At 40.5% G+C, this 107,365-nt stretch overlaps 3 protein-coding genes across 5 annotated transcripts; 1 reads left to right on the forward strand and 2 right to left on the reverse strand.

The window, feature by feature from the left end:
• Positions 1–4,163: 4,163 nt before the first annotated feature.
• On the reverse strand, positions 4,164–18,670 carry klhl17 (kelch-like family member 17). The gene is made up of 12 exons (XM_079478570.1): positions 18,177–18,670; positions 14,129–14,390; positions 13,186–13,307; positions 11,609–11,830; positions 10,263–10,379; positions 9,955–10,168; positions 8,874–9,018; positions 7,451–7,618; positions 7,102–7,190; positions 6,881–6,954; positions 6,578–6,759; positions 4,164–6,127 (listed from the first exon to the last, which is right to left on the reverse strand). The coding sequence occupies exons 2-12, from the start codon at positions 14,340–14,342 to the stop codon at positions 5,899–5,901; spliced, it is 1,776 nt and encodes a 591-aa protein (XP_079334696.1). The 5' UTR covers positions 14,343–14,390; positions 18,177–18,670; the 3' UTR covers positions 4,164–5,898.
• Positions 18,592–40,045, forward strand: noc2l (NOC2-like nucleolar associated transcriptional repressor). Its single transcript, XM_079478569.1, has 19 exons — positions 18,592–18,701; positions 19,181–19,312; positions 19,451–19,634; positions 21,224–21,349; positions 21,552–21,666; positions 21,747–21,840; positions 21,923–22,001; positions 22,088–22,198; positions 22,284–22,397; positions 22,586–22,774; positions 22,853–22,992; positions 23,400–23,511; positions 26,522–26,635; positions 28,269–28,370; positions 30,102–30,245; positions 33,730–33,843; positions 35,628–35,760; positions 39,490–39,588; positions 39,787–40,045. The coding sequence occupies exons 1-19, from the start codon at positions 18,682–18,684 to the stop codon at positions 39,921–39,923; spliced, it is 2,259 nt and encodes a 752-aa protein (XP_079334695.1). The 5' UTR covers positions 18,592–18,681; the 3' UTR covers positions 39,924–40,045.
• A 941-nt stretch (positions 40,046–40,986) lies between these two features.
• Positions 40,987–94,359, reverse strand: samd11 (sterile alpha motif domain containing 11). 3 transcript variants are annotated; one of them, XM_079478703.1, is made up of 13 exons: positions 93,147–94,359; positions 92,165–92,256; positions 83,506–83,678; positions 72,345–72,454; positions 64,137–64,229; positions 60,381–60,536; positions 56,054–56,198; positions 50,944–51,059; positions 49,106–49,184; positions 48,036–48,745; positions 47,078–47,154; positions 42,932–43,042; positions 40,987–42,651 (listed from the first exon to the last, which is right to left on the reverse strand). In XM_079478703.1, exons 1-13 carry the CDS (start codon positions 93,601–93,603, stop codon positions 42,409–42,411), a joined length of 2,562 nt encoding a protein of 853 aa, XP_079334829.1. In that variant the 5' UTR covers positions 93,604–94,359; the 3' UTR covers positions 40,987–42,408. The 3 variants fall into 3 exon arrangements, with proteins under 3 accessions (XP_079334829.1, XP_079334828.1, XP_079334830.1); XM_079478702.1 differs by having other exon boundaries at positions 47,030–47,154; XM_079478704.1 differs by lacking the exon at positions 93,147–94,359 and adding an exon at positions 92,961–93,069 and having other exon boundaries at positions 47,030–47,154.
• Between the last annotated feature and the right edge of the window lie 13,006 nt (positions 94,360–107,365).

Consider the following 107,365-nt stretch of genomic DNA (forward strand, 5'->3'; position numbering starts at 1 on the left):
AACGTAGTTAACAAACAAGACGGCTATTTATCATGTTTACTTAAATGAATGTATGTATGTATGTATAATTAATATTGCCTGTTTGGCTTTTCAGTCTTTTCTATTTTTCTATTTAAGTATGTCACTGGGCTGATGGGTCAGAGCACAATTTATTGTTTATTTAACGTTTTGCACATAGCCTATGTCTGTAACGTTCATTTCAGGACAAACAGTATGTTTGAGCAGGGAGTCAGGTTTCATATATTTGTCGCTACGAAAGCCATGCCTGTGACAGCAAAGTCCCTGTATGTTTGCAAATGTGTGAGATATGATCTAATCAAATTAAATGAGCAACACTCCCTGTATACAGCCTAATCTAATCCTGTATCCCAGATATAGTGTCAGAGCTGTCAGACATGCAGATTGCCTCAAAGTATACCATTGTAACAAATGAAATAACTAACTGCTGCCATTGTTCTTTAATGTAACCTGTCTGCATTTATTGATGCTTGAGACCTTTCGAGATTCTGTTTAGGCTTGTATTCTTTATTGCTGCAATGAGAATTCCAATCATTTCTGCTTTTCCTAATTATAGTTTGGATTTCATTCCAATGACATATTTTCACAAATAAACATCTGTTTAAAGCTTCTGTGCAGGTTTTGTTGATCAAACCAGTCTAACCAGGAAGTGTAAGGGGGGCTATGCCGGGGGCACCAAACTGTCACATTCCATCTAACACATTTCTTCAACAGCCACGTTTATACTTTTTTTACTCACATGAAGGATTTTACTAGTTTATTTGTCTCAGAGGAATAACAGCTGAACTTCAATACACAATAAAACAGGGTTTATCTGATGTGACCATAAACTGGATGTGATAAACTAAAAAAGTTTCTTTGTAATATTATGAGGAAGAAGTTGCTAATGGAAGACATAAAGAGCTTTTCCTTTGTATCATCCGAGAGTTAAATAATGATGTTGGATCATTCCCCGGCACACTTCTGAGTCATGAGGTGCTCTGAGCAAGCGCTGAGGCTCCTGAAGGAAATTGCACTGTCGAGGAAAGATTCAGCAAAACATCTGACATAGTCTGGGAAAATCTGATTTTTCGTCATATGGGTTTCTGTCTGTTCCAGACGGAGAGTATCGATAGCATCATTATAGGGCGAAATGTCACATCATCCCCACACAGCAATATATGCAAGTGTTATTGGGTAAGTTTTAAAGGTTACACCAGTCAAAAGTTAAAACAAACACTGAGACTCGCCACCATTGACTACGATAGTAGGAAAATATATAATGGTAGTCAGAAGTGCAGAACAAAGACATTTTTACAGGTTTTACAGTTAAATGAAGACACAATTTTCATTTTTGGGTGAACAATTTGTGAAAGCAGCTTTCCTTCCGATCTTACTCAAAACAATGACTTACTTCCTTATCTTATGGGACATATTAGTTTGGATCCTGTGGGACTGAATGCTTAACCCGTGAGTACTATGTTTTTAAACAAATGGAAGAAAAAAATATTGAACTCTCAGTCACCATTCACTTATGATTCATATCCCTAATACTCACTGCGTCAACACTTTGACCTGGATGTTAGACCACCCTATAACAATCTCTTTTAACTCACTTTAATGAAATGACACTATTTGTAAATACATTTGTTTTATAGATCTGCACAGAAAAGGAGAAAAGACCCAAACACACAAAGCCGTGCCTTCAAGTGCTATACATCATTATGACAAAATGAAAGTATGATCATGATAAGGCTCTGTGCGCAGACGTACTCCATTCTCAGCAGTCTCTGTGTATACTGTGAGTCAGAATCTCGCTCTCACACACACACACACACACGCTAGAGCTGCGCATTGGTCCTGTCTGGGAAGTCCCTCCTCTGTGTTTTTTCAGACTCGCTGGGTGCATTAGGGGTGCTAACTTCACACCTAGGGGTGTTTATAATGGACCACGTGTGTAAGAGAGAGCCACGGGTGTCCGAGTTCTCACAGTACAAAAAAACAGGGTGCAAGAGGTGGAATAAATGAGACTTTGAAGGGACACATCAAACAGGTGTCATTTTTGTGGAATATTATGTGGAATTTCTTGTTAACTTGTCAAACTTTATATTGGGAAAGGTGATGAAGTTCAAGATGACAAGTGCCAATGGCTTCCTTGTTCCTAGGAAAACATGTAATTGCCAAATAAAAAGGATTTTCCTGACATTAGTTTCATTGAGTTGCTGTGTGTCATTATGATAATAGAGAGATAAAGGATATAGTTGTCTCTAGTTTCGGTACAAACTAGTTGAACAAGCATACAACAGCTTTCTTGGTTTGTTTTTCTTAACATGTGAAACAGAGCAAACCATTTTTTGTGGTAATTTGTTCTTCTGTTTTTTGTTTCAGGCATGTGCAAGTGATATACTATATTCTAATAAGCAGCATTTATTCAAAATGTGAAATGTTAATGTAATAATATAGTCGCTGTCCTTCCCAATCCTTGGATGTCCAAATTTCTCTTTTTCAGGAAATGAATTAACACTGTAGCTTTTAAAATGTCAAATGTGTTGTTAAAGTCGACAAGCCAATTATGATACTGTTGATTGTTTTGATATTTGCATAGCCAGGTGACAAACGATTTATGGAAAAAAAAATCATGGAGATACAAGGTTTCAGAAGTACAGCGATATGTAATATACAGTTCAGAGCTGGAGAATGTAAATGTCTTGTGTTTTGATTTTCAAAACAGTTGTTAAGAAAAGTTTAGTACTAGATTGAGGACACTAAACAAGCATGTTCGAGCATGTTAGGAAGGAGCATGCTTTTGAATAACACAGTTTAAGACAATGAGGAACTGGGAGAACTGGTTTTAAAGTGAATTTACAAACCTTGACATTCATTTCGCGAATATTTCCCACTGATCCAACAAACAAATTTTGAATAAATGAGTTTGTGTTCATTGGATCAATTCGAATTAGGCTGTTTATTTAGTGTGAATACTTTACTATACTAAAAGTAATGTAATTAACAAAAAACACTGACTTTAACTTATTTTAAACAGTAAATATAAGCCAGTCTGCATTCTGTCAAATTAAACCAATGTGTTCTTATAATGTAGGTTTAATGCAAGCTGCCTCGTCACAGAACTGAGCTCAAGAGAACAACTCAAGCGTTGACATTTGTGTAATGAGTAGTGTTAATGTGTGTAGCTGTACCAGCAGCTGCCTTTCCAGGATGTAAATTCATTAGGCCTATAAGCTCTCATAAGTGCTGAAGAGCGGCTTCCGTTTGAGACATGCGCACTGCGCAGTGACATGGGCTAGACGTCGACTTTGCCTAACAACAGAAGGTTATTGAGGTAATACGCACATGCAAAAATAACATGAGACAATGCTACATACTCAAACAGTATCTTCTCATCAAAGGCGACGCTAACGTAAGACCCTCTCGTATCAGATGATGTGCCCAAGTCTGTACGTGTGCGTAAGCGCCGAGCACAGGTGTGGCTGAGGTCACGGAGGGTAAAGCGAGAGCGCGCAGCTGTCTGCTCAGATCAGTCACTGGGAGAACGGCTTCAAATGATACTCTAATGGGCTGAGCCTCTGAGCGGCCCGTCTCTTAATCCCAAACCACCACGGTTGCTCTTGCTAGTTTATGTGACATTGGTTTAAGTATTTTAACTTGATCTCTGCGCAAATTAGAAAACATAAATGATGTAAACGTCTGTGTGTATTCTCTGTTGTCATGTAGTTGCACTGTAACTTTAAAATGACTGTAGCCTACTATTCATTTTTGTATATTTTAGATGTCAAAAGCTTAATTTAATACTATAAATATAATTTCGTTACTTACATTATATATTTATTTTTTATCTAACATGAATGGAGCGTTCGAGACTTACTAAAACCACAACGCATCGTAGAAGTCATACTGAACAGTGGCTGTTGTTGTGCTGTTGTTTTCCCACCAAAGCAATACTTCCTGGAGGAGGATGTCATTAATGAACTGTGTCAGATATTGCAAGACTAGCATGATTGAAATTGAGAAAATGAGTGTATTTTGTGTTTATAATAGCCTTTAAATGTTTTACTTTTTAAAATCAGACATATTTTTTATTACAACCATAACATTAAGACATATGATGCCATTATCCCGTACCATTATGGAGACATCAAACTCGCATTCCACCTGAAAACAGCTTTATTTCATGTACAGTAGTGTATTGCTCCATTTGACAGTAGTGCAAACTCAATTTGACAATTGCTCTTAAATACAGCAAAACATCAGCAGAACAATATAAATAAAGGACACATTCGACAACATTACCATAAAAAAAAAAGCCACAATTACATTAACATTGCACAAGGTTTCCGATATTTGGTTATATACATGATTTCCTTCAGTGGGGTGGATGGTTGCCCTGTTTTTATGAGGACTCACTAGCACTACAGAATTGGTTCCTGCCGTATCCATACACATACACACTCTGATTTCCCTGGAAATCAACTTACACGTAGCTGGAACGAGTTTCTCGAAGTCCTTTAAACAAGGAAAATAAATCATAACTTCTCAGAAGTTTTGAAATCATATAATACTGTGCTACATTTCTGACATGGCTGTGAACAAAAGTGATGTTACTCATCTCATCAGCTCAGAAAACTTAACTGCTCACAAAACCGATAATCTGCCAGTCTGAGGTAAAATACATTGATAGCCGTCGTTACTAATAACATCACAACACATCTATCTAACAATCTACAGTTAATCAAGCTTGGAAAACTGTCAACCCTGGCAAATGAACAATGTTTAGAAAATACAATATACAGTATGCATTAATGGTATTTATGTCAATAAAACCCAACACCTCTTTTTCAACTTCTCCAGCAATGAATGTGAAATCTAGAATCTGACTTTGGATAAATAAAAAACTGATACCAATAAATGTGACTCACACAGAAGCAAGAACTTGATATTAAACTTGTGAGCACCAATCACTCTTTCAAAACATGAGAAAGTGCATATTTTCGGTCACAGCTAGTTAGTTAAGGTATGGCTATTGTTTGTAATAAAAGGACATTTCACCTGGTTAGTGATATATATATATATTATCAAGTTTACACGCAAGCTCAAACTCTCGAAGGCCTTTTCATTTTTAACAACTGAACACAACCGATAAAAAAAATACCTGATTCGCTTCCTAAATTCACATTTCATACCAATCTTCATAACACCAGTGCTCCTCTGATATGTAAGCTTATCCACTATCTTTCCTCTTTAAAGACAGAGGTGGTCTTTCAAACATTTCTGATATAGTGTCATATGTTGATATATTACAGTAAATAAATAAAAATATGAAAATACATAAACATATATTACGTTGTTAACATGATTTGACCACACTCATGTGTATTTACAGCCACCTTCCATGCGAGTCTCTGGTGAGATGGGGCAGCGTTGCGCATAACTGCCACCTAGTGTGGCGCAGCAGCACTACAATATTATTGTCTGCCAAGACACAATTTATGTAAACATGCACGGCAGATCCTGTTAAGAGCAACATTCCTATATTAGTTTTTTGTATATATATTAATATCTAAAAAAATCATTAACATAAATCAGATATACAATTAGTTACATCATAAACAAAGAGACCGCATAATGGCAGAGCAATGTTATTTTGCACTTTCAAGCACTGTTTTTTCAAGGGTGAGGATTGTGGAGGTCTGAAGTGTGTGAGAGCGTGTTTTTCCCCCACCGTTTACCCTCATGATCTGTGGAATGCCGTCATGTTCCTCCAGGTTGAGGAAGGGCACTCTGGCCCATTAAACACACCTTGTCGTTCAGTGTTCACACTGAACAGTTGCGCCTCTTGGCCACGCAGGGCAGGCCGCTGGAGCTAAGCCGGGTCTTTACCCTTTGTCAAAGACTGGTGGAGGAGACAGAAAGAGTGGGAGAGGAAGGTGGCGGAAAGTTAAGCAGCTCCAGGACCGCGACTCCCACGCTGCTTCGGCGGGTAAACATGCACGAGGCGGCCACCCATTTGTTGCTACGAGGGTTGTACTTCTCTATGGAATTGAGACTGGAGCTGCCGTCGTTGCCTCCAACTGCATAGAGCCAGCCGTCCATGGCAACCAGGTCATGAGTGCTCCTAAAGGTCAAGAAAAAAGTTATAGGCCCTATTGAACCAAAATTCTATTAATTAATACCAATACCATTAAAATGTTATGATTCTTAATGCTAACTTCAATAGCATAATGAAAACTAATATGCTGAACACATTCCATTTTTATATTATTAGAAATATTAATACAATTAAATTAATTTCTTAGTTATTATTCAGGTAAACAATGGGTAGTCTGAATAAAGACAAAAAAATAATGAATGAATTATTATTTATTATGAAAAAATAATAGTAATAATAAAAATAATAATAATTATTATTATACGAAACTATTTATACAAATTTGCAAAGTAGTACAATTGTTACACATGTGGGTGTAACCAATGCTGCAAAAAGGTTGGTATCATTACTGTTTTTACTGTAGTATAGACTACTCTGACATCCCTATTAGTAACATAGTAGCGTGACGTATTAAACCTGCGAATGTTCATGGGCGCCACTCCTTCCCAGGCGTTGGTTTTGGGATTGTATCTTTCCACGGAATTCAGGCAGCTGGTGCCATCATTGCCCCCAGCCACATAAAGCATGCCCTCCAATACTGCCACACCCGCACTGCTTCTCCTGCTCAGCATGTTGGCAATGGCAGTCCACGTATTACTCTGGAAAATGGAAAAGGAAATATAAAAGTAAATAACGTCATTACTCATTTAACCATAGAGATTAAACTTTCAACTGAAACATGCCCTACAGACACTTTCACCAGAAATATGTATCATCTACCTGCGGGTCATACTTTTCTACCGTGGCCAAGTGGGAGGAGCTGTCGTACCCACCAACTGCATACAGACTGCCATCTGAAGGAACAAACACATTATCAGGTTGCTGGTGAGGAAATTACAGCTACAGCTATGGTAACTGTGCTTTGCATATACCACAGAACGAGCTTTTCAATTACTATATTGGGCTGCTTATATATGAAGCAAAAATAAAAAAAGACTAACCTAGCGTAGCCACTCTTACATATCGCCGCCTGGTGCTCATGGCAGCAATGGAGGTCCAGGTACTGGTCAGAGGGTCATACCGCTCTGCACTGTACACAAAATCCTAGATATCAAATAAAGTTCCTTCAAAGGAAAACTTCAATAGTACTGATTTATTAGTATTAGCCGCTAATTCCTTAAACTAAATGTTGTGGTTTGCAGTTCCAATGAACTCCACCAGGTCGTTTCCCTTACATTCCCAAACATTTACTGTACCTTTGACATTTTAGCATTTATTGTATTGTAATTTCTAGATTAAAGTAATTATTTCACACTGTTATCGTCAGCCTGTTTTACAGTGAAAACATACCTGTTGAGACAGGAAGCTCCATCATATCCTCCGGCAGCATAAAGCAGTCCATGCAGTACCGCTACACCTAAACAGCTCCTCCTCGTTCCCATGGAGACCTCAGGCTGCCACGCGTTGGTTACTGGATCATAGGATTCTACGGTGGCCAAATCGGAGGTGCCATCATACCTGCGTAAAGCAGAGGGGAGTTAAGCAAGCTGAAACGAAAACTTCTTGTGTATGCCTGTTATGTGTTACAATGAAATTGCTGTTCATTTACGTCATTTGAAACCTGTATGACATTCTTCAGAACACAAATGAAGATATTTTGAAGAACGATGGTTACCAAACAACACTATGAACTTCTATGAACATAAAACCACTAACACATAGAGACATAGTCTCAAAATATCTTCTTTTTCTGTTCGAGAGTTGAAAGAGTCACATACTGTACGGGTTTTGAATGAGGGTGAATAAATGATAGAAGAATTTGATTTAGGGGGATCTATCCCTTTTAACCCCACATATAGACCTGCAAACTCGAAAGAGGTGAAAATGCTGACAGCTATACGAGGGGGGGTAATTGTAATTTTCTTCAGGCTTTCGGCCTGCACAAGTTTATTAAGTTAAGGACACTTATGGAGCATCAGCTAATCACATGACACGAATTTTGAGCTGCAGGAAGAGTGAAAAATATAGATTTTGGTGTGATTTTGAGATTTTCATAAAAAATAAATACATTGCCCTGGTCTCGCGATCCCAAAGCTCCAAGTCATAATTAAACATCAAAATTATCTTAATTTGTCTACATTTTCAGAGAGGTGTACCTTCCTAATTCTTTCTTTATACAAACTGGATGCATGTCCATCGTAAGCAAAGTGCTTGCACATCTGGGGGTTTTGTTTCGGTTTTAAAACATGCAGGATTGAGAAAATAAAGTGCGGGACTGATGTCAAGAGAGTTATTAAGAGAGATAAAGTGCAGGACCACATTAATGCAAGTTAAGAGTTATTAAGAGCTTTCGTAAAAAAGAAAGGTCAAAAAGCAGATACAAGCAGTACAAAAGTAATACGCCTGGCTCCAGAAAACATATTCATGTTTTATGAAACAAATTGATCGGTCTCTAAAATAATGATTAAACATAATCTGTAAACTACAGCTTCTGCTACTGAAACTTCACCCAAGTGCCACTTAGAAGGGCAGAGCTCTAGAAGTGAAAATTTGAAAGGGAGACTGGCAACGGTCTCTCATAACATAGCAGTTTCGATCACACTGGTGAACTGAATAATAAATATCAACGCCATTTTGATTCTGGTTGGCCAAACGAATCCAGGTGCTGGACCAAAGACGTTTCAGACACTCGAGAGTAGACGCCGAAGACCCCCATACCCGGCCACGATTGATTCAAAACTGCGAAGCGACTAGTTTGCAGGAATCCACATACCCGCCAACAGCATAGAGTTTATTTCCAATGGCAGCCACGCCGACTCGTGCCCGTCGTGTTGACATGGACGCCACCATGTGCCAGCGGTCCGTTCTGGTGTCGTACGCCTCACAGTCTCCATGAATAGCAAAAAGACTACCCCCGCCTGGAAGACGCACACAAAAGGTTTAAAAGTTCAATGTGTGATATTAAGGAGAATCTATTGACAGACATTAAATATAATATACACAAGTCTTCAGAGTTGTATAAAGACCTAAAATGATGGGGTGTTATGTTTTTATGACCTAAGAGTGAGCATTTCTATCTACATACACCACGGGTCCCCTTACATGGTATTCGCCATGCTGTTTCTACAGGAGCCAAACTGCTCTACAGAGCGTGTTTCGTACATATGTTATCTCCTTCAGCCAAGAAGTGAAAATGTAACAACATATTTGTCCTGTGTCAGCCTCTGTAGTGCTTCAAAAGAGAGGGGGGGTACAATTCGTAACCTCACTGCTAGAGGGTGCTGTGAAATAAAGTCCCTGTGAAATAAAAAATGACAATGCCTATTTTTTCATGCAATATTGCAGCATTGGTTGTAAATAGTTTAGAAAGCAAGCAAGCAAGCAAACTTTATTAATAAAGCACTTACAACCACTGAAGTGGACCAAAGTGCAGTACAGAAAAATAAATAAATAAAAACGTATACAAACGTAAGATATAGATTTCGTTGTGAGAGTGATTTGAATGAAGAAAGCGAAGAAGCTTGTCTAATAGACAGGGGAAAATCTTTCCACAATTTAGGAGCTGCCACAGCAAAGGCACGGTCCCCTCTCAGCTTAAGTTGTGGGTCATTCTCTTTTTAAAATACGTGTGGCCTCATAGTTTTTAGTTAAAATCTGAAAATGCAGCTCAGTCCTGTAATGACTATACATCTTAAATAACGTATGTTATACATATAATCAAATAACAGAGAAAGACAAAAGCAACGCCTACTTTTCTTCTGCATCAAAATACGGAATTTTTTTGCAACTTCCGGTTCACGGGGACTTTAAAGCAGCAGACCCCTCATTATCGTCCTAGGCCTCGATTCACATACCAACGGCAAAGAGCACCGGACTAGCGCCCTCGCAGCGACGTGGTCGGGTGCGACTGTTGCTGAGCACGCCTCTCTGCTCGGGCATCAAATGATACTTCAGCGCTTCGATCAACAGGTCTTTGCACTCAGAGTGGTGACGCACCAGCAGCTCTGTATCCACGTTGCTCATCAGGAAGTCCCGTGTCAGCAGCGGCAGCCGCACACATTTCATCAACTGAGGGATTAGAGAACACAAAGCTACAGAGACATTATCCTCACATTAATACTGTGATTGCTATAAGCAGAGTTTGTCAGATGGAAGCGCTCACCCGTGGCACGTGTTGCCTCCGCCCGTCGATGTCGTGTTTGACCCAGCTAAGCACGGCTCTGTAGACTTCCTCTTCTGATGGGACATTCAGATTATCGCTGGAGATGAGATCCAACACCTGCAAAGAATTATAAGAATATGGTTTGTTGGTGTTAAGTACAACAAACTTTATTTCACAACACAACTATCCGATTGCTCTATATGCCGCAGCAACAGTATATGTCACTGACGGTCAAAGCTGACAAAATCAATGTCACATACGTGCATCAATTTCTCACTAACATACAGTCACTGCATAAGCATATTCCAAAGTATGATTGACACTGTACTAAAGAAACCTCCGGTGACACGGAGCGACACGCTGTGCTGATGCAAAGCATTTATTTTAGCATCACTGCAATGAGCTTTGACATTTTATCTTTGACATGCTGATGAAGACGAGAGCCTCTCCCCAACTTAAAGATAGTGAAGGTTTAAAAGCCGGCCATGCAGCTGTACTGCAGTGAAGGTCAGGTTAGTACACATCACTTTTCTCCCTGGTTTGGTGTTAAAAGGATGAAGGATCTCAGATCACGCAGCAGCTGAGCTACAAAGAGCAGGAGAGGCCGGATGAAGACAGTTTGTTTTTAAAAAGCTCAAGGCCGGGACAGGAAATGGTGTTAGTAAGGTATATATATTTAGACATCCGTGGTCAAAACTATTTTCCTGCAAGGATTGTTATGGCTTGGCTTCCAACGCACTTATGCATCATTTAACAGGTACAATGTACTGCCTTCCTTATCCTGCCTATACTTATTTTCCACCACCATTTGCAAATAACTTCTTTAAAAATCAGACAATGTGATTTTCTGGATTTCTTTATCTCATTCTGTCTCTCATAGTGGAAGTGTGCCTATGATGAAAATGACAGGCCTCGCTCATCTTTTTAAGTGGGAGAACTTGCACAATTGGTGGCTGACTAAATACTTTTTTGCCCCACTGTACATTTGGCATTCTTCTTGATCGTTCATTATTTTGCACACATCAGAGCATGTGCCTGCACTCCTGCAAACACATCTGCTTCCTAGTCTCCCTGTTATCTGCACTGTTCTAAAATTTGGACTCCACATAACTTCTTGAAATATTAAAATCATGCGGTTAATGCAATATTCATAATCCACTGTGCACATTTGCAATATTTCAATAATGAAGATATATTGTGCAGCCCTTTATTTGGGGGCTTGACATTTCCAATCACCATTCACTTTTATTACATGGCAATAAGCAGCCAGAAACCTCTAGAGCTAATGTGTGTGTTTATGAAGACAGTATTTAACCACGTTGTAGACCCAATAACACATGGCTCACCTGTTTTAGTGGCAACAGCATAAACTCCTCGGTCTTGGAAACCTCTACGAAGTGCTGCAGTACGTACTTATGGGCCGACTTGAGAAGATCGCTGCAGGAGTGAGTGTCCGCAAAGCTGCGGATGCCCAGGCAGTTGGAGGGGTCCAGCTGGCTGAGGAGGAATTTGCAGCAGGCATCTCTCACGCCGTTGAGCTGCAGCAGACTTGCTGCCGGCAACAGGGTCTGCTCAGAGTGTGCACATAAGAGAGGACCACGGGTGAGACAAGTGAAAAAGAGAGAGATAATAGGTATATTCTTGCAAAATGCAAATTAGTAATCTCAGAAGACTGCATACATTTGCAAAGATGCAAATTCTAAGTTTGCATAAACCATCTAAAAATACCATATTGCCTTACTGAGGAGACAAGAATATTATGTTTGAATATAATTTCAAGGCCATGGCTCTAAATTCTTCAGATGCACATTTACGAGATGTCTTCACCAAGAGCTATAGCCCATCATTCAGAGTCATACTTCCGATACCGATTCTAAAGATGAAATTAATATTTCTTGCTAAAACTTGCTGTTATCGACCGACACAGAATAATGGCCTATATATCGGTGCATCTCTACTAAATTCTTGTCCCTCGAATACATATTAAGCTGGGCCTTAACTATTAAAGAATAAAAAAATGTAATCCAATGTTTTGCTTATAGTCAATATGTCTAATGTACAGCTGCTTTGTAACAATGAAAATAGGAAAAACGCTATATAAATAAAGTTGACTTGACAATTTAGAAACCTTGGACATGTGAAGCCCCTAGAGTCTCCCACTATTGAGCCTACTAACTACAGCTTTATAAGTCTTAACATACAATGCATTCTTTAAAACAGAGGTTCCCAAAGTGGAGGGGGTCGCAAGGGCGAGGGTGGGTCGCAAGATGATTCTCAGAAATCTTTTTTTTATTAGAAACAGCGTATTTTATCAATTGTGTAGTGTTTTTTTTTTATAAAAATTAACAAATATGAAAATATTACTTAAGTAAAAAAAAAAAACATGCAAATAAAAATAATTTCGAATTTACTTCCAGCAACATGTTAAACATCGCCATTTGTGCACGCAGATTATTTTTCAGGTTTTAAGTTTATGATATTTTTATTTGTCAAAATGAAACGTTGGTTTATATCGACCAAAGACAACGCAGGGAGGCCAGCGGAGGAGGACCGAGAAGCGCCACAGTCATAAAGGCCATCGACCTCAGGTAAAACAAAAAAAGAGACTGCCGTTTGTATAAAAAGGACATCTATCAGCACCTGAATCAGTTTGATGATATGTTACCTGTAGTAATAGTTCATGGTTTATGTATAACAACAAGTAAAGTAATGAGCAAATTACTATAAATAGTAGTTTAGTTGTCATTATGCATTTGTTTGGATAGACCTAATAAGTTCATGTGTGCAGGTGCGCGCAATGTTTGTATACTTTAACAATCTCCGAGGATAGTGAGGGTCTCAAGTCACTGGCACTGTTATTTTGGGAGTCATGGGCTGAAAAGGTTGGGAACCCCTGCTTTAAGAGACACTAAAGGTGACATACCTGCACATTTCCTTCGCCTACCACGATCTCAGCAGTGTAGGCATACTGAACCAGCTGCTCCAGCGCCTGAGAGTCAATGTCATGCAAGGTCACGTGGTTCTGATGGCTCTCTGACATTTCATCTGCAAAGAGCATTTGTTAGGTAAGTTAAGCAGGTGGGACAATACTGGAAGGCCATAAAGTGATTCCATTGTTGGAGGTTGAATAAGAGGAATCCATTTTCCAAACCGTTCAACAGTTTTCAAAATGTTTTCATGCATGCAATGAGATAACCTGCAAATCACAAATCTATGTTTCTGTACATCTTTGTATGGCTACAATACTGAAGAACGCTGAGATAAAGAAGTTTGATTAACAAAGAACTACATTTCAGTGAATCTGAACAGATTTTCACTCCCACATACTTAAAAAAAAAAGATAATTTGCTGGTCCAATAGGATCCACAGACTTTCAAAGTAAGCGATCATATTGGTAACAGACAATGTCTCAAAGAAAATCCTCCCACTCAGTGTCAGTACACATTTGTCTAGATGCGATGCTTTAAGTTAAGCGACTTTTGACGTACACATTGGTGTCAGTGTAGTGTATGGTAAGTTCAGAATAGTCATGGCTTTGAGCAGCTCACGCTGTCCTGACACATACCATCACACTCTAGTCTGAGGTGCAGCGGGACTGATGAGCAATAGGAAAAACCAGGCACCTGCTGACCTGAGACCAGGACAGGGAAGAGAATAAAGCATGGAAACACAACAGGAGATGACAAAAGGCAGGAAGGAAAGGCTTGAAAAGGAAGCTGAGGTAATGTACACAGAACATAAACAATGAGTTTAGAATGCTTATTAATCAACAAGTAACTCAAAGAATACATTCAAAACTTCTTTACAAGACTTCCTTAACTAAAAAAGTAAAGTGCGCAATTTTATGTTAGAATACTTCGACCTACTTGTAAACATAGCGTGGAAGTACGGACTGCAGGAGGCCAGCACCACCTTGTGCGCTTTGATCTCCTTGTTGGCAACATGGAGCACGATGTCGCAGAGCAAGCCACGCTGACGCATGCGGTTCATAGACACGAAGGAGTCATGGTAATGCCTCTTGGAGTTGTGCGAGATGCTGTGGCCATCTCGGTTCAGCAGTTGCATTCCCCCTTCCATCATGCTGTTGCTCTCCGAGGCCAGCTGATGCCTTGGCCTCAGTCTAGAAAACTGCAGGCGGATAGAAACAAATATAATCAGGGTCAAGGTTAGAGAAGATCGTATGCAACCGAGCTCCAGAATGTGGTTTTGTAGCTTTTGTTAGATTCAAGGTCATTTATATGCTAAAGCACTTTTAAATGTTGACATTAAAGGGATAATCTACGCAAAAATGAAGATTCTGTCATTGTTTACTCATTGTTTACCCTTCAAATCTGTATACATTTATTTGTTCTGATGAACACAGAGAAAGATATTTGGAAGAATGTTAGCAATTTTCACTTCTGGAACATCCTCCAATACCATAGTAGGAACATTTTAATTAATCTTTTTTTGTTCTGTTGAATACAAAATGAGATATTTTGAAGAATTTAGGAAAACAAAATATACTGGGTTACCTTTGAATACCACATTTTTCAAAAATCTTGTGCATTACAATTAATATCTATCAAAGTTGGTTTGTTTTGATTTAAGCCATTATCACTCAAAAAATACAGTTAACTAACAAAATAAACACAATAAAAACTCTTCATTTACACATTCCCTTCCGAGAAAAAGAACAAAAAATATTGATTACTCTTCTTGCACTCACAACAATTTTTGTCCAATCAAATGCTCTTTAGAAAAAATATGTTCTGTCTCTAAATTAAATGTCTTGCCTCTGAAATAAATATAAAAAGGGTTTTTAAAGTTTTAACAGACAATATAAAAAAGTAGGGCTGTGCAAAATCGAGGAAAAATGCGATATGCGATAACATGCTAAATAATGCGATATGTACATTTACATTTATGCATTTGGCAGACGCTTTTGTCCAAAGCGACTTACATTGCATTATCCTATACATTTATACATAGGTATCTGCAATCCCCTGGGATCCAACCCACAACCTTGCGTTGTTAACGCAATGCTCTTACCACTGAGCTACAGGAAAGCGATGATATGCGATACAATATTTATTTTTCTAAAATCTATTTAAATTGAATTAAAATATATTAAAGAAATGATATAACCAACATCTATTTCACATTATTTTAGGGTTAGGGTTAGGGAAGAAAGCATCCCTACAACCTCTGAAAATGAACAGCCATGTTTTACAAACAAAAATAATTAAAACAAATTTCTTTTGCGGATTCACTTGCGTCAGAACATGCGCACACTATCATGCGCACGCACACATATCCCAACTAACATCCGCTAGCCAAATAGATACTATACTATCCGCATCCACTTAAACCTTTGACTATACATAACTTTTCGAATAATTCAATAGCTTATTTATCGCAAACCATCACGATACGCATATTTCGATATATTGCACAGCCCTATAAAAAAGGAAACACTTCGTTTAGCATTTAAATACTGACAATAAAACTAATGATATTTTATTAGCCAGATTGTATCTAACCATTATCAATCATTACCAACCCATCCTATTTATTTACTGCTTTTTGGTGTTTTATTATTTTGTTTCACAGCATAATGGTGGCCACCAACTGAGACTCTGAATAAACAGTAGAACGTTGAAGAATCATTACAGGGGCAGCAAGCCAGACCGAAGCTCTCAAGCATTAAATATCATGAAAAATATCACTTCACAGACTAATACATTTGCACTTACAGCTACATACGGCTTTCTACTCAAAAGTCAATGGCCTTCTCTGCTTGGCCTGAGGGCTCGAACGCTTTTTAATTTCGATTTATCTCAAATAGAATCAGCAACCCGCTGCATAGATTCACAATACGAATCAAACTCTGTTCCAGCTAAAAGGACCAATCTCTACAACCAGGCCAGTAAGAACCAGCTGCACACAATGATTCCTCCATCAAGAGCATTGCTATAGAAACCACAGTGGTGCCCACGGTAACACATGCTGGTTTCTGTCATACACTTTGAGTGGGAAGTTTGGATCGAGATATGAGAAACATTTTAAAGGCGGCCGATAAACGACAATCAATCTCACGCGCGAGCGACAGAGATGGAATTTCAGAATTCCGCCTCTTCTCCTGGATAATCGTGGGCCTAAATAAGCGTTGCAGTAAACACCATTGAAAAACAACAGAGGAGGTAACAAACAAGTCAAAAACAGTGCCATGGGATTATTTGGAAAAATAAAGTGATTATAAGGAGTGGTTTCCCAACAATACTCCCCCTTTAGCTCTACAACAGCACTCATGTTACTCCACATAACAGACAACAGAAAACGCATTCAGTAATGGGCTCAGTAACAGCCAGAAGTCATGTGGCTGCCCACAAAATTGCAATAAGGTTTCAGATGTATAAATAATTTTGTTAAACAAAGCAAATACCGCGATGTGAAACCCGAGGTCACTAATGAATTGTTTAAAACGTGCAGACGAGATGAAACTGTTGTCCGTATTTATTTGTAGTTTGGCAAGATAAGGATTCTACAGTTGCCTCAGTCTAAAACAGTAACAAGTGACAGACACTCAAGCTTTGCTAAAAACTTGTATTATGTTCCACAAAAACTAGCACTTACCCAGTTAAAGTATTAAAAATAAATTAAAATGTTTCCATTACAGTACCGATACATATTTTTCTATATCGGTATGTGGGTTTGCAGAGGATCAAACCCATGATCTTTGAGTGAATGTAGTATAAAGTACTTTGTGAAAGAATAGAATAAAACAATAAAAAATCTGATCGAATGTCACAGATTTGTTTACAATCTCACAATAATATATTACGATTTTACTGTAGCAGCAAAAACGAACTATAGTATATAGTGGCAGATACAGTTACAATATTCCCCTTAGGGTGTCCAGGTTCAATGAACCATACAATAAATATAACATCATTTTTTCTGCTCCAGTGTCTACTGTACAGCTAAAGACAATCTCTACAAACAGCTCCAGTATCATTCTGAGTCAGCACACAGTGTGCCATCCAGAGCATCTCTCACCCCCTCCCTATCCGGCACAACATCACTTGAAACATCCAGCATTACCTGAACCGATAGACCCTCAGTCGTTTGTGTCTGGTTCGTTATTTGATATTTTGGTCCAAGAGTGCAGCGGTCCAGCACCTCAGTACATATAAAAAATGCATAAAGCCTCAGTTTAATGGGTTTGTGTGTTGACGTAAACGAAAGCCGCATGAGTGCCGAACGATGACGTCACGTTTTAAGGTAGCTCCGGCTGATGGTTGCCTAATTTAGTTTCTTCTTAAACGATGCATTATTTTAATGGCTTGATATACAACCGCAGCGAACATTGTTTTGTAGAAAATGTGTAGAAAAAAGTGTTTTATTGTACTGTTTAAAAGCTACATCTCAATTCTCAACACAGCACCTTAACAACAGCAGCTCATTGTGTGTGTACAGGAAATGTGTCTGCATGTCACAAACCATACGTTCCAGCGAAAGACACACAGCTGTAAGTTCAAAGTGGCCTAGAATAACAACAAAAATCACGAGTCCCATTCCGTCTTGTTTTTTCAATGCTAACATCATTCTGAAGTATCAACCACACACAAAAATCCGATCAGGACAGTTCACACACATTATTCACAGATCGGAATACGCTTTAAAACTACAGCATCAGACACGGGGGAGTGATCGATGTTATGCTAACTCAAACCTTCAGATAGACAAGTTACATTGACAAATAGACTAAAAGGCATCCGATGAAGCAATTTCTTAACACTGCAGCTTTGAGACAGCGAGCATCTGTTTATATATCGCATAATAATGCAAGAATATGAGCAGAAAAACAAACAAGCATCAGATGACTGACTGAGAGGTTTTTAGTGTTCGGTTTGCATTGTAATTCAAACTCACCTGCCGTCGCCTGTGTCGGCTTGACAAGACTCGCTTCTTTCTGTGAGGTGCTCTCTCCAGCTTTGTCCGTTTATAGTGACTAATATTGATGCATGTGGTGATTTATTTTGTCGCTTGTGGTGGGTTGACACGCAAAATCACATGTCGCATCTAAACAGACGCCTGTCTCAGAGCTCCGATCGGCGTTTTTAATATCATTTAATTTGCTGTTGACAGTGTCACGCCAGACGCAAGTGACTGCGCCCCGCTGGCCCTTTGTTGTGGCACTTTCATGTGAAACATAAATAAACAGAGTTGCAACTAATACTGTAATTCGAAGCCGTTAAATGTTTACGACACGAAAGAGCAAAACATAAACATAGAGAAATACACGCAATGGCACAAATGCCAGTTTTTGCTTTGGTTTCGCGACTGCGGAACGTTAAACGAAAGATCAACTCTGGTGAGCACCTCGACCCGGTGCATTGTGGGTATTGCGTCCACACGCACGTTTCTCTCGACCAGCATGGCAGGGAAAAATAAGAGGTATGCCACAATTTTTGCGATTTATCACTAATTAAGGTTAGGTAATGAGAGATGTGATTTCATTTAGCGTCTAGTTATGTTAAAGCTGGATAAGTTGTCAGAGTTTAGTTTTATCTTAAGAGACTGTTATTTAACGATAAGATAGTTAGCATCTGGTGTTGAGCTAAGATCATCTCAGATCCACATATGGTATTCTCAATAGTTTTTTATGAAGTTGATATATATATATATATATATATATGTATATGTATATATAGTCTGCCTTAAATTTGTTTGGCAAGATTATTTCACATCACAATTTCTGAGAGTCAGTTAGCTTTGCTGTTTTGTGGTGTGCTAGGTTTACCGGTGCTTACCAAAAGTGGAAGGCATGTGCTGTTGTGAGCATTGCGTTTAAAGTATAACGTTCTGTTAGATTGGGATAAACCGATTTTATTACTGGTATTGAAGTTTTTTATGTGCTGTCTGCATGTGAACAGGAAGTTGGGGGATCTGAGTGTGGATGAGTTCCTGACGGCAGGATTTGATTTTGAGGAGGACGGTGATTCTCAGGATGAGGACGAATCAACACAACAGGAGAGTAAGAGTAAGAAACCTGCACCCCCTAAAAAGTAAGCAGTGCTTTTCCACTGTCTATATTTGTATTCATTGACACCTGCTGCTAATGTAAACACCGTGTATACCATACTTTAAAGTATACAAATAATATGAAATGTTGTTTCAGTGGTCTAACTCTGACTATGTCTCAGGTCTGCCAAAAAGCAGGGCAAAGCGTCTGAGCACAAGGACCATCTATCAGAACTGAAGCGCAAAGACCCAGAATTCTTTAAATTCTTAGAAGATAACGACAAGAATCTCCTGAACTTTGATGACTCTGATAGTGCTGAAGATGAAGAGGAGAAGATGTACCAGAAACTCCCCTCGCAACTGGAGGTCAGTCGTCTTCTGCTTCCGTCATATTGTAACACAATGCTTTTTCTTATGGTATTTTATCACTCAGGTTAGGGCCGGGCGATATCCCAAAAAAAAGCATAGCACGATCTTCATAACAAAGAATCTCGATCCACGATCTGAATTGAAATACAGGGTTTCCACATAGCAATTGGATCGTTAATAATATGCTAAAAGTATGGCGACTATCCCGTAAAACAAAGGGTTGTTATTCTTCTTGTTAACATCACTACATAACAACCCAGACTTCCCTCCCGGGATGAATTAAAACATTGGAACGACAAAGGGATTTCTGTTATAGGAGATGTAGTGGAAAATAAACAACTGATATCCTTTGAACAACTAGGATCAAAATCTTGTTTACTAGGTACAAGTCAGGAATTTTCCTGTATAATTTATACTGACATAATGGATAACAGATAAAATACCCTCAATTACTCAGTGGTTAAACACAGCTAATATTCTCATCCTATATGAAGCCTTCTCTACTGCATTTAGAGACAAACCTTTCAATATCCACAAAATATGACCTCTTCTTCGCATACCTTGGGGTGGAAGACAGTTCTATACGAATAAATAATTAGCATGGAAAAGCTGAAAGATTGCCACAATATGTATTGCATTACAACTCTTTTATTAATAGTAAGCTTTATTGTTTCTGTTTATCACTGTAAATGGTTTATTTATTAATGGTTATTATTATAGATCATGTATCTCATATTAATCTTGAGTGCCTATAAAGTAGGGCTGCACGATATGAGGAAAAGCTGCGATGTGCGATAACATTGTTTAATATTGTGATGACGATATGAAATGCGATAAATATTCAAATGTGAATGTTAGCTATACTGTTCCCATGTCTTAGTGCTTTAATAGGTTCTTTGCGAACCTAAACATTGAATAGCCTATCCCCACTGAATAAAGTATACGACAGTATTTTTATGTAGACAAAAATATTACTTAGGGATGCACCAGGGCTCCAGACAAAAAAAATCAATTAAGGAGCCATAGGCTACTATGGAGAAAAACAAGGCGCCAAATAGTTTTTTAAGAGCCACATAACATGAACTTGAAACTACTTTTAGTTATCCTGTTGTATGTACATCTTCCCCCTCATCAAGCTGGGTGAGTGCATCAAGTACAGAAACACTACGTCATACATCCAACTCGTTTTATAACAAGTTGACCATGTTAAGCATGACAAGCCAACACGTTTAGCAGTGTAATGAAGTCAGAATGCATTACATAGCATATTAATGTATGTACATATATACTCTTGTCTTACACAGTTTATACAGATAATTTCAATATGTGTCAACACTGTAAATGTAAAAAAATATATATTTTATGCAGAGTATTTGTAATACTTTTTATACAATTTTAATTATCGAGATGGGCTTTTTTAAAAAGTTGTAAGTTTAATTGTCAAATAAGTTATTCTGTGTATTAGAGCATATATGATGGGTACAAAATATAGCACATGTGATGAGTGAATAAAATGATTTTTTGTATGTATTGCCACTGTGTTTGTTTTGGCATATGGAAAATCATAGTTTTTTATGTGACGTTAGGGTGCCAACTCGGATGATGATGAAGAGCAAGAAACGGATAAAAAGAATGTGAAAACAACTAAGAAGCCTAATGAAGCTATCAAAGTCACAGAAGCCATGATTGAGAACTGGAGAACAGGACTGATGGTAAAGTGTTACTAATTCTTCCGATTATTATTTTCAGCATTTTTAAGAACAAAAGTTAGACTTGCTTAGATATACATATCAGGGCACCTTTGTAAAAAGCTTGAATTGTTTGCTGTGTTTCAATGTGGATCATTATGTGTTTAGAAAGTTTTTGTCTTTGTTATACTTTGTTTATTGTCAGTATATGATTTTCTTTCCCTAGAAAGAGCCCACGTCAAAATTGTTTAGAGACATCACACAAGCCTTCAAGGCTGCTGTAGCTACAACGAAGGGTGAATCTGATGAGCAGTGTCGCTACACCATCGCAGAGAGCACCGGTAACGGCGCATCCATTGCACAGCATCATATTTTCTGTTATGGTGCTCACTTGACTGATTCTGTCCTCTTGTATTTGCAGTGTTTAATTCCCTCATCCTGTTGTGCATAAAGGAAATGCATGAAGTTCTTAATAGAATGCTTAACCTCAAAGCTCCTGAAAAAGATCAGAAGAAGTAGGAGCTTTATTCTTCCTACTCAATCTATTTCAATCTGTCAGATTTCGTCATATAACCAAATGTTCAACTGCATTTTCAGAATAATACTTCCATCGTCGAGTCCCAGGTGGCATAAACATCAGATTGATATTAAGATGTATATAGCTGGTGTTGTCCAGGTAGATTTATTTGATCAGGATTATGTTTCTCATTGCTGTCAAACTCTTTGAACATGCAGTGATGTGATCGATTTTCCTCTCCAAAGCTTCTTTCCAGTTTAAGCCAGTCAACAGTCATAGATGCAGTTCTTCGTCATGCCCACCAGATGGTGCCATACTACCTGTGTCTGCCCAAACAGTGCAGAATCCTGGTGAAAGTAAGTCCATATAACCTAAGCTGTATTTAACCTCAATGCCCCTATGTTGACGTTTTCTAAACGAGCACATCTTTTGTGTGACAAGATCTTGATCAGACATTGGAGCACAGGAGAGGAGACCGTGAGGGTTCTGGCCTTTTTGGCACTTAACAAGATCTGCCGCCATAAACCAGAGAGCCATCTAACTAACGTTCTCAAGGTACGTTTTTTTATATATATGGAAGAATAAGTGTATGGGATTGACATGACATGAGAACCTGGTTAATTATGTCAAAAACATAATGAGAAATAAAACGCAGTATTGGGAATGCACCATTCTAGTATTATTTTTTGTGATTACAGTATTCTAAATGTTAACGCTATCAATGGTTTGTTGTCTTTTTTCAGCAAATGTACATCGCCTACGTGAAAAACTGCAAGTTCACCTCACCCAACGCTCTTCCCATGATTAGTTTCATGCAGAGGACTCTCACAGAGATGTACTCACTGGACACGCAAGTGTCCTACCAACAGGCCTTCATCTACATCCGTCAGCTGGCCATACACCTCCGCAGTGCCATGAATATGAAAAAGAAGGTATCAGAAACTTCAACGTGTATTGTCATGTAAATGTGAGCCTTTAATGTTGAAAAGGTATTGTGTTTCTGTGCTTAGGACACATATCAGTCGGTGTATAATTGGCAGTATGTGCACTGTCTGTACCTGTGGTGTCGTGTGTTGAGCACCATATACCCCAGTGAGGTTCTGGAGCCGTTGTTCTACCCGCTGTGTCAAGTCATCATCGGCTGCATCAAGTATGTTTATTTTTTAGGTTTCATTTTCTAAGATATCTTTTAAAAGGGAACACCAAAATTCTGTCATTCAAACTTTTTGAAAGTTTGCTTTCAAAAAGCACCATAAACCTTATTTAAAAACATAGATGTATGTTTTTTGTGCACCATATTTAATTTAAGTCAATACAATAGCTTTTTTGGGAAAAACGGACTGTAATTTATTTTACTCAATGAGTAAATTTTTTGTTTGCATTATTTTTATACTTTTGTTGATCGATATTAGTTTCTGGTTAATAAAAGTTTGCACCAGCAGGTGGCACCAGTTAACCACATTTATTATCTGTTCACCTAGCTGATCTACTTTGTACTGTTTACACTTAATATTTATAAAGTCATCAGTGTTTTCATGACATTTGTGTGTTCTGTAGGCTAGTTCCCATCTCTCGGTATTATCCTTTGAGACTGCACTGCGCCAGAGCCCTCATCTTGCTCTCTGCCAACACAAAGACGTTTGTGCCCGTTTTACCCTTTCTGGTAGAGGTGAGACTGACACTACACACCACTACACTACACATTTCTTTTTATGTTGCACCCTAATTCCAGACTGCAGGTAACAAGCAAGTGGTCATGGTTTGTGTGTTAGGAAACATTGTACCTACGGCATTTGTCCTCACTGCTGTCAATATTCGAACCTTTAGCTTTAAAAATACTTTGTGGTGCCTTCAGCCCCAGACGGTTTGCCACCAATCCATTTTCTGACTGTCTGATGCATATTGTGTGGCCGATGTACACAAAAATGGCAAGTGCTGTCTGAAATCGCCAATTCCAGTATGATTGACTGGCTTACAATAAAATCTTTTCTTTGAAACAGTTGTTTAGAGCTAATCGCTTGATTTTCCAAAGTTTAAAGGTAGTTAGTATTTTAAATCAGATATTATTATACATATTCAAAATGTTTTTGTTTATATTATCTGACTGTTATTCTTTCTCTTGGGCAACAGTTCTATAAACAAAAAGTTAATGAAAAGTATTTCAGACGAAACCTAGCCAGGTTTTAAAATCATTTTCGGTTTACCAAATTAGTACCAAAAAGATAGAAAAATTTGATAACTTTTTTGTAAAACAGTTTGCTCATACTGTCACTCAATTAAGGTTTGTTATTGTCGCATAATCTGTTTTAGAGAACCCCGCCCCTAAATAACACAAAATGGGCTGTGATTGGTCATATGGGCTCTCAAAATCTAAATGGGCTGTCATGCAAAATCTACCTTTTTAAGACTTATGTAAATGACTGGTTGTCTGGAGCCGATGATGTACAGGAGTAGTTTCATCTGAACGATACCTTATCTTTACACATATCTTTACTTACTGGAACATTTTAAAACACACAAGGCTGCCTAAGAGATAAAAGTGAACACAAAACAAAGTGTACGGTTTGCTCAAACGAACGTCCAAAAGTGTCCGAATGGGAGATGTAGAGGTCACAAACTGTCAACATTTTCCACAGTGTGAGGCGAGGGACAAAAACGCATGTTTGTGTGTGGCTGGCGTGGGCCCCTGTGGTGACAGCTGCTGTGAGAACAGAGGCAAGGAGGCGACAGCAGCCGAGACCAACTATAAGGGGGGCTAAGGGTGGTCACTGATCGGCGGTGTGCGCCCACCAGCCCTGACCATACTATGATAAAGCCTAAGGGGGAGAGAGAATGTGTGTGTGTGTGTGTGTGTGTGTGTGTGTGTGTGAGAGAGAGGGGGGTTTGTGGTTCACGCTCGGCTCTCAAACCCGTTGTGCAGACCACATCCTCTGTCTCCAACCTAGCCCCTTCTTGCTCCTGTGTTTATTTGTAATGCAGTCCACTTCCTGTTTTCACCCTCATGTTTAAAGAAGGCGTGCGATGATGTCTCTCCTTTTCTCTCCGTTCCTCTGTTTATCTGAGCGCGATGATTCCGAGCTTCCTGCTGCATTGGCCCCTAAGCGTATCAGGTTGGGACCATGTGCCACCGCTTCCTCTTGTGTCCCGCAGGCCGACACCACATCCGTTGTTTGTAGAGACCGGTCGTCCATGAGCACAAACACCTCTCCTCACTAGTTCTAGATGACCTCGCCGGTTCTAGATGACATCGCAGAGCACTTTCGACTTCTCGAATGTGGCAACACATAAAGATTTAGGGGAGTTCTACGTTTGCATGCCAGATGTTTAACGCTTTTTTAAATCAATGAGACATTTTTATGTAGTACTTTCTGGAAAGAGCAGCATAATATATTTGAGCATATTCCACGAGACAAAAATAGCAGAACTTGTCCTTGGCTGCTAAAAATCCGGTTTTGTAGACTATGTTGTCAGACTTTACACAATTGGGAGACAACGGGATTGTTTGGCCATTTTTTTTTACATATACGTGGCTAAAATGTGCCTGCCTAATAATATTTCTATAGCCTGATGAAATAATATTAGATTTTTCAATTTTTCTTTTTCGTTTGGCTATTTTTGGTGCCCCTTCAGCACTTTTTGCCCTACGCACAACGCGTGGTGGGAGTGGCGGCGCTGTTTGAAAGGGACGGGCCGAGTTAGCAGCTAAAATCGCCACATTGTTCCTTTAACAGGAAGTAGCTCACTAAAGTGTTTATACTACCAATATTTTAGCTGCATGACAGTTGCATATCTGTTTTCAGCTGTTTTTCTCAGTAACAATCAAATTCTTTTCAGCATTTATTGTGAAGCATGACAATTATATTGCACAACTAGGCAAACTTATGTGATAATCAGATAAGCACAGCCACAGAATATATAAATAAAAATGATCTTTATATGATCATATACTCACCCTCATTACATCCTAGATGTTTATGACTTTCAATATGACTTAGAGCTGGCTAAGAGAGATATTTTTCAAACACACCTTCAAGATCTGGCACACGTAGCGTCCATTGAAAACAATGGCGTTTTTCACTCTTTCGCTTCAAGATCCACATAGGATTACGGTCAACGATGTGAGTCATATAATCCCAAAATGATGTTATACATTAACAACCAAACAGGAGAAGCGCTTCAGGCTACCCGGTTCAAACTACATCCACAAAAATGAGTAAATTTTTGCACGCACTTGTGGCACGATGACGAATGCATATAGCAATGTTAAGCCACAGTGTTGTCAGTTCGCTGAAATTTTTACGTTTTGTTACTAAACAAATAATTTTCACTTGATGAAAAATTACCTAAGCACAATGAGAGCGGAAGTGGTTTAGCTGGCTGAGATTTTAGCGGAAAATCGCCCCATGTGCATGTTGAGAAGCTAGATACCTTCCGCGACACTTTTCTGTACAGACATGAGTTGCAGATCACTACTGTTTACTATAAGTTACTATAAACCCCCTTAGTCATCGTCAGTCTGTTATGTGTTTGTGTGCATAGTCAGTGGATTTCTGTCACAGTCTGTTGTGTGTTTGTGTGCATAGTCAGTGGATTTCTGTCACAGTCTGTTGTGTGTTTGTGTGCACATATGTTTGTGATGTAGTGCTCTGATGTATCTGTTTGTTCACTCTGTCCTTCAGATCCTCCAGCAGGAAGACTTCAATAAGAAACCAGGTCGCATCAGTGTAAAGCCCATCAATTTTGCAGTGATTCTCAAACTCAGCAAGACCAATCTCCAAGAGAAGGCCTATAAGGTGAAGAATCCTGCTTTTTCTAAACATTTTGATCAGATCTTTGAGTTTCAGGCTCTCATAATATTCTTTCAGCATATGACACTATCTATATCACTATATGCCTGAGAGCGAACATAAAAGTTATGGGTGTCAAACTGATATCCAAAACACTTTAGCCTTAACAGAAAACGGTGACTTAAACACATCAGGTAAAGCAATAGATAATACAAAATTGCCCCTCCCATTGGGACACAAGCCTGTCATGTCTTCACGCTGGCTGGCTGTAACTGGATTGAGGTTTAGAGATGAAAGCCTGAACACGCTGGTACACGGGCTAAAGCGCTGTGCGCCGTGTCGCTGCCAAGAGGATTGCCACACAAGCTGCAGGGATTATCCTGCTCTCCTGGTTGGCACGGAGGAGCTTTCCAGTACATTCACCCGGGCCAAGACAGCACAGCCACAGGCCCCCTGAGACGCCACTCCACCCTTGCTGTCTGGGATCAGTGTCTGACTTTGTAAATCCAAAAGATTTCCTGACTAGAAAGAGCCGGGCTTTCCCGTTTTGCTGCGGAGGAATGCGGTCTGGTAGGCCGTTCGCTTGCAAATTTTAGGTGGGGGAAGGATTTGGGTGGGATCCCTGTTTTAAACTGGGTCTGGATTAGGGATCGTGCACGTGCCAGGTGCCAAGTAGAAGTGTGAGAATTCTAATGGGGGTGGGGGGTTCGACTGGCAAACATATTTTTTTACAGGAAATGACACAGGAAATTACCTCAGAAAGGCCCAAATCCAGGTTGGCCACACACAACAATAGTGTTATAACCACAGAGCCATTTTTATCACCTTCTTGCTTGTCATCTTGGTGTGCAAGGTGTTATAAAGTTTATAAAATGTGTCAACCGGTAGAGATCCTGTTTGACCGTTTATCCACAGTGCAGTTAAAAAAAATCTATCATAATGTAACTATTAGACTTGGGGTTGACCCTTCGGGCTACAAAATCTGATAAAATGATGTACATTTGAATAGTCGAGGTGGAGGAGGAATTTAAAAGTCACTGGTGTTGGCTGCTTATAATGCTTTTTAAGGGAAACTTCCCCACTCACCTTAAAGCAAAGCTGTTTGAACACAAAGACAGATATTTGTAAGAATGTTTATAACCATACAGATCTTGCCCCCCATTGACTCCCATAGTAGGAAAAATTACTTTAATATTTGTTTTGTTAAACGCAAAAGACCACTACTATGGTGGTCAATGGGGGCAAAATCTGTCTGGTTATAAGCATTCTTCCGAATAACTTTCTCTGTGTTCATCACAACAAAGAAATTAATGTAGATTTGGAGCATGAATGGAATGGAATGATGTAATTTTTGGGTGATTAAGTTGATTGACAGAATGATCCGGTCCCTCGCCAAACTTGCATTATATACATGAGATTTGTGGTATAAAATAAAAAATAGCATGATAAATTTCAAGATGCACGTTTTGGTCATAGTGTTACTGCTGTGCTACTTTGCAAAGATTTATATTTTTAGCTTGAAACCTGTTCAAAACATAACAAACAGCAGCACAATGTAACAGATTGTCACATGACCAACAGTGTAAATGAGTGTCGATTTATTAAACCTTGTGAAATGTGTGTATTTTCACTGTTTCAGGATGGTCTGCTGGATCAGCTGTATGATCTCATCTTGGAGTACCTCCACACACAGGCCTGTAGCATTGGCTTCCCTGAGCTGGCACTGCCCACCATCATTCAGGTAATGTTCTGCTGCCCGGACATTAACTTTCCACTGAGAGCTTCAGCACAGCTGCTGTGGGTTTAGTCACTATATTGGTGTGACATTTCCTTTTTCCTATGGCCACCGTTTTTACGTTTACTTCTCATTTTAACATGAAAGTCCTTTTTGTTCTTATGCTTCTTCATACACACCTCAATACTTACAGGAACGTTCACACAAACACACCCACAGGCTATAAGGTAGAGATTTTTTCCACCATCACTTTTGGCACACACACACAAAGACGCACACTTTCTGGTCAAATCCTCTGCTCTGGCCAGTGCTTTAAAAGGTTTCAGGTTCTGTGGAATTGACAATGGGCAAACAGCAGTGGCATATAAAAGTGCTGTTCTACCGTATTTGAAATGATACTTACATAAATTAACATTTTGTTATAACATTCAAATACATTTACATTTAGTCATTTAGCAGAAGCTTTTATCCAAAGCGGCTTACAAAGAGTGCAGGGAGCAATAAGCGATATGTCATACAAAGAGCAATAGTACAATAGGTGCTAATACAAAGTTACTAGTTTCAACAAAAGCCAGACCACTACCTGTTGAGAGAAGAGGCAGGGTGTCCGCGCGGTAGTAAAAATAATCTACCATAATTATGGCCCTTTAAAGGTAGTAAAAGGTAACAAATGCAATTTGACTTGGTAGTAAATTTTTCATCACCACCTTAATATTTGTGTCTCCGTGTTTGAACTTAATCTAGCCTAGTTTAAAAATATATACGGTGCTAAAAGGACAGTGTGATGATGGAGTGTTCACACCAAATGAGGAAAATCGCTCTATTCGCGTCTTGAACGCTTGAACATTTTGAGTTTACTCACATCATTCGTGCATGAAATTCGCTTCATTACAGAAGCGATTTCGCGTCATGGGAGGGGCTTCTGCCGCTCGCGGCCCTACTAGAGCAAGCTCCTTATTGGTTAACGCGGCGTGAAACTCACGAGTTGAAAAATCGGAACTTTGGCGAATCGCACCGCAAGTAGGTCATTTCGTCATTGCATTGACTTAACATGTAAATCACTCGCGCTTAACGCTTCATTCGCGTTTGGTGTGAACACACCCTTATAGTAAGCAGCTTTGCATACCCCCCCAAAAAAGGGCTGCTGCTTGATGTCGTGTTGGTAGTAAAAAATATTTTGAGGTGGTAAAAAAGGTAGTAAATTCATCTCTATGATTCCTGCATATACCCTGAGAGGGTTAGTATACTTTTTTCATTTGTCTGTTTGCTGAACGCAGAGTGCTTGATGGGGTGTAGGAGTGTAGTAGTGTGTGAAAGTATGCCGGTGCAGATCCAGTGATAGTCCTGTATGCAAACATCACTGACTTGAATCTGATACGGGCTTCAACCGGCAGCCAGTGGAGAGAGATGAAAAGGGGTGTCACATGAGCCCTTTTGGGCTGTTGGAAGAACTTCTAAATACAGTAGAACAGCACTTCTATATACCACTTCTGTGTGCCGCAATGTACAGCATGTAACTTTACCATTTCCACAGAAAAAAGGACATCATGCATGTTTAGAATTTTATTTTTAAATAAATGATGACAGAATGATTTATGGGTGAACCATTACATCTTTAAAACAAACACAAGCCCTTTTATGATTTTAATCTGGATGTTTATGTATTTCTAAACAAATCAGTTATCTTTTTATCTGTATGTGATGGTAACAGTCTGTTTCTCTCGCTCATCTCCTCAGCTGAAAGCGTTCTTGAAGGAATGCAAGGTGACCAATTACTGCAAGCAGATGCGACAGCTGCTGGAGAAGATACAGGAGAACTGCAACTACATTACAGGACGCAGGCAGAAAGCTACGTTTGGTGTGTCTGGTACTGAAGCTGTGGTGAGTTTATACCAGGATATATGTCCTGCCAAAACATTTAAAAGACATCATGAAATCCTTTTTCCCTAAGTATTACCATCATTGATATTATTGAGCATGTTTGATCAATGATTTAATAGGGAAAAACTTAAAAATGTTCTGTATCTAAAACATTTCTGCTAATTTAAAAATAATATAATTAAACAATAATATTGTAGACAAACAAAACATTTATTTAAATCATGATAGTTATTTCATTTTTCTTAGTTTTATTGTAGTATTAGTAATATTTTGCGTATTTTAGTTAAAATGTTTGCCATTTTGGTGTGTCCTTTTGTCATTTTATTAGGGCTGCCAAACGATTAATCACATCCAGAATGAAACTTTGTGTTTACATAATATATTTCTGTGAACTTTGCATATAATTATTATTTTGTATTTATAAACACATACATCATTAAAAACTATATAAAAAGTAATAAACATTTATATATCATTTAAATGATTGGTAAACATGTACATTTTTCCTAAAATGTTTTTGTGTATGTGTATTTATAAAAAAATAAAAGCTGAATATGCCCAGTACACGGACATGTATAATGTAAACACAATTGATTGTTTAGCAGCCCCACATTTTATTATATTTTTTATGTTGCTAAATAGGATTCATTTTTGTATAGTTTTAACTTACTTTTTGTGTCATTGGAGTGAGTTATTTTAGTGCCTCAACTACATATTTCAGTTTATTCCTGAGGATCATCTCTCATTTTCATTTATTATACATTTTATAAATAACATTTGGGCCAATATTTTATTTGATAAAAACAAATATTTTAATAGTTGTAATTCTAGTAACAGTAATAACGTTCTAATAGATACAAACAGATTTACTTTAAGAATTTTGATTAATGTATATTTTTTTGTCTCTGAGTTTACACCCTGTATTCTGACACGTTTTGCAGGTTGGTTTTTCCAATTCTCATGTTCATACACCTTAAGTTTTTGCTTCTAAAATTGGGGAATTAAGCTGTAGACAGACTGCACTTATTTATAACAGTTGTCTGAGCTCTACTACTACTATAACGTTTTTTTGTGGTTGACTGTTAGTGCCAATTATATTGTGACTATAACGATACATCTAGTCAGACAGTTGTGAGCTGTGAGACCAAACATGGAAGAGAGATGTTTATTTTACCTGTACTTCCTCCTTTTCCGCCCACCTCAAACACCACCCAGCTCTCTGTGCATTCGTGGGCCCTGCGCATTTCCGCGTGTACGGAGCGCCATGCCCTTTCAAAATCAGCGTGTGGGAATTGATCCGGTGCCTTGTTGACCACACCACCTGCAGGTCAGGAACTGCTGTTGCAGACAGACGCATGCGGCCACCACGGCACAAGTGCTATTACGACCGCCGCTTATGCTCGATCAGAGGCGGATACGAGAGCAGATAAGAAATAATGGAGCGGAAAGCTTTCTAATGCCCTTTCTCTCAGCTAGACAGTCTGAGGAGGAAGACAGGCAGACGTTAAGTGCTTCATCTGTGAGCGTCTGTTGACGTTGACCCAGTGCAGATTGAAACAGGCTCCATGCGTGCTGAATGGGTTAGTAATGACTTGAGATGTACTAGAAGTCTGGTGCAAAAGATGTTCCAGTATTCTGGTGTAAAGTAAAAAAAATATACAATAAATGTAGCTTTCATTAAAGGGACATGCGCTTGTGCGTTCGCACACTTGGTATTAGCATCTATTGAATTATTGTTCCTGTATAACATATCGCTTTATTGCTCCCTGAACTCTCTGTCGCTTTGGATAAAAGCGTCTGCTTAATGTTAATATAAATATACCTGCAAGCAGCAATTACGGGGTCAAACCCAACAATGTCCGTTGATGAAAATTGGTGACGTGACAGAAATGAAGGGCCTCAGGGATGAAGGTTGTGAGAGAAGGTGAGAAGTTGCTTCCTCTCTAGGGTGAGATCTTGACTCTCATTCATCTCTATCTCCGCTCTCATTTGTCACCCCTGCTGACGCACAGCGCGTTCATTTCTCCTTCCCCCTCCTCTAAGCCAACGCTCGCTTCTGATAAATATTTAAGGCCGTTTAAGTCTGAAATGAAGGAGGGTTGCGGGGTCTCTCTCTCTCTCTGTAATGTTGAGCTCGAGGGAAAGCTGTGGTAAGACAGAGCATGCAGACAGCGTGGCACCACGCCGGGGCGCGTCTGTCGCCGGGCTGTGGCCAGCGGGAATGATGTCCTCCTGTAAGGAGGGTGGCATGGCAAACTTCTCACCCGGCACGGCTGCCAGCACAGCTGCATAAAGCCGGACGCCTGACGGATCCTACCAACAAATATCTGTTTTCTATGGGTCGTGCCAAAACCTCCAACAGCTTTCGTACTACCACACCATGACACCCTCACAGAGAGCTTAAATAAATCCCTGCTTTACAGAACAATACATGACTATGTAGACTGGAAAAGTAAGATTTATTTTTGCCTTATGCCAACTTTATATGACTAGTATGCCAACTATTGGCTATTTGTAGGTTGTTTAAAAAAAAACTTTTGACAACTGTCAAACCCCCAGACCAACACAACAACACTGTACCATTCAATGTTATGTAAGAAATCAAATGGAACTTAATGGAGCTTATTTAAGCCCACATCTCTGACATTGGTCCGTCATTGAATTTACAGTAGTTCATTATTTTATTAAATCCCCAGCACATGAAGTGACCACATCAGAATTTCCTTCCCAAATGTATATAGCAGATGCTGAAAAGGATGAAGTTCTAAATTTCCTGTGTCTCACCGGCCATGTGCACATCTGTTGGCTTTGTTTGGGTTCTTCTCATGAAAACGGACCATTTTGTTCAATTCTTTCACTTTGAAAATTTGTCACCATCTTACAAACCACTTCAAATTGATATAAATAAGTTTAGATGACTGTAGACTGAAGTTGAGATTTATTACAGCCTATTGGATTTGGAGGTCAACTAATCTAATTTTACCTGATCAATATCATCCACAAAGACCTTTAAAGAATGACCAGCATAGATTCACTGGTCTGCTTCCTTCCATTGAATTTGTTTTAGGCCTTATTTAACTTTTTTTTTAGCCACAACAAAATTATGGTGTTCGGCTACTGGGGGAAACCAGTTATTACCTTAATTCATTATGGATAAAGGTGTCTCCCAAAATGTATAAAGCTTGTACTTATTGATCTTGTCATTGGCTATAGAGAAAAGGTCTGCATCAAGGACCTGAACTTTTGTAAATTGCTTTGATCGACCTGATACTTGACAAATGTACTTTACAAGTTCAACGGATAGCTCTTGGTTTCTCAAACAGAAATATACAGTGCAGGGCTGTGTGTACGGATCGTGCCATTTTTGAATAACTGTGTTTGAGGAAATATCTTGAGACTATCTTCGATTCATTTTCTTTAGCTCCCCATGCTTGAGCATGCAGTAATGTTTGGTGTGTGTTTGTGTATTTTGCTATGTTTACAGGTGGCGTGGGAAAAGAAGGTAGCAGAAGAAGGAACCCCCCTCACAAAATATTACAGCCAATGGAAGAAACTTCGTGAAAGGGAAATTCAGCTGGAGATTTCTGGAAAAGAGAGGGTAAAAACGGCACATACAAAGAAATGATGAGCATTGTACAAAAGTGATTTCAAATAGCCCTAACCACACCTTAATGATGTTGCTAGATTTTGACAGATACTATATACCTCCATACAGAGTCTAAAATAAACATGCCCTGTGCCAAATGTGAGTAAAAAAGTATAGTATAGTATAATGTATAAAATGTATTCATTAGGAATTAATAGACAGAATAATGTAATTGTAATAATAATAATATGACACTAATGATTTAAAGAAAAAAACACAAACACAGTCTGCTAAAAACTACTTTTCCCTCTAACTTCATTTGGCAACTTGTGAAATTTCTATACACTAACAAAATTATGAGGAACAAAATCCTGATAGATCATCTGAATGTTTTTGGGTGCAAGTTCACAGTGAGAAAGACTGGCTATATGATGTTGTGAAAGGCACAGTGTCACAAATATTCAGTGAAGACTGCGAATTAAATATATATTTTCTAAAAATATTTCTGGCATTAGCAGTGACGAAAAAAAAAGTACAATTTAAACCTTGCCCCCATATGTTGGCAGCAATTTGGTTATAGCACAACACTTTCGTTTGATCTGCCGATAGAGTGTGAATGTTGATAAGGCAGAATAGTTATCCTTACATTTTCAAAACATTTCAGTGCATTTGTAAAGCAGTCTTATCTGAAAGACAGATGTTATCATCTCGTGAAAATTGTCGGGCTAGATCTGCGAATGCACCTACTGTGTGTGTGTGTGTGGTGGAGCTGGAGCGTGTCCATAGGGAGATAATAGAGATGACACCAGGCGGAGTGTTGGCGTCTAGAAAGCGGCAGATTGGCGGAGGAGGCGGCAGGGCTAGTGCTACAGGAAGAGTATTATAGCGCTCAGGGCTGCATCCCAGGCTTTGATCCACCGAGTCCCCACGCTCAGATCTGATTACCACTGCCCCCCCATCCAGACTGCCTCTGCCGCTTCCTCCATCAATACACAAACACACACGCTTATATTCACTTATCTTTTTAGGGAAGAACATCTCTTTGTTTTTGTGGTTGTCGGTTCATCTCCTGATTTTCACTACATTTATTGATTGTTTATATTTCACCCTTTTTTAAAAGGATTATGTGCTTCAGACTGTTCTAAAACCCTCTAATTGTAAGATCTATATAGTGACTTGTTTGAGGTCAGATGTTTATGAAATGGAAAGACAATCACAGAATAGCTCCATGCATGTAGACTGGAAAACAGATTTGAGATGTCTCGGCCAGATTTAGTCTGAACAAAAACAGTGAGCATAATGCATTTCATCAGCTGAAATGTCATTATTTCAAGTCTATGTTTTTGCCAATTTAAAGGGACAGTTCAAAAAAGTATAATACTTTTTAGTATTTAGTTACTCGTTACAAAAATTGGAGAAACAAAATCCCAACAAATCAGCAGTTCCGAATTTGTATACATTTCTTTGTTCTGATGAACACAGAGAAAGATATTTGGAAGAATGCTTATAACCAAACAGTTCTTGGCCACCCTTGACTACCATAGTAGGAAAAAAGACCCAGAACAGCTTTCTTTCCTACGTTCTTCAAAATCTCATCTTTTGTCTTGAATGTAACAAATAAATGTGTAGAGCAATTGTTCCTGCGTTCAACTGAACAAAGGAATGTACACAGATTTTGAACAACTTGAGGATGAGTAAACATTAGAACTAAATGACAAATTTAGCCTTTTTTGGGGGAGTGATCTGTACCTGTATGTTAGTAGGGTATTTTAAAAATATTTTGTTCTTTCATTTAGATGGAGGACCTGAATCTGCCTGAAATCAAGCGGAAAAGAGCTGAAGAGAAGAAATCTGCCAAGAAGGAGTTTAAGGGTCTTTTTGAGTCGGATAGTGATGACGACAGCAGTGAAGACCTGCTTAAATCCAAAGGTAAGGGTTTCAGATTTGGTTTGTTCCCACATTGAAACTCTAGTACATACTGCAGAAGACATGTTTAGAAACTCTGTTTAACCCATTGGAGAAACATCAAGCTATATTCTGATCTTATGATTCTCAATAGTGTCTTTATTTCTCATGTTTATTTCTTATTTCATGGTTTGACCTTTGAACTGTTCTGTACTTCCCCAAACAAAGAAAGCGGTTTGTTTGGCTGTAATGCCGGTCTTTGTCACTGGGAGGCTGTAGTCCATTGCTTTGAACTGTTAGAGGATGAGTGTTAACTTTGCTGAAACGCATTTAACAGACTGACTAAAGGTGTATTCAAGCTCTGATCGGTTTTAATGCTTGTACGACATGAAACATAGTTTTTTAACCCATTTTACTTGCTTAAAGCAAGAGTTCGCCCCAAAATGAAAATTCTGTCATCATTTACTGACTTTCGAGTTGTTCCAAATTTGTATACATTTATTTGTTGTGATGAACACAGAGAACGATATTTGTCAGATGTATTCAGGTAAATAGGGATTTCGTAAAATGTTGACTCTAAGATTATTTACGATAGTTAATCTGAGCAATTCATATTAGTCATAAAACCCGTCAATACAAATATGAACTCTGATTTGAGATCTATAAATCCTCTGCAGTTCAATCTGAGTCTCTCTTGCTCTCAGTCCCTCTCTCTCTTTCTCTGTATGAATGGAGCTCTGTGAAGGGCAGGTCAGCTGTCAGGCACGCACTTGCCTCTCCTCTTTGACTCTATATGTGGAGTGTGCGCTAGGTCATGTGTCGGACACATGCCACACTCTCCCACCCCTGCCGCCCGTGGGCCGACAGCCGCAGAAAAAGTCCCACAGAGGTGGAAGGCAAGAGGAAGGGCTTTTTTCCATCTGGTTCTCATTGTGTGGAGTCCCTACAAATCTCTCTCTCTCTCTTTCTCACACACTCTGTTCTCTCTTACAGGAAGCTTTTTTTGCATGCTCGTATCCCAATGGGGGTTTGTAATTCAAAACATTTGCTTGGAAAGATGTTAGTGGCTGCTCCTTTACCACAAGGCTTAACTGCCCCCATACCTCCAACGTTCAACTCGAGAAGTCACGTGATCTCTCATATATTAATTTGTGGTTATGGTTGCATGTTGTCAAAAAAAAGCCCTTTTTTGTGGATTTGTAGTTTGGTATATCCTGTACCAAAACCAACCAGAAATTGACAATTGTATTGCACTTTCTGGCATTTTTGGTTAAAAAAACTTAGTTGCTAATCCTATCTTTTGTATAAAATTGAATTTAATGCCAAAAACTTTGCTGGCTATTGTCAACTTGCTGTTTTTATGTTTACCAGCACCTGCTTGGTGTGTCAACCTTACTCTCTTAGTATTCTCCTGTCGAGTTGAGTTTTGTTGTTGCTGTAGTGTACCAGGCTGTTCAATGCCAACTTGGCTGAAGTTAATCACAATGTCATGTGTTTTTGCTCATTTTTTAACACCTCAATCGTCAATGCTCCTGAGCAACATGCAGATTCATTCCTTGATATTTTTTCTCTGTTTTTCACAGTATTGATTAGCCCACTGGCAGTCATGCAAGTCTTCGTCTCGTGCTTCTAGACTTCAGAACCCTCTCTGAACCTGTGAACTGTGCAGTCAGTCTCTCTCCGGTTATATTAAGATGCATTAGCCTGCTCTTGGCGTCAAGGTGTGCGCACGGCGTTAAGCTCGGCTCCCCCCCTCTGGCTGGGCCCAGTGCATTCTGGGTAATTAGGGTGAAGGGTGACTGGCTGGGGAGGTGGCTGTGCTGCCATTCACCTCGCAGGCAGCATCTAATCAAATCCCACTTCAAAGCAAAGGGATTTCAACCCTGGCCTCTTCAGAGAGCAGAAGACACTCCCACACACGCACCTCTGGATTACTGGGGCTAAATTGCAGGCAGAAGCTAGTCTCTATTTTTGTCATTTAAATGGAAACTTTTAAATATGTGGCATCTCTTACGTGAGCTGCATGGATAGGTCAGTTAAATTGTTAAGCTTGTAGAACACGGTTGTGAGGTTGTTCTTTACATTTATTGGAGTCTGTGTACCGTCCATGTTACAAATATATATCTTGTACATTTTATTTAGAACCCGAGTACTAGGATTGTCACAATATACCAGTATTGACTATATTGTTATATTGCCGAACTTGAATATCGATAATGTTATAATTCTGTTATATGATCATATTATATGATAATATTTTAATGCGGCACACGTTTAAAGTTTTGCCTTAAGACCCACAATGGTTTTAAACGCTCTCTCTCTGCCTCCCTACACTGATATTGTGCGAGTGATTCATTGGCCAGAAAATTTAAACAAATTGAACAATATAACATATAAATAATACTATCAGTCAAATACATCTATGCAAAAAAAATCTAAATATCGATAATTTTACCATGAATTCTTCAAGACAAAATAATTTTGTAGTGATCTGATATTGTGTGAAGGACTTGAGTATTGTTACTAGGGCTGTGCAATTTGGGGGAAATATCTAATTGCGATTTATTCTTTATTTTTTGACAGACATCGCGATTTAATGTCAAGCTTCAGCTCAATATTGTCAATAGTGTACAGACAGTATGGGTATAGTTACCCTGCTGAAAGAAAACGATAAAACCGATCACAGAAATCCTAATTGTTTCCATTAAAACAATTACAAAATTCAAATAGGAATTACTTTTGTTCTGTTGGTTCCCAGTTGCCAGATAACATCACATCAATAGAATCCAGAGACGCGGGAGTATGACACAGGCTGTGTGTGCGCGGCAAGTTTAAATTGCTTGTAAGGGAAACGCGCCGCACGGGCAGGGACGCGAGAGTATGACACAGGACTGGCTATGTGTGCGGTCTTCTGAATTTGAATTTTCTTTAGTATTTATCTGCCTAATATGATCGATCTGACTCTGCAGACGCCATAATCTCTCCATCCGTCTCTCTCTCGCCTTCTGTTTGTTTGCTTTTTTAATGACTTGTAAACGCAGTTGGCTAAGCCAGTGCTGATATAACGGGGATGTGCTCACTCAGTTGTTAGCACGAAATATCACTCAAAGGCTTGGAAAAGACGTATTTCATCATTTTCACATGTTCCTCATGCGATTGGCAAATCGCAACGTCTCACATCGTGATTTCAATTCGATTTAGAATAATCGTTCTGACCTAATTTTTACACTGATAAAGTACAGACACTTGAAAAACATACGGAAGTCTTTTTACTTCACAATATTATTAAGCATATATTATTCTTTTTACCCCACTACATTTTGCTATTTAAAACTACCTACTTTTACTCCAGTTTTTATTTTATATTATTTTAATTGAGTAAAAGTAATTAGTAATAGATTTTGAACGTATCAAAATTGTAGTAAAAAGTGTGATATTTGCTTATTATTGTAGTAAAACACAGACAGGAAGCGAAATTTTCCCAAAAGTAAAAACCTGAAAAGTTTTTTATTCCAATACTAGTTAATAAATCCCTTATCTCATGTTTGCAAATTAACTATGTGGTGTTCAGAATCTTGACTTTTACGATCTTCTTTTTCACAGCACCATTCAGTCATTACAATGCTTTTTATTCACCTTTGTATTTTTCAACCATGTTTCAGCTTTTATCCCGAATTGACACAAAAATAAGGAAGTAATTTCTTCAGCACATTTTTGGTCAAGAAACATTTACCGATTCTCTTTTTATTACAGAGGGACAGGGTGACTCCGGTGATGATGAAGGCCTTAAGGATCTCTTAGACCTGAGTGATGAGGATGATGATGATCCCTCAGAGGAAATGGATGATTCAGGTGATTACTCTGGTTTCATTTCATTCAGTTGACAGCAGAAGGTCACCACGTATTCTCACATAAAATGTTCGCGCATTAATTCGGGTCTAGATTTCCAGATCTGTTCTGCCTTCGCTTACTTTATAGATTTAACATATCGAGTTTCTCACTGGAAGTTTGAAAGAAACATCTGACCCTATTTTTTTGTTTACGTCACAGATGAAGAGCAGAAAAAGCCTTCGTTCACGTTCTCTAAAGTCAAAACACCAAGGAAGATGTTGAGCACAGAGCTGAACCAGGTGGCGGAGGGAGATGATGATATGGTGGAGGACCTGGAACTCTCAGATCAGGACTAAACGTGATTGACACTGTTGTTGAGTTGTGTACAGTCCATTTTATATCGATAAATGTGTTTTCTTATGCACAATTGTTCTTTAATAATGTGCAAATTAAATCAAAGACTTCTTATTCATCTTCTACGAGTCCTGTTTTTAATGATTCTGTGATCATGTCACCATTTTGAGATGTGCCGTTGAATGCACAGGGATTGAATAGGCAGGCTAGGGGAGGGAGGTGAAAGCACGGGGTCAGCCCCGAGCATCGGGCTGCCAGGCTCTCGTATCATCCACTGCCAGGCTGTGCTGCCCAGGTGGGGAGAGAGAGGAAGAGAAGAAACAGAGAGCAGCCTGTTCTCTCGCCAAAACATCTCTCCCCTCTAGTGGTTTTGCGTCACTTTCTGCAACGGCTTGGCTTTTCCACAATGTTTAGAAACAGACTTCGTGCTGCCAGAACTTTACAAAGCTCTAGTGGTGCTGTAGGAAATTAGTTAAGAAAGACCAAGTTGTAAAAAAAAAGTGATTTCTTTAAGTTTTAAATCAACTGTTGCACCCTCTCACCTACTGTAACAGCTGTTGTCTATGGCTTCAGCACTTTCCTGTCATAACAGGAGTGTGTGCATAAATATCCTGACACTTTTCCCTAACTGCCAGCTTAAGGTGCTATTCAGAACCTAAAGTTAAATTCAGGCCACCATGACCGTACAGCAGCTGGGCCGTATTAGCAGAAATTCATTTTTTTTCCGCCAGAGCTGCGTCACGCCCGTGTTTGTGACTGGGTAACAGGTTTACTGGTCTATCACTCCCAGCACAGACTATCACACACAGCACCTGGCACTGGCAGTCACGGGTGCGGTAAAAGAGACGGGCCGAGGCCGAGCGTCCCTGAATATCGGGGGCCTTGGCCTGCCACTGAACCTGACGCTCTGACAGCTGTTGTTGACCTGATCTCTGCAACTTATCCCCCACACGTGCTCCTCCCTAACCATGGGATTTACCGTCTCTACTGGGGCTGCCACTCCCTGCGCTACTGCAGAGGAGTTAGGAAATAAACATGACTCAGAGAAACAATCGGTGTGTTTTTCAATAGGATTTATTTCACCCAGCAGAGAATAGAAAAATAGGATGGAGACAAAACGTTGATGGGAAATCTAGAGCTGATTTGAATTAATTGCTTACATATTTAAAAAGAAAAAAAAATTCAAAGATTTGCATAAAGAGCATTGTGCCTTCTGTTTCCCTGCAACAAAGAGGAAAGTGTTGTTCTTTGGGATCAATTTAAGGGCGATTTAATACTTTGTCGCGCAAACAAATTCCTATAAATATTATTTTCCTCCTTTATATGCTGAAGTGGCATTAAAGAGTGGGGCGTATGATTATTACAACTGGTATACACAGCAAACAGAAAAGTTGAACAAAAGTACCACCTTGTCACATTTTGTTCAGTAATAAAGATTTAAATTCGTGCAACTACATTTAACAAAACGTACCACTTATCTTCAGTATATTTTCATCTTGAGCATGTTTCTGTACAATTCACGACAACGTGTCATTTCCACAGCAGATATTGTGACCGCACAATGGCATAAATACATGTATGGACATACAGATGCTCCCCTTTTTTTTAAATGGGCCCAGACGTTTGTCAGGTGAGAGGTCGGGCCATTGCTTTGGCTGATGGCTTTTGGTCACAGGAAGTTTTAAGTGCTTTCCATCTTTCTGAGGTCATTTCCGATCCTTCCACCACAGGGTCCTGTATCCGTGTACCTTGTTTTCACCACTGGATGAGATCAACATTCGATCTCGGTTGAAAATTCCACATCCATCCGTCTTTGGTTTTGGACTGTGGAATGCATAGTTGCACTGGTCAAGACAGCAAATGAGTTCCATCCTGTGCTTTTATTTACTCCTCTTTGGGGATTTAGTCTCTCGAAACAAACTCCCGAGAATTTTAGACAACTGGAAGTTGTAGGCGGCTTTCCGAAAGCAGGAAAAGAAATTGTCTTTCAAAGTTCCCCCGGCTGAGACTGCAGGGTACCACAAGAGTTCATCTCAGCGAGGGATGCTTAACGACAACGTCTGCCACAAAAGAATGTCGTACATGTACCTCGCGTGCTAGCTCTTTTCCTCCTTCCTTCTGGCGCGCTGTTTAAGAGCAGCTGTCTTCTCTCGAACGCACTGTTTCGTCCCCAAGTCCCTATTTGCACATCTTTGGATTTTTGGCTCCCTCGCAGCCCCTGCGCAGGGTGGAGCTGTTTCAGCCCGTATTTCAGCGTCTATTCCGACACATTTCTCCACACTTTTCTTACAAAGATTAAACCTCTGCATAAAGGTCCTCAAGTTTGTTTTTTATTTTGGGAGGGGGTGTGAGGGGATGAGGGGTGTAAGAGGAAGGAAAGAATAGTTCAAAGAGGGCCCCCTTCATGCCCTCTCTCCATCTTTACCTCCTCCCTGGAGCGCTGCCTCTGCCATATGGAGAAGCAGTCAAGAGTTTTAATGGCCGATTCTACGAGGGAGGTTTAGTGGAGTCGTAAGCTCCCGATGACGAGGGGTTTCCGTTCTCCTGCTTGGGGGAGGCGCGGCAGGCGGGAGGGGGTACGCTGAATGGGGAGGAAGTGCTGCCGGTGGAAGGCGGGCGGGTCTCTGCGGGCAGGGGGTCTCTGTCTGTGGGGCGCAGACCAGATGGTGGCAGTGGGAGGGCCAGCGGGAAGCTGGTCATGTAGATTATTCTGCCAATCCGTCGCGCCACCTGAGGAAAACAGCCACATGCCAGCGTTATTTCTCATGGCATACACTCGACAGGAAAAGCACGAGGATGAACAATAACAGCAATGTAAGAAGATTCATTTCGAATGCGTGTTCAGATAAATTATTAAAAGTGACATGTAGAAAGAATAAAAGACAAAACTAGTATATTTTGCCATGAATCATTACCATTAGTATCCTTTTATGTTTAGCACTGGGTTTTGCAAATATCCAACCAATAACAGTACACAAGTACAAAAAAGTGCTTGTCCACAGTACTTTACCTGAGAGCGGATCTTGAGGGCAGGCCCCAGTTTCAAGCCCATATTGTTAAGTAAGTGGTCTTCCGTCAGTAGTGGCAGGGTCTCACCGTCAATGGCCTGCTCTCTGAACACCTGAAACAGATGACCTGACCTCAGCTAATGTTCATAAACATAGACACGTTTACATGCACATCACTTTCAGAATAAAGTCTATATTTGACATGTTCCACCGCTACTGTAATATTCTTTAATGAATGTCCAAACCAAAGACATGCATATTCTGTTCATCCTGTTCTCAAAATACCGAATGGTGCAATGAATTGTTTAATATATGTCATGACACAAAAAGATGACATAGCATTTAATGTTTGCGAAAGAAAAAAAACGATTTGCTTTTGAAAATGTGTTTCTTTAATAGCTTGAATGTTCTAAAATCTTTAAATTTAATTTTTTTTACATTTAATTTAGCTGATAAAATAAATGTTTATTTAAAGGTCCAGTGTATGAAATTTAGCGGCATTTAGCAGTGTGGTTGCGAATTGCAACCATCGACTCACTCCACCCCTCAGCCCTCCTCTTCAAAGCACTATGGTGGCTGACACAGAACACAGATGATGTCGTCATGTTTTCGCTTCTTTGCTAAAGGAGATAACGTATTTACAAAACGCCCTCTGAAGAGCAGTTTGTCTGTTTAGGGCAGTGGTTCTCAAACTTTTTTGGTCATTCACCACTTTAGACAAGGGGGAATTTTCAAGCAAGCCCCACCTGCCCCCATCGCTCTAACACAATGCTAATGAAATGCTCGGGGTCTCATATCTAATGTTCTTTTAATTTAGACTCCATGTAGACTAGTAATAATTACCCCTTAATGTTTCCATGGCGACGTGTCATATTTGTCACGTGACACACCTTATGACAGATCGCCTTAAATTTCCTTTTTTATTTCAAGATATTCACAAACTTGCTTACCACGTCATCAACTATATGATATTCCGATTCTCAAAAATGTGTAATTGAGTGTGTTTGGTCATTTATAAATAATCTTGACAAGCCCGTAGGCAGGGGGGGTGGTTGGAACGAACCCCCCTCACTGCCAAAGGTCCAGAATTTAAGTCGTTTTTTTCTCATGTGATTATTGTCATCATTGTTTTAATCAATGCTTGTGACAAATTTCTGGGTTGCTGTTTCAAATTAATATGATTATTATTGCAGGACGCGTGTGTGTGCGTGCGCAGACAGAGAGAGTTCTCGCAATACACTTTTCAAAGCAACGTGAAGAAGCATCGCCTCTGAATGATGCTGGGGAGGGGTTATATATATATGAATGTGGCCCGCCCACAGATTTGGACCGGCCCTCTGAACAATGTCTTATAGTGTGTTCACACCAAACGCGAATGAAGCGTTAAGCGAAAGTGATTTACATGTTAAGTCAATGCAAAGATGCGATGACCTACTTGCGGAGCGATTCGCGCGAATGACGCGAGTTGAAAAATCTGAACTTTGGCGAAAATTTGCGCAGCCTTAACCAATCAGGAGCTTGCTCTAGTAGGGCCGTGAGGGAGCGTCAGAATATTGGCTTTCAGACCCAAATTTCTCTAAGTTACTCACACAGCCTAATAATTTGTTAAATTCATAATGTACCATTGCGATAGAACTGACGCGCGAACCATCGGAAATTTTTTAAAGAGATGACAAAATGGCCAAGCGGTTGGGAAAGAGAAAGGTTAATTAATATGCATAAGAAAATGTTTTGAATTTGAGTAGCACTAAACTATTAACTATTAATAAACTATTATACCATTAGGAGGCATAATAAATACATTTCAAATCAAAATTAAATCTCCACAATAATTCAAGTAGTACCTCCGGCCCATGTAATTTTCTGTTAAAAAACTGACCCGGCCCCCCATTAAAGACAAGGAGAATTATGTGGCCCTTGCAGAAAAAAGTTTGGGGACCCCTGGTCTACAATATAATAGCCATATAAACGTAGCGTGATTATAATAATAAAACACAGCAAAGAGGCATTGACAGAGAGTCAAGAAATGATGATGAGAAGAATTATTATTAATATTTCAGTAAAGTTCATTAAATCTATTCTGTTGTTAGTGTGGTCTTTTAACTTATGAACTGTGTACGGACTGACAAAAGTGTTACATGAGGAAGCAATTTGACAACAATGCAATAAATATTTTAGGTGCATCAAAAAGCGTGCTGGTTAAGATACCAGCAGACAAGCTAATCCAGCACAAATTAGTGCATAAAAGGTCACCAAAATGAAGTATTTGAACCTCATAATTAAATACAAAAGGAGGAGAAAAACTGCAAAAAGGTCCACTTTTTGAAAAAAGAACCTCCCCTTTCAACTGGCTGGCTACGGACCTGCTTGATCTATACGTGAGACGGGTTTCACCATGTTTCTTTGTGACGCAGTTCAGAGAGTTTTGTCTGTCATCAGTTTCTCCCGAAATACATGCAAGAAAGTGGCCAGTGAACTCCGAGAACTTTAACTCTTGTAAACTTTATAGTTACTTCCACTATGTTTGTCTGATGTGAATATCAAAATCAAATTATATCAAATTACGTCAAATTATATTTGAATAGATTGTTATTGCTGCTTCCACAGACATGAGTGTGTATCTTACAAACTCCAAATGTATTGTTCTACTAGTGCTTATGTGTATTTAAATGGCTGAAACCTAAAATAAACATTATTAGGTTGAAAACACTGCATAGTTGTGATATATGACAGCGCTGAGCTCGTCCGTCTCTGGCTCAGCGCAAACCAACGCGTGAAAGCACAATTTCAATCTGGCAGTCACTGAACATTTGAAATCTCATATCAGGGAGCATTCTCCCTAATATGAGAAAAAATATCCCACGGAAATAATATCCCATATATGGGACCAAACCGGATACCGCTCAAAAGGTAAAAAATTCCTGTAGCGAGGTAGAGCCGGGATTCAGGGCCGGTGCGTGAATGATAACGAGCGTCAGCTGTACGCGCACCGTACTATTGGGTTTCGGCACCAGTGTAACAAAGTTCCATGAAGGGAGGGAAGGAGTCGGGAACCGGCGAACATTTAACATCTTCAATCAAATCAAATAAACAAGGATGTAAAACACAAAAACAACTTCCGGGCCCGGTCCTCTCTCACTGACGGTCCGGTCGCTCGTCCACTTATGCTTCACAATCTCCTTCGTGATACCAGACCGGTGCGCGTACAGCTGACGCTCCCGGCTCTCGCCCCGCCTACCTCACTACAATTTAATTTGTAACCATGAAAACAAAATTCCGGAAGATTTGATCTCACGTTTCCATATAAGGCATAAAAAGGAACATTTCCTCCCGTTTGGCGCGCCCCACCTGTCACGTCTCTAATCCCCACCAGTTTGAGAAACGCTGGTTTAGGGCTACTGTAGAAACAACACGAAGAATGCCATGTGAGGAAACCTGCGTCGTATATATATAGAAATAGCTCATTCTAAGGTAATAAAATCATAACGCTTCATTATGTAAAGTCTTTATACACCTCTGAAGACATGATTATGTATATAATATTGCATTTCTGTCAAAAGATCGTCCCAAAAACGTGCACACTGGACCTTTAATGTTGACTATTCTAAGGGGTTTTAACATGAGCCAAAATTCTAAAAATGGCATCACATGACTTTGCTTATGGCCACCAGGTTAATGAGTTTACGTAACGCTTACAAAATAAACCAAATTCTAGTGTTCTTGTACATCATCGTGCAACTCACTCAACATGCAACAGGGTTCACACGAAGAAGCTCATGCACACGTATTATTAGCAGTGAAATGTGGTGCCCTGTGGTTGACGGTGAGGTTTTGGTGATGTGTCGAGCATGCAACAGCCAGACATCCAGTATGGTGTGATGTGCGAGACGACGTAGCTGTGAGTGAGAAAGATAAGAGCAGCGCAGAGCGGCCATCTTACTTTTAAAAATACACTACTCAAGCTAGCTGTTGGCACTCTAATGTTCTCGTTTACAAATTGACAGCACTCAGTCATTCAGTGCTGTGGATCTCCAGTAGCCCCTGTTAAAGCCAGGGGAGGAGGAGGTGTCCCAACGCTCTGCTCCTGCTCTTGTCCTCACCTGTGTGTACTCCCCACAGCCTGCTAGGCTGCTGATGAAGCTGCACACCTCCTCCACACTCCATTTGCTGATGTCCTCGGCTGCACCCGTCTCTTCTCCGTCCACGAATAGACCTCCCATGGTGCCTGTGGGCCGAGAGGAAGCAGAAATCATTAGAAACAGAAGGCTCTGTGTCCCCTCTCGCGCCTACGCACAGCTCCGTCATTGACCCCGTGTATTACGGAGTTGAGTAAAGGTCAGCCGCAGGGCCCCTTCCTGAGGGAGGTCCTCAGCTGGGATCGAGATCGCAGGTAATGCGTTTCAGATGGCTAAGGCTGCTCTTCACTTATGTGGAGAAATACGAATATATTAAAATTCTCAGATGGACAGGACTTCCTTTCATCAACTAAACACAAACAAACCATTTTATATTAAAATGACGCCATATTATATTCTTATATGGGAGCCAACATGGAGAGGCTCCAAGAAGCGCAAACATCCATGGTTAGAGAATGTAGTTCTCAAGCACTGTATATACTGTATGTTTTTGTTTTTTTCAAGACAAAGATTGTGGTTAACAGGTTTGCACTGTGCTCTGCTCTCAACTGTTTATGTTGCTTAACCAAGTTTTACTACACTTGTGTGTTGGCACAGTTGTCCGTTTGTTTATGTAAGGCAAATGTTTTTGTATGCTCTGTGTATGTTCAGGTTTTGCTCAAGTGCTTGTGGAGGGTTACTTCAGTCTCTCTCTCTCTGAGTTGGTCACTTCCTCATTAGGGGCCTTATTTTTCATTAAATCTTGCTCTGGGCTTGCTCGCACGCTGGAGTCTTTTTCTCACTGTCTCTCTCGTTCTTCCTGTATCCCTGAGGATAAGGAATAGTACTTGAGCTCCAACTCCCTTAACAGATAGTTAAGGCTGAAGAGCATGCTGCATGAACAACAGAACTGGAAGTGTGTATATGTGTTTTAAAGGAGAAGTGTGTTTACAAAGTTAGAAGAAAAGATTCTTAAAGCAGCTATACACACCTGTGTGAAAGTAAGGGCTGGTGTATGGAAAGGCGAAGGGCAGCGTGGGTAAAGGTGGAATAGTTCCACCTGGCAAGTACTTGGTCTCACTTTTGCTCAGTCCCGATGTGAATAAATGGTGGGTCGGTGACTCTGGCCCGGTAGAGCTACATGGAGCGCTAAGTCTTCCAGATCCCTCTCCCAACTCTTTCACCCCTTCACCAGACTTGGTCATGTCTTTGCCCTGGCACACCTCCGAACTAAGACCATGAACGTCCACTTTGGAAATCCTCTCAGGCTGGTGTTCCTCAGGATCTGCATGATTCTCAGAGTCTTTCATGTCATCATCGAGCCCCTCCATTTCTTCACCCCGCGAGCCTTCTCCAAGCATCTCTTTAGTCTCAGACGATCCCCCTTGTCGGTCTCCCCGGAATGGTCCTCCTTTCCTCAAGCTCTTCCTGTTGCTAAGGTCTTTAGAGGAAGTGCCCGCTGCTGCACCCTGGTGGTTGAGGGAGAGAAATGGGTTGTTGTTGTGGCGTAAAACCAGCATGGCGTTGCGACGGTTGAGCTCTTCTCGGAGCGGGTGGCCCTCTGGGATTTCCTGCAGGCTGCGGAAGGCAGGGTGTTCTGCGGGGAGCCCGGGATGCAGGCCCAGCGGGTCCGCCAGTAGTCGCTGCCTGTGGAGGTTCTCCAACTCCTTCTGCCTTAACAGCTCAGCAGACATTTCCAACCTGGAGGAACAATCTGCGATTAGCAAGGCACTCCACAGCTTGGTCAAAAAACTTTTCCAAGTATTATGCAATAACATGAACAAGACTACTTTTGTCTGAATCAACAATTAAAGGAACAGTTCGACCAAAAATGAACACGTCTGCCATTACTTACTGATCTCATGTTGTATACTGATACAAAACTTGACATTTGTTAAGGACTGTTAAGCGTCTCTTTCTGTACCATGACAGCTCATGACCATGGGCTATCAGGATTTTATTTTCAACTATACACAACATACTTTTACATTATGTTGTACTACATACATTTAAATGCCACAATTCTCCTAAATAAAAACTTTGTTAAAGGTGCAGCATTACCTAGCAAGGTTCTGTTTACGAAGACTTTCCTGTTGACGGGCTAACATCTCAGCCTGAACAGGCTGCAGGAAACCATAGCCTATAGGAAAATACCAAGAGAATGTCACATCTGTTTTAAAAGACAGGAAAACATACTCTATTTTTATCCAACTCTGTAAAACCACCTTAAAAATTAACAAATGTTTAAATACAACACACATGTACAGTACTATTCAGAGATGTATCAAAATATAATACAATGCCCTTACTATACTCATATTTTATATGATTACTGTATAAGAACCATGCCATAGTACAGGGTTCGGCAACAGGCGATAAGCAATAATATCTGGCCCGCGCCAGCAGCATTATTTTGATTATTTTGCCCGCAGCTGGTTCTGAAATAGATCCGTCACAATCACGTCTTATATGAATTTGCCTTCAAAATAAGAGTACGAGAACGTTTTGCAGCAATGTTTTATTTTGTAATGAATTGAGAGCTTTTAATTTGAAAAGTTCTGAAATATATTCAAAGGAGTCTGTCGAGGGCTACACACACTTCTAAAATTGACGTCATGCAAAACAAACAGTGAAGCATTTAAACGTTTTCTTATAACACGGGGCCTTAGCACAAACACATGAACAATAACAAAGCAAATTCAGCTGTTTTTGTAGGTGCCATGCTTCATCTCGTGGTGCCATCGGATTTTTTTATTCTTTGCAAGCAGCGACAACTTCGTTGCAGATAACCGGCTTTGAATTCAAAGGTTCACAAAACTAGGTAGGATGAATGCATAGATGTCTTCCCATTCCTCTTTTTTTGTAAATACCCTGGATTGATCGAACCCACAACCTTGCGTAGTTAATGCAATGCTCTTACCACTGAGCTACAGGAAAGCTATATCTCTGATCCATCTCTCACCATCTAGCTAGCTTAAATGTTAACATCACTCTGCACATGACGTAATAGCATACCCCAGCAGGCAATAAAAAATGCTGTTTAGTACGTGAGGAGTGTAAAAAACTTTACAAACGTTACAAAATTATATAACTATATTTTATATAACTATAATTTTTAAAGTGGGCTTATGTAGTTCAATTTTTCATCAGTTAATTTCTTAAAATATCCTTTGACTATGTTCTGGCCTGCTATCTAGCGGTGAATTAGTTTTTTTGGCCCGATACCAAACTTACTTGCCAACCCCTGCCATATAAGAACCTTTTTTGTCTAAATAGGTTCCATAAAGAGCTTTTGTCCGACGAAGCTTTCTGTTTTACAAAAGGTTCTTAGTGGCGAAAAAGGTTCTTCAGATAATTAAAAAGTAAAAAATAGGTGGTTCTTCAGAGAACCTTGGACTGAATGTTTCTTTGGGATATCAAAAAAGAAGTACAAAATGAAATGTTTTTGTAATGGATGACTGAATAATGAAGAATGAAGAAAGAATAGCCAATCAGAACTCTTTCAATATTGTTTAAAATGCATCTTCGGATGCAACCTCAAAACTCTGCCAAACAAAACCAATTTCTGCAAATTCTCGACAAAAGGTGACTACAAAGAAAATTATGAAATATAACAAGCTATGATTTATTTGAGATGTTTGACAATCACAACAAAATTCCTTAAGTTACATTCGTGTTAATCCATTTGATGAGTGAACTTTTATTCTGAAATGTGGAAAAAATATGAATAAGTGTCCCAAAACGTTTGTAACGTATATTATACTGTATATCCCAGTCGTATGTTATACACACTATATATACATACACAGGCAGACGTATAGTCTGTAGTCATATGAATAAGCTCTGTGTGTAAATTAGTTCATTTGTGTTTATGTGGATCTGGCAGAGGTGACACTCACCTGGGGTTTGGCAGAGGGCGGAAGGCATGCCCAGGAACGGGGGACGCAGGTGAGGCCCCAGAGCAATGTGAGGAGCATTCTGCAGGGACAGCAATGGAGGAGGGTGCGATATGTCTCTGTACACACAAACACAAAAAATGCACAACATTACACATACATGGTATATACTTTATATACAGTATACATCTTATATTCTTTAAAAAATGTGCACCAAATAATTGTTCACAATAAGACTTTAACAGGACATTTTTAACAGGAAAGCACATGTCAAGATCATAAATACAAGAGGACATGCAAGATCTTATTGCTTTAATATGTGCATTCCTCGCAACATCACTACTGTTGTAAAACGATCAGGCTGTTTCACAATGTTTTGCACGTAGTGTGGCACTGTGGTGATGATGATACAGGATTTCACGAGGGTGCTATGGCTGTGCAGTGTTATGGTAATGCTACGTTCTCCTCCATCGGTTATTTTTATCGCTCCCTCCGGCGTACGCGAGCCACCGTAGCCCCTCATCAGTCCTGTCACGCTGCGGACAGCAGTGCTGTTTGTATCCTGGGCTCCCCCCCACCCCGGCCCACCTCCGCCACCATCATCTCCTCCTCTCCCTCGCTCCCGCTCTCCCTCGGTCTGCGGCCCTGCCACTGCGGTAATGAGGCCTGAATGCACAATAAGAGCATGTCATACTCCGACAGCTGGGGCGGCCCCCAGCCTCGCCCGGGCTACAGGCTGAAGCACCCATAATTAACACAGTCCTTCCTCTTCCACCCCGACACGCACGCACACCCTCCTCTTCCTGTCTCTCTCCGCCGCATTCAGGCAATAAAGAGGTGGCGTGTCGCGTAGCCTCAATTATATTTTTCTCCTTTTGTACGAGCCAGTTCGTATACAATACAGTGACCGCCTTTATTGAGACCCGGAGGGGGAGAAGAAAATGAGAGGAAGGGGAAGGTAGAGAATAAAAGGAAAGATATTTCTTCAGGTTGCTCTTGGAGCCAAAGGAAAGACTTGATATTGGCAATGTGTTGAAATCCAGGCAACAATGATGCACCGGAGATCCAGCGGTGTCTTTTTAAAGGTTTATGCTCTTCATCTGCCAATACAAGCCCCTCCATTTACTGCAACCCTTCACGAAGGCCCCCAACTCACACGTGCATAAATATAAATGAAACCCAACACGCCTAAAGCAGGCGAAAGAACAGCGCGGTTGCTTTGTACTTGTGACTGAGCAACGCTTGCTCCAGGGGGAGAAAGTCTGAGCGGAGCAGCTGTACACAAACACATAAACATCCAAACAGAAGATAAAAAAAAGCATCTGAAGAGAGAGGGAGAGAAGGCGTATTTCGCTATGCTCTACTTAAAGGAGCAGCTCAACCAAAAATGAAAATCCTATCATCATTTACTCAAACTCGAGTTTTTCCAAATCTGTATAAATGTATTTATTCTGATGAAGACAGAGAAAGATATTTGAAAGAAGAGTTCCTGGGCATCATTGACTACCGTAGTAGGAAACATTACATTACAAATCAGATTAATATTTTCCTACTATGGTAGTCATTGTTGGCCAAGAACGGTTTGGGTACAAGCATTCTTCCAAATATCTTTCTCTGTGTTTATCAGCACAAAGAAATGAATACATTTGAAACAATTTGAGGGAAAGTAAATGATGACAGAATGTTTATTTTTGGGTGAACTGTCCCTTTAAAGTATTGACAATAAGATCTCTATGGCCAGTTCATAAGCAAATGATTCGAGTATGTATGATTTGTTTGCAAGTTTTCTCTACCTTTAAAATCATTTTTACATTTAAGCTGTAGAAAAGAAAACTGGACCACTCTCATTGAGATTTAACTCACTTTCATTATTTAGACATTTATACAGTGTCCTGGATGTTCTTTGAGAAATTCACCTTTGGTGATCGATGGAAGAAAGCACTTGTAAGGTTTTGGGATTACATGAGAGTGAGTAAATGATGACAAATTTTCCATGCATGGGTGAACGATCCCTTTAACTTTGACATCATTTCTAAACAAAGCCATCCATGTATCTCTTCAACCTTGAGGAAAAACAAAGCAAAAGAGGAAGAGACTGAACGTCTGTGTACGGAGGGGTGAGAAAAGGTACGGAGAGACGCGAAGGGGGGAAATCATCGATCGATTGGGCCGCTGTTGAAATGTTAATGCTAATCGTATAACCGCTTTCCGCCGGTGCCTCGCACTTCTGTGGCAGCTCCAATTAATCTGGAAGAAAGCAGCGCGTGACCTTGGGGCCGAGAGTCGGGCCGGCAGCCCAGCCATGCTTATGTAATTACACTGTGAAGTGTGTAATCACCTGGCCTAATCCCTCAGGCCTCACAATTAGCCCGGGCGGCGCTGGCCAGGCCTGCCAAACTCTTTGCCGCCCTGCGCGGCCCACAGATGAATAACGGTCAATTAAAGCTGCATGACTGGGGCCGCGAGGCGTCCGCTCGATAGTAATTAGCTGTAATCATGGGGAGACGTGCCCGGCAGACGTGCTTCTCCTTTTATAGGAAGCAATTTTGGAATGAGGCAAGCATTAACCGTTTCACTCTGGGTCTTTGGCCCACAGGAAGAGAAAAATAATGTTGAGAGAGCGAGACAGAGGGAGACTGATAGGGAGAGAGAGCAAGGAAAATGAGAGCAAAGAAGGTGGATTATTCGATATAATCTGCATTATTGTAAAAATTAAGATAAAGGTGCAGTGAGTGATTTCTTTCGTATTGTTGCATTGAGCGATATGACTATCGTTTCTTAAAAAAATTTTGTCCAAAAATGACAAATTTCATCTTTAAAATATGTGTTCAAATTTCGTTCCACTCATTTTCAGCACACCGCCTGCTGTTCAGTTTACTGGCTTAATTACCTCGACATCTTCGTTCGCCTCCGTTCCACCGCCGTGCCCTCTCTCTTTCTCTCTCTATCTGTCGATCTCCCTCCAGCTCTTGCAACCTATCTGGCAGTAGGGCAAGTAGACGGCACTTGTGTTCGCTCATGCGTGACGACCTGTCAGAGTGGCAGCGGCGTCGCTCGCTGCCTGAAAGCAACGGTTGCTAGTATGTGTGTGCGTGTGTTTGCGTGTGCGAACTGGCCAGACGCGAGTGAGAGAGTGTGTGCGTGTGTAGCAGAGCAGGGCTGACAGGATGGCCCTTAATGAGAAGAGCGTGGGGGATTAGCCGCTCGCCACACCGCGCCCGCTTCGCCACGACTCGAGGCGGGAACACATTTGCACAGGAAGCACATTAAAATGCATAAGGCTCTTGCTCACCCACTGCTTCTCTACCTCCCCCCTCCAGACCACTGTCTGTTGCTTGTGCTGCCCCACATGCCAAACACATTAGGATTTGCCTTGCAGATTTCCTAAATGCAATCTGCCATTTAAACCCAGACAAATGGCCAGCCGCGGCTGCAGGACTATTGATCTGGGTAATGATTTGTTTTTAACAATAGCCACTAATGGGCGTCAGATAATCAATTATGAAGAGTCGATGGAAAGGTGAGCTTGAGCAATGGCTTCCGGCTCACCGTTTTAGCCTGACGTGCTCTCTGTCGATGCTTTTTGAGAGGTTAGCAATGTCACACAGGAGTCTGTGTTAAAAGCTTGAAGCCTGCGCAGACCTATTGCTGTCCATGAGTTGATGAAAGACGCCATTGTTCAAAAAGATTATAAAAATAAAAGATTTAAATAGTTGGTACAATGGCTTTGTATGCAGCTCATTCAGTTTGAATTTAAAGTCCGAACTATCCAAAATGTTTTTTACATTTTTTACACTTTTTAATGTTACAGTCACTGTACAAAAAAAACTGTGTAGGAGCACGGAAAAAAACAACATCCTCTCCTCCCTCTCTCACCCTCAACCTAGGAAGTGTGCAGTCCTCGTTAACATCAGCGGTCCTGTGTGGCTAATTACCGTGAGCCGGCGGAGCTGCGGCGGCTGGCTGGTCAAAGCTGCACGCTGAGCTGCTGACATGATGCTGCGCTGGGCCAGGAGGCGAACAGAGTTCCCCCACCCACGCTGGGCAACCCCTCCCAATTCACTTCCTCCCTACCGCCTCGCCTCGCCGGCCCATTATCGATCCTCCAGCTTCCCGCGCCACATAAATAATCGACAAGCAATTACCTGCCTACTCCCGCTGCCTGGGCTTTGTTTGGAGGTGGAGGGGAGCGCCGCGAGCGCTGTGGCCTTGCTGAGATGAGGAGGGAGGGAGCGGGAGAGCGTTTGGGGGGGAGGAGGTGCTGCTGGGAGGGAAACAGCGTGTGTTGTCCTAGCGACCCGTTCTGTCCTGAGCCTTATAAATGCCTCCTGACAAGATCAAATCGAACGGGAACGCAAAGAGGTCATACCCAGAGGTCAAACCCAATGGCACATCCCATTAAGTGGATTTTCAACTCTTCCCGTGGCCTTAGCGCCAACTTCCATTTTTACTCTTCCATTACTTTGGTGCATAATTCAATTTTTCTACTTTTCTCCGCAGACAGTCACCCACTCCGGCGTCCATGCAGTATTCATTACAGTCGGATGTTGGCTTCATTATTTATGTAAAATATTCATGTTATTTTAAAGCGTGGCGTTTCTTTCCGTATCCGTGGTCTTAAAGTGTGCCTCGGAGGTTTCCACTCAGCAAAGGGGACATTTATCAACCAAACACACACAGACACTAACAGACACGCTAACAGACACACACAGCTGTGTGTGTTCCTTTCCCCTAGTATAGTAAAATAAGTTATAAGTGCGATTCCAGTCAACGGTCTTACACTGACCAGATGCTAAATAAATAAATGATAACCCTAAAGTAAACCTGTGTCCTTATAGGACAAGTGACAGGACATGTTGTTTATCACTTGGTTTTTATTTCTGCAGTGAAAATCCTACTCCACAAACTGCATTAAATATTAAACTGAGATTATTATGCTTCTGATTGGCTGAGATTGCCATGCAGCAGTTTTCTGTCCAGCACTTGTTATTGGAAACCTGACAAATGCAGACCAGCTTTATTGTGACACAGAATTTTTTATTTCTGATTGTACCATTATATATACATCATACACCACTGTATAGTTTGAACATCACAGGCACATGTGTCTTACCGCTCAGGGAAGTGTGCGTCTCTGTGCTGGGGTAGACCCTGTTTACGCCGCTGGCTGGAGGAATTGCCTGCAGAGGGGATGTGGGCCTCCATCCCTCCCGGGTTTCTGATGGCAGCCATGGCTTCCTGACGTGCCCGGAGCAGCTCTGCGAATGGAAGGAACAGACCAGTTAAATCTAAGAATGTGTCCGATCTGTGTTGTCACTGCCAAATCTGTCAATACAGCTGAGAAGCAGTACAGTAAGTCCAGATTCAGTCCCAGAATTTGATCGCTGGATATGTTAGCTGGATATGAGTCCTGAAAATACGTTTCAAATCATATACTATTCACGGTTAACACAATAACTCTTATTTCCATTGATGAAGGCTAAGCATTATGGGATATATATAAATGTAAATTAATCAGTGTTTTATATGATAAATATAATAAAACAAACATGATAAAAGTAATACAATACAAGACAATTCATAATTATTTGCAAACCGAGTCAGTATCTGAGATACAGTTGTCTTTGCCTTGATTCTGTGATGTTCGACCAGCCCAGACCTTCTCCCAACATTACCAAACTAACAGGGTCACAACAGGAAGCGTGCTTTCTAATGAAAGGGTGTTAAACAGAAAATCCGTCCGCGTGCCTCCCTCTCTTCCTCTCGCTCGCTCTCATCTCTCGCTCTCTCTCCTCTGGCCCTTTTTTAATTAGACGCTTCCCCCGGGAGCCGGCGGCCATTTCCGAGGCTGGCGTGTGGCCCTGAGTGATCGGGTCGGAGGCACCGCGACAGATATTAATGTGCACAGGCCCGCTGTATTGATCTGTTTATTGCACTGCCCCGCGGGGGCCCGGACTGACAGCGGACAAACCTCTAACAGCCCGTGAGAGGGAATAAAAAAGAACGAGGAAAAAAAGGACGAAGAGTCTACTGTGTAGAAAAAGCACCGTGGAAAAGCAGAAACGCCTGTCGTTTGGTCACACACTCATTCCAGGCGACCGGAGAAATTAGCAGTCTGTCCACACGCATGATACGGTATTATAAAACAGCATCAAAAAAGCTCAAAGCAGCTCAGAAGCCTCTTTCCTTGGTTTCACTCTTCTGCTGCTTGATGCACACCGATGAATTATTCTCTTTTACCTGCAACTGAGTGAGTTAGCACAGGCTCACCTGGGGCTGCATGTATGAGCACAGCACTCATTCAAACCGTGACATCCTGACACCTGTGCAGGTGTCTTCCACCCACACTCTTACCCAGTGTCCTCTGTGACATCCCATCTAAGTCAATGTCAGTGTGAAACCAAAACTGACCATTTATACATATTTATATTGCTTAGAAAATGTAATCTCTGGTTATAAAACATTTCTTTTTATATGACATCATCAAGTCCCTTGCCTTACCACTTGTCATGATTACTTTAAGGAAAGACAGCATCAAGTACCGTCCCACATTTTTTCCATGAATATCTGATAGGTTGTGAACTTCATGTCATGTTTCCCCTGCACCACAAATACTCCTGTTGCTAATCTTTGGCAGGCCTCTGAGAGGTTCTGTTCGGCACAACAAGTCCACATGTGCCAGGTGCATCTGACAGATGCACAACTCATCCAGAATTCCTAAGGGCTGTAGAGGGGGGATGTTAAAGGGATAGTAACCCAAAAATAAAAAATTCTGTCATTTATTCACTCGTATGATGATCAAAACCTCTTTGTTCTGTTGCACTCAAAAGAAGATATTTGGAGAAACGTCTCATTGATTTTGTGTCCATACAATGGAAGTCAATAGTTGCAAAAATATCTTCAAAATATCTTCTTTTGTGTTCTGAAGAAGATAGAAAGTAATTCATGATTGGAATGCATAATATGACAGAATTTTTATTTTTGGGTAACCTACCACTTCAAAGCTCAGGACAGTTCCTGTTTAGGGTGGAAAGCATTTTTCTGTTTTCAGAGTTTTCAATTTTTTCTCACTCCTTGAATTAAGAAAGACGTCTATGTGATAAGGTAAAATGATTATGGGGTGTATTCCTCGCAACCTCATAGCCACAGCTAAAGGTACACAACACCTTGTATCCACCCGCCCCCCCCCCCCCCCCTAAAAACACACACTCGAATCTATCCGTGCCTCCTTCATGGCCTTTCATTTCAGGGCCTCCACTTCAAACACATGAAAGGAGGCTCTGCAGGGATCCTGGTGAGAAAGAACGAGACAAGAAAGAAAGAGAGAATATAAAAGCAGGGCTGTGCGTTGAGAGTTCTGGGGGAAGTGTGTGCGTGTCTGTGGGGGGAACGGTCAGAAGGGCCCGGCCCGTACTCTCAGCCTATGTCAAGGGGCCCTCGGAACCTCTACTGTATAGAACCCGGCATTGCATCAACACTTCCAGACACACTTCACAGGCACGCATGAGGGGATGGGATGAGGCAAGTGTTGGGGTTTAAAGAAGGGGGCTTACGGAAGGTGCAGAGATATGAAGAAAGGAGCCAGATAGAAGGTATCTCAAAGGAGAGGGAAGGTGCGGTGGAGGCACGTGCAGGAAGAGAAGACAGGAGAAAATGCACAGAAACACAGCTGGGGTTGACGCTTCTCTGCGCCAGAGAGTTTTCTATGAAAACCCACTGCAGCTGAAGTCAAAAGCAGTTCTGTGTGAACCGAGGTGTTGAAGAGAGCAAAAAAGAGAAAAAACAAACAGGAACATAAATTAAAAGCGATATGAGGACAACAGGAAAAAAACGAGTCAAATATGAGGGAGTGAGAAGGGAATGTTGAGGACAGCCAGAAGAACCAAGTTTGTCATAACACAAAAATCAACTTGACGAAAGTAATAACTCTTTATTATTATTGTTATTATTAATAAGTGTTTACATGGGTATTGCAAGAGTGCAATACACCTAGACCAACCAATCGACCAACAAACTGACAACATCCAATAAAAACAGACGAGTCTTAAGACTGAATTTAAAATGTCAAATGTGGAAAAAATCTTATTTCTCAAGGTAGGTTATTTCAGAAGCTACAAACTTGAAGATGGTGAATAAAGAGTTTGTTGCAGGTTTAACAAAAGTGAGGAGGTCAAAATAATTAAAAGAATCAATGAAAGAAAGAACAGATTCATACATTTTACCATTGGGTGAAAAGGTGAGAGAAGGTATCACGCTCATCAAAGTCTTGGCAGACAGACATGTTGGCAGTGGTTGACTGGCACAGCCTTATCAAGGGCTTATGAGCTCAGCGTGCAGGGGCAAGCCAGCACGCTTGCATTCCACAGGGGAGGAACACCATCTTGGCCTGGTGAATGTTTATAATGGCAACCATTATGAAACCATACACCTGACATTTTTCCAGAAGTGTAGGGGAGGAACCGGCGGTGACCCTGCAAATCACGTGGCTTCAGGATTTCCCACAGAGGGGTAACGCCCAGGGTTTCACATTTAGATTCCATTCCACAGATAAGCACACCTTTTTAAGGTGGTTGCGGTTGATGAGATGTGAAGAGATGGAGAGAGGAAAGGGAAATCTTTTGTGCAAGAGAACGATTTGATAGAATTAGGAAGGGAATTGACACCCCAACGTGTTGTGCGCGGATCTGTCTGCGTTGTGCTTCGTTGCAATGGCAAAACTATTAGCTGCAGGTGACGGAGAGCTCTACGCTGTCATAAAACCCTAGACGTGAGCGGTACATACAGTGGGACTAATTTCTTACAGATGTAGAAGAGGGGCAATTAAAGCCTTTATAGCGTTCACCCTTTGGATTTGCAGGCGGTAATTAAGAATCATTACTGATCAAATAAAATGTTAAGTCGTACGCTTTCAGATTCTGCAAGAATGTGTGAATGATTACATTTATGGTGCTGAAAAAAGGCCATAAAAGCCAGGGGACAATTAATGTTTTTGTAGAGGAAAAAAGTAAAGCACATCTTAAACATAAAAAACAAATAAACCAACATTATGCTGCTAAATTTTGGTTTACAGATCCTTTTCATAACCTAATTTCCGTGAACCCTTGTACATCGTCGTTGACCGTAAATTTGAAAACGAAAGAATAAAGGAGAAAAAGACGCAGTTTCCATGGCGTTGGTAATTTACAGGTTTGGCTTGCAGCCAATCAAAGGGCCAAATCGATCCAGTCAACCTCAGGGCCCAATGGCAGCGTTATTTACTACCCGGTGTGGCAGTACTCACAGATCAACCACCCTGACATCCAACCGTTGGGTGGGCTGAGACCGCAAATAGAATTGTCAGTAATCTCTGCAGTAGAACGCTTGCTGTTTGTGTAGTATCAAGAAATAATGCGGGCGATTAGAACCGAGCTCATGCACGTACACAGGTGACACACACTCACCGTGACTAGGGACACCCATGTTGTTAGCCAGCTGGTAGAGGCGCTGCTGCTGCTCCTCGTATGAGCCGTGCTCGTTCAGAGCTGACATCATGCGCCGGTAGTGTTCCTCGGGGGTCATATGACTGCCCGGCTCCAGCGCTGGCGTGTGGGAGTTCTCTGCGGGATGAGAAAAAAATAAATTAAATCAGGTGTCCCACAAAAACCGCCTCTGCGTGATCTTATTTGATATTGTGCGAATGAGTGAAGGAGGGCGAGAATGGCTAAGTAAATTAATAAGCGGTATCCGTACGTGTGGTTCTCTTGAGGAGCTTGCGGTAGACGGGGCGGCAGTAACTCAAGACGGCGCATTGGGGAGAGACTCTTGGGGGCGAGATAGGGAGGAGGAAGAGAGGTAGAAGGGGGATATTTTACTCTCCTCATTGAAACCGGACCTTGGCCCCGGGCTGGCGGACTGAAGCGGCGCGGCCCGGCCCAGGAGATGGGGGAGTGTGTTGTGCCAAGCGCCAGATAATCCGCCCAAGAGGCTTCAGGTGTGTGTGTGCTCATGTGTGTGATGTTTTAAGTGTGTATGCATTTGTGTGCGAGAGTAAACTACATTTTTTTAATTCCTGGTTAAAAACCAAACTTTTTGGCAACACTAAAATCTGTAAAAAGGTATAATTGTATTTTATAATGCACTAAGTTGTCATGATAAATCAAGTTGGAGGACAGAAAATATCACAAGCTTAATATAAAAAATCCACACCCTGAAAAACAAATGTGTGCCCATAAAGACTAAACAGTACACTCTGCCTGAACAAACACCATTTCAAACATTTCAAACATCCCGAAGTTGGCTGCTAGATTGTCGGGGAACATTTTGGACATTTTTTAAATTGTCAAGAGGTTTAAAACGAGTGATGAAAAAAGGGGTGGAATGTGATGTTTGTTGGTGTTTGTTGTGCAGTTTGAGCCAGCCTTAAGATATCTCCTTAGAAGGAGCATCTTGTGCCACAGGACATAAGACATAAAGATCAGGATCACGGGTGTAAAGCTGCTTGTATTACTGGTCGTGTAAGTGAACAGCCTGTGTTAAGTCCAGCTTTTCTGTCTGCTTTAGTCATTAAAGGTAAAACCTGATGCGCTGAGATCAGTGCTGCCCTCCAGCTGTGTGTATTTATGGGCTTGTGTGTGTGTTTGTGCATGTTTGGGAGGTAAGATGGCAGACGACAGCAGCTGCTATGCTCTCAAACTATACACTCACACAAAGGCACAAACATTTCTGTCTAATTTGGGTGTGGTGGTGGATCACCAGACACGCAGACGCAAGACATTAGATCAGCGGCGTTCTAAAGCCATGCTAATCCACAGCGGGTGACCAATGCAGGCCGACTGTAATTCACAGGACCAAAACACACATACCCATTTATCATCCTCAGAGCGACGGCCGTGCTGATTGGCTACATGGTAATGACTGAGCAGGTAAAGCCTAAAAATAAACCACTGTCCAAACAGCGGATATCTCAGACGACTAACTATTGGGTGTGGATGTGTTGGGACATTTACATGCAGAACAGATGTTACAGATGGGAGACAGAAATGCCTCGTTGGACTCGGATGGATCGCTTGATTATATTTGGCTTGGTGTCATAGAGTTTGCCTGATGTTTGCTGCAGCCTGTTGCAATGTTTCAACTCATTAGTTCAGCTTGTTGACAATGCCCAGGGGCATCGCTCATTTGCATATTTGCTAAATATTAGCTTTAGATTTAAATGTAAGGTTTAGCATTATATTTTGGTTTATGTAAATGAGTATAATCTATTAATTATACTACCACTCGAAAGTTTAAAATCACTTGACTTTAAAGTTTCTCACGATCCTTTAACCTTTTAGTCTGAAGATATATGAAGACAAAAGTACCACTGTGCCAACATATTCGTTTATTTCAATACAGAACTATATATAGCTGTGGAAAAAAGAGACCATTCCACATTTTTCATTTAGATGTAATTTCTAGATGTATTGTAATTTCTAAATTTCTAGATGTATTGTGGTCGTTAAAGTCCAGTGTCTGTTGAATTTCAACAAAATTAAACCTCAGGGGTAACAAAGTCATCCAACAGCAATGTGAAAGACTGACAGCAAAACTGTGAGCATAATCTCATAAAAAATACTTCATTCCTATATACATGTACAAATATTATTATTGTTTTAATTACATTTTAATTTGAACAATATTTGAGGACTAATTATTTTGACCTGTTTCTCCAGTTTTCATTTTCTGCAAATAAATGCAACAATATTTAATTTTCATTTTAAATTTGGGAGAAATAATGTACGTAGTTCACAGAATGAAACAAAAATTATAATTTTACCAAAACACTTAAATATTATAAAATAAATATTTTCAAATCATAAAAACTGATTTTGAAATGGTATAATATATGTGATTTATTTCAGCTTCTTCTAGTCACAACATAATTCCTATAGTTGCAATAGTATTATCACACTAAGGGTAAATGTGAAAAAATAATACATAAAGAGTGTTTCAAAACTTTTGAACGGTATTGTACTGAGGAGGAACTGGACTCATAAATTGGAACATAATAGCCTCAGACCTGTTTTAGACTTTAGATTTAACCTTTATTTTATGAGTGCTATTTTATGACTCGCCATTTGTCAAATCAAGTTATGTCAAATTATGCCCTGGTAAAAGTAAACTCTAAACTGGACTGCTGAATGTAAGCCTCACTCAGTAGCTGAGCCATGTGGCCCAGATGCACATGCATGCTTAAGAGACCATCTCAAACCGGCATGAAATTCCATGATGCTCCATGTTGGTTTGGCACTGGTCCAGCAGATGGACCAGCATAGTCTAGATATTCTCCAACAAATCTCAGCTGGTGAAGGTTGTCAACCACTACGGCCCTTCTGGTGAAGCAGATCGACCAATTAAGTCTTGCTGGTTGATCTAGATAAAGCTTGGTTGGACACCAGCATACCAGCATCTCATACTGGGGACCAGCATCCAACATATACTGGTCTTATCAAAATAAATATTCCACAGCAGAACACTGTACTGTACTTAAGCAGGTTCAGCCAATCCCATTGGTTGGAACAGAAAAACAGAAAACAAAAACACCAGACACTAATCAAGACAATAAGTCAGATTTAACTCTAGGCTAAAAGCAAAACAGAATTTGAACAGCCGAAACACAACACAGCCACCTTTAACACATCTAGATTACCAATGCTTCAGGCATCATGGGCAATGTTTTCAACAACAATGCTGGCCGAGTGTGTTTGGTAATGAGTGTAAGGTCAGATCCTCTTTTAAATTCAGTCAGAGCCTCAGATTTAGAAAGTACAACCTTACCAACAATTTCCCTTTATTGATCCTACAACACCTTCTAAATGGCAAAACCCCCGCTAGCTGCGAGCGCAGAGGTGTGTTATGTGAAAGTGAGAAGGCCGGAAAAGAGCGAAAGATATGAGATCTAGCGCTATAAAAGATATTTATCAGTGTGTTTAAATCAGACCAAGGGGTGCGACATATCTGCCCTTGTGTTCTTGCTGCGAACAGCGTTTGCCTGGGTTAAGAGGTGGGGGGAGGAGATAGCTTTCTTCCATTGAGCTCTTGTTTCTCCTCCCTCCTCTCTCACACCATCTCGCCCTTCTATTCCCTACTCCATTTTACGCACTAAGGTTAAGCACCTCTGATTGTACCGCATTATAATCTTCACACACGCATGCACGCTTCTCGAGAGAGGCCCTTACCTTTTGGAGACACGCTGCGGGACTTCTTGCTCTCAGATGGGCACTCGCTGCTGCTGTTGGGGGAGTAGGCTCTCCTCTTGCCTAGAATGTCATCTGTGGAAAAGAAAGAAAGAAAGAAAGAAAGGTTGAGATACGGTCAGACGGTCCCTGAACCCCATGGCGTGGAGCTAGTCCCTTGGCTCTGTACCTGAATACATGCTGAAGCCGTGAGAGCTACTAAAGATACAGAGAGATGTGAGGGCCCTGTGCCAGCGTGGATGACAGATCTGGTTCTTACTCAGCCATGTGCAGAAACGAGAGATTCTTTGCTTGCTCTCTCTCTCTCTCTCTCTCCTATCTCAAACAAATACACTCACCCTCTCTTTTGCACTCTCAACCTGTATATCTACTGTGGTTTCTTGTTTTGACTATCTATCTATCTTTCTATCTATCTATGCATACAAAAGCTCCTGCTCTTCGGACTGGTCCTGTGCTCTGCAAAACCTGGATAAATGACTAAAGTAAAGTTGTCAAGCCAGAAAAGAGAGCTGTCCTGACTACGTCTTCTATCAAACTCCCCACTCGCCTCTCTGGCTGCGCTATTACGCCTTCTCTTTTTTTTACTTGCTCTCACTCTCTGTTTGCAGTCCATGTACAGCTCGCACCTTTTTCTAATCTCTTCCTTCCTTCCTTTCACTGTTTTCCCCCTCTCCGATCGTTCTTTTTATCTCTCTCTCTCTCTCTGAAAGAGTGGAAGCTGTCTGCACTAGCCTAATGCAGCGCTCTAGTGAGTCGCTGGTGTCTAGTGTACGATTACAGCACCCTCCTCCCCCCAAACACATCTCAAATCAATATCCTGCTAATCACGCTGGGAGGGGTGCTGCTGAATGCATGGTGGTGCATGCATGCAGGAAGGAAGAGACCGTTTGTCATTGCACTCGCTCTCTCACTCTTTCTGCCCTCACGCACAACATGAAGTAAAAAAGTCAAAGCCGCAGAGTTATGCTCTTCCTTTTGCCTTATGTTGTTTGCTGCTGTCAGATTCTCTATATCTAATTGGAACGTGCAATAGATGGAGACACAGATTGTCCGTTTTTGCTGTGTGTGCACAACGGAAAGTGAATCTGTGACTTTAAATTCAGAGCCAATTCATTTGAATCGAAGGAACAAACAGGAAGTAGAATTGTAATTTAAGGAAGTAAAATTAAAAAGTATAAACGAAAGGAGAAAATCTAAGACTTTCTTATGACTGCTGTATGAACTATTGGTCACTATGAAATATAAACACGTAACAGTAAATTAAAGCTTGGTTGATTTTAACCCATGGTTGAGTCAAATGTGGACATTGTCTTGGTTAATTTAACCCAACTGTTGAGTTGGTCCATATCTGACCCAACCATGGGTTAAAACCAGCATTTTTAGAATGTAACATATAAGGCATATTTTCTAGAAATATTAAATGATATTGATGAACAATGTTTTACATGGTGTCCAGTATTATTCAGAAAATTTTATTGCATTTAACAAAAAATAAAATCACTTTTTTAAGAGCATGGTGAAAAAAGAATTTCACAAAATTTTGTTTATCCATCAAAAGTGTGCCAACTAACCTGTTTTCTACAAGAACATCTTATGAGTCTAAATGAATATGGTATCGGTTTATTTATGATTTATTTATATTTGTCAGTTAACTTTTATACATTTCAAAAGACATTGACGTTTCATTCATTAAAATGTTCTTACTATCACTCAAATTCAACTCAATGTGGTCTACTTGAATATTAAAATTAAACCATTTCATTGAGTCTATGAACTTTGCCAAACCCTGGTGACAAATGCATCCAATATTAAGTTTTTCTGATTCTATTTATGCACAGACACCTCTTTGGCAACCTCTAGGTGCATTTTATACACCTTCTAATGGAGGCCATTACTACAAATGACCTTACCCTTGCTTTATTAGACATGAATGAAGCCCTACACATCAAAGCGGCATGTAAAATGGGGAGATTCTCGCATGGCAACAAAACAGAGAGTAGCTGCACCTCCATATACGTCCAACACAAAAGTACGAACTCCTTTAACGCGCCCCTCCTCTCGTACTGCCTCTCCACACCAAGAGTTCTGTTCATACCTCACTCTGATAAGAGTGCTGGAGAGAGAAAGCAAAGCAAGCCCGCGCTTGAAAGACATTTTGGAGTGGCAGAGCTCAGTCTGGGATGCTTTGTGGGGAGCGAGCTTTACTAATGACGCTGTTTGATGTATTCTCTAAAGGTGGAAAGGCTGTCTATCCCACTCGAAAGAGAAACAGGGGCCTCTCTAATGGCCCCCATCTCCTCTCCTAACCTCCGCCCAAAGACAACAACAACACTCCCTCCGTCCGTCTCTCGCCGCTCTTCTTTGAGGTGAAGAATCTCCCTTGGCGTATTCAATTATTTTCCGTTCTCCATGTTCAAGTAGACCTGATATGTAGAAATGTATTGCAGCATGAGTGTAAAACTATAGCAATCAGTCTCGCCTGTCTATTCATGAACCGTATGAGCTGATCTGACAGCCGTCGCCTCAAAAAACTTCAGATAAGCAAGAAGACGAGCACAGACCATAAAAAAACATGAAAAATAAAAAATGATAAATCAATGGCGCCCAACCAGGTGCACGCCAGGGGGTATTTAAGTAGGATCAAAAGGGCACTTAAAAGATTACAATTTTGCGTTGTTAAGCCTTGAAAGATTCCTGTCAATTTTTTTTATTTAATCAGTTAATCAGTTACTTTTTTTATCAGTTTGTGTTATTTTTGTAATAAAAAGCTAAATATTTGCTTTAAGGGATAGGTCCTAGTTTACCGTACAATGAAAATTCATTTATTCACCCAAATGTTGTGAAAAACCATATGTGACTGTTCTGTGTAACACAAAAGAAGATATTTGGAGAAATTTTCTGTTAATACAATGGAAGTCAATGGGGCCCCAATGTTATTTCTTCAAACCAGCATTCTTCAAATGATCTTCTTTTGTGTTCTGCAGAAGAAAGAAAATCATAAAGGTTTGAAATGTCATGAGGTTGATTAAATGATGAAAGAAATTTCTGTTTTGGGTGAATTATCCCTTTAATACATATACATAAAGTATAACAGCACCACTAAAAGCCACAGTCCCTCTGGTTTCAGTAGCAGCTAGTGTTGTACACATGATCTACTCTCTTTTCCTCTTTCTACATCTGTCTGTGACCCTAATCTCTTAGCAGTGTCTTTCCCACAGGGCTCAGCCACCCTAGCGCTGCTATCTCCATCCCAGCCTGTTCACCAATCTCCATGGTGTCTTATCAGGCAACTTCCTGCCTGCCAACACTCCCAAAGCCCTGGGCTCCGTCCACTTCCTCTGCATCTCAACCTCCATCTCCATCTCCTCGGAATCACCGGTCCTAAACCATCACTCAAAGCGAACCATGGGTCATACTCACATGCGCTTCCTCAATTCCCCTTAGTGATTAAACAAACCTTTAAATTCACATGATGCGATTTGACAGCGCAGCACAGAGCGATATGCAGTGCGGTTTTCATAAGCTACAGGGGAATGTTTTTGAGCAGGGCAGCTTGTCCGTGATGTTGGTGCAGGTGAAGAGGAAACCTGGCTCTGGACCACACTAGATATGCTCTTAGCACTTTGGTCTGTAGCTGAAATAATGCACTTTATAAGGCAAAAAGCATTCTGGGCCGTAAGGAGGTAGCAGTCATTCTGTATGGAGAAGCTGGAGGCGGGAGGCACTGACTCACAGTTTCTTTTCTCCTTATAAACCTTCACGTTAACTATTCACCCACACTTCTCCTGCTTCTATCCGTTTATTGTTCTCTGTTGTGTGTTTTTTGCCACATTTTACTCACTCACATTTCGAGTTTTCGGTAGTTTGAGACAGGGTAAGTTTGATTTGAACTTTTTGGCTATGTTTGAAATGAAATATTAGCATTCTGCTCAGCGAATACTGCGCAGGACTGTATATACTGTACACTGTTGTTTTTGTGAAAAAGTGCAAAAATAGTTAACTTGCTACACTCTTGTCACATTACCTTAAAACATTAATTGTTTAATTCAAAGTGCCATCAGGGTATTTTTTTGAAAATAACACAATTCAATGTATTTTGAAATAGAAATGTTTTAAATCTTTAGCAATGCAATTAAAAGGCAGTTACAATGTGATTGTTACAGGTTATGTGTCATATTCGAAATACTACAGGATACCAAATGTCTTACAATATAGTGGTATACATACTTACTTAATAACGCACACAGACGTCTCTCTCTCTCTCTCTCTCTCTCTCTCTCTCTCTCTATGTCTCTCTCTGTCTCTCTCTCTCTCTCTCTCTCTCTCTCTCTCTCTCTCTCTATCTCTCTCTATCTCTATCTCTATCTCTCTCTCTCTCTCTGTCTCTCTCTGTCTCTCTCTGTCTCTCTCTCTCTCTCGCTCAGTGTGTTTATAGAACAGGCTGGGTTTCAGCAGCGCCTGTCTGCCTTAGGGTCAGAGATTTTAAGGCGGAAAGCTTTTAATACCAATTAAAAGTTGCCTCTTAAAGCTGCGATGCTCACATTTAACACAGAACATGGAGGCTTGGAGCCTCCTCGTGCCACGGCTACGTTACCCAAATCACGGAACAGCTCGTGTCGCCAACACTACCACTAATTCCTCCATCCCTCACCAAACAGCGCGAGGCACGGAGTCGGGCCAGAGCGTCTGCAGAATTTTAATAAAGGGACGGGGGACTGGGGGAGATGGATAGAGAAATAGAAAAACAACTAAATGAGGAGAGAGGGAGGCTCTTGGTTTTTTTCTGCTGAACCTTTTGCTCCCTCCATCTACTGACAGGTTGGACAGGCCATACTCCTTAATTCCCTCTTCTTATTCCTTTAATCTGTCATCTTTATCAGGCAGGGGAAGTGGCGGGCGGCACGGCGGAGCCCCAACCTCCAATCAATCTCCACATTACAGCTGACAGAATGGTGCTAATAACTTATTGATCCCTGTGTTTGCGGGGCTCAGCCAGAACTGAAAGCCTGGCATTGATTGGCTATGTGGGGGGGTGGGGGTGGGCTGAGGGACAAGCGCAGCGCTTCCGCCAGCCCAGAGGATTCGGCACCCCCCACTGCCGCTCTCCCACAGAGAGCCTTAGGGGAAAGAGAGAGAATGAGAGAGAGGGAGAGAAAATGAACGAGAGATAGGGAAAAGAGAAAGATCAAAATCAAGCAAAAGACAACGAGGAAACAACAGAACGAGGCAACCGAGAGAAAAAAAAGAGCGAGGAATAAAAAGGTGTCAAATGGATGAGGTTAATGCAGACAGATGCAGAAAATACAGACAGAGGTTATCTGCAGCAATGAAAAACACGGGAGGTAGTAAGTAAAGCACAGAGCACAGATCTCATGTTAAAGCTCATGCTAAACTACATTTAACAATATTTGATGGGAAAAGACCCCAAATAAAGATCATTCAAAGTTTTTACAGATTTGTCAGTTCTATGAATTGTTGGTCTCTGTTTTCATGCAGACTGTGGACACTGTGTCACATCTCAATGTTTTTTTTGTTGTCTCATTTCATAAGCACAGCATTTTTTAGACACTGTCAAGTTAAAAGTAGTTCAACTTCGTAACATGTGTCTCAGACCCCCTTAAGAATTAGGAAATAATAAGAAAATATCCTTGTTAACAGTATTTGTGATTTATTGCAAGCTTTCTTGGATCTTTATTTTTTATGACTTATCCAACTATGTGTTAAATTGACAGCCTTAATTCTAACATACAAATTCAGAAACTGTACACTGCTTTGCTGGACAGATACACGCAGACACATGTCGACCTTCCTGTCTGCCATTAGTAAACCAAGAGCGTGGTAGAGAGGGAGGAAAAAAGCAAAAAACACCTTATACGCCTATTAAGAGTCTCTGGTCTGACCGCAAAGCCACGTTTAGGAGTCTACACAGAGAGCCAGACTAGCTGCCGGCGCCCTGCCCTCCCCCCCATCCTGCGCTGGGGCCAGTAGGCCGACCGGCCGGACGGACGGACAGAGGGTGGGAGGGGTGGATGGGGGGTGCAGTGGAGCCGCCTCTCCTCCGTCACTGACTGGCTGTGGTTGACGCCTGGGTCAGCTCTCATGTCTGTCCCTCAGATTTAATTAACGGGCCTCTCCGGCGCAAAGCGAGCTCGGCACGGCGGCCAGCTTCCTCTTTCCTGCGCTGTCTCACGACTCCATGCAGTCCTCCCTCCCTCGATGTCATACAACGCTGTGCTCATTCATTTGTTTTGCACTTTTCCAACCCTTTCTTCTCTCTCTTTCTTTCTCTCTCTCTCGCTCAACCACATACCCACAGAATAATTCAGACTTAAAAGGAAGTAAACGAGACTGTTCGGCGAAAAAAGGAAAAGCAGTTGGAGTCTCGTAGCTGAGCAAGGAAAAATGAACGGTTGGGTCTGCTTTGCTTTGAGTTTACATAAGGTTGACATTTTACATAACGGTACTTTAAAGTTCTATATCACAAATTACTGAAATATACAATACATGATATAGTAATATACGTGGTAAGAATATATCAAATTAGCAATGTTGTACATTTATACAACATAATATCAGCACTTGCTGACAGTCTTTGTGCTGCTTTGCTGATATCACAGCTAAAATTCAACTTCCAAATAAAATACACACCTTCAAAACCACAGAGGTCCACTGCAACCACACAGTATTATTTTAAGTAGCAAATGTGTCTTGAGTAAATTACAACTAATAAATCTTTAAGACATTTCTGATCTTCACATATCTTTACACTAGGACATCAAGAAAACAACACATTTCCAACTGGGCCTGTACTTCCCTGGTCGACCCCTAACCTGGCCCAGGGACGGAACGCTCTCTAATTTCACTGGCAGACAGAATTAGATGCGCTGGGTGATCGGATTGGACTTGTTTACAGACACATCTCTAGCTGCTTACAGCTCCTCTTAAACCTCTTCGTACATGTTCAAACTGACAGATTTTGGTCATCGGCCAGCCCGCAGGTGGCTCCGGTCCGTAGCCCTTTGTGTCCTGCGCAATTAAGATTACGTTTAAGCATCTTCACTGTAGATTATGAGAGATTACACTAGTCTTTTACCCAGTGCTTAGATCTCGAGGCCAGTCTAAACATCCGGTCCAATAAAGGGGTTTCATCTTTATACCAGTTAGATCATATGAGAAGGACACTGTCTTAAAACTTATACTGAGTCAATCCCACTGTGAAACAAAATCATCCTCTATAGACGGTTTCAAAGCAACAACATAAACAGACGTTATTGCGCACACGCTTTTTAGGCCTAAACTTAATTTCCGCTACATATCCGCAAAGTATAGAGTCCATGTACATTATTTCTGATAAATAAAAAGAAACAACAAGTAAATTTAATACAATAAAATATTAATATAAATAAAATAAAATATAAATAGTTGTGTTATTAGCCACTAGCCAGAAACGATCAACAAACACAGAGCAGAAGTAAACTTCGGGCCAGGCGTGTGCGTCCGATGAAACTTTAATATAAACTATAAACATAAATAAACATGAATGAATCTAATAGCATAATAATTCACAACGCCACGAAAACGGTGCATGCTTTACTATAAATCAAAATGATTCAACCTGTGAATGAGATTAGCAAACAATATGTCCAAAAGCCGTATGTTTGGTCTGGGATTAATGATAAATAAAGCTATTTACGGCAAGCAGTTTCAACAGTGGTTTAAGTTGTGTGCTAAGAGAGAAGAAGACAAGAGCATTAAGTAATGGAATAAAGACGGCCACAATGGGACGCGTAATAAGCTTACAGCCCTCAATCATGCAAATTACACCGAATTAAAATACTAGCACACAGTCAGTGTAATTGTTCAACATCAATCAAGGGATAAAGCCTGCAAAAACAGAGTACTACGGTAATAAAACACTATAATGCAGACACAGAGAGAGAGAGCATGGCAACACATTACAGTGAAATAAAGATAATGCAGCACTGCACATTTCACACGTTGAAGTCATCATAATCATTCGCGCGATTAAAAAATTATGACGTTCGCTGGTTTTGTCACAATAAGTGTAACCTAACTTATTTCAATAATAAGGACTATAAACATAGAAACAACATACCAGAACATTCATCTCTGATTATGTTTTGAATGTGTAAATGTGTCCCAGGTGTGTCGTCTCTAGGCGTGTCTCACCTGAGTGTGTGGAGGCGAGGCTGAGGTCGGAGCTAGTCTGGCTCTCGGGCATTCCGTGCTGTCGGGTGTGGTGCAGGTTGGAGATGATCGTTGAGAGGTCACTGTCACGACTGCGAAAAGGGAAAAAGAGAGAGAGGGTTAATATCTCGACGTCAAACTTACCAAATGAACATATTAAACGCTATATAGCACAATTGCACCATCAACAACCCAAAAATGCAATCGAACACGGCCGACCTGCTACACTCCGCCGGTATTCATGTCAGGTTTCGTCCCTTGAAGCCGAGATGTGTTCTGCCTTTGGCTCTTTTGCCCTGCTTCTGCGTTCATTGTCTTTTGGATTTTAAGCGTATAATGAGCACTGACAGACTCCTGCGTCAAGCAGTTTTGAGGTTCATCCAGTCTCATCTTCAACCTTAAGATGTTCTAATCAACACATTCAAGTCATAAGCAGTTTATGAGCTTAAAACCAGGTGATTATGGTTTTTATGATCGCGCTGCTGAAATCGCCTGGGTCTCTGGAGACAAACGAGGTGCACGGGGGATGAGTATAATCTCCACAGATCTGTCATTTTACAAAGGGGACATGATAAGTGATGAACAAAAGCGGATGGTTTACCACATAATATGAGTGTGGATTTAGACATTTGAAAGGCTGAATAAAATCTGTGGAGTTCTTGCATATTATTTTAGGATGTGTTTTAGGCACTAATGTGTCTTATGAAAAGATGCAACCTTGACTTCCAGAGAACTGTTCATGCCAGCTATTTTGAGCCTGTGACGAAACCGTTGACTATTTAGCTCAAGCATGTCCTATCTGGGATCTGAGAGACTCAAAACGCTGTTTAGTGTCTTTAAAATCCAACTTAAAATTTCATCATCACGTCGAAACATCTTGAATATATGCTTCCAATGTCCTCCATGGAAAAATACACGTTTGGGGTTACAGAGCTTCTGGCTATAAAACATGAATAAATGCAATACGTTGCATTTATTGACCCACTATAGCACCTGTAATTCTCCATGTGAATGTGTTGTATTGTATATTAATTAGTGATATCAATCGATTAATAAAATTAAACGATTGAACATAAATGTTTTAAAATTATTTCACAAATAAAAAATTTCTGATATTAGTACTGCAAATAATTTCTCCTTTAATTTTTCATTATTTTAACATTAATTAAAGCCGTTACGTATGCTACGTAAATTGTGTAAAAAAAATATTTATCCGTTAATCTGAAAAATAAAATTTGCAAGCGTTAACACGTTAATATTTTTTTTTATATTATTAAAAAAGTGGAGTAAAAAAGTTTTATCAAGGGCAATACAATTCTCAAAACAAAAGATAACATCAAGTTAAAACATCAATAATATCTGTCAGGTCTCAAAAATCCATTTGACCCTATAATGAACCCCACCAAACATAAACACAGTAAAGTCAATCTGAACAGAATTTGAGGGTTCAAGCAATCAGCAGACTGACAAACTGATCCCAGATCAGAACCGCTGTCTTTTCTCTACACTTGTCTTCTCTCTCCCTTCAAGGCCAACTGAAGGGTTTACAGATTAGGATTGAACAAGGCCATTCCCTCCATCCATCCATCCCTCCCCTTCTCATCCCTTTCTCACTCATCCAACCCTCCATTAACCCACGTCAGCCCTGCTCGGGCCATGTCGTCTCTATAGAAACGGATAGCAGAAGTGTGTCATGAAGGTATTTTAATGCAATCTGATTATAGCTTTGATCGCATTATAACGCATAATGATTTCAAATACCCGATTAGCATTTAGCTAATATCAGATGCACATCTCGCAGCCCAGTCAGTCTGTGGGTTGCTCTACTGTCAAAAGAAGTCTGAGGGAGGTTTTCAGGGGGCACTCTCGGCTGTGTCGGGCTGTGGCCCTGCTGTTTGGAGCAGTAGAAATGCTAGTTTTACAGTGCACAGATTACAAACTGGGTTTTAGTAATGTCAGCCTGTCACACTTACAGTTCAGCTAGAGGCAGCACAGCATACAGGAATTTATTCCTCATGACCGGACACGGCTGCAAATTTACTTGTCATTCCGAGAACTCAAAATGTCAGGACAAAAATGTATTGGTTGACTGTATGAGACGCAGAATCATGGATTATATCTTGATAATGACAACATTATCAGCATCAAAAGTGTATAATGACATCATCTACAATACAGATCATCTACAGATAATATTTCTTTGACGTTGTTTATGTATTAAATATCGTTCACTCATTTGGAAAATGCAATATATTATACCATACTTCTCTATAAACTTTAATCTGTCATTCATAGGTCATCCAAGTTCCTCTGTTCATCCCTTTAACAGTGCATCAGTCCAAACAACGTCTCCATCTTCCAATGTTCATTCTGGCAGCTAAGGGAGGCTATTATCCTCAGACGGAGGCTCTGCGGTGAGCTCGCCAGCAAGGACATTGTTAGCGGGTTAATTAGCACACTTTTCCCGGGCTGTCCCGGAGAGGGCCGTTAATGAGGCCTCCCACGACCGGCGGGCAAGGTCATAATCTGCGTCAGGGATGGAGCTAAAACCCGGCAGCCTGAGTCAGCGATCCCGCACAGGGGAACATAGGACGGACCTGACAGCTACGCTTAGGACGCGAGCTGCGGCTTATCGCACGCTGAAGACGATCAGCATAATCTCTATCTAAACTGGTCAATACCTCTTACACTTAAACCCCAGATATGACCCGCAGAGAAATAGGGCATGCACAGGGTTATAGTCGTCTGTGTTTTTAGTTTTTTTTAAAAACATGCTCCATTACAAATTATGGTCTGCTGCATGTAATTATCTTCAGAAAATGAAATAAAAGTGAATAAGTAAATAAAGCAAACTGTAAAACTTGCTGTAGTTTTGCCAGAAATTTACTTTAGATTGAATTACCTCACTTTTGAGATTTAAAATGAGCAAGAAGAGACTGTCATTAGCACATCAACACTGCAAAACATGCAGCATTTATGTCTTGTTTTGTTAAGCAAAATCCTTAAATTACAAAACAATTACATGACAAGAAAAGTGATGTCAAGAGATGTTTCGTCTTGTTTTATAAAATAAAATAAATTTATGTTTAAAACAAAAATGTTAATTAAATCTACAGTAAGTCACTGGCAAACCTGCTACAAAACTACAGCAACGTTTTACAGTGTATAAATAAATAAAAATGTACTTCACTGATATTAATAAATGTTTGATAACTGATGACCGATAAGATTAAATATAAATCTTTAATAAAAGGTTATCTGATCTATTTGGCAGGTACTGTATATATAAAATATTTAAAATCCAGGTAGTAAGACAAGGCAAAACTTGCAAATATTCGATATGTAGATTACCTTTAAATCATGAATTCATAAGAATAATAGTGAAATATGTGTGAAAAGGGATAATATTACTCAGGAAAATGCTTAATTGATTGTTTTCAACCAGAACAATCAGAAATTGATATTATCATTTTACTAAATGATATCATAAATATGAATCCATTCACTAAAACAGGCACGTTTGAAGCGTTTCACAAATATGAATCAAACTAACCAACATCTGCTACTTTAGATCAGATATCACCAGCAAAACATGAATCGGGTGCATTCAAAGCAGCTTTACAGTCTGTGCTTTACAAAGAAATGAAAATCTGTGACACCACAACGAAGAGCAAAAAATCTTTCCAAGGGCAAAGTTTTGCATCAGCTGTGTTGTTACTACTAGCAGACACATTTCCTCACCACAGCGCTCACATGCACTGCTGAAAGCACTTCCATCTGTTCTTGATGTGCGTCTCATACAGGAGCACTGGGTCTATGAGGAGGGTTTGTGGTTAAATATGGAGAAAACCGAGTGCACACCTGTGCATAGCTTCGCCTGACGTTGAGCGAAGATTAAAAAATGCTGTATATGTGATAAAACTCCTTTATATGTAGCTGTGCTGCTTGTGCAATATATTTATATCCAAATTGCACATTCTGCAGCCATATGATTTTATTGTCAGTGGGACGAGTAAATGGGTAAGTAAGTATTGACATTTCAGGTGTACTATCCCTTTAAGACAGTGTTTCTCAAACTTTTCCTGCCATTCCCCACTTTGGAGGTAAAGAAGGGGTTCAAGCCCACCTGTCCCCAATAGCCAAAAACAAAATGGTAATAAGGTCCACTGTCTGTCTTGGTTTTCTCTGCGGGTGCCGAATCTCCAGTTTTCTTTTCTTTGCGATCTGATGTTGTTTTAAGTCATTTTAAGTTTTGAGTGTATGGTCAATAATAAAGTAAATAATAGAGATGACACAATGTCCACCCATCTGTCGCGCCTCACTTGTCATGTCTTTATTCCCCATCAGTGGGGTCCGCCCCACACTTTGAGAAACACTGCTTTAAGACAATGGCCGATAGTTTTTTGCTTGTTTGTTACTTTGGAATAGCTGGACATTTCCGACACGTTTGATCTCAGATTGGGTGCCATATGTACAGTCATTTTTTGTAATAAAAAACATCGAATGAATGGCAGGAATTTAACAACAGACTTGAGATTAAGATAATGTGGCGGACCCAGTGGGCCTCATGGCAGCAAGTGTGTCAGGTGGGGGGGTGATAGTGCCAGCACAAGTGCCCCTGCAGGGACCCAGGAGACACAAGCTGGCGCCATATACAGAGGTCACACGAAGAGAGTTGGCAGACTGGGCATCCTGACGCCAGGGCTTACACTATTACTGAACACAGTGCTGATAGTCTCACCCTGACACAAACACAAAGTGGTGCCAAGCAGAAGGTGAGAAAGCATGTGGGGAGATGCCTCCTTTTTACATAAAGTGACAGACGAATGAACTAATAACTAGCACCGTATAAAAAAAATGTAGCAGTTACTTTTACAACACTAAACTGTTATTGTATTTCTATGAACACCCATCCAGTTTCCACAAGCATACAGTGAATACAAAATAAAAAAAGTATACTTATGCTAGAGAAGCTAGAAAAATCTTTGAAAAAAAATCAATATTTTTCTCTGTTTTTAAATAGCAAAAAAGTCTGTTGTTATTCTGCTCACATTCGAAGCGAGCGGCCGGGCCTCAACTAGCGAAGGGAGCAATAAATAAATATCGAAATAGATACATAAATAAATGAGAGTGCAGCGCAATCTCCCGAGCTTTCTTGTTGTTCCTGCCTCACAGAAACTGATGGGAGGTCGATAAGCATGCGGAAACCCAGAAAAGTAGAATATTATTTCGCCGCACTGAAGGTTGCTTTGTGCTGTTTTATAATTTGAAAATGTGAAGAGCGGAAAAGGCTTTGAGAGAGATGTCTAGTGAAATGTCTGCTTAAAGACAGCTGCCCTCTCTACTTGTGACATTAATGACATTGATTAACTCATGAGGTTGATGTCAAGTCAATCAAAGCAGATGCTAACAGGAAAACAACACATGATTAAAGCATCTTCACTGTTTTAACTGCTTACACCGGAGTGACAGGGATAAGAACTGCAGTCAGCTGGAACACTGGATGTGTTCAGTGTTTATGCTCTTACAAGACACCTTCTAGAAACATCTGCAGAATGACTTTCTATAAACAGGATATACAGCTGCATTTGATGAAATTGTTTTGTTCTAACATTCTGCAGTGAATTGACTGGAAACTGCACAGAAAGCTGAAGCCCGGTTCACAATTGTGATGCAACTAAAATAATCTCGACTTTAAAAAGGAAATTCCCATGATTTAGATTCACTAAAATACATTTTTATACCTGAATGCAAGCAAAATGCATACGTTTTTAGAATGTGTCTCTGAACATTGAAAGAGATTTTTTTAGTTGTTGTTGCTTTTTTGCAATAAAAAGTTAGACATAACAGGCCTCGGTTGCAATTAAGTCCATTTTCCGTTAAGCACGGGTGCAACAACAAAACACATTTGATGAATTTGTCTATTTCTAAGAGGGCTTTAAAGTACACTCTTCCTGTAAACTTTAGAACACACTTTAGCCTGGAACTGGACGACAACCACTAATTATTGCCTCAGGAGTAGGTTCTTTCCAGGAATCCTACAGCATCATGTCGCCTTCCCATCAGTGTGTCGTGCAATGCTCCGAAAATTGCATAGGGAAATGCCTTAACAAAACAGATGAATGAATGGAGCACATGGTCACATCATTTGAGGTCAACTCTTGAGTACACATCATTTTCTCAGGTCTGAGAGTGGCGCTACGAAGGACCACACAAATGGATTGAATATGAATGATTCTACTAAGCCCAGTATAACTCACCACCCAAACAGCAGACTGTGTGAAAAGAAAAGTAAGTATTTTGATCCGCAATCTGTTTCGTGCTGAGTCAATTTCATCATAAAGGCTTTATGCAAGTGCAAAAATATCTTTACAGGAAAACTATTCGCAGACGGCTACTAGACGATTTTTGTAAATGAATTATATTCTATATTCTAGCATTATATCTGATGCACATTGCATGAAACAAACTTTCAGACTTGTTACTTAACGTGTCAAATAGTACTACAGTCTAATTTGAAAAAGAAAACTTTTAACTGTACATACCCGCATTTTATGACCCCAGTGCTCTACAGAACCTGGTTTTGGTTGGTTTCAGTCCTGAGGTTGAACCATCTGATTTCCACTTCTGGCTAGCTGAGTGCTTATGTTTAGCTCCAGACAGCCACCAGAGCAGATGACGGAATGCCTTGCTGGACAAACGCTTCTAATGCTAAACACAGACAGGTCGGGCCTTTTTCTAAAGCAGCCACAAAACCCGAGGGAAGACCGACAGTATTTCTACGCAGGCAGGTGCAACAGCTGTATGATTTATCTGCTTTCACTGTCCCTCATGCTGAAAAGGAGGGTCCACCATTCGGGAAACAGCCTGCCTCCTCCCCTGCTTCAAGTAATCCAATTATGTTTCTACATGTAGTGTTTTCAATTGATTATGAATAACAAAAATCAACACATAATTGTGCTAAATGCATTCATACATCAACTGATAAAGGATGGCTGGTTATAGTTTAAACTAATTTTTACACAGAATAATAATGCAAAGTAAATACGGGATGGGATTTATTGAGGTCTTGCTCAACAGGGTGTCCTCTAAGTAAGTATACTCTCTTATATAATCCGTTATGGTTACTCAGTAATGACCCAGACAAGCAGTCAGCACTTCTCAAAGCCCTGCTGTTGACACACTTGATGGCTCAGGTAGGTTTGAGGAAATAATTGGCATTGCCTTGAAGCGAATACTATAACATCTCATACTCATAAATGTTATTACTACATTATGATTTCTTCAGATGGGAAGTGCGACTTTATATAAAATAGCTTAATAGACGAAAACCGTAAAAAAAAAATGAATGTGCACATTAGTGTGAGAGTCTAATTATTTCCTGGTACGTGTGGTTAAAAATACACATGTGTTAATGGTAAATAAACGTAATAGCACTTTAAAAGTGTATTAATTATAATCCTATTTGCAACTGTAAATACACCAAATATAAGATAAAATATAAGAATATATAAAACCACCTATGTGGCATGTGGCATACTCTAAATTAAAGTGATACCCAAAAATGAAATTTCTGTCATTATATACTACCAACGGTGGTACCCATTCACTACTATTATAAAGACACAAAAAACAAAGCCAGTAAATGGGTACTGCCGTTGTTTGGCTAAAGGGTAAGTAAATGACAGAATTTTTATTTTTGGGTGAACCGGGAGAAAACATTTTAGATCTCTGCACTATTTTTGCGATTTTGTGACATTGACCATGTAAACCCCTTTAGGACAAAATCATGCTGGGACAACATGGAAATTAAAAAAGTACACATTTTCAATTCAACTCAAACTGTTATGCTGATAATATACTTCAGATTATATTCAAATTATAATACATAAAACATGCTAAACTAAAACATTTGTACAAGCAGCCTCAGAGTTTATATCAGATACGTCTGCACTCAAGAAACGCTATACACGATTCCACCACAACACTATTATAAACTGCGATGATGAGGCGTAAATACGGTCAAACGTAAAAAGAAATCCCCATCCTTCACCATCCATTGACTAAATCCAATTTGTTAAGACCCCTCCACAACTCACTTATCCCGTCCAGCTCAATGGAAATTGAATTTCATAGATTGAACATCCCATTATCTCCTCTGGTCAGATCTTCATCTGAGTAAAGTAGGGGTGAGGTGAGCGGCCCCGGAACAGAGGAGAGACGAGGCTCCTCGCAGTCCGCCGCCTTTAACAGGGTAAAAGCCCTAGATATTAGTCGAAAGTGTTCTTTAAATTCATTAGCGTCTTCGCGCGCGGGCGTATGAAGTGTTGGGGGGAAATCTCTGTAATAGCGTTAGCCGGCAATTCTGGCTCCTTCGCCGTCCTTGGTGTCACAGGGTAAGTGGCTCATAGGAGCCGGACGGCTCGGGGGTTGAGTAAAGGTGGCGAGAGGGAAAAGGTTGGTAGAATTTTGCACCTGACCAGTTGTGAGCGGATCACCTCTACAATAGTAGCTCAGACCCCTTCTTTATTAAAAAAGAAGGCCTATACAACTAATTTTGATCTCAAAACATCGGTTTCGTGTACAACAAAGAAAAAGCAAACACATTGCCTTGGCCGAGGGGGTTTCACAATGATGTTTTTATAAAAATCTAAATCCGACATTTCTGTGACCCTTCTATGCTAAAAGAGGGCATGACCTCACACGTATGTACTGTATAGGGCAGCGTAGAGACTGAAATCCCAACAGTTCTGTGTAACAACCCAAAATGACTGCTTAACACCAATAGGCATCAACCCAAGCCTCATACATTCTACAACCAACTGAACAAGCGGGATTTCCTCTTCATTTACAGCATTAAAAAGCAGATAACCAGTTACTACTGTTTCAAAACCTAAAAAATAAATGTTACGTAAAGAAACAAAAATGCTACTAAATGTGTAAACTTTTAACTATATGCGTCAGTGGTTGCTTTAGGAAACACTGACAGGTTCTATGCTAACAGACATTTTTAGCAAGAGCCAAGTTGCTAATGAGAGAAAGAGAATAGTGTCTTCTCTTTCTCCTCTCATTAGAAGCGCTGAGGTTTCATGGAGATTTAACTATCCAAAAACACCGTATCCAGACGCCGCCAACACAAACTCTCGGTGAAACAGATGCTGACTCCTAATTTCAAAATGTGACTGAAAAACTACCGATACTCACAAGACAGAAAACATCCTTCTTCAGTCGGTCTCAAAGCAACAGCTAGCTTTGAAAGGACCGCTCTAGTGATTAAAAGTAACTTAATAATAGATCACAACCTCGAGGCTGATCTTTTCAACAAGTTCTTAAGTAAAAAAGCACAGATGGGTTAACAAAAATGTGGTTCCCCAGACTCACCTGTCAGGGGTTACATCTGCTGGCTAGTTATCACCCGTAATGCATTTAGGCGGAACGAAAACACAGGCGGAAACCCTATAGCTTTAGCCACTGCTCTTAACTCGCCGCGGCACTGACCACAGGCAAATAAGCTTCTCCAGGCTTGTGTGCCAGAGAGGAGGGAGGCCAAACACAGCTCATGAAGATTTAATGAATGCTGAATTCCTTAATTTCCCCAGCACTGATTGGAGACGGAGATGTGGAACTTGTAGCACATTACCATGCGTTTTATTTTTACGGTAAGCGTACCTTCTGTGCTTTATGCAACTAGCTCATCAATATTAAACTGCTCCAGCCGGACTTTTATAGCCAGGCCCACACAGAATCTCTGTGTGCACAACTCAGAAATTGGAACGGCTAATGTCCATAAAACTGTACAGTACATTAGCAAATGTTTACATTTTAAGCTATGATTAAGAGTGTAGCACACTTTGCTGTTTCTTTAAACTATGTTTTAATCATTTCAATAGAGTTGTGTGGATAAAGAATCAGAAAAGTTCACAAATTCTGTCTGGGTCTTGTTGTAGCGTAAAGTCCACACTGCCACCCTATGAAAGAAAACTATTGCAGTATAATGGAGTCATATAGTAATGCTTTGGTGCTTTGATATTATGGCGTTTCATTGTAGGCCTACTCTATAAGGCCCACAAAGGCTCACGAAAACAGAATTTTCCTTTTTATGTGAACTTTCCTTTAAACTCTCCCAGAAACATGCTGGTTGGAAATATCTTCACATCCTGATAGCAATCAAGAAGTATACTGGTCAAATAATTTTTGTATTTATATGTCGTCTGTAAAAGGCGTAGGACCAAAAAACGTTTGCCCAATTAAAACATTCTGGACGAACGTTTTGACGATAGCCATTGGTTGAGACTGGTCCTGTTTACATATTCATCCAACGTCATTTTCATCCCACTGCGCACCCAGTTCACGCAGACATCATATGTCATCAGTACGCTAACGTCCGCTGTTTCAATATAGAGAGAATGGCGGAGAAGCAGCAAAAACCTGATTTGCCGGAGGAACCCACAACTAGTTAATATAAAAAACAAAATACATTAGTGACGACCATGAAACGTCTGGACCACGAAAGAGGAAAAACTCGAATTAACATTGATGCCGCTTTTACGCGACAGAGACAGCTCCGGGAGGAAAAGGGTATGAACGATGATTCCATGGCTGCTCTGTTTCTTTTGGACAGGTATGTACATGCTTCGATAAGAATGTATTGGAGTTTTGGAGGAGGCGTGGCTTTGGAAGGCGATTTGCATGGAGGGTGGGATCATGATTTCAGTGCTAGCAGGCTAAAGTTAGCACCTTAAGACATCAAGCATTCTGCCTTTAACACCAACGTTTTGCATTAAAATTTCAGGTAGCTGCTCTCAAAACATAACAGAAGATCAAGTAAATCGGCTGTAAATACATCCTAAAATATTATCACCTTTTATATAGTTAGAGGTGAGAAGGTAAGAAGTGAGAGTGTGTGTGTGTGTGTGTGTGTGTGTGTGTGTGTGTGTGTGTGTGTGTGTGTGTGTGTGTGTGTGTGTGTGTGTGTGTGAAAACAGGGAACTATAAGGCGTCCATAAATCATCTTTTTGTGTTGTAACGACAGCTGACCCCTTTCCTGCAGGCCAGGCTTGGCGCTACCAATCCCTGCCGTGGACTGGCACTTGGCTTTCACCCACCCACCCACACACAATCTCACACAAACACAAGTTCTCACCTCTTTCTCATGATACTGTAGTGCAGATCCTCCTGTTTGATGTCTGCATGATCTCCGCTGGCCCTCTCACTGCCCTCGCTGTCGTCACTGCTGAAAACGGAGGCCAGCTCCTTTTTAGGCACCCGTGTTGGAGGCAGGGGAATGGTGCGTTTCTCTGCCAGTCGCCCACGGTTCTGTAGGAGCACAGATTGAGACAGAATGACACTCTGCTCACACAGCTTTCCTCAATAATACTGGCTTAAAGTGTGGTGTACAGTGATCATCGAGGTTTCCATCTTTCTAGTTAGTCCAGGCTTACTTAAACTCATTCCTAGAAGGTGTTGATTCAAACTGTTCCAAAAGACCCCAGAGGTCACATGCATTTAATGCAGTAGCTACTGAATCTCGTAAAATGATGAAATACGAATCACAGGTCATGTCTCTCAAGCAAATAATGGTAAAACGTAAAAAGGAATTACACAACACACCGAATTGAAGACCTAAAAGCAAAACTCAGCCGGGAATAGTCATTCAGAGGTAAAGACCACTGATCCACACTGACCATGATGAACGATGGGTGAGTGATTGAGACGTGATAGTGATTCTCTCTCTCTCTCTCTCTCTTCGCATCAGACATCTGAAGACAGCGAGGGATGAAGGGGTTGAGGGCCCTTCGGGGTTTAGTGTGTGAAGCTGGGCGACCTTTAATGTGACCTGAAGGGGTCAGTGCAGATTTCTATGTTTCCATCTCTACCCATGAGTGAACATAGAAGGAAAGAGAAGATTCAGAGAGAGAAGATGACGAAAAAGAGAAAAACAGTATAAGACTGTTCCCTTTGAAAAAATCTTCAACTGAAAAGTCTGTTTGTGTGAAAGGGTGCTGTGTGTGTTTGTGTGCGCGCACTCCTGCATCTCAGCTTTGTTAAACTTTGCAGAGCCCTGCAGCTATCCTTCCTCCACACCCAAAGCTTGCACGCGCGCATACACATATGCAGAGCATCCCACAAGAGCTCAGGCGTGAGTGGCAGGCCGGGGCAGGAGGTGGAGAGACTAGCCAAGAGGCAAACAGGTGCAGCCCCTCTGGATTCTCTCAAGTGGCATACATTAAAAGAAGGAGGGGAAAAAGCAGAGAAAGATAAAAACATCCCTGAGGATGGGCAGGCTGCACACACTGTTTTCATGAGTAACCGTCTTTTTACTTTTTGCAGAGAAAGCAGATTTTTCTCAGTGCTATCTCTTTCTGTGTTTTTTAACAGAAAATGTTATATTTCTAAAGCTGAAGTGTGTAATTTATTCACAAATGGAATTGGAAATTTCTTTTTTCAAACGGGTTGCCTGAATATTCTACCTATCTCTCATTGGCTGGACAAATATTTACTCCCGCGGCCCGCCCCAAGGCACACACACCACTGGTCGAGCCTGTGTTGCACTATGTTTTGATGGCACCACAGTATCACACAGCCAACAAAAAAAGTGACGGTTCACGCAAAAATGAAAAATCCATCATCATTTACTCACCCTCAAGTTGTTCTAAATCTGTAAACTTCTTTGTTCTGATGAACATAGAGAAAGACATTTTGAAGAATGTAGGAAAGCAAACAGTTCTGGGGCACTTTTGACTACCATTGTAATTTTTCCTACTATGGTAGCCAATGGTGGCCAAGACCTTTTCGATAACAAGCATTCTTCCAAATATCTTTCTCTGTGTTCATAAGAACAAAGAAATTACGACAGATTTGAAACAACTCGAGAGTGAGTAAATTACGACAGATTTCGTGTTTTGGTGAACTGTTCGTTTAGAGTTATCTCAAAATATTAAGTTTCAGTTTGAGAAACACTACACTAAGCTTTAAATTGAGTACTTCATTCCCAGTGTTATTTTAACTTTGTTTAGTGTTATTTAAAACATTCTGTTTGAACTGAAACAAATCTCTGATAAACACAAAATTATACAAACACGGAACCACAAACATACAAACAAATCATTCAAGTTCTGACTCGAAGTATTCTTATCATCCACTAGGAGCCGTACGTAAAATCCACTTGTTTGCAAGCTGCTATACTGATGCTTTATCAGATAAAGTTGGCGTTGAGAGACGACTGTTACCCACATGGCCTCATCGGAGACAGGCCTTCACACACACTTCCCTGCCCCCATTCCTCCTCTCCACCCAGCCATCCCCCACCGCCACCACCCTTCTCAAGCTTCTCCCGGAAAGCCCCCGTACAGCCCCCTCGCTTTATTCAGCGTAACTGACGCAGAACCGGGGGCGGCAGCGCACGATTTCCGGTAACACTTCCGCACAGAGGGAGGCTGTTTCAAAACAAAAACATAAAAAAACTGGCCTTCAGTTCTCGCCTACACTTATGTACACGAGTGCAGGCACTGTCATTCAGGGATGGAAAAAAATATCTAATATGAATTTCCTCTTAGCAGTATTTCTATGAATAAGCCCACCCACAGTTAATGTCTGCCCATCAATGGGGCCAGGCTATATTTACATTTGTATAACACACCAACAGACACACAAATACAAAACCACACATGAATTAACACGAGTGAGTATTCGACTCGGTTGATGTTGCCGTCTTAAGCCCCATAAAACTCATGAGAGAAGTTATGAGAGATCTCGCAGACAAGATCTCACAAGTGAAAGCAAGAAATACAGTACAAAATAAACAGATTTTTTCCTAGATTCTAATTGGTCAATGAGGCCAAGTAATTAAAGCAACACCTGTTCATTTGCAGTTTTGTGTATAGAGAGTTTATACATTATGGATTATATTCACATATTCAAAACATATAGCGGTCTCTCATGTCTTATTGCTATGGTAAGGTTGTCCTCAGAAAAGTAAAAACCAGCCATGTTGGCTAAATGTTATAATTGACTCTAACAGAGCAAGGACGCATTTTATCAAAAAGACATTCTGTAACCACCTTGGTTGTAAAATAGCATTCACACTGACAGCGGCCAAATCCCTCAACCTGGTACCTACTCAACTTCAAGTAACTTTATTGCTGGATATTTAATCATAAAATAACAAAAAAGACCAACAGAACATACTTTGAAATGCTGTATAATGCGTTTTGCCTGCTATGATTTCTGAGGGCGTTCTTGGGTTTACAACATTGGCTCAGACTTGACAATATGGATGTTTTGAAAAAGCCAAGAGAAGTTTTCTTGGCACAACATTTTCAGAAAGGTGCGCTGGCCTTCTGCTAAGACACACATGCACCAACACACAAACATGCGTACAGAAGCAACGGCTCATGACATTCCTGCAGCTGTGGCGCGCTCCCCCAGCACTGTCCCCGGGGGACGAATGCCTAATGAGTCACGCGTCTGTCTGCTCTAACCTCTGTGTGTGCGTGCCGCAGCCATGCTGTGCATAAGTGTGGAGGCGGGACGCTGGGCAGACTTGGCACAAGCTGGGGTGGGGGCATGTGGGTTGGTGTTGCACGGGGGTTTAATGTATCTTCTTAAATCTATTGGCACAACACGGAGAAGAGAGAGAGATAAAGACTTTATGTGCTTCTGGATTACCACAAATTTGCCAGAGTCTTCTGGTACAATCATGTGATGAGAACTAAATCAACTTTTCACATTAACGCCCCACCAACCAACCTTCACATCACACCAACCCAATGTGTAAAAGCTTATAAAAGAATACTTTTTTTGGCATTTGAAGGAATGCTGGGGAGCTTTATATATGGCAAACTAGGAAAGAGTTGAAGAGCAGTGCCCCCTCAACCAATCCCACAACAACACCCCGACCCTGCAGGGTGAGCGGGCTGTGTCAGCCCAGTGAAGCGTTTCCCGGCGCAGGGAGGTCAGTGGCAGTCCAACCATGCGTGCCAAGATCTCTCTGCCTGTGTTTGGATACCCCCTCCCTTCCAAAAAGACAGCCACAGGAGAGCTTTATAGACAGGTACTGATTCCACCACACTCCCAAGAGTAAAAAACAACAGGAGCTGGAACCAAGAAAAAAATAAGTGTAGAAAGAAAGAAATCTTCAGCCTCCATTAAAACCAACTTCCAAAATACATTGAACAAACATAATATATAGTACAACTTAACTACATATATTATTATTAGAAAATAATATCACGTCTAAACGTTTTAGACATTTAGTGATTTAATGTAAGGTTAGTCGCAAAAATAAATCACAAAAAAATGTATTTCAGCAGATTACAGAAGAACTGGGTCAGTATGTAAAAAGTGATATTTGGGTGGAGTGTGTCCATATATAGCCGCTGTGGCTTTGTAATGATCTGCTGCACGGGCTGAAAGATAAGTCCTGTACCTTTCCCACCAACACCCACATAGACACGCCTATCTCTGATACCAGCACACACACCCTTCCCCCCGCCTGTAAACCTTTCCTGAACCATGTGCGACTCTTTAAACTTCACTGATAATATGTCCCGATTAATTTTTCCACATGATCCGAATGACAGGTGACCAATTTAAAGGTACACACACTATTAGTAGAAACTAACATTTCACCTGTAAGCAGAAGAAAAGATCCAGAGGCATTAGTGTGCTTCAAAACTTCTCTGCGGCAGCGGCGTCACAGTTTGAGACAAAATCGGCTAATGAAATCAACGGAAAAAGCCTGTTGTGAGTTTGGTGCGGCTTTCTAGTGGGCTCTAATTTGCTTTAATTCATGAATGCAACACACTGCGGAGACTGCCTGGCTGCTCGCTGATGTCCTGAGGAGGGATCCTGCCGTTGCCATAGCAGCATAGCCTCAGCTCCATGTGAGGGATACAAACACACGGCTACACAAGCGCTGGTACGGCGGACAGACGCACGCACACATTCTGTATAGCCCCCCGCGGCGAGGGAGCCGTTGTGAGACTGTATGGCGTCAGCCCCCGTTCCTGCTCGTACCCAGCCCTCCAGCAACGCTCTGCCAAATGAGAGTTGGCCTACGCTGTCAAACCTCACCTAATACCACACGCTCGACAGAGAAAATATCCTGCTCTAATTGTGCTGTCGTTAGTCAATTTGAATCGTGCGTTTAACACCTGAATGACTTGCACAAATAAACCGTTTGTACGAATGTTCTACCATGTCTTTGCATGTGGTAGGTCGGAGTGTTAAAGGAATATAATTCTTCGCCCAAAGAAAATCAAAAGTCATTGTACGCTCACTTTCATGTCGCCCGAAACCTGTATACCTTTATTTTTCAGTGAAACAACACATTTTATTTAGTTGTTTTCATACAATGACAGTTTATGATGAGCATGCATGTCAACCTTCAAAGTACAAAAAGCACCATAAAATGAGTTCACTGAGTGCACTATATTCTATTCTATTTCCCTAGCACTTTTATATAATCTTTAATATTGTTGGGGTTTAAAAAGAGCACAAACACCCTTTCTATAGAGAACGATTCAACAAAACAATTACATCATACAGGTTTGGGATGCAACGTAGGCGAGTAAGTAATGCCAAAAGAATTTAATTGTAAAAGTACATTAGAAAAAAGGTTTGGTAGCCTTATAATAAATAAATCTACAACTGTCGAAATTGCCCTCCTTGAAGGACCAACTCTGCAATGTTTATACTGCAACATCACGCTCCATGTTTTTAAACCAGCTTGATTCTCAACCAAACAGACCCCCACCGCAGCCCCCGACCCAGGACGTGGTGGGGGGAAGCCCAGATTCGACGAGATATTTACGAGACGGAGCGGAGTGTAATTTCCTGCCAGCCTCCACAAGTTCCGCTAAAAAAACAAGGGAAAGGAAGCACATTTCTCCTGGGAGACAACAGCCAGGCCAGCTGAATGACTCCGACTCTTAAAGGAACAACAACATCATCCATCCGTCTTCACAGAAACATACAAACAATGGCACCGTATCATCAAGCACTCTTCATTATCTACATAAAATCGTTTAAACAACAAACCACAACAGCTGAAAGATTAATAGCTCACATGTCCAACCTAAACTAAATGTTATAATGAACTCCTAAACCAAGAGTAAAACCTATATGACTTGCCTTTGATATGAGCAATGGCAACATTTACAGTACATTGTTTTGACAGGCGCATTTAAGCGACAGTAAAAAAAATGATCACTTATCGAAACCAAAACTTTTGTGCTGCGAACGTGATTCTACCAACTGAGCCACAGGAACACCTGGGAAAAAGCAACTGAAAAGTGAAAGAAAGCCAGAATGACGATTGAACGATTCAAAGTAATAAAACATGTCAAAACCATTAATGCCTCACAGAGACATGAACCCAAACACAGTGTGTCGCATATTCGGTTTTATTGAACGGGAAAGGGACTGATGGTTTGTACATGATTTTGTGTTTACATTTAATCTTGTTTGAGCTGTGGAACCAAGTTCACATAGGTTACGTTCACAGAGCAACAAAATACGGAGGTTACAACCGAATGTGAACTGAATTTTGTCTGCATGTAGGAGAGAATTAAAAAACAGGAGTTTGAAATAGAAATTACATGCTTTGATATAACATTTCGATATAACTATTGTGATCTGTTACTATGTTTACAGGCATTCCTCAAAGCTATCAGAAGTGGGTTTGACTTTGTTTACCTGTTCAGACATTATTTGCTCCTGCTTTTTGTTGTATGCACACACAGGCAATATAAGAGCCAAACCTTTTAGCAAATGCTGTTTTCAATACCAGACATTGACTGTGTGAACATAACCAAAGAAACTCTTTTAAAGATCCAAAATGGCTGAGAAGATGCCTTTTATACTGTTAAATGAAAATCACTTTTACTTCAACAATGTAAGATTGCAGCACTACATGGTGTTAGAATGCGTGTTGTTGACAGACTATGTGCAAAGTAAAATAGAAAGTGTGCACATATACAAATTTAACAAATAGAAGGGGTGTTAATTATATTCTTGATGTTTTGTATTTTTTGCATACGGAAACATTCGTATGTGTGAAGATTTATATCTTGTGTGAAAGAATTTGTGAGATGCATTCTGTATCTGGTCATAGTTTGACAGAAGCCTGCCTTGGCCCATAGAGATAATAGCTTTCTTTTCTTTTGATGTTAAAACCTATGTCAGTTTAACATCTTCGAGTAAGCCTTGTTCTTGAATAAGTATGTCCGCTGCTTATGCTCAGAGTTACGTCAAACCAATAAAGGTCACATAAATAGTGCAAACCGAAGATCAGAAACAAAAATCACCTCACAAAACAGTCAAATCTGAAATGGTGCAGATAAAGTCACACCCCTTAAAGGAAAAGTTAGTCAAAAATGTACATGTAATTCTTTATATTTGGTCATCTGTCAGATAAAGCCGTACAGAACACAACGCAACAGGTGACAAGCCTCCTTAGGTTCATCATCAAAATCAGCTTCCGTGAGATTCTGACGCCCTCAGTGTGAGGCAACGTAAGGGCCACAAACAACTAAGCCTTTAGGATTTTATCTCTTCTGGCTGTGGCTCAGGTCCTCCTCAACAGTTTACTACCTGCATCGCTCAAACACCTACAGCTTATCTGAAGTGCCTTTGCTTTGCGTGCCGCTGCCTCAGTAATCACCGGTAGCTGCGTTCAGTAGCTCAGTAAGCTTCTTACGCCCTTCCCCTCCCGATTAACCGTTAAAGGCGGCAACAGGCACGCTCAGATACAAACACAGCACCTGCGTGAACAAATACGGCAACCAACCAACCACTAGCTTGCTGCTCTGTGCATTCTCACACACACACACACAATGTTCATTGTTCTAACAGAGGTGATTGATACAATAAACTGAGAATTAAAGACATAGAGGTTCATACACCAGCTATAAACATTACTGATTAACTTTAGGATATGACCACTGTGATACTGCCATGTCATTTGGAGTCACATAAACAGAGTCAAAACATCTCTAAACATGCCCTCCGGAGAGAAGAACCTATCAACTACTCCCCGTTCTTTCTGACCTTCATGCATAGAGCCTACAGAAACTTGTTTGCATTTTTAATGATCGAAAAATGAAAAGATAGAGCATGCAGCATATTTGGCTTAACACCGACATGTGACCTTATTCTTCAGCTCTGATTCAAACACATCGAAACAACATTTCACAATTATTTGTACTTGGTCCTTATTTACTTTCTGAGAAACGTCTGTGACAGTACAAGTCAGTGTCATGAACCGCTTTAATGGGATAGTCCACCCAAAAATATAATTCTGTCCACATTAACTCGCCTTTAGATTGTTCCAAACATGTATACATTTCTTTATTCTGCTAAACACAAAGGAAGATATTCAGTAAGGAAGAATGTCAGCAACAAAACAGACCTCATCCCCCATTGACTGCCATAGTATTTATTTTCTCTACTAATGCAACTGTTAGATGAGATTTGTTTTGGTTGCCGACATACTTCCAAATATCTTCCGCTGTGTTCAGTGAAACAAAGACGTTCATACAGGTTTGGAACAACCTAAGGGCGAGTAAATGATGACAGAATTTAAAACAATTTTTTAAAGCAATTCAGGAAAAGAGGTTCAAACTTTATAATTCATCAGATGTCATTCACTGCTTAACCTTCCAATAAGCGTGTGGCACATTTGTACAAATCATAACACTTCAGAATAATCAACTTTAAGTTATAAATAAAGTAATGTATCCGTGTTTATATTTCAAAATACACAAACAAATCAAGTGATGAGGGGCCCAGTGTACACTTACCACAGGAGATGAAATTCTACAGCCGGGACAGTCACAAATTGGAGGATGTACCTGTAAGATTCCTTTGGACATAAGTGTCTTCAGACTTTTCCCTAGAAAATTAAAGAAAAAACTCATTAACCTTTAAGATAACTGGTAATGTACACGAAAGTATAGGACAATAGTAACATTGGTGATTATGTGAAAACGAACCCCTCCTTTAAAACGGAGTCATTCATTACTGGACGTCCCTGCACCTTCATGCATTTCTGTTACGACTAAGTTTAGCACATCTGCCATTCACCCAACAATCCGTCAAACTCAACATTCCATAACCCCACGACAACAGTGTCTTAGAAGTTCATAACCCAAGTGACCAAAAGCGATACTCGGAAGTCCAAACATTACCGTGTGGTGTCACGGATGTAACAGAGTACAAAATTAGTCTGTTAACCAAAATAAACTCATCCGAAAGGAGACTTGAAACATCCGATAATAACCTCACGTATCCCCAAAACGAAGGAAAAGACTTGACAAATGAACTGTAAATGTAACATCTTCGGGTTTGCTGTTTCCCACGTCATACATGTTTTCAACTAAAATCTAGTTATAATCTTCGCAAACACAAGCTGCTTATTTCAGCCCGTACATGCCTGATCGATCACACGTCGCTGTATTTTAATCCGCGTCACTGCGTTACGAGAACGTAATGTGTTTCATCTATTTGAGTTTATCTTAAAAATATACACGATGTAACACATTCTTGAATACCTGTTCAATATACACGATAATCGCCACATTACGCACTGTGACTTACAGTTATCTCAATGAAGTTCCCTGTTTCGCCAAAGTCAAGAAAAAAGTGTGCACTTCTCATTTTAATAAAGTAGTAACCGGTCATTTCCAAAAGCGCGATAGCGCTAACAGAGCCCACACGAATCAACATTACGCGTCGTTAAAAACGAATATACATACATACGCAGAGTGTATTGACTCGACTTACCCTTGTGCCTTATACTTCGTTTCCAGTCTTTTGCTGTCTCTCTTCCACTCACAAACTGGAACTCGTTTGGGGTGAGCCACTCACCCCGGTATTTGATGGAGGGCCCTTTGCTTCCCTGGCACAGTTTGTTAATGTACAACAGTGCCTTGTTTTCCCCGCATTCCACTTCGATACACGGCTCTCCGTTGTCGAAAAACGGCTGAAAGTCCGGGATGGAGGAGAACCTCTCCAGCATGAAGTCGTCCGGGTGATGGTGAAGGTGCTGTTGATGCAGCGCGCTGTCGTGAAGCCCCAAGTACGCGCGGTGATGATGGGCGAAAATGTGGTCGTAGGGCGGCGGATGAGGGGTCACCACGGGGATAGCGGTGGCATTTAAAGGGGCCAGGTATTCGGACTGGTTGAAGGCGGCTAATGCCATGTCTTCTCCATCCAATCTCTCCTTCTTGATGGCAGGCATGTTACCCAAAGCGCAGCGCCGGTAACGAGTGTTTAGCAGTTCATGCGTCCAAACTTATGTCCCTCTTTGCGGAGTTGGCGAGTTTAAAAGACTTCCAGACGCACCGGTGTGTTTTCGCCGCTCCCGCGTCGCTGGCTGACAGCAGCTTGCTTAAGTTCGGCGACAGATTGCCATTCACCACCACTTCAGTCTTCTCTATAGCCCTTCTCCTCACTGCACTGCTCGCATGACGGGTCTCCCCGCGCTCCTGCCCACAACATGTAATCGGTCTAACACCTGACATCTCCACCAGATATGAACGGAGAACATGGTTTAATGATTGTTTTATCCTTCAGTCCATTCAAAATACGTCCTTCAAAATAATCGCTGTCGACACTATAGTAACTTCGACGTGTTTATTTCCCTCGTCAACTCTGAATCGGTTCTAAGTTTCTTTCCGTTCGGAAAATTAAGGTCATTAACTAGGACGTTTTAACGCATAATGCGAGACGCATTTGCAGTGTAGCCCACGTTAAAGTTCAGAAGTACATGCACATATGGGTGTGAGCCAGACTGGCTTGGAGCATTTTAATGTGTGTCGAGGATAGGAAATAATTATGTTTTCTCTTGTGCGCCTTATTTTAAGTCTTGTGTTGCGACTGATGCCTGGCGCTAATGGCACTTTTCCCCCTCGCTCTTTCTTTTAACCCCTAATACGTCGTCGTTAAAGTCACGCTTTAGTTCACAGACCCAGACCAAACAAGATTTGCACTCTCCGCCGCTTCTCTCAAACTTGGCCCATTTAAACAGCGGAGGCAGCATGAGCGTGACCACTCTGAAGGGGGTCCGCGACGGACGAAGTCGCGTCACGATTTCCACTAACTGTTTAAAGTTCACGTACAACATGCATTTCATACCTCCATGGTATACTTTCCGTTCTAACACAGATAGTTGGTAAACGTTGTTAAGGTTAATGGATTTGTTCACCATAAAAATACAGGCTACATTGTTTATGGGCTGGTCAATTCATATTTTAGCAGCAATTTACTAATCTGCAAAGTCTGAATCGTAATCCAATATAAACTTGATGTTATGCGATATGAAAGGTATTGCATTCTGAGGTTATGCGAGGGAAACAATCTTTTAAAAAAGAACAATATATAAAAAGATAAATCCATTGGCAAACATTGCAAACCCCATTGTGGTTATCTAATATCTGAATATCTAAAAGAATATTAATCAACTATTGCTATTCAGCTGTTTTTCCATAGTAGGAATTACAATTTACTGATGTGATTAATGATCCATCGAGCCTATAGAAGACTTTTGGCATCGTTAAAAAGTTATTAATCCTTAATAATTAAAAAGTTACAATGAAAACACACATTTTGTAAACGTCCATGAATATAAGTGAATTCATTCCGCAATAAATGAATTTTATCTGACCATAATAAGCAGAATAATATTAGGTTGATGCTAATCAAATATGTTACTCACCTAAAGGAATGCCGGTTGAAACGGCAGGTAGGACTCGTGTCTCATGTTTGTGCACACTGATGTTCGACACTAGTTTTTGAAGCACTTCCTCACTATTTTAATCTGGTAATCAAAATTGCCCCCGCAAAGACATATCACAAGAAAACTGGAAAGAATCTAAAGGTCAAAGGTTCTCAGAGACCTCGGGAGATCCTTCAAACCCCAAGTTTGAGGATCCCCGCGGGGATACCCTGCCCCCATACACCTACTCTGTTCTACATCATAACCACCAGTGAGTCATGATGACTCAAAGTGCAATATTTATGAAGGAGGGGTTCCCCTAAATTTACAGATGACAATGTATCATGCAACCCACGGTTTGGGTTCAGGACGGCTTCCCCTGAACTTTCAGCCCCCACATTATCGAACGTTTAGTAGAACAAGTCCTGTGGCATCCTTCTCTAGCGCAACAAAATGAAAGTGCCACCCATGCACTTACACAGTGTATATAATAGTTTTACAATTTCACAACATGGGTTTTGAAGCAACCTCTTTGATTTGTATTAAATAAAGTTGAAGAGTATTTCCCACGTCACAAATGACTACAAATATATATTTAGTTGCCAATACAGACATGATGTTTATATATCAATTGATATCGTTTGCCCTTTATACAAGCCGAATCTGTACGTAGGCGTTTGCAGAAATACAGATATTACTTTTATACTATGACTATTTTTCACAAGGTGTTGATCCTATTCTCTATACAGGTCACAGTATTCTGAAAAAATATTGTGTGAGCATTGATGCCAATAGCACACACTATACAGACTGTGTTTTCAAAATGAAAAATGTGGTAATGAACACTTAAGCAGGAGGATATGCTAAATATGACCTGAAGGTAAGGAGCTGAGAAAAATAGCAGGTCAAGGAACCACCTTCCAGTTTGTTTGTGGCTGAAACCCATATACAGGATTACTGTATTGAAAAGAGAATATCCACTCAAGAAAGTAGAATATTCGATTTACTGTATACATTAATGACTATACACACACACACACACACACACACATATATATATATATTTACATTTAGTCATTTAGCAGACGCTTTTATCCAAAGCGACTTAGAAAGAGTTCAGGGAGCAATAAGCGATATGTCATAAAAGAGCAATAGTACAATAGGCGTAATATAAAGTTACTAGTTTCAACAAAAGCTAGACTATTGAGAGAAGAGGGTTAGTATATTATTATTATTATTATTATTATTAATTTTTTTATCATTTGTCTGTCAAGTATATATATATATACAATTATAATTATTTAGAAACAATGCTGTTTCATTTGCAGTTTTTTTGTCCCGGTGGATTAATAAATATCCTGTCAGCATACTTATTATATTGTAATTTTTTTATTGCGTTTCCCTCATACTCTCTCAGTGTCCACAGCCCTGTCGACCGTAGCGAGCCTCCTTGTAGTCATCCCCGCCTCCGCGCCGTTGTTGGCAGCAGCTCCGGAGCCACAGCGCTGCCGGCGGGGGAGAGAGGTAATAAATAACCCGGGGAGAGGAGCGGAGACCGCCGGGCGGTGCACAGTCTGACCTGACAAATACTCACTGGAAAACCATCAGAGAGCGTGAGCCCACCCCTAATGCTTGGAGCCAGCCTTTCAGACATGAGCAGAAAAATATTTAGACCTGCCCATACTGAAAAAAACGGCGTCTCTAGTCTCCGCCATTCCTCATCAACAGTCAGCGAGACTCATTTATTGGAATTACTTCTAAGGCAAATCATTCAAACGAAATTTCCTCAACATGAATTAGTTGCAACTATAAAAATATTAATAGTTCACTTTCTCCTCATAGTATTATTTAAAAAGTATTATAATTATTATAATGCCCATATTTTAAACCCACTAAAGTAAATACTAGTATGTAACATAATGCTTTCCCTCCATCTGTGATTTCTACACGTTCTTATAAAAGGAGGCTTCTATTGGATTTTAAATGCACTATATATCCAGAGGGACCTTTAGAAGTGCGGTTGCCAGCGCCGGTAAAGTGATGCTGTGTAATGTAAAACCCTGAGCGTCTCCTCGGGTCTGGGCTGTCGTGCCGGCGCCCTCCGCTGCTCTCATGAGATCTAGAGGCCAGAAGGCAGTCTGTGATCCCAACCGGCGGCCCTGGCTACCACATGGGATTTATTTCCTTGCCGGACGACGGGCGGGCAGGCGGCCCGGGAGGAGACCGATTTTAGAGTCTGTAGCTGTCAACACTGAAAAATGCAACCCCACCTCCGCCCCGCCATACCTAAAGACTTTCCTTCTTCCTCTTGGACAAGACAAAATACCCACCCTCCCACGCTGTAATATAGCATGCTATAAAAAAGAAGACTACCAAACGATATGCCTGACATATTTTATTTTGTTTAAATTAGTGACGCATGTGGTCTGTCATATAACAGTGCACATAACCTTGTCAAGAGTTAACCTGAATACCAGCTGTGGTAGGTTAATGACAGCCAAAGACTCGCACGCATGGTTTGTGTACATCCCTGGCTTAACTGCCCCATGACTCAGAGTTTGTGGGAGTTATTGACAACAGTTTCCTACTATGTTTGTCCAGAGTTGTGATAGGGACATAAATGATTCCTTATCTCATCTGCAATACATTTTTCAAAAGTTAGCCCTCCCCCAAATTGCAAGTATGGACCATTTATTTAGGCCCCACCGATGACTGAAATGTCTGGAAAAAGTCTGAAAGCTGGGCACAGGCTCTTAAAGGAACAGTTCACCCAAAAATGTTAATTACACAATTATTCCAGATCTATATATTACTTTGTTGTGAGGAATACAGAGAAAGATATTTGGAAGAATGCTTGTAACCAAACAGTTCTTGGCCCCATGGACTACCATAGTAGAAAAAAATAGCTTTGTACGTTTTTTTGTTCTGTTGAACACTTAAGAATATATTTTGAAGAATTAAGGAAAGCAGTTCCGGGGCACTTTTGATAACCATTGTCATTTTTCCTACTATGGTAGTGCATGTTCGGCCAAGAAATTGATTTGGAGCAACACGAGGGTGATTCAATGATGACAGATTTATTATTTTTGGGTGAACTAGCAATTTAACATAGACCTTGTATAGAACTACATCTATACACTACAAAACATTTCTTATCAGCAAAGCATTCTGTTTCTATAGCAAATGACAGAAAAAGATCAGTAAATATCATAAAACAGTAGGCTGGTTGGCCTATCTGTACGTTATCTAAGGCAAGAATTAAACCTGCAAAGAGTAGTTCCTGATCTCTCAGGCCGTATTGATTTTTCCCTGCGTGATCTGAAACCAGCAATCAGCATTGTGGTTTGAAATAGCCCTGAAACTAGAGCCAAGACGTCAATGAGTCGCCGACACGTTTCAATTAGCGTGCCGCCCGGGCCGATTTGTCCCCTGGGGCGCATTGGCTCCGCAGGTCGGTCACGCCAGGAGAGATCTTCCGTAGAGGTATACGTGATATTGGAAAATATTAGAAAGGGCAATGAAGGTAAATCTGCACTTAAATTCACAACGTGTCTGAGTTTATGAGATGTTTTGGTCTTGCAACAGAGAAGAGGGTGAGGTAATTTGGTTTCTAGTCAACTCAATCATTTCTCTCTCTTTAATTAAATTTCTGAAGCGGGTAATGGAGGAACAGCAGACTCTACAGTGGAGACTCGTAAGGTCTGCGCAGTCTCCACACAACACAAAATGAAGATCTATCAAACTGTGACTTAAGTTTATTTTATTTTTCCCCAAAATGAAAATACTGTCATTATTTAAATTAACTTTTGCTTTCATGAAATGCAAACAGAAATTGTTTGTTTTTTTATCAAATTGGTGGATATGAAAAGTGCAACCAGGCCATTCTGCTAGACACAGTGATTAAATGATCACACAATTGTTATTTTTGGATTAAGAATCCCAAATAACTGTACAATATATCAATGACAGTATGCTCACATAGTAGGTATTATCAAGAGAGGTTTATGAAAACCTAATGCGTACTGCTTGTAAAGGAGCCTAAATCTCAATTCACCTTATCATATGATAATAAGCATTAACACAAATTACAATATTACATACATATTTAGCTAAAACCACAGCAGTCTGATTTCACAAGCTCAAAAAGTCAATGTCTATATTGGTGCATGACACGCTATTGCACATTTCACTACAATTGCATTGTTTACTTGAGGAATAAAAGTCAAATTTCAGTAAGGATATTTTCCCAAATTGGGTTCTAGGCAGTGTGTGTGTATTTTCTGGTGTGAGGCCAGCATGTGTAGGCAGATCCCTAAGGTCAGTCGTTTCCCTGACCTTCAGCCGCTAAGCTCTGCGCCGACAGTTCTCATCAGCAACACTACACTGCACATACTGAAGCCCTGTGGAAGACGACCAGAGCGGCCAAGAGAGAAGAGAGGTTGATGTCTCCCACACATCTCTCCTCATCTGCCCTTAGAGGTCTTAAGAACCCTTCCAGTTCTGCCTTACTCTCACCACAAGCGTCCTATACCCCCTGCCGAGAACCCGATCGATACAGCGTGTTTTGTCTGAGCAGCATTGAGAAACTAGACTTAGAGTGTGATAACTACGAAACCACGGTTCTACCTGAAATTAGAGACAAAAATCCCATAAACAATGGGTGTTTTTTGGCAGCTGGTGCGCCAGAAATATTCCGTAAAATAAAAGAAATTCCTGTAAAAAAAATTACACTTTCCCCATTTTTCTGGTAAATGACCTCTTCTTGACAGAAATGTGTGGAAAATAAAAAAAAACTGTAACATTTTGTAAGCTTGCCGTTTCGGAACATTACACCTGAAAAATCTGTCAAATTCTGTACAATTATTTTTTTTTACAGTGAAACTCTCGATATTGTTTTTATTATGAAGGACGACAATCTTTTTTTCTAAAACAGAGAAAGACTTCTGACAGCTCTTCATGTATTGATAGATTTCAGCACCGATTTAGATTAAGCTTCTAAAGACTCGGTTTAGCTGAGCTATACCTGATCCAACCGTACATTCTTTAAAACCCCTATAGCAAAGACAGGAAAACCAGGTATCGGTAACTCAAAGTTCACTGGAATCAATTTTGTTGATTTAAAGTTGACAAGAAAGCAATATATCGGAAAGAAGAGGCAAGTTTGGCAAGTAAGCTAACAGATAGTTCCAGGAAATTTCTTTTGAATATTTAACTTTTAAAATCTATTTGGAAGATGATCCAAGGTCTTTGTAACCATAAATTTTGCGTGTCTCTTTATCTCCTGTCATTGAACAGTCAAAACGTTAGCTTGAATTCACCTTAAATGATTCCCATAACTGTATCTCTGGTGACAAATGACTCCAGTTACTTTTTTAATGTTTAGGTTTCTATGTTGGTTGGAACCCGATACATTTCCCTCAAACCCCAAAACACGACAATCAAAATGTTGTCCAAACAGACTTTTAATCTGTCCAGGCTGAACCACACTATTTAGTTTTATTGGACGCCTGAATCACAGCCTTTTCTGGAAACTGTCAGGGCGCCGGCAAATGTGTATGCAGTTTCCACTCCGCACGTGACGTTTGAGACAGGATGACAGCAGGAGAGCGCGGCAGGATCCGGCGGCAACTGCCAAGCCGTGGGGACAAGTCTAAACTCTGTAAACAAAGTACTGTCAGCGACTGCCCGGCTCGGCTACACTCGTCCTGGAATGGCACTCTTTCACATATTTAGACGACGTCTGAGCCTCTGACTCTCCCCGAATTACAGAGAAGGAAGCGCTGACAAAAAGAGAAACAGCATCTTTAACATTTCAAGACAATCCAAAATAGGTACTGTTTATACCAGATTGATTGTTACCAAACGGTGAATTAAGAGAGTGTCGCGCTTTGTGGGCTGTTTTCCGCATCTTGCGTCTCTACAACAACAAGATCTACAGTATTTATGAGGCAAAGAAAATGGCCAATCCTTATAAATATGTAATGAAGTTGTTTATTGGATAGCTATTGAAATGGGAATGGGAATTTCGTGTGAGTAAACAGTAACACCACATGACCAAGCCAATATGTTTACCTGTGTGTACCATTTGGAGAAGTCCCCACATATCCATAAATGCAGCTCCATAAATATTCTCTGTGCCAGTGCTTTGTTTACAAAAAATGAGCTAAACAGAATCAGATTTGTAAGCTGTACGGTTTAGCCTCATATTTTGTAAATATCTCTTGCAGAGTGAGCTATAAGCGGCGAGGAATCGCGTCACGTTAGCATTCCCGCAAGTTAGCATTGTTGTGAGTGAATGCGGAGAGATGGAGTGTGAATTAAGGACACTCATATTCCCCGTGGTCTCAGGAGCTGCTGGCGGGGGGTAAGGCGGAGGAATGCTCTGCGGAGCAATCCTGCTTGGCAGGTAGATGAACTGCAGATCATACGGGTAGGCAAGTGGTGATTAATGGGAGTGGGAAGGCGCTGGAAAGAAAACAACGCTATAAATCAACGTCGCTACGATGGTAATTGTAATTGAAATGAATTTGTCTGCCCGGAGCCGGGCATTGCAATTGATATTGACCAAAGCCCTGGTGGTCCATAGAAAATGAAATTGAGAAAATGTATTCAGACTATCCACAGTAAGGTCTATACATCACTGAATGACACAGTCATCTTACTGCGTGCCAATGAGAAGAGGTAGAAAGCTATGACCGACATGCGTGCGAGATGCTAATGAGCCATCTCCTTCTCAAAGTGGCTAATGCTGTAGATTTATGGGAAAGGAGACGCATTAAAATGAACTTAAAAGACACTTTTAATGAAAAATCTATTCTAGCTGTGGGTTTTGTCAACTTGTGAGAAATACCTTTGGATTGGAAGGCTAGCATCGCATAAAATGTTCAGTTGTATTCATTCTACTTTACATCAAGTGTAAAGTTTAACAAATAAAAAAATTGTTGTTACCAAATATAATGTTCAAATGATCTAGTTTGCTCTTAAATGTATATAATATAACCATCTTTCTTCCAGTGCTTATAGGGATCTGCTCCCCCATTACATCATCCTGTATAGACAGACAAGATGGGCCGTAAGACCAGGATCCAGGGAAGTGTCCATGAAATTTCATTATCCATTATTATTATTAAAAATACAGATACACTAATACACTTTCATTTCTATTCTTTTTAATCCATGAACGAGAAATAAGGAAGAACAGACAATAAAAGCCCAGCTCTCTGTCAATAAAGTGTTAAAAACATGGCAGGTTGATACCTCGAGAAGCTGGTTGATAAAATGCCAAGAGTAAATTTTAGCAAATTCTAGGCAAAGGGTGACTACAACACTGAAGAGAATATATAACAGCATAAATATAAAATAATTTCCATAGTTTTATCTACGTTATTCCATATAGTGTATTATTATTTTAAAACATAGAAAACATTATCAGTGATTTTAAACTTTTGATATATAAAGTAACCAACCAACTGCCAAGTAACTTTTGCTACAACTCCAAACGTTTCATTTGTTAATCAAAGGCAATTTTGACTTGCATTTGGCCATGGAAGTGTTAGTCTACAAACATATAGAGTTTGATATCCTGCAGGTGCCTTTAAAGCCAAACCTTGCTTCATTTTGGTTGGTTTGTTTACATTACCATGCAGTGCTCTCTGGGGAACCATGCTGGTCATACTCCCATTAGAATTTCTTCACTCTTAAACACAGATAGTTCACATTAGGACTGTGCAACTAATCGAAAAAGAATCGTAATTTTCAATTTTGGCCTTCATCAATTACAAAAACAAAAGAATCGATTTTGTGCTGCATTCCATTTGGCAAGGATCCTCTCATTTCTTGTAGTATAAATCCACAGCGAACCCTTTCCTTTACAGTGTTCAGCCATACTATTTCTTTAAATATATTTTTCAGTTGAAAAGCCAAGGTTAATGAGTAATCGTGTCAAATAATCAGGATCTCAAAATTGTCCTTTTGTCATAATCGAGCAGCCCTAGTTCACAATGACCTGTAAAAAGTCCAACCACAAAAATATGGCTTGCAGTTTTTTGTTTATTCCAAATAATAGAAAATACAAACTCCGAGGATGAGAGGAGAAAAGAGAATGGCACCACTATCTACACGGAAACAACTTTACAATATTGTCTGCATTGTTTCTATATTGCAATCTTGCTATTTTGTTTAGCAGAATTATGAGCGAGCAAAGTGCATGCGATGCTCAGTTTCTATCCTAAACCTAATAGTTCCGGGATTTTTTCGCATGCACTTTCTGCACAGATATAGAAGAAATCTATATTTCATAAGTGTGCTATGTAGCTACAGCACCCAATTATCACCGGATAAGACACAGGGAAGCCCTAGAGCGCCAGGCCAGATATTTAGACTAAGGGAAGTCAGCAAGCAGGGACCAAAACCCCAGGGGCACTTCAGTCTCACCCGGACTGTTCTCGCCTTCTTTTTCTTCAGCTGGCTCCCTCCATCCTTACCTACAGGGTACAATTAGTGGTGACAGTAACTTGCACCATGAGCATGTAGCAGCGGACTGGGTGAGTCTCAATCGTCGCATCATACTACCCATGTTGAGATGGGCGGGACTGACCTACTCTGTATCGTGTTTTGGAAACTGGTGTCTATAGGTTTGTTAAGCATTTGCAATTAGCAGACACATTTTAAACATTTATTTTGTCTGAGGAACACAAAAGAAGATATTTTAAAGAATGTCGGTAAATATCTTCTTTTGTGTTCTGCACAAGAAACAATTCTCGTAAATGGTGACAGGAATTTCATTTTTGGGTTACCTATCCCTTTAAGCTATACATTTTTGTGTATTCCCTATGAACCCAATGTACAGTATAATCTTAGTGTAGCTTAAGCTCATGGTCTACAAGTTGAGCCACAGAAACACACCAAGAAGTACAGGTCTGTCAGCTAGACCAGCACCAAACCACCATACATATTTAAGATGTTTGGAAAAGGAGGCCTACTGCTGGTTACTCTACATGCACTTACATGCAAAAAAGGAAACACTCACTTGTTTATTAATGTACACCATCATGTTACCAAATAAAGACACACAAAACAACAACAAACATGAACAGACGCGTAAACATTTGAATGTTTATCCCTGAATGGTACCAACACTATGGGGTGCCAAAAAAACTCTACGAGGTTAACCACCTAATGTCCAAATTTGAACTGCATGCTTACTACGTTACGGCACACTGTTAATAGATTTAAACCATTATAGACTTGTAGGTATACATGTATCTTCCATTAGGTGCATTGAAAACACAAAGTAGAATAAAACAACTTTTACTTTCCACCATAATATCAAAGCTTTTAATTTATAATAATTTTAATGTAGTAAGAAAAATGCAGGAATAATGGTCACCATTTTAATCTGTTGTACGTGTGTGATACAATATTTAATTTAGAAATATTCCCACAATAATTTTGCTATATCCAGCATATAAAATCATCTTTGTGGCCCCAATCTACTCATTCAAGAAACATCATACCGTTATAATGCCATGATACAGTCTAGAGGATTTAGCTGAAGGACTGGTGCAAGGTGGTACTACGTACTACATCTACCCACTAACCCCTCTCTCTAATCCTCTTTTTCCCTCCTCTCATTGGCACGTGATGCCGCCAAACGTCCCTGAACAAAGCAGATTTTTTTCTAACTGTTTGCTTAATTCCATTTGGCATAGTACAATAGCATGCAGTGCTCTCTGGCCAACCATGCTCATCATACTCGGCCAATCAGAATAACTGCACTTTTGCACACACAAACACACACACGTGTATTTTTACAGTGACCTGTAAACAGACCAAGCCAAGCGAGATGGCTCGCAGTTTTCTGTTCATTTCGCGTAACAGATCCGGCTTCAACACACGGTAAGGTCACTCACAGGTCAACCGTAGCTCATGGTAGGCAGATGAATATCGATCTTGAGGGACCAGGGACTGAAGCATTTCACAGGCCAGGCGATCCACAGAACAGCCCTGGGCAGAGGAACGGGGGAGGCAGAGGCCATGGGCTAGAGATAGCATAGTTCATGGATGCTGAACTTTTAACACCTCAAGAAACTCTACGGGGTTAACCACCTACTGTCCAAAATTGTATTGCAAGATTACTATTATGCAGTACACTGTAAAGCTAAACAGATTTACACAATTATACGCTTAGGAATACATTTCTCTTTCATTAGATGCATTGAAACAACATTGAAAATGGAAACATTAAATGTTAAGAAATTTAACCGTGGTTGGCTTACAACAATTTTAATGTAGTAAGAAATATGTATTTTGGACAGAAATAGGTACCATAGTAAACTGTTGTAAGGGCAGGTGTGACATGATCATTTTGAAATATTCACACAAGTTTTTGATACAATTTGCCCGAGAAATTCACATATTGACTATGTATAATCATCTTTGTGCTGAAATGCAAATCTTCTTGGTGGCCTTAATTCTGGGAAACTGCATTGCAGGACATTAGAGATGCTAAGAGAGGTTGGCAGCATGGTGAGCCTGAAACCGAGGACACAGTTGGCAGCGTGCCTGTGCTCGGCTGTGTATGCACTCAGGCGGAGTGGAGGCAGGCCATGCCTTGGGGCATTGAGAAGAGGCCAATTCTCTGCTTGACTAGCCAGGCCCACAGAGAGAAAAAACGATGGAGAAATTAAAACTCGAAGAAAACTTCAAACCTTCCAAAGCTATATAAAAAAAATAAAAGGGCAATTAGAAAAGCTGAGTGATTAAGTAATGAAAATAAAGATGACATAAACAGTTAAACAAAGTAAAAAAGTCATGTTTGACGTGTTCACTGGGCTGGTTTTGCTTTAGGACCCAGATTTTATGTCAAGTGTCAACGTAACGGTCTTTTGAATATAGTGTGATTAATAAGCATTTGTATTTTGTTTGTTAAAGTAGCTTGACATATAAATGTATTCCAAAACTCTGTGCACTTTCATTCTTCCCAATAACCAAAAGAATAGGACACACTTTCACTCCCTTTCAAAAGTTGATTCACATGTTTATTTGGCTATTTAATCTATGCAGTATTAAAGGAATAGTTGCATTTTAGCATTGTAATTATTTTACTACTGTCAGTGACCCTTCCAGAATAGACCATGTTTTGGTCGTGACCCACCAGTTCGGAGCCACTACTCTAGCCACCCTCTCCTGTCTGGTACGTTCACAAATCATACTGATAAATAATTAAAATCAAGTGTCAGGTGCTTGGTGCCCATGGTCCATCACTGAAAAGACTCGGGATCGTTTTTTACCCTAGTTTCCTAGGCAACAAAGTTTTGGTACTTCAACTGCCTGTTTCTCATTTGCTTTATATTTCTAACCGAATCGTGGTGATAATCTCTCTCGCAGGATTGGTTAAAAATCAGGATTGGCTCGCTTTCAATCCATGAAACACAATTGAATCAACCCACCCCACTGAACTGTAATTCAAATACATTTTATGTGGTTTCATCATTAACTTACACTATTTGTGCCTATTGATTCACTTTTATATTTTATTAACCAGTAAGACAAATTATTACAGATATCATTTAATATTAATTTTAATATCCTCGCATTTTTTACATTTATGCATAATGTACACTAAAATGTGTTATTAAACACTACACTTACTTGTCCAGTGTGTGAAATTTAGCGGCATCTAGTGGTAAGGTTGGCTATCAATGGTTCACTGCATCCCTCCCTTTCGAAGCACTAGGGAGGCTGACATCGGTTAAGATCGGTTAAGGCGAAGTGTAGTTTCTCCGTTTAGGCCGGGCAACTGTAGAAACAACATAAAGAATTCCATGTAAGGGGAATGTAGATAGAAATAGCTCATTCTAAGGTAATAAAAACATAACGCTTCATTATTAAATCTTTATTCACCTCTGAAGACTTATGTGTATTATATTGCATTTTTGTCAAAAGATCCTCCAAATAATCACTCACTTCCTTATATTCACATTAGAATAATACATCCTGTTTGTCACCTCTTAAATTCAAGAATTAAACTTAAAAGGCTTTCTTGATACAGATCAGAACAGTGTACAACTCTGGCCTTTAGTGATCAATCAGCACCTTGAAACAGGGTCTTTGAAACTTAAAGAGAAAGAGAGAGAGAAGAAGAAAAAAGTTTCCCTTTGTCGAGCATGTTCCATTGTGAGAATCCCCAGCACCATCAGACATCTGCTTCTAGTTAGCACCATGACGTGCTTCCTGCCCGCCTGGGCCACGGTTCACAAGTCAAACGCCACACTGAAGATTGAGG

The sequence above is a fragment of the Barbatula barbatula genome, assembly GCF_947034865.1.
Source record: "Barbatula barbatula genome assembly, chromosome: 17".
Lineage (NCBI taxonomy): Eukaryota > Metazoa > Chordata > Actinopteri > Cypriniformes > Nemacheilidae > Barbatula > Barbatula barbatula.

Excerpts from the sequence above, each read along its gene's own strand:
- klhl17 (XM_079478570.1), bottom strand. The coding sequence starts at position 14,342 with ATGATGGAAGGGGGAATGCAACTGCTGAACCGAGATGGCCACAGCATC. Across the intron at positions 7,619-8,873 it reads AAACTCTATGCTGTTGGCGG|GTATGATGGCACCTCCGATT; the intron begins GTATGTGGATTC and ends TGCTTTACGCAG. Across the intron at positions 7,191-7,450 it reads GGAGCTTCCTGTCTCAACAG|TGCAGAGCGGTATGACCCTC; the intron begins GTATGTTTTCAC and ends TTTTGTGTACAG.
- noc2l (XM_079478569.1), top strand. The coding sequence starts at position 18,682 with ATGGCAGGGAAAAATAAGAG. Across the intron at positions 22,398-22,585 it reads ATCTAACTAACGTTCTCAAG|CAAATGTACATCGCCTACGT; the intron begins GTACGTTTTTTT and ends GTCTTTTTTCAG. Across the intron at positions 35,761-39,489 it reads AGACCTGCTTAAATCCAAAG|AGGGACAGGGTGACTCCGGT; the intron begins GTAAGGGTTTCA and ends TTTTTATTACAG.
- samd11 (XM_079478702.1), bottom strand. The coding sequence starts at position 93,603 with ATGCCTGCCATCAAGAAGGAGAGATTGGATGGAGAAGACATGGCATTA. Across the intron at positions 49,185-50,943 it reads CGCCCTCTGCCAAACCCCAG|GCTATGGTTTCCTGCAGCCT; the intron begins GTGAGTGTCACC and ends ATTTTCCTATAG. Across the intron at positions 42,652-42,931 it reads CCCTCAAGATCCGCTCTCAG|GTGGCGCGACGGATTGGCAG; the intron begins GTAAAGTACTGT and ends TGTTTTCCTCAG.